Consider the following 144,179-nt stretch of genomic DNA (forward strand, 5'->3'; position numbering starts at 1 on the left):
ACAGCCAATTGCATTTTTAAAAATGGTAATTTGGAACTGAAGGTTGAAGCTCAGCTTTATTCAGTTGAGGACAACACCAGGCAGGGGCAGACAGACACCTTTAGTAGGCCGGAACAGCCAATGGCATTTTTAAAAATGGTAATTTGGAACTGAAGGTTGAAGCTCAGCTTTATTCAGTTGAGGACAACACCAGGCAGGGGCAGACAGACACCTTTAGTAGGCCGGAACAGCCAATGGCATTTTTAAAAATGGTAATTTGGAACTGAAGGTTGAAGCTCAGCTTTATTCAGTTGAGGACAACACCTGGCAGGGGCAGACAGACACCTTTAGTAGGCCGGAACAGCCAATTTTTTAAAAAAACAGCAGTTAGTAAGAGGCAGAAGGTAGAAGCTCAGCTTTATTCAGTTGAGGACAACACCAGGCAGGGGCAGACAGACACCTTTAGTAGGCCGGAACAGCCAATGGCATTTTTAAAAATGGTAATTTGGAACAGAAGGTAGAAGCTCAGCTTTATTCAGTTGAGGACAACACCAGGCAGGGGCAGACATTCACCTTTAGTAGGCCGGAACAGCCAATTTTTTTAAAAAACAGCAGTTAGTAAGAGGCAGAAGGTAGAAGCTCAGCTTTATTCAGTTGAGGACAACACCAGGCAGGGGCAGACAGACACCTTTAGTAGGCCGGAACAGCCAATTGCATTTTTAAAAATGGTAATTTGGAACTGAAGGTTGAAGCTCAGCTTTATTCAGTTGAGGACAACACCAGGCAGGGGCAGACAGACACCTTTAGTAGGCCGGAACAGCCAATTTTATAAAAAAAAAGCAGTTAATAAGAGGCAGAAGGTAGAAGCTCAGCTTTATTCAGTTGCAGCTTCTTGGCAATAATATAAAGAAGACGCGACAGGACAACACTCGGTGGATGCCATATCTGTGTTTTCAATGGAAAAAAACCTTTCAGTTAACTACTTGCAGGAGCAAGTTTTTGTAGCTGGTGGACAATTTTTTTTAAAAAAAGCAGTTAATAAGAGGCAGAAGGTAGAAGCTCAGCTTTATTCAGTTGCAGCTTCTTGGCAATAATATAAAGAAGACGCGACAGGACAACACTCGGTGGATGCCATATCTGTGTTTTCAATGGAAAAAAACCTTTCAGTTAACTACTTGCAGGAGAAAGTTTTTGTAGCTGGTGGACAATTTTTTTTAAAAAAAGCAGTTAATAAGAGGCAGAAGGTAGAAGCTCAGCTTTATTCAGTTGCAGCTTCTTGGCAATAATATAAAGAAGACGCGACAGGACAACACTCGGTGGATGCCATATCTGTGTTTTCAATGGAAAAAAACCTTTCAGTTAACTACTTGCAGGAGAAAGTTTTTGTAGCTGGTGGCCAATTTTTGTACTGTACCAGTTTTTTGTTGTATGTGTTTTTGTTTTTAATGTTAAAATGTCTGCATTTGATATCTCTCCAGTATTTTCTTTTTTATAAGCAAAATACTGCAGTTTTACATCGGTTACATGGATACACAGGCAGCTTGGTGGTGAGTGGAGGAGTATTTAAAGTAGGGACCGCAGACAGGCTATCAAAGGCCTAAAATAACAAACAATAGGCTCATGGCAGCTTTACAGCGGTTACATGGATACACAGGCAGCTTGGTGGTGAGTGGAGGAGTATTTAAAGTAGGGACCGCAGACAGGCTATCAAAGGCCTAAAATAACAAACAATAGGCTCATGGCAGTTTTACAGCGGTTACATGGATACACGGGCAGGCAGCTGGTGATGAGTGGAGGAGTATTTAAAGTAGGGACCGCAGACAGGCTATCAAAGGCCTAAAATAACAAACAATAGGCTCATGGCAGTTTTACAGCGGTTACATGGATACACGGGCAGGCAGCTGGTGATGAGTGGAGGAGTATTTAAAGTAGGGACCGCAGACAGGCTATCAAAGGCCTAAAATAACAAACAATAGGCTCATGGCAGTTTTACAGCGGTTACATGGATACACGGGCAGGCAGCTGGTGATGAGTGGAGGAGTATTTAAAGTAGGGACCGCAGACAGGCTATCAAAGGCCTAAAATAACAAACAATAGGCTCATGGCAGCTTTACAGCGGTTACATGGATACACAGGCAGCTTGGTGGTGAGTGGAGGAGTATTTAAAGTAGGGACCGCAGACAGGCTATCAAAGGCCTAAAATAACAAACAATAGGCTCATGGCAGCTTTACAGCGGTTACATGGATACACGGGCAGGCAGCTGGTGATGAGTGGAGGAGTATTTAAAGTAGGGACCGCAGACAGGCTATCAAAGGCCTAAAATAACAAACAATAGGCTCATGGCAGCTTTACAGCGGTTACATGGATACACAGGCAGCTTGGTGGTGAGTGGAGGAGTATTTAAAGTAGGGACCGCAGACAGGCTATCAAAGGCCTAAAATAACAAACAATAGGCTCATGGCAGCTTTACAGCGGTTACATGGATACACGGGCAGGCAGCTGGTGATGAGTGGAGGAGTATTTAAAGTAGGGACCGCAGACAGGCTATCAAAGGCCTAAAATAACAAACAATAGGCTCATGGCAGCTTTACAGCGGTTACATGGATACACAGGCAGCTTGGTGGTGAGTGGAGGAGTAGTGCAAGGAGTGTCTGTCCCAGTACTCCCAAAATATAAATAGATGTTAATGTCTCGCAAAACAACCAAAACAAAAAAAAAAGGTGGCAAACTTAGGTACAGGGGTGGGCTCATCTACTGAGTTTCTGACATAGTAATTTGGCAGTAACTATTTAATGGTGCCAATATAGGACACAGACACAGACTACTTTAAGTTGCATCATAGATGTCTACAAATTTGTATTGTCAGTGCCAGACATTGAATGATGTCAGCGAATAGACTAAAGATTGGTGGAGCTGTGCGACATAATTTTGCACGTGGTAGAGCACATTTTGAGCTGGGGTAGGGGGGAACTCTCTTGAGGCCGGCGGGACCGCCCCAGGGCCCCTCATGTTACAACGGTGTGTCTGACGTTGGGTGCGCACCACCACCGCCAGAGACACTACATTGTACTATGAGGGACCCAGTAGCAATGCCGTCAACCAAAAGCGAGCACACCCACCTCTTCAGACAAACAGCAGTCTCACGGGTGCTTGCGCCAAGTCGCGATACCACGGCCCCGTGTGGGGAGTTTGGCCATTTAGGGAGGTGTAAACATGTCGTATGCTGTACAATCAGCTGCAGCAAATTAGACATTAGAAAAGTAATTCACAGGCAAGAGCTTTTCATAGGAAAGCTAGGTGTCGGCCGGGCAAGGTGGGGCAAAAGATTTCGAAATCCAGTTGTGGTTCATTTTAATGAATGTTAGATCGTCAACATTTTGGGTAGCCAGACGAGTCCTTTTTTCGGTTAATATTGAACCTGCAGCACTGAATACTCTTTCTGATAGGACACTTGCTGCCGGGCAAGCAAGCTCCTGCAATGCATATTCTGCCAATTCTGGCCAGGTGTCTAATTTGGAGGCCCAGTAATCAAATGGGAATGACGGTTGAGGGAGAACATCGATAAGGGATGAAAAATAGTTAGTAACCATACTGGACAAATGTTGTCTCCTGTCACTTTCAATTGATGCAGCAGTACCTGTCCTGTCTGCGGTCATAGCAAAATCACTCCACAACCTGGTCAGAAAACCCCTCTGTCCAACGCCACTTCTGATGTGTGCACCCCTAACACTCCTAGTCTGCTGCCCCCTGGAGCTCGTGTGAGAACGATCACGTGCGCTGTGTGCTGGGAATGCCTGAAGCAAACGGTCAGCAAGAGTTGATTGTTTGGTTGCTAATATTAGTTCCAAGTTCTCATGTGGCATAATATTTTGCAATTTGCCTTTATAGCGTGGATCAAGGAGGCAGGCCAACCAGTAATCGTCATCGTTCATCATTTTCGTAATGCGTGTGTCCCTTTTTAGGATACGTAAGGCATAATCCGCCATGTGGGCCAAAGTTCCAGTTGTCAAATCTCCGGTTGTGATTGGTTGAGGGGCAGTTGCAGGCAAATCTACGTCACTTGTGTCCCTCAAAAAACCAGAACCCGGCCGTGACACGCAACCAATTTCCTGTGCCCCCGGGAAAGGTTCGGCATTAAAAATATACTCATCCCCATCATCCTCCTCGTCCTCCACCTCCTCTTCGCCCGCTACCTCGTCCTGTACACTGCCCTGACCAGACAATGGCTGACTGTCATCAAGGCTTTCCTCTTCCTCTGGTGCAGACGCCTGCTCCTTTATGTGCGTCAAACTTTGCATCAGCAGACGCATTAGGGGGATGCTCATGCTTATTACGGCGTTGTCTGCACTAACCAGCCGTGTGCATTCCTCAAAACACTGAAGGACTTGACACATGTCTTGTATCTTAGACCACTGCACACCTGACAACTCCATGTCTGCCATCCTACTGCCTGCCCGTGTATCCTCCCACAAATAAATAACAGCACGCCTCTGTTCGCACAGCCTCTGAAGCATGTGCAGTGTTGAGTTCCACCTTGTTGCAACGTCTATGATTAGGCGATGCTGGGGAAGGTTCAAAGACCGCTGATAGGTCTGCATACGGCTGGCGTGTACAGGCGAACGTCGGATATGTGAGCAAAGTGCACGCACTTTGAGGAGCAGGTCGGAGAACCCAGGATAAGTTTTCAATAAGCACTGCACCACCAGGTTTAAGGTGTGAGCCAGGCAAGGAATGTGTTTCAGTTGGGAAAGGGAGATGGCAGCCATGAAATTCCTTCCGTTATCACTCACTACCTTGCCTGCCTCAAGATCTACTGTGCCCAGCCACGACTGCGTTTCTTGTTGCAAGAACTCGGATAGAACTTCCGCGGTGTGTCTGTTGTCGCCCAAACACTTCATAGCCAATACAGCCTGCTGACGCTTGGCAGTAGCTGGCCCATAATGGGACAACTGGTGTGCAACAGTGTCATCTGCCGATGGAGTGGTTGGCAGACTGCGTTCTGTGGAAGAGCTGTAGCTTCTGCAGGAGGACGAGGAGGAGGAGGAGGAGGGGGTGCGAACGCCTACAGCCAACTGTTTCCTAGACCGTGGGCTAGGCACAACTGTCCCTAAATTGATGTCGCCTGTGGACCCTGCATCCACCACATTCACCCAGTGTGCCGTGATGGACACATAACGTCCCTGGCCATGCCTACTGGTCCATGCATCTGTAGTCAGGTGCACCTTTGTACTCACAGATTGCCTGAGTGCATGGACGATGCGCTGTTTAACATGCTGGTGCAGGGCTGGGATGGCTTTTCTGGAAAAAAAGTGTCGACTGGGTAGCTCGTATCGTGGTTCAGCGTACTCCATCAGGGCTTTGAAAGCTTCGCTTTCAACTAACCGGTAGGGCATCATCTCTAACGAGATTAGTCTAGCTATGTGGGCGTTAAAACCCTGTGTACGCGGATGCGAGGATAAGTACTTCCTTTTTCTAACCAGAGTCTCATGTAGGGTGAGCTGGACTGGAGAGCTGGAGATCGTGGAACTTTCGGGTGTGCCGGTGTACATGGCAGACTGAGAGACGGTTGGAGACGGTATTGTTTCCGCCGGTGCCCTAGATGCAATATTTCCTCCTACAAAACTGATGGTTCCCTGACCCTGACTGCTTTTGGCTGGCAAAGAAACCTGCACAGATACTGCCGGTGGTGCGGAAAATGGTGGCCTTACAGTGACGGAAGGGATGTTGCGTTGCTGACTAGCTTCATTGGCCGAGGGTGCTACAACCTTAAGGGACGTTTGGTAGTTAGTCCAGGCTTGAAAATGCATGGTGGTTAAGTGTCTATGCATGCAACTAGTATTTAGACTTTTCAGATTCTGACCTCTGCTTAAGCTAGTTGAACATTTTTGACAGATGACTTTGCGCTGATCAGTTGGATGTTGTTTAAAAAAATGCCAGACTGCACTCTTCCTAGACTCGGATCCCTTTTCAGGGATTGCAGACTGAGCTTTAACCGGATGGCCACGCTGTCCTCCAACAGGTTTTGGCTTTGACACGCGTTTTGGGCCAGATACGGGCCCGGCAGATGGAACCTGTTGCGATGTTGATGCCTGCTGCGGCCCCTCCTCCACCTCCGCTTCTGAACTACTGCCGCCTGCACCCTGTTCCCCCAATGGCTGCCAATCGGGGTCAATAACTGGGTCATCTATTACCTCCTCTTCGAGCTCGTGTGCAACTTCGTCTGTGTCACTGTGTCGGTCGGTGGTATAGCGTTCGTGGCGGGGCAACATAGTCTCATCAGGGTCTGATTGTGGATCTGTACCCTGAGAGGGCAATGTGGTGGTCTGAGTCAAAGGAGCAGCATAGTACTCTGGCTGTGGCTGTGCATCAGTGCACTCCATGTCAGAATCTACTTGTAATGGGCATGGCCTGTTAAATGTTTCACTTTCTAAGCCAGGGACGGTATGTGTAAAGAGCTCCATGGAGTGACCCGTTGTGTCGCCTGCTGCATCCTTCTCTCTTGTTGTAGTTTTTGCTGAGGAGGACAAGGAAGCGACTTGTCCCTGACCGTGAACATCCACAAGCGACGCGCTGCTTTTACATTTACCAGTTTCGGAAGAGGAGGCAAAAGAGCTAGAGGCTGAGTCTGCAATGTAAGCCAAAACTTGCTGTTGCTGCTCCGCCTTTAAAAGCGGTTTTCCTACTCCCAGAAAAGAGAGCGTTCGAGGCCTTGTGTAGCCTGACGACGAAACTGGCTCCACAGCTCCAGACTTAGGTGGAATATTTTTATCCCCACGACCACCTGATGCTCCACTACCACTACCATCATTACCAGCTGACAATGAACGCCCACGACGACCTCTTGCACCAGACTTCCTCATTGTTTTAAAATCTTAACCAAAGTAACTTTATTTGTTGCTGTCAAACAACTTACACGGTGAGCTATAACTTCAGTATGATTTCAATATCCCTTAACAGGTTGGTGAGACCACAAGGAAAATCAGGCACAATGTTACACACTCTGTTTTCTGTGGCACAAAATCACAGAGATGACACACACGCAGGACTGTCACTCAAGCACTAATGTCAATATTAATCTCCCACCTAATTTATTTATTTTTTTTTCTCAGGGAGACTTTAGAAACCAAATAATATAAAAAAAAAAACAAAAAAAAAAAGGCTTTCTATGGCCCACAATTAGAGAGAGAGAGGTGGCACACCCAGGAGTCAAGACTGGCGCACAAGCTGAAAGGGCAATATTACTCTCCCACTGTTTTTTTAAGTTTTTTTTCTTTTATTTTCAGGGAGACTTTAGAAACCAAATAATATTAAAAAAACCAAAAAAATAAATAGGCTTTCTATGGCCCACTGAATGAGAGAGAGAGGTGGCACACCCAGGAGTCAAGACTGGCACACAAGCTGAAAGGGCAATATTACTTTCCCACTGTTTTTTTATGTTTTTTTTTTTTCAGGGAGACTTTAGAAACCAAATAATATTAAAAAAACCAAAAAAATAAATAGCCTTTCTATGGCCCACTGAATGAGAGAGAGAGGTGGCACACCCAGGAGTCAAGACTGGCACACAAGCTGAAAGGGCAATATTACTCTCCCACTGTTTTTTTATGTATTTTTTGTTTTTTAAGGGAGACTTTAGAAACCAAATAATATTAAAAAAACCAAAAAAATAAATAGCCTTTCTATGGCCCACTGAATGAGAGAGAGAGGTGGCACACCCAGGAGTCAAGACTGGCACACAAGCTGAAAGGGCAATATTACTCTCCCACTGTTTTTTTATGTATTTTTTGTTTTTTAAGGGAGACTTTAGAAACCCAATAATATTTTAAAAAAATAAATAAATAGGCTTTCTATGGCCCACTGAATGAGAGAGGTGGCACACCCAGGAGTCAAGACTGGCACACAAGCTGAAAGGGCAATATTACTCTCCCACTGTTTTTTTATGTTTTTTTTTTTTTTCAGGGAGACTTTAGAAACCAAATAATATAAAAAAAACCAAAAAAATAAATAGGCTTTCTATGGCCCACTGAATGAGAGAGAGAGGTGGCACACCCAGGAGTCAAGACTGGCACACAAGCTGAAAGGGCAATATTACTCTCCCACTGTTTTTTTATTTTTATTTTTTTTTCAGGGAGACTTTAGAAACCAAATAATAAGAAAAAAAATAAATAAATAAATAGGCTTTCTATAGCCCACTGAATGAGAGATAGCACACACAGCAGTGGCACACAAGCCCTGACTGAGGCCAATATTTTTCTCCCACTGATTGATGTAGTGTTTTTGTGTTGAGGTAGATTTTAGAACACAAATCAAGGAAAAAAAAAAAAATGCTTTCTATGGCCCACTGAATGAGAGAGGTGGCACACCCAGGAGTCAAGACTGGCACACAAGCTGAAAGGGCAATATTACTCTCCCACTGTTTTTTTATGTATTTTTTGTTTTTTAAGGGAGACTTTAGAAACCCAATAATATTTAAAAAAAAAAATAAATAGGCTTTCTATGGCCCACTGAATGAGAGGGAGAGAGGTGGCACACCCAGGAGTCAAGACTGGCACACAAGCTGAAAGGGCAATATTACTCTCCCACTGTTTTTTTATGTTTTTTTTTTTTTCAGGGAGACTTTAGAAACCAAATAATATTAAAAAAAACAAAAAAATAAATAGGCTTTCTATGGCCCACTGAATGAGAGAGAGAGGTGGCACACCCAGGAGTCAAGACTGGCACACAAGCTGAAAGGGCAATATTACTCTCCCACTGTTTTTTTATTTTTATTTTTTTTTCAGGGAGACTTTAGAAACCAAATAATAAGAAAAAAAAATAAATAAATAAATAGGCTTTCTATAGCCCACTGAATGAGAGATAGCACACACAGCAGTGGCACACAAGCCCTGACTGAGGCCAATATTTTTCTACCACTGATTGATGTAGTGTTTTTGTGTTGAGGTAGAATTTAGAACACAAATCACGGAAAAAATAAATAGGCTTTCTATGGCCCACTCAGTGAGAGATGGCACACACAGGGATGGCACTGTAGCAGAAATGCCAATCTTAATCTCCCACAAAAAAAAAAAAAAAACAGGGACTGTCCTACAATTACTATCTCCCTGCAGTAATCTAAGCCAGGTATGGCAGGCAGCAATAGGAGTGGACTGATGCACAAATTAAATAAAAAGTGTGGACAAACAAAAAAGATAGCTGTGCAGAAAGGAACAAGAGGATATGTGCTTTGAAAAAAGCAGTTGGTTTCCACAGTGGCGTACACACAGCAATACAGCTATCACGGAGCCTTCTAGGGCAGCCCAATGAGCTACAGCGCTGAGGAAAAAAAAAAAATATAGCTTCCACTGTTCCTGCACACCGAAGGTGGTGTTGGACAGTGGAAATCGCTACAGCACAAGCGGTTTGGTGGTTAGTGGACCCTGCCTAACGCTATCCCTGCTTCTGACGAAGCGGCAGCAACCTCTCCCTAAGCTCAGATCAGCAGCAGTAAGATGGCGGTCGGCGGGAACGCCCCTTTATAGCCCCTGTGACGCCGCAGACAGCAAGCCAATCACTGCAATGCCCTTCTCTAAGATGGTGGGGACCAGGATCTATGTCATCACGCTGCCCACACTCTGCGTTCACCTTCATTGGCTGAGAAATGGCGCTTTTCGCGTCATTGAAACGCGACTTTGGCGCGAAAGTCGCGTACCGCATGGCCGACAAGCACAGGGGTCGGATCGGGTTTCATGAGACGCCGACTTAGCCAAAAGTCGGCGACTTTTGAAAATGATCGACCCGTTTCGCTCAACCCTACTAATGATGATAAATATAATCCACCTGTGTGTAATCAAGTCTCTGTATAAATGCACCTGCTTTGTGATAGTCTCAGGGTTCTGTTTGAAGCACAGAGAGCATTATGAAGACCAAGGAACACAACAGGCAGGTCCGTGATACTGTTGTTGAGAAGTTTAAAGCCAGATTTGGATACAAAATGATTTCCAAAACTTTAGACATCCCAAGAAGCACAGTGCAAGTGATCATATTGAAATGGAAGGAGTATCATACCACTGCAAATCTACCAAGACCCGGACGTCCCTCTAAACTTTCATCTCAAACAAGGAGAAGACTGATAAGAGATGCAGCCAAGAGGCCCATGATCACTCTGGGTGAACTGCAGTGATCTACAACTGAGGTGGGACAGTCTGTCCATAGGACAACAATCAGTTGTACACTGCACAAATCTGGCCTTTATGTAAGAGTGGCAAGAAGAAAGCCATTTCTCAAAGATATCCATAAAAAGTTTTGTTTAAGGTTTGCAACAAGCCACCTGGGAGACACGCCAAACATGTGGAAGAAGGTGCTCTGGTCAGATGAAAACAAAATCAAACTTTTTGGCAACAATGCCAAACGATATGTTTGGCGTAAAGGCAACACAGCAAAAGACCTGAGACTGGGATGGAGATTTGTCTTCCAACAAGACAATGATACCAAACATTAAGCAAAATCTACAATGGAATGGTTCACAAATAAACGTATCCAGGTGTTAGAATGGCCAAGTCAGAGTCCAAACCTCAATCCAATCGAGAATCTGTGGAAAGAGCTGAAAACTGCTGTTCACAAATGATCTCCATCAAACCTCACTGAGCTCGAGCTGTTTGCCAAGGAATAATGGACAAGAATTTCAGTCTCTCGATGTACAAAACTGATAGAGACATACCCCAAGTATCTTGCAGCTGTAATCGCAGCAAAAGGTGGCGCTACAAAGTATTAAGTTAAAGGGGCCGAATAATATTGCACGCCCCACTTTTCAGTTTTTGAATTTCCACAAAAATTTAAAATAACCAATACATTTCGTTCAACTTCACAATTGTGTTCCACTTGTTGTTGATTCTTCACCAAAAATTTACATATGGTTTCTTTATGTTTGAAGCACGATAAGTGGGAAAAGGTTGAAAAGTTGTAGGGGGCCGAATACTTTCGCAAGGCACTGTATAATGTGTATCGGGGAGCTGTGGGAGCAATATATTGTGCATAGTGGAGCTCTGTGTCCCTCATACTGCGTAGAGTGGAGCTGTGGGTCCCGCATATTGTGTATAGGGGGAGCTGTGGGAGCAATTAACTGTGTATAGTGGAGCTGTTGGTCCCTCATACTGTGTACAGGGGAGCTGTACATGGGGTACTAAAACGACATTATTAAATGTTCAGTGGGCACTTAAGAAACATTGTTATAGGGGCACTAGGGGTATTGTGATTGTCAAAGATGCACGAGACATTATCATTTTCTAGGGGCTAAATGTGGACCCTGTTTTCTAGGGCACTTGCCCGAGGCATTAATATTTTCTAGGGGGCAATATTACCATCTAGAGGGCATTACTATGTTGGCCAGTAAGAGTAGCTCTGTTTTTGTGCCAAACAGCAGGTGCAGTAATAGGTACACATATGGCAGCAGTGGATCAGTATTGGGGTATCGGCACGATGGTCAGATTACGCAGGTTGGGATAGATGGGGATGTGTTGTGAACTCTGTTTTCGGGCTCCCTCTTGTGGTCACAGGTGGTATTGTGTGAGTTTGGTTTTTGGGATCCCCCTGGTGGCTTTGCTTGTTATCCTGCGGGTCTGTGGCTGGATCAGCTGCCTCGTTATTCACTAGGGAGGTTCCTATTTAGCTCTGCTTCACCTTCACTTGTTGCCGGCTGTCGATGTATTCAGTGCTATTTTGATTACTCCTGACTATCTTGGTTTTTCTCTCTCTTCAGGAGAAGCTAAGTTTCTGTTTGATTATTTTTTGCTCATCAGTCTGCAATATGATTTCTGTGTATTATGAGTTTAGTCCAGCTTGCTAATATGTGATTTCTTGCTGCTGGAAAGCTCTGGGGTACGGAGTTGCTTCCCCCGCACCGTTAGTTGGTGCGGGGGCTCGAGCAATCTCTGCGTGGATGTTTTGAATAGGGTTTTCTATTGACCGCACAGTTCCCTTCCTATTTTCTGCTATCTAGTGTTAGCGGGCCTCGTTTGCTAAATCTATTTCATCTCTGCGTTTGTGCCTTCCCCTTAACTCACTGTTAATATTTGTGGGGGCTTTTCTTTCCCTCTAGGAGTAGTCAGTTTCTCAGGCCGTGAAGAGACGTCTAGGATTTCCAGGTGGATTACAGAGGCCAGTGCACAACTGCAATGAATCTTTTGTTATTGAATCCTTGCCTGACTGTGGCTATCTATTTGAAATGCTCATGATGAATGTGGATTCAAGCCAGTGGTGCAACCTGACTAAAGTTATCATGCCCATCGCAAGCAGCCGCCGCTAGAACCATAGCTACCAGGAATTAAATACAGTAGCCATATTTGGTCTCCCTGGGCAGATAAAATCCAGCAGAACTGATTGGCGCTGCTACCATTCCATTTAGAGCTTGAAGCATAAAGTTATGGACATCCACAGTTCCGGCCGGAAATCCATGCACTCAGATTTTAGAGGTATTATGACACACTTTCAAATTGTGCCGAACATACAGCTAGAAGTGGAAACTGCTTTTGGCCAAACAATTTGGCAGAAAGATTTATCATTGGAATACATGCCAAATATTTCTCAAACTGTACTTCAGACACAGTAATATGGGAAGATCCTCCAGATGATATTCTCACAGCTCTGATTTTAATCCCTGTCTTCTTGACAGCAGCAATGATCAGTTTAGTGGTTTGGTGCAGTAAAGGAGGTGATATTTTTGGATAAACCAAGTTTCTCGGGATTTGGACAGTGCTGTGACCAGCAAAGAAGTGCAGTAGTAAAGGAAAACAGTACAGCCGGCCACTAAAGTGTTAATTGCATGGCAGAAGCAGGAGAAGAGAAGCCTTGAGAATTTTTTTTTTTTTTCTTGCTGCCGTGTGTCTAGCTGCTGTGTGTCTTGCTTCTCTCCTCCTCTTAATCTTGGTGTGGCTCTGAGTTCAGCTGCTGACATGGATATCCAGAGTTTGGCTTCCAGTGTAGATCATCTTGCTGCAAGGGTACAAAGTATTCAGGATTTTGTTGTTCACAGTCCTATGTCAGAGCCTAGAATACCTATTCCGGAGTTGTTTTCTGGAGATAGATCTAGGTTCCTGAATTTTAAGAACAATTGCAAGTTGTTTCTTTCTTTGAAACCTCGTTCCTCTGGTGATTCCCTTCAGCAAGTTAAAATTATTATTTCTTTTTTGCGTGGCGACCCTCAAGATTGGGCCTTCGCATTGGCGCTAGGGGATCCTGCATTGCTCAGTGTGGATGCGTTTTTTCTGGCCCTTGGATTGCTCTATGAGGAACCTAATCTTGAGAACCAGGCTGAAAAAGCTTTGCTGGCCCTCTCTCAGGGGCAAGATGAAGCAGAGGTGTATTGCCAGAAATTTCGGAAATGGTCGGTGCTTACTCAATGGAATGAGTGTGCCCTGGCTGCAAATTTCAGAAATGGTCTTTCTGAAGCCATTAACCCTCCGTCAGGCGCAATATAGATTCTCGTCAGTTCAGGCGCAATGTGCCTGACAAGCACAGGTCAGAAAACCACCTATAGTAGCTACATATTTCAATTTCAGGACTATAGAAGTAGTCAGTGACCTTCATAGGAATGTATTAAAAGAGATTACACCAAATCAGATGCAAAAAAAACCATTTATTAACCATAAACTTATTAAAACTAAAAGTACCACTTTTCGGTAGTACCGACAAATAGGCTCCAGTTATCTTTACTTAACTATTGCTTAAATATAAAATTATGGAAAAAAACTTAAAGGATATTGCACTTAGATGTTACTTAATTATTTTCTACTCATCTTCAGTGGTTTCAATTGCAGCAGAAGCAGCACAGGTACACTTAGAAAAGCAAGGCTGGCAGACGAAAGTTGCATGGGAAAGGCAGATTGATTTCTTTACATATTTTGCAGTCATATTTAGAAAGCCTTCTGAAACCAGATACAAATGAGCAGGTAGTACAACTGCGTCTTTTAGAAGGTGGTAGAGTCGGTGTTTGTTCTGGAACGTCCTTGGGACGATATCTCTTCAACCGGTGTGGCAGGGCAAGGGGCATTCCAACCGTCTTTGTACTTCTTAGGCTTAGCTCTCCACTCACCAGTTCATTAGCCAATTGTTTTAGGTACATTCTTCTGCGCATTTGTTTAAGTTCATTACCAAGGTAAATTACTTGTGAGTTGATGCCACCCACATTCAGCATTGTAAAGAAGATTACCATCGGCCAGCGTTTGGTATTTCGACTTACATTGAAATTGCCACACATTTGGTCAGCAGTGTCAACGCCGCTTTTGGTCAAATTATAAAAAGTTATGATTTCTGGTTTCCTTAGCTCCCCAGACTCTGGATCAATGGTGTAATCATTATGTAATGAAGAGACCAAAATCACATTTTTCCTCTCGCGTGGGATGTAAGAAACTAAAATCTTTCCATTACTGAACCCAAACATAGTGCTATACTGTTGTTTGCCTTTTGTATATAGAAAATCTGGCAGCAACTGCCTTTTGTTTTTTCTAACAGTTCCCACATATGACAGCTTTTTCGTTTTTAAAAAATCAATCAGATCAAAGTCAGTAAACCAGTTGTCAGCAGTGATATTTCGACCAGATCCAAACATTGGCTCAGCAATTCTCTTTACCACATCACTAGGCTTGTTGCTCACATTGAAAGGACCTGGTGGCTGTCTTCCACAATAAACTTCCATGTTCATAGTGTACATCATCCTTGCATCAACCATGGCAAAAATTTTAATTCCATATTTGTTTGGCTTCGATGGTATATATTGCCGAAAACCACATCTTCCACGGAAACCTGGAAGCATCTCATCAATAGTGAGGTTTTGCCCCGGGCAATAGCTTTTTTGACAATTCATAATAAATTGTTGAAATATGTCCCGAATTGGTGCAAGCCGGTCATAACCTTTTCGTTCTCTCCGGGTACTTCGATCATCGAAACGGAGGCAACGGATCAGGACTTTGAATCATTTCAGATTCATCACAAGGCTGAATTTTTCGATGCCATCACCGTCTGTCCCCCACAGCTCCTCCAAACTTTGCCTATTTGCTCTGAAAGCACCAGCTAGGTATAACAAGCCAATAAATGCCTTGAGTTCAATCACATCAGTGTTTTTGATGTCCCTCTCTCTGGAGAATTGCTCTTTGATTGTGTCAATATACTGGTTATTGAACCGAACAATAGTTTCCAACATGCTATCTGTAATTAGATTACTCCAACATTCCACTGCAGTTTTAGCTTTTCTAGCACTTCCAATAACTCCAGGAAGGTGTGTAATAATATTGTGGGATTCTCTGCGCTGTTTGTTCTTGGGTGCCTTTTTGTTCCACTTTGTATTTTTATCTTTGCCCAAATAATAAGCTAGATCTGTGTCTGTTTCCTCTGTATCAGTGTCATCACCATCCTGCTCTGTTCCAGAATCAGTGTTACATTCTGCTACCTCATCTTCAGATGAAATGTCACTAGATTCCTCTAAATCCTCAGTTACTGCTGGTTCTTCCTCATCATCTTCTAACAAAAAAATCTTCATTTCTTCTAAATGAAGGGGTTTAGATGAATCATACTGTTTTCTGGCCATTGCAGCAGAAAATCTGAAGCAAGAGAGAAAGAGTATGTGTTAGGGCGCAATGTGCCTTAGAAGCCACCCTCCTTTTGTCTAAGAAAACAGTACTTATGTACACTAACTAAGCATTAATCCTTCATAAAACAAGCTAAATACACAATCGTGATGAACCCGCCTGACGGAGGGTTAAGAATGTCATGGTGGGGTTCCCTACGCCTGCAGGTCTGAATGAGTCAATGACTCTGGCCATTCAGATTGATCGGTGTTTGCGGGAGCGCAAACCTGCGCACCATTTGGCGGTGTCTTCTGAACAGACACCTGAGTCTATGCAATGTGATAGAATTCTGACCAGAAGTGAACGGCAAAATTATAGACGGCAAAATGGGTTGTGCTTTTACTGTGGTGACTCAGCTCATGTTATCTCAGCATGCTCTAAGCGCACAAAAAAGATTGATAAATCTGTCACCATCGGTACTTTACAGCCTAAGTTCATTTTGTCTGTTACCTTGATTTGTTCCCTGTCATCTTACCCGGTTATGGCTTTTGTAGATTCAGGTGCTGCCCTGAGTCTGATGGACCTGTCATTTGCCAGGCGCTGTGGTTTTGTTCTGGAGCCTTTAAAATTCCCTATTCCACTAAGGTAAAAGGTATCAACCACTGAGGACTCTCAATTCTAAATATTTTTCTATTCCACTAAGGGGAATTGATGCTACACCATTGGCTATGAATAAACCTCAGTACTGGACGCAAGTGACCATGTGCATGACTCCTGTTCATCTGGAGGTGATTCGCTTTCTTGTGCTGCATAATTTGCATGATGTTGTCGTGTTGGGTCTGCCATGGTTGCAGACTCATAATCCAGTCCTGGATTGGAAAGCAATGTCTGTGTCAAGTTGGGGTTGCCAGGGAATTCATGGCGACGCTCCTGTGGTGTCAATTGCTTCGTCCACTCCTACTGAAGTCCCTGCGTTTTTGTCGGACTACCAGGATGTATTTGATGAGCCCAAACTCAGTTCTCTACCTCCTCATAGGGATTGTGATTGTGCTATAAAATTGATTCCTGGTAGTAAGTTTCCTAAGGGACGACTTTTCAATTTGTCAGTGCCGGAGCATGCTGCTATGCGGAGATATATAAAGGAGTCTTTGGAGAAAGGACTTATTCGCCCCTCCTCCTCACCTCTTGGTGCGGGGTTCTTTTTTGTAGCTAAGAAGGATGGTTCCCTGAGACCTTGTATTGATTATCGCCTTCTAAATAAAATCACGGTCAAATTTCAGTATCCTTTGCCATTGTTATCTGATCTGTTTGCTCGCATTAGGGGGTCTAGTTGGTTCACCAAGATAGATCTTCGTGGTGCGTATAACCTTGTGCGTATTAAGCAGGGTGATGAATGGAAAACTGCATTTAATATGCCCGAAGACCATTTTGAGTACTTGGTGATGCCTTTTGGACTTTCTAACGCTCCTTCTGTCTTTCAGTCCTTCATGCACGACATCTTCCGCGAATATCTGGATAAATTTATGATTGTGTATCTGGATGATATTCTGTTTTTTTCTGATGATTGGGAGTCCCATGTTGAGCAGGTCAGGATGGTGTTTCAGGTCCTGTGTGCCAATGCTTTATTTGTGAAGGGCTCAAAATGTCTTTTTAGAGTCCAGAAGGTTTCTTTTTTGGGTTTCATTTTTTCTCCTTCTACTATTGAGATGGACCCAGTCAAGGTTCAGGCTATTCATGACTGGACTCAGCCTACATCTGTTAAGAGTCTTCAGAAGTTCTTGGGTATTGCTAATTTTTACCGTCGCTTCATCGCTAATTTTTCTGGTGTTGTTAAGCCTTTGACGGATTTGACCAAGAAGGGTTTTGATGTTACTAATTGGTCTCCTGCGGCTGTGGAGGCCTTTCGGGAGCTGAAGCGCCGGTTTTCTTCGGCTCCGGTCTTATGTCAGCCAGATGTCTCTCTTCCTTTCCAGGTCGAGGTTGATGCTTCTGAGATTGGAGCGGGGGCTGTTTTGTCGCAGAGAAGCTCTGATGGCTCTGTGATGGAGCCATGTGCTTTCTTTTCAATAAAGTTTTCGCCTGCCGAGCGGAATTATGATGTTGGTAATCGGGAGTTGTTGGCTATGAAGTGGGCATTTGAGGAGTGGCGACATTGGCTCGAGGGAGCTAAGCATCGTGTGGTGGTCTTGACTGATCACAAAAATCTGATTTATCTCGAGTCTGCCAAGCGGCTGAATCCTAGACAGGCTCGTTGGTCGTTGTTTTTCTCTCGTTTTGATTTCATGGTCTCGTACCTGCCTGGTTCGAAGAATGTGAAAGCTGATGCTCTTTCTAGGAGTTTTGTGCCTGACTCTCCTGGAGATTCAGAGCCGACTGGTATCCTCAGAGAGGGGGTGATTTTGTCTGCCATCTCCCCATATTTGCGACGAGTGCTGCAAGAATTTCAGGTGGATAGACCTGACCGTTGTCCACCGGAGAGACTGTTTGTCCCAGATAGATGGACCAGCAGAGTTATTTCCGAGGTTCATTCTTCGGTGTTGGCGGGCCATCCTGGAATATTTGGTACCAGAGATTTGGTGGCCAGGTCCTTTTGGTGGCCTTCCTTGTCGCGGGATGTGCGTTCCTTTGTGCAGTCTTGTGGAATTTGTGCTCGGGCTAAGCCTTGCTGTTCTCGTGCCAGTGGTTTGCTGTTACCTTTGCCTGCTCCGAAGAGGCCTTGGACGCACATTTCCATGGATTTTATTTCAGATCTCCCTGTCTCTCAGAGAATGTCTGTCATCTGGGTGGTTTGTGATCGTTTTTCTAAGATGGTCCATTTGGTGCCCTTGCCTAAGTTGCCTTCCTCCTCCGAGTTGGTTCCGCTGTTTTTTCAAAATGTGGTTCGTTTGCACGGGATCCCTGAAAATATTGTTTCCGACAGAGGATCCCAGTTTGTGTCTAGATTTTGGCGGACCTTTTGTGCTAAGATGGGCTTGATTTGTCTTTTTCGTCGGCCTTCCATCCTCAGACGAATGGCCAAACCGAGCGAACTAATCAGACCTTGGAAACCTATTTAAGATGTTTTGTTTCTGATGATCAGGACGACTGGGTGACTTTTTTGCCATTGGCCGAGTTTGCCCTTAATGATCAGGCTAGTTCTGCTACTTTGGTTTCACCTTTTTTCTGTAATTCGGGGTTTCATCCTCGTTTTTCCTCGGGTCAGGTGGAGCCTTCTGACTGTCCTGGAGTGGATTTTGTGGTGGATAGGTTGCATCAGATTTGGAATCATGTGGTGGACAATTTGAAGCTGTCACAAGAGAAGGCTCAGCGCTTTGCCAACCGCCGTCGCTGTGTGGGTCCCCGACTTCGCGTTGGGGACTTGGTGTGGTTGTCTTCTCATTTTGTTCCTATGAAGGTCTCCTCTCCTAAGTTTAAGCCTCGGTTTATCGGTCCTTATAAGATTTTGGAAGTCCTTAACCCTGTGTCATTTCGTTTGGACCTCCCAGCATCGTTTGCTATCCATAATGTGTTCCATCGGTCGTTGTTGCGGAGGTATGTGGTGCCTGTGGTTCCTTCGGTTGAGCCTCCTGCCCCTGTGCTGGTTGAGGGAGAATTGGAATACGTGGTGGAGAAGATCTTGGATTCTTGTATTTCTAGACGGAGGCTTCAGTATTTGGTTAAGTGGAAGGGCTATGGTCAGGAGGATAATTCATGGGTTGTCGCCTCTGATGTTCATGCGGCCGATTTGGTTCGTGCCTTCCATGTGGCTCACCCTGATCGCCCTGGGGGTTTTGATGAGGGTTCGGTGACCCCTCCTCAAGGGGGGGGTACTGTTGTGAACTCTGTTTTCGGGCTCCCTCTTGTGGTCACAGGTGGTATTGTGTGAGTTTGGTTTTTGGGCTCCCCCTGGTGGCTTTGCTTGTTATCCTGCGGGTCTGTGGCTGGATCAGCTGCCTCGTTATTCACTAGGGAGGTTCCTATTTAGCTCTGCTTCACCTTCACTTGTTGCAGGCTGTCGATGTATTCAGTGCTATTCTGATTACTCCTGACTAGTGTTGAGCATTCCGATGCTGCAAGTATCGGGTATCGGCCGATACTTGCTGTATCGGAATTCCGATACCGGGATTCCGATACTCTTGTGGTATCGGGTATCGGGTATCGCAACAACATTAATGTTAAAATGTGTAAAAGAGAGAATTAAAATAAAAAATATCGCTATACTCACCTCTCCGACGCAGCCGGGACTTCAGCGAGGGAACCGGCAGCGTTGTTTGTTTAAAATTCGCGCTATTACTTGGTTACGTGAATTCCCGGCTTGTGATTGGTCAGGTCGGCCACGTTGCCGGGACGCGGACCAATCACAGCAAGCCGTGACGAAATTACGTCACGGCTTGCTGTGATTGGTCCGCGTCCCGGCAATATGGCCGCCCTGACCAATCACAAGCCGTGACGTCACGGGAGGCTGGACACGTGCCCATTTTAAAATGAGCGCGTCCAGCCTCCCGGCTTGTGATTGGTTGACCGCGGCGCAACCAATCACAAGCCGTGACGTCACGGGAGGCTGGACACGCGCCCATTTTAAAATGAGCGCGTGTCCAGCCTCCCGTGACGTCACGGCTTGTGATTGGTCAGGGCGGCCATATTGCCGGGACGCGGACCAATCACAGCAAGCCGTGACGTAATTTCGTCACGGCTTGCTGTGATTGGTCCGCGTCCCGGCAACATGGCCGACCTGACCAATCACAAGCCGGGAATTCACGTAACCAAGTAATAGCGCGAATTTTAAACAAACAACGCTGCCGGTTCCCTCGCTGAAGTCCCGGCTGCGTCGGACAGGTGAGTATAGCGATATTTTTTATTTTAATTCTTTCTTTTACACATTTATATGGTTCCCAGGGCCTGAAGGAGAGTTTCCTCTCCTTCAGACCCTGGGAACCATCAGGAATACTGTCCGATACATGAGTCCCATTGACTTGTATTGGTATCGGGTATCGGTATCGGATTGGATCCGATATTTTGCCGGTATCGGCCGATACTTTCCGATACCGATACTTTCAAGTATCGGACGGTATCGCTCAACACTACTCCTGACTATCTTGGTTTTTCTCTCTCTTCAGGAGAAGCTAAGTTTCTGTTTGATTATTTTTTGCTCATCAGTCTGCAATATGATTTCTGTGTATTATGAGTTTAGTCCAGCTTGCTAATATGTGATTTCTTGCTGCTGGAAAGCTCTGGGGTACGGAGTTGCTTCCCCCGCACCGTTAGTTGGTGCGGGGGCTCGAGCAATCTCTGCGTGAATATTTTGAATAGGGTTTTCTATTGACCGCACAGTTCCCTTCCTATTTTCTGCTATCTAGTGTTAGCGGGCCTCGTTTGCTAAATCTATTTCATCTCTGCGTTTGTGCCTTCCCCTTAACTCACTGTTAATATTTGTGGGGGCTTTTCTATATCTTTGGGGTCATTTTCTCTGAGGCAAGCGAAGACTTTCTTTCCCTCTAGGAGTAGTCAGTTTCTCAGGCCGTGAAGAGACGTCTAGGATTTCCAGGTAACGTTCCACGGCTACCTATAGTTGTGTGCGGATAGGATCAGGTTGCGGTCAATCCAGTTACCACTTCCCCAGAGCTAGTCGCTGGTTTAGTTACTTAGCTAGTCCTATTTGCGATCCTTGCCACTAGGATCATAACAGGGATGGTGCTGGAAATGTGAGACGTCAAATGTGTCTATGTTGTAATCTTTGCAGTCGAGTCCTGGCTGGAGAAGTTGTCATGTCGGTCTGGACCAGATGGAAAAGATGAGAAAAGTGAACGACTCCATCAGAAAGAACGTCACCTGTAAATTACCATCAATAACTGTACTGTAATCTGTTACGCAGGGCTGGTATCAACCACTATATCGGCACCATATGGTGGTATTATCAATGTTGTTTTTAATAGATTTATTTTCAGTAATACCACAGTTATCTGCTGAGGTTCTCCTACATCCACTATTAGGGCTCATACCCCATATGTAAGAAAAATATCAGACCATTTTCCGGACCGAAAAAATGGATGAAAACTATGCATTTATCATGCGATTTTCATGCGTTTTTTAATCGCACCATCCGTATTTCGTCCGTTTTACATCCGTATCACATCCGTATGCAATGCGTTTTTTTACGGAAATAAAAGGCACAATCAATCATACATCACTTGTGCTAGCTCTTTATAAAGGCATTTAGCAACATGTGTGATTGATTGGTGTGCTTTTTGGTTTGTGTATTTTTGGATTACCACCAAGCAAACATGGTAGCAAGAAATCTGAGTCTTGACCCTACTGAGGAGCTCCTCTTTAACTGGATGTTATCCCGGGAATATGGTGTGGGATATTCCCCTGATGTTGCTCCGAGGAGGCGGCGCCGATTTTGGATTCATCCCCTCCTCACCCAGCATCCTAGAAAAGAAAATTTTGAACGCCTGTATGTACATTTGCGGATGCATCGGGATAAATTTTATTCCTACACAGGGATGTCACTTGAGGGCTTTGACTCTGCTTGCAGAACTTCGTCCAGCCATCACTTTCAAAAATACCTGTTGGCGCTGATGCATTTCAGCTGAACAACGGCTTCTGCTAACCTTGAGGTATATTTTACATAAAATTACGCATATTGAAAATTTATATGAATGTAGATATTGAACACCGCAAAATAACATTTTGAAAATGTAACAAATGTTAAAATGTATGTGATAATGGGGCTAACAAATTTAAGTTTACTGTTTGCCATTCCTCTACATCAAGTGTGCCCAAATTAATTTAATAATGGTCCACGTGATACAACATGACTGTTGTTTAAAAAAAATAAAAAAAAAATAAATATTAAATTATTATTAATATAAAGAGCTTCTGATGTTTTTAAAATGAAAACTCTAATTTATGACAAAAAATATTAGTCAAAATTAAGTATGCTCACATCCAGCTATATATTTGTAACCAGTGTCCAGCCCCTCACTATATGTACTGGATGAGGCCCACAGTGTACACATGTGCTGCATGTCAACCACATATCATCCCCATGGCCAACCTTACATCCCATACATACAGTATTTTTAAAAATAACAGCACAAGTACCCTCGGACATGTTCCTCATTGTTCTGCTCCTGTCTTGATCCCTCTGGTGTGCTGACTCTCCGCAGTACACAGCTGATGCAATGAAAAGACATCATTGTGGAAGCTGTTTCACATGCTACTAGGTGTAGGAAATGCACAGAGACCCCTCCTCAACCTACGCAGTCAGTGCAGATGGAGACAGCGAACGGGTGGTCTTGTTGTGGGGCGCGTAACTCTTTTTTCAAGACCCATTGTCTGATATACATCAATGTTATATTTACCTTATTTTTTATCTGTCTTTCCATATTTAGTTTTTTGTCAATGGGACAATCGTATGCTTCCCTCCATCTAGAGTATCTTCTGGGCAAAACTACTATCTCAAATATAGTCAAGCACACATGCTCAAAAATATGGATAAGCCTAAAGGACAAAGTGTTGCCGGAGCCCACAACTGAAGATTGGGAACGCATAGCTAATGGCATCTATGACACGTGCCAGTTTCCAAATTGTCTGGGTGCTCTAGATGGAAAGCACATCCAGGTCAAGAAGCCGCCGAACTCAGGGTCCCTATACTACATTTATAAGGGATTTTTTTCCGTTGTCTTGTTGGCATTAGTAGACAGCAAGTACAATTTTATAATTGTAGATATAGGGGCCTATGGAAGAACTGGAGATTCTCGAATCTTCAATTCTTCCATTATGGGTCGGCGGCTGAAGGCCAATGAATTGGGTGTGCCACCCCCAAGGAGTCTTCCTTCTTCTGGTGGTCAAGCAATGCCATACGTAATAGTTGCTGATGAAGCATTTCAACTAACACGTAATGTTATGAGGCCTTATCCGCGACGGGGTCTGGACAGACGTGGTCAAATTTTTAATTACGGACTAACTCTTGCACAGCATCTTGTGGAATGTGCATTTGGGATTTTGTCAGCTAAATGGAGGGTCTTGCTCAGTGCACTCCAGTTAAGCCCAAACAATGTGAACATAGTAATCAAGGCCTGTGTCATATTACATAAGTTTACACGTCAACATGATGTCTGTGTGTCTCAGGATGTCGTTGTAGGATTACCAAGCAATCTTGGACACATTGCACAGGCTTTGCCCATAGGCACCCAGCTTTCTGGCCTCAGAGTCCGAAATTTTTCGGCTAATTATTTTGTATCACCAGAGGGAGTCATACCCTGGCAAAAAGATTTTGTCATATGATTATTTCATTTTCTTGTGTATTCATTATGTGTCTGAAAATTAACATAACATTTTGTTTTGGTTAACTTTAAAAAAAAAATATATATATATATATATATATATATATATACATATTTTGATGAACAAAGGTTTTTTTTATTCTTCAAACATAGATACATAGCCTTCATTTTGGGCTAAATAACAACATGGCCAACCTGCCAATCTTTTTGTAATTTAAAAAATAACAAACATTACAAGTCCAAAAAAGAATGATGGGATGTTGATGGTGAGGTTGGTGTTTGTGATATTTGTATTTCAGAGTGTTGTTGAGTGGTTGTAGGCAAAGGAACATTGTGTGCCTGGGTTGGTATATGATGTTGGGTTATGGCTTACTGACTCTGGCTATACGCATCAGGTGGGCTATGTGTCCAACCAGGAGCATTTTCAGAATGCCAGGATTCTCTGGGTCTGCATTGGGCTAAAGGCCCTTGGTGTTGTGCTCCTTGCTGCCAAAATTGACCATGGCCATAAGCATCATAAAAATTAGTTTGTGGCCCATGGTGGTACCGCTCACTCACAAAATGTGATGGAGCAGATGATGGAGGCATTTCTGGGTAGCTATGCGTAGGCCTCGATGTGTGTTGTCCATAGAGCTGATGCTGTTGATGGTAATGGGTTTGCTCTATGTTTGTAGTATGACCTCTGTCAAATATGTTGACTAATGTTTCCAGTGTTTATTGTCTGTGTCTGTTGATCAGTGGTTGTTTGAGTATGTCCTGAGGCTGGTGATAATGGTCATGCTGTTGCAACAGTACTGGCTGTGATTTGCCTGAGAATTTGTGTTTGGTACCTTCTTTGAATACATTCAAATATGGCTTGTGGGTTATTTGGTGGAATTGCCGAACTTATAAGCTGTAATATGGCTGTTTTTGTGGGCAGGCGTAATTGAGTTGGAATTTGGCGTAGGTGCTGTGCCAAACTTCGCCCAAATGCTTCCTCACCATCATCAGAGATTGTGCGTTGGATGTAGTCAAGCACACGACTGTCAACCTGTCGTCGTATAGCTTGACATTGGTGCTCTCTCCTTCGCATATTCCACGCAACAGTAGTAGTTGGTGGGAGTTATCAAGGGCCAGGGTTGGGCTGCTGCTTCTTGGCTGGTCCTCTTGCTCTGTTGGGAGAAGACCTAGTGAAGCAGGAATCGCCCTTTCCGCCGTGGATGGTCCAGGAGCATCCTCCTCTGCTGGTCCTGGTCCTTCATTTTCGGTGTGTGCAGGTTCAACCTCAGACGCTGGCTCCGTTTCCACTAAGTTAGATTCGGTTCTAGAATGCAGACACATATTTTGAACTGTTCAGTATGGTTAAAATTATTGCTCAAATTTACATTTGTTATCATAACAAATGACTTACGGTCTTAAATCCATGACTGGACCCAAGAAATTTAGGTGGCTCATATAAATATATGGTCTTTCTTTGAAGCTCCAGACCCATTTTTCTGCTGACTCTGCCGCTCCCTCCTATATTGATCACGGCAGCTGCGCCATCTGCGTTGAACATCATACACTGTCATTCTAAATAAAAAAAATATTAATACATAAAAAGGCCTAGCCATAAAAATTCATTGTTGTGCAAAGTAGACTGGTCAAGAAAATGCCAGACAACAGATAATTTTTTATTTTTTTTTATGATGACAACATTTTTAAAAAAAATAACATTTTTAAACTGGTGATAAGCTGAATGATATTTCTTAAAAATCTTGTATGGCTGTAATTTGTCTCAAAAAGGACCCTTTCACAAAATAATATTAAAATGCATTTTTTGGTTTGTAACACGCATTTTTGGAAACAGAAATTTGGCTGTAAAATGTGGGTGCATCTTATAATGCAGATTTACTTTATCAGCGTGCCGCTCCGGATGTCCTGGTGGCGAGTCTGCGCTGTTTGTGCGAGTGGCGGTGGTGTGCTGTGTCCACGTTGGCGGTGCGTTGCTGCGCTCTGTCACCGTTGCTGCGGGTGGCTCTGCCCTTTCACAAAATGTCACCAGAGCTCTCCGCAGCAACAGAGACCGAGCGCTGCAACGCACCGTCAACATGGACAGTGGACACAGCGCAGCACCGGCACTTGGGAAAACAGTGCTGCATTGCCACCAGGACACCCGCAGCATGTCCATCATGTCCATGATGCATCCCGTAACGTACGGTTTTGATAGTTTGGATCTCTGGGATCCCACAATTCAGGCCTCTCTTGGACAAGCACCTATATCAGCTCAACATTTATGGTTCTGGACATGGAGAAAATAAGCAGATAAATAAAATCCGTGGAGGTGGGTCTCATGCAAGGCTTTCCCTCACTGGTTTTTCAACAATCCCTCTCAACGCTTCCCTGTGTGTCACTTCCTGTTTTTTTTTTTTCCTTTATGACAAATTTGAGGTATTGTGTTCCGTTTAAAAACTGATGGAAAATGGGTGGTCCGTTTTCCGTCCGTTTTTGTTTCTCGCATCCATAAACTTGCATTGGCGAGTCTCGACTGAGACTCGCAGCAAATCGCAGCATGCTGCGATTTTTTTCTCAGTCCGATTTCGGCTGAGAAAAAAATCACAAATGAGATGTCACCTATTGAAAAACATTGGTCCGAGTGCAATTTGATTTTTTTATCGGATTGCACTCGTCCGTTTTTCTTGAAAGCGGAAATGAGCCCTTATGGTGTCCCACCATAGTTGTAATCAGTGTTACCTGGTTTGGGGCTCACTCAGATGTTTCACCCCGCTTGAGCTAAACCCCTAGCTATGCCTCTGCTGCATACAACACAAAGGAAAACACAGTAAGGGTATGTGTCCACGTTCAGGATTGCCTCAGGATTTGGTCAGGATTTTATGCAGGTAAAATCCTGACCAAATCTGCACCTGAGGTCACTCGCTGTCCTTGCGTTGTTTCAGCAATGCAAGGACATGCTGCATTCTTAAAAGATGCACCGCATGTGCGTTTTCGCGGGTCTGCGTCTTTTACTGCATAGTGGAGACGGGATTTCATGAAATCCCCTCCACTATGCTGTAACATCTGGACACTGCATTTTGACGCTGCGGCTCAACGCAGGGGTAAAAACACAGCGTTTCCTGAACGTGGAAACATACCCTTAGGGTATGTGTCCACGTTCAGGATTGCTTCAGGATTTGGTCAGGATTTCATGCAGGTAAAATCCTGACCAAATCTGGACATGCTGCGTTCTTAAAAGACGCGCCGCATGTGAGTTTTCTCGGGTGTGCCGCATGCGTCTTTTACTGCATAGTGGAGACAGGATTTCATGAAATCCCCTCCACTATGCTGTAACATCTGGACGCTGCATTTTTTATGCATGCTGCTCAATGCTGCGTCAAAAACTCAGCGTTTCCTGAACGTGGACACATACCCTTAGGCTGCGTGTCCACGTTCAGGATGGCCGGCGGTATCGCCGGAGCGGCGAAGCCACTCGGCGCTAAGCCCCGCCCCCTTCTGGGACGCGATGATGCCGGATGTGTTAACTGTACACATCCGGGATCATCGCCCCCCTCCCATAGGGCCCTGTGTTATGCCTTGCGGGGACGCTGCGTCCCCGCAAGGTGTACGGACATGCTGCGATCTGAAAAGACGCGCAGCATGTCCGGAGTCGCAGGCCCGCCGCGTGCGGGTTTCCACGCATAGTGGAGACGGGATTTCAAAAAATCCCCTCCACTATGCTGGAACATCTGGAGGCTGCGTGTTTGACACTGCAGCTCTGCGCAGCGTCAAACAAGCAGCGTTTACTGACCGTGGACACACACCCTTAGGCTATGTCTCCACGTTCAGGATGGCCGGTGGTATCGCCGCAGTGGCGAAGCCGCTCGGCGCTAAGCCCCGCCCCCTTTCTGGGACGCGATCATGCCGGATGTGTTAACTCTTCACATCTGGGATAATCGCTCTGTCCCATAGGGCCCTGTGATATGCCTTGCGGGGACGCTGCGTCCCCGCAAGGTGTACGGACATGCTGCGATCTGAAAAGACGCGCAGCATGTCCGGAGTCACAGGGCCGCCGCGTGCGGGTTTCCATGCATAGTGGAGACGGGATTTCATAAAATCCCCTCCACTATGCTGGAACATCTGGACGCTGCTTGTTTGATGCTGCAGCTCTGCGCAGCGTCAAACAAGCAGCGTTTCCTGACCGTGGAAACATACCCTAAGGGTATGTTTCCACGGTCAGGATGGCCGGCGGTATCGTCGCAGCGGCGAAGCCGCTCGGCGCTAAGTCCCTCCCCCTTTCTGGGACGCGATCATGCCGGATGTGTTAACTCTTCACATCCGGGATGATCGCTCTGTCCCATAGGGCCCTGTGATATGCCTTGCGGGGACGCTGCGTCCCCGCAAAGTGTACGGACATGCTGCGATCTGAAAAGACGCGCAGCATGTCCGGAGTCGCAGGGCCGCCGCGTGCGGGTTTCCACGCATAGTGGAGACGGGATTTCATAAAATCCCCTCCACTATGTTGGAACATCTGGACGCTGCTTGTTTGACGCTGCAGCTCTGCGCAGCGTCAAACAAGCAGCGTTTCCTGACCGTGGAAACATACCCTTAAGGTATGTGTCCACGTTCAGGTTTGCTTCAGGCTTTGGTCAGGATTTTATGCAGGTAAAATCCTGACCAAAAATGCACCTGAGGTCACTGGCAGGTCACCTGCGGTGTTCCTGCCTGTTTTGCTCATTGTAGCAACATGCTGCTTTCTGAAAAAACGCAACGCATGTGCGTTTTTGCGGGAAAAACGCATGCGTTTTTTAATGCACAGTGGAGACGGGATTTCATTAAATCCCCTCCACTATGCTGTAACATCTGGACGCTGCGTTTTTGACGCTGCGGCTCAGCACTGCATCAAAAACGCAGCGTTTCCTGAATGTGGACACATACCCTTAAGGTTTACACACACCTAGTCAGTCGTCTAGGACTCCTGTGATGCACAACCTATAAGCCCAGAATGTTCTATGAAACACCCTACAATTTGCCTGACCTATGCTTCCACCTAAGGCCTGTCCCACACGTCCAGATAATTCCGGTACCGGAAACAATCGGTACCGGAATTATCCGTGTCTGTGTGCCCCTACGTTTCTGGTGTACATCAGTGTGGCACACTTGCGGCACACGTGTGCCGCCCGTGTGCCCACTGGGTACCACACGCATTGTGCTGGGTACCAGACGTACCAGCATCTGGTGCTGAATCCGCGATTCATATCTTCTCTGCAGCAGCATTTGCTGCATAGAAGATATGAATAATAGTGTTTAAAAGAAAGATCGATCTGTCCGCCGCCCTCCTACCCCCTGTGCGCCCCCCCCCCCCCGGCTGTTCTGAAAATACTCACCCGCTTCCCTCGTTGGCTGTCGCTGTTTCCTGTCCTGACCGCACCTTCTACTGTATGCGGTCACGTGGGGCCGCTCATTTACAGTCATGAATAGGCGGCTCCACCCCTATGGGAGGTGGAGCCGCCTATTCATGACTCTAATCGGCGGCCCCACGTGACCGCATACAGTAGAAGCCAAGGTGCGGCCATGACAGGAAGCAGCGACAGCCAACGAGGGAAGCGGGTATTTTCAGAACAGCGGGGGGGCGCACAGGGGGTGGGGGGCGCACAGGGGGTGGGGGGGCGGCGGACAGATAGATCTTTCTTTTAAACACTATTATTCATATCTTCTATGCAGCAAACGCTGATGCAGGGAAGATATGAATGGCGGCTTCAGCACCATGTGGGGGGGATAGCGCTTATTGTAGCGCTGTCTCCTGCACGCCACAGGGACTGCACACGGAGAACGTCCGTGTGCGGTCCGTGTTTTACACGGACCCATTGACTTTAATGGGTCCGTGTAATACGTGCGCTCCCACGAACACTGACATGTCTCCGTGTTTGGCACACGGAGACACGGTCCGCAAAAAATCAATGACAGCTGCACAGATGCATTGATTTTAATGTGTCTACGTGTGTCAGTGGCTCCGGTACGTGAGGAAACTGTTACCTCATGTACCGGAGCCACTGACGTGTGAAACCGGCCTAGGCCATGTTCACACGTTCCTGATTTCCCTGCTGTTTTTCTGCACTAAAAACCGCAGCTCTTGGCAGAAAACGCAGGTGCGGTTTTTGGTGCGTTTTGGTGCGTTTTTGGTGCGTTTTTTGATGCGGTTTTTAGTGCGGTTTTTTATGCAGTTTTCTCTGCAGATTGTCTGTGTTTGACACAAATAAAGCTTTAACTGCAGTGGGGAAAAAAAAAAAAAAAGAAATGATGTCATTTCCTTGTCCAACCCTTTTCTTCTTCCATCCTCCATTTTGGGACTAAACACCAAAATGAGTGGACGTGTTTTGAATGACAGCGCTCCGCAGAGTGCTGAGCGTAGGCCAGATCACAGCCCGCGGATCCAGCTCTATCCAGCTATTTAAGTGCCACGTATTTGAGCCTACGTTCACATTTGCGTTGTGCGCCGCAGCGTCGGTGACGCAACGCACAATGCAAACAAAAACGCAGCAAAACACATGCACAACGCTGCGTTTTGCGACGCATGCGTCCTTTTTTTGGTTGATTTTGGACGCGTGCGCCGCAGTGACGCATGCGTCGCAAAACGCAAGTGCAACGCATGTCCATGCGCCCCCATGTTAAATATAGGGGCGCATGACGCATGCGGCGACGCTGCGGCGCCCGACGCTGCGGCGCAGACCGCAAATGTGAACGTAGACTTAGTGCCACGTATCACGTATTTAAGTGCCACGTATTTCAGTGCCACGTATTTCAGTGCCACGTATTTCAGTGCCACGTATTTCAGTGCCACATAGTTAAGTGCCACGTATCACGTATTTCAGTGCCACGTATCACGTATTTCAGTGCCACGTATTTAAGTGCCACGTATCACGTATTTAAGTGCCACGTATCACGTATTTAAGTGCCACGTATCACGTATTTAAGTGCCACGTATCACGTATTTCAGTGCCACGTATTTAAGTGCCATGTATCACGTATTTAAGTGCCACGTATCACGTATTTAAGTGCCATGTATTTCAGTTGCACATATTTTTGCTGTTGTAAGGTGGCATTAATCCCGGTTAATAATGGAGAGGCGTCAATAAGACGCCTATCCATTATTAATCCAATGAAAGGGTTAAAAAAAAACCACAAACACTAGAAAAAAATATTTTAATGAAATAAAGACACACACTTTTTGACCATATTTTATTGTACGCTCAATCCGTCCTGAAGACCCTCGACCTGAAAAAGACGCAAAATAAAAAAAAACAAATTCATACTCCCTGGCCCTGTCCGCAGAAATCCATCGAGGGTCCCACGAAGATCTTCCATGGAGAACAGACACATCCAGAGATATGTCTGCTCTCCACGGCTGCAGCAACACACTGACAGGAGCCATAGTTCCTGTCGGTGTGTCACTGCGCATGTGCGAGCGAGTTTACCGGCGGTCATTGACCCCGGCACTCTCGCTTAACGGCAGTGCTGCGTGGGAAAGTTCAACGCAGCTGTACTGCCGTTAACCGAGACGCCGGAGCCATTAAACTCCGGAACAGTACGCGATACACTGCTAGGAGCTTCGCTCCTGGCAGTGTATCGCCGGAGAGCAGCCGATCGGCGTGGGACACTCGTTTTATGGATTCTGCGGACAGGGAGTATGGATTTGATTTTTTATTTTGGGATTTTTTCTAGGGGATCGAGGGCTTCGCCTACCAGTGTGCTGTTGGTGAGTATATACTCTGTGTTATATGTTGTATGTACTGTGTGTCATGTATGTGTATTGTGTGTGTTTTGTGTAACTTTACAACTGTGCTAAGTCGCCGGACACAGGGACAACTCTCCCATCCTAATACCGGATGGGAGTAGTAGTCCCATACGGCGACTTAGCACAATGGAGACACTAGCGTCGCATGGGGACACGCACACACACACACACACACACACACACATACCAAATCTATCAAACGGCCGACATCGATCCCCATGCGACGGTATGCCTCCATGGCACTTCGGAACACACTCCGCCCACGCACTTCCGCCCGCTTCCCCGCACTTCCTGCTGCAGCGGTTTCTCCACCCATAACCGCAATAAAACCCGCAGATATATTTTTGATCTGCGGGTTTTACTGCGGGTTTGACCTCACAATGGAGGTCTATGGGTGCAGAACCGCTGCAGTTCCGCAGAAAGAAGTGACATGGTCCTTCTTTTTTACAGCAGCTATTCAGCGCGGCTTTTTTAGTGAATTTCAGGATCATGTGCACAGCGTTTCCTGTTTTCCATAGGGTTACATTGTACTGTACCCTGCATGGAAAACAGCTGCGGACCCGCAGCGGCAAAATCGCTGCGGTTCCACGGTAAAAAACGCATTGTGTGAACATGGCCCTACTGTGGTAGACTAGGGTTTAATAATGGACAAAGGTGCAATTAGATAAGTGCAAGGTGCCGACACAACAGAGGTGCCATATAGCAGTTAAACTCTAATCCACCCTTTCTTCCCACCCACAGGTCATGTTCTGCAGTGAGGGTTTTGATAAGAGTATATGTATGCAAGACTCCTTAAAGGGAAAAAATTTTTTACAGCAATTGTAAAAATGTAAAGAATTAATGTTTACATTTTCTTAAAAAATATTATCATTTGTTTATAATTTAGTAAAATATGAAAAATAATTTGAAAAGTTTTGGAATTTCCACTTTTAAACACTAGGGGGAGCAGCTGCTGAAATGTCATTAAAACCTAGTGTACAACTAGCTCACATTACAGCACTGCAGTAATTATGGGCGGAGTCTGCTGACCTGTGTGTGATGTCACTCCTCCCCTTCTGGGTGTTTGCTAAGGTATAAGAGAGGATGATATTCAGGAACCCAGTGAGCAGCCATTTTGTTGGTGACTGCAGAGTAAGGCTGCCGTCACACTATCAGTATTTGGTCAGTATTTTACCTCAGTATTTGTAAGCCAAAACCAGGAGTGGAACAATTAGAGGAAAAGTATAATAGAAACATATGCACCACTTCTGCATTTATCACCCACTCCTGGTTTTGGCTTACAAATACTGAGGTAAAATACTCAACAAATACTGAATGTGTGACGGCAGCCTTATACTGACAAGTAGACAGTCACCGAGGATGGCAGGCAGCAAGGATTCTGGGAGATATGTGGTGGAGGGAGCAGGGTGACAGCAGCACAGAGTATTTCAGGAGAGCAGTGTGCTGGTCTATGGGGGGCACCCTGTTTGGTGCGCGGAGCAGCCAGGGATTTACATAGAGCGCTGTCTTTTATACACATGGATGGACCGTCTGCTTGTCTGCTCCAGAGAAATCCAGGAAACATTTCTGCGGATTGATGACCTGTTCTGATCCAAACATTGCATGCAAAGACCCAATTCCCCTCCTCCGATCCTGTCTTCTCCATCCTGTCCTGGCGATGTGTGAAAGCGAGGCGACAGGCGAAGTACGGGGTGACGCTGGGAAGGAAATCTAGCCATATAGTAACGATAAGGCCGGAGACACACTGGTGCGAGAGACGGCCGAGTCTCGCTGGTTAAAAGCAAGCTGTGGCACCTGCACTCCGGAGCGGAGCGTGCGGCTCCATGTATTGCTATGGAGCCGCACGCTCCGCTCTGGAGTGCAGGTGCCACAGCTTGCTTTTAACCAGCGAGACTCGGCCGTCTCTCGCACCAGTGTGTCTCCGGCCTAAAAATGAGACCCCTCTCTTCAGCTGCCTCACCAGCCCTCCCGACTGCACCTAAGGCCAGTCTCACACGTCCAGATAATTCCGGTACCGAAGTAATCCGTGTCCGTGTGCTCACGTAGGCCATCCGTGTGATGTTCGTGAGTATGTTTTTAAGGTCCGTGTGCTGTCCGTGTGCTGTACGTGTGTCCGTGTCTTGCAACAATTTTTACAATTTTAACCCTATGACAGGAAAAACACACACGGACAGCATCCGTGTGGTACGTGTTTACACCGACCCATTGACTTTAATGGGTCCGTGTGATCCATGCGCTCCCACGAACACTGACATGTCTCCGTGTTTTTCAAACGGACACATGGTCCATGAAAACACGCTGACATGTGCAGAGACACATTTATTTTAATGTGTCTATGTGAGTCAGTGTCTACGTGAGTCAGTGTCTTCGGTACGTGAGGAAACTGTCACCACACGTACCGGAGCCACTGACGTGTGAAACCGGCCTAACTGGAGGTCATGCTGCCCCCTCTATTACCCCAGACCCGTGTGCAGGTGCTCAGCCAGAACCACCCTAGAATGGGTCCCCTTTCTGAAGATAATACTGCCATAGTGTTCTCACCTAATACCGCCATGTAGATCACACATAATACCACCATATAGATCACACACAATACTATTAAATAGATCACACAATACTGTCATACAGTTCTCACATAATACCACCATATAGATCACACATAATACCGCCAGTGTTCTCACATACCGCCATATAGATCACACATAATACCGCCATATAGATCACACATAATGCTGCCAGTGATCTCACATAATACCGCCATATAGATCACACAATACCACCATATAATTCTCACAATACTGATCAAGCATAATACCACCATACAGATCACATAATACCGTCATATAGATCACACATAATGCCATAATACAGCATGACCCCTGCAGCTCCTGTTATCGCACGCATTGAGTTGTGTGTGCAATGGGGAAAGACATGCAGGGGGGGAGAGGAGTGCATAGGAGAGGATTAGATACACGGTTCGCCAGACAGTATCACACAGGATAGGATTAGATACACGGCTCAGCAGACAGTATCACACAGGATAGGATTAGATACATGGCTCAGACCGTATCACACAGGATAGGATTAGATACATGGCTCAGCAGTCAGTATCACACAGGAGAGGATTAGATACACGGCTCAGCAGTCAGTATTCCACAGGAGGATTAGATACACAGCTCAGCACAGTATAGGATTAGATACACAGGTCAGCAGACAGTATCACACAGTATAGGATTAGATACATGGCTCAGCAGACAGTATCACACAGGATAGGATTAGATACATAGCTCAGCATAGTATCACACAGTATAGGATTAGATGCATGGCTCAGCGGACAGTATCACACAGTATAGGATTAGATACACAGCTCAGCATAGTATCACACAGGATAGGATTAGATACATGGCGCAGCAGACAGTAGCATACAGGATAGGATTAGATACACGGCTCAGCAGTCAGTATCACACAGGATAGGATTAGGTACATGGCGCAGCAGACAGTATCACACAGGATAGGATTAGATACACTGCTCAGCAGACAGTATCACACAGGAGCGGATTAGATACACGGCTCAGCACAGTTTCACACAGGATAGGATTAGATACACAGCTCAGCAGACAGTATCACACAGGAGAGGATTAGATACACGGCTCAGCACAGTATAGTGATAGATACACGGTTTGATGTCCTGATGAGGAGCTACAGTGAGAGGCAGGGTCAGAGCAGCACAGAGCCTCCCCCATCCCCCTCTGTTACCTCTCTGCAGCTCCTGATAAGAGGACATCAGACCGCAGCACTTCATCCTCTCTAGCGATTCTAGAGATCGCAGCCACACACCAGGCACCAGAGAAAAGGACAGGGAATGGCCGCTGTTGACAGTGTGAAAGGGGAGACAGATGGAGCTGTCCCTCCTATAACAGCGCAGCTCTCAAGTCACAGTGGAGCTCACAGATACACTGTGAGCTGAAGAAAGATGGCGCCGATCTTCTGCCTCTGCTGTGATGTGTGGACAGCCCAGGGGGCATGGCCAGTTCTCAGCAGGGAGCAGCACAATGATAGGTATGGGGTCGGACACCGACCGCAGCCTCCTATGCCCAGGGCTGCCTATTTGCAGAGTGTAAGGCTATATGCACACGCTCAGGTTTTTTCACGTTTTTTTCGCGGTTTTTCGCGATAAAAACTCATTAAAAATGCATACATTATGCATCCTATCATTTAGAATGCATTCTGCATGTTTTGTGCACATGATGCTTTTTTTTCGGCGAAAAAAACGCTTTGCGGTAAAAAAAGCAGCATGTTCATTAATTTTGCGGATTTTCCACGTTTTTCCCGCAATTCTATGCACTGGGAAAAACCGCAAATAAAAAACGCATCAAAAACGCGAAAAAAACGCATGCGGATTTCTTGCAGAAATGTCCGGTTTTTGTCAGGAAAATTTCTGCAAGAAATCCTGATGTGTGCACATACCCTAGGTGTCGTGCAGCTACACTTACACACCTGCAAAGCAAAATGGCGGCGCCCAGTGGTTGCAAAAATAATTAACCCCTTTCTGACATTAGACGTACTATCCCGTCGTGGTGGGGTGGGCCCGTGTGACCACCGACGGGATAGTACGTCATATGCGATCGGCCGCGCTCACGGGGGGAGCGCGGCCGATCGCGGCCGGGTGTCAGCTGACTATCGCAGCTGACATCCGGCACTATGTGCCAGGAGCGGTCACGGACCGCCCCCGGCACATTAACCCCCGGCACACTGCGATCAAACATGATTGCAGTGTTCCGGCGGTATAGGGAAGCATCGCGCAGGGAGGGGGCTCCCTGCAGGCTTCCCTGAGACCCCCGGAGCAACGCGATGTGATCGCGTTGCTCCGAGGGTCTCTTACCTCCTCCTCGATGCAACAGGCCCGGATCCAAAATGGCCGCAGCATCCGGGTCCTGCAGGGAGGTGGCTTCACTGTGCCTGCTCAGAGCAGGCGCCGGGAAGCCAGGAGCTGTGCATGTCATCGCCGATCTGACACAGTGCACAGCAAAGTGCACTATAACATGATGCCCCCCTGGGGCAATGTTGTAGTGTAAAAAAAAATATTCACATGTGTAAAAAAAAATTTAAAAAATCCCCCCAAATTTTTTTTTTAAAATATATATATTGTTCCTATAAATGCATTTATCTAAATTAAAAAAAAACAATAACAGTACACATATTTAGTATCGCTGCTACCGTAACGACCCGACCTATAAAACTGTCCCACTAGTTAACCCCTTCAGTGAACACCGTAAAAAAAAAAAACAAGGCAAAAAACAACGCTTTATTATCAGAACGCCAAACATAAAGTGGAATAACACGCGATCAAAAAGACAGATATAAATAACCATGGTATCGCTGAAAACAACATCTTATCCCACAAAAAACAAGCCACCACACAGCGTCATCAAAGAAAAAATAAAAAAGTTATAGTCCTCAGAATAAAGCGATGCAAAAATAATTATTTTTTCTATAAATTTTTTCTATAAAATAGTTTTTATCGTATAAAAGCTCCAAAACATAAAAAAGATATAAATGAGGAATCACTGTAATCGTACTGACCCGAAGAATAAAACTGCTTCATCCATTTTACCAAACGCGGAATGGTATAAACGCCTCCCCCAAAAGAAATTCATGAATAGCTGTTTTTTGGTCATTCTGCCTCATGAAAATCAGAATAAAAAGCGATCAAAAAATGTCATGTGCCTGAAAATGTTACCAATAAAAACGTCAACTCGTCCCGCAAAAAACAAGACCTCACATGACTCTGTGGACCAAAATATGGAAAAATTATAGCTCTCAAAATGTGGTAACGCAAAAAATATTTTTTGCAATAAAAAGCATCTTTCAGTGTGTGACAGCTGCCAATCATAAAAATCCGCTAAAAAAAATGCTATAAAAGTAAATCAAACCACCCTTCATCACCCCCTTAGTTAGCGAAAAATTAAAAAATTAAAAAATGTATTTATTTCCATTTTCCGGTTAGGGCTAGGGTTAGGGTTAGGGCTAGGGTTAGGGCTAGGGTTAGGGCAAGGGTTAGGGCTAGGGTTAGGGTTAGGGCAAGGGTTAGGGCAAGGGTTAGGGCTAGGGTTAGGGATGGGGCTAGGGTTAGGGTTGGGGCTAGGGTTAGGGTTGGGGCTAGGGTTAGGGTTGGGGCTAAAGTTAGGGTTGGGGCTTGGATTACATTTACGGTTGGGAATAGGGTTGGGATTAGGGTTAGGGGTGTGTCAGGGTTAGGGGTGTGGTTAGGGTTACCATTGGGATTAGGGTTAGGGATGTGTTTGGATTAGGGTTTCAGATATAATTGGGGGGTTTCCACTGTTTAGGCACATCAGGGGCTCTCCAAACGCGACATGGCGTCCGATCTCAATTCCAGCCAATTCTGCGTTGAAAAAGTAAAACAGTGCTCCTTCCCTTCCGAGCTCTCCCTTGCGCCCGAACAGAGGTTTACCCCAACATATGGGGTATCAGCGTACTCAAGACACATTAGACAACAACTTTTGGGGTCAAATTTTTCCTGTTACCCTTGGGAAAATACAAAACTGGGGGCTAAAATATAATTTTTGTGGAAAAAAACCAATTTTTATTTTCACGGCTCTGCGTTATAAACTGTAATGAAACACTTGGGTGTTCAAAGCTCTCACAACACATCTAGTTGAGTTCCTTAGGGGGTCTACTTTCCAAAATGGTGTCACTTGTGGGGGGTTTCAATGTTTAGGCACATCAGGGGCTCTCCAAACACAACATGGCATCCAATCTCAATTCCTGTCAATTTTGCATTGAAAAGTCAAACGGCGCTCCTTCCCTTCCGAGCTCTCCCATGCGCACAAACAGTGGTTTACCCCCACATATGGGGTATCAATGTACTCAGGACAAATTGTACAACAACTTTTGGGGTTCAATTTCTTCTCTTACCCTTGGGAAAATAAAAAATTGGGGGTTAAAAGATCATTTTTGTGAAAAAATATGATTTTTCATTTTTACGGCTCTGCATTATAAACTTCTGTGAATCACTTAATGGGTCAAAGTGCTCACCAAACATCTAGATAAGTTCCTTAGGGGGTGTACTTTCCAAAATGATGTCACTTGTGGGGGGTTTCAATGTTTAGGCAAATCAGTGGCTCTCCAAATTCAACATGGCATCCCATCTCAATTCCTGTCAATTTTACATTGAAAAGTCAAATGGCGTTCCTTCCCTTCCAAGCTCTGCCATGCGCCCAAACAGTGGTTTACCCCCACATATTGGGTATCAGCGTACTCAGGACTTATTGTACAACAACTTTTGGGGTCCAATTTCTCCTGTTACCCTTGGTAAAATAAAACAAATTGGAGCTGAAGTAAATTTTTTGTGAAAAAAAGTTAAATGTTCATTTTTATTTAAACATTCCAAAAATTCCTGTGAAACACCTGAAGGGTTAATAAACTTCTTGAATGTGGTTTTGAGCACCTTGAGGGGTGCAGTTTTTAGAATGGTGTCACACTTGGTTATTTTCTATCATATAGACCCCTCAAAATGACTTCAAATGAGATGTGGTCCCTAAAAAAAAATGGTGTTGTAAAAATGAGAAATTGCTGGTCAACTTTTAACCCTTATAACTCCCTAACAAAAAAAAAATTTTGGTTCCAAAATTGTGTTGATGTAAAGTAGACATGTGGGAAATGTTACTTATTAAGTATTTTGTGTGACATATCTCTGTGATTTAATTGCATAAAAATTCAAAGTTGGAAAATTGTGAAATTTTCAAAATTTTTTCCAAATTTCCGTTTTTTCACAAATAAACGCAGGTAATATCAAAGAAATTTTACCACTACCATGAAGTACAATATGTCACGAGAAAACAGTGTCAGAATCACCGGTATCCGTTGAAGCGTTCCAGAGTTATAACCTCATAAAGGCACAGTGGTCAGAATTGTAAAAATTGGCCCGGTCATTAACGTGCAAACCACCCTTGGGGGTAAAGGGGTTAATAATAAAAAAGATTAAAGTTAAAAAAAAGTAATTGTTTATATAAATAATCATTTTTAATACAAAAACAAAATTGCGGCACCTTCCCTTTAAGAGTATGAGCATACACTTCTGCTTGAAAACAATATCTCTGCTTGACAATCTACATTTGCAGCCAAATTCTCTCTGGGACCACCGCACCTAGTCCACCACTAATAACTTGATTGGATGTGTCTCCTGACCGTCCCAGTGCCTGCTGTAAATCCTCTTCTGCCTGCGCACCTCTGGAAACTCTGGAACCAGACACCTGTAATTTTATAATGACACCTGTAATATTAAGGAAAGAAAACAGAACTCCATCAGCAAGTGGCGCCAAAACAGCATCCACTTCTCCTGCAAGGCTGATATTCTCAAATAGACCAGCAGACGGCGACGGAACCTCACTCCTGACACTGCTTACAGCAGGAGGTGGCTATTTTGAAGACCCAGCCTCTAAAGAAGGAAAACTTTTTAATCCAACGGATGCAGAAGCTCGAATAGCTGTGTCCGCCATTACTTGTCTCCTAACTGTCTTGTCTAACATCTCCTGGCTGCTGTACTGAAGGTTCTCACGAGACCTCACTAAAGGGCTCCTACCCCCCCTCTGCTTGGAGAATCCACACATCTGTCTCCACAACACCTGTCTATCTGAACCTTGGCACCTGCAGACTTTCTTCTCCTTGGGCTTCTCCTCTGGAAACTGGTAGGTAAGCAAACACTGCGCCTTCTCTGACAAAGGATAGGTGAGGCCAGGGGCTAGCTGGCACATTTTAGCCTGGGGGGGCAAGCACACAGTAGTGGCCCGAGTGGCGACCCACCCTTAACATGTTACTTCTCACTGCTTTATAGGCTGTGTTCATGCAACTGTACTGATTGTCTGCCCGTGAACAAAAAATGGCAGCCCTCCGACTAGTTTAGATGAGCTTTGTACCGGTCAGGTGTATTACATCTATGCTTACGTATTAATATTTTTAAGCACAATATATGTTTTTAGATGTGTAGTAAATTATTATTATTTATTATAGCACCATTTATTCCATGGTGCTTTACATGTGAGGAGGGGTGTACATAATAAAAACAAGTACAGTACTATACAAGTCAACATGGTACATGGGGACAGAGGACCCTGCCCGCGAGGGCTCACAATCTACAAGGGATGGGTGAGGATACAGTAGGCGAGGGTAGAGCTGGCAATCAAGGTACGTTGTGCTTTTCTACACTGCTAAAGAAATATATGGTAGATGTCTGTATTACAGTATACCATACACTAATCTGTATATTGGATATGGAATGTTACGGTATGTATAGGGATATACAATGCACCGTACTGATACACCTGTCTATAGGTCCTCATATTGTATGTGGAACAGTGTAGCATAAGCTGTGAGGTCCTGTAGGTTGAAGGTTGATCAATAAGTTCAGGATTCCTTATAGTGAGAAAAAAAAACACAAAAATTGAGCTTAACTTAAGTTGGTACACATGCAGAAGTTGAACGCATGTTCACATTGGCCACAAAACATTAAAACCTACAAGAGAAAAAGTAAGCAAAAACCCTGATGTAACCAAGTAAAAAAAGCAAAAGTGCATTTAAATAACACAGAGTTTTTAGTAATACTGTTTTCTGAGAAAAAAATAGCACAAAAGCCATCCCACCACGTCAAGGTAACTCTGATAGGGACAGTCCTACACTGTCTAATATTAAAACCTTACCATGTGTCAATGTTGACCTCAGTGTGAATAAGGGCAGACAAAAGGACTGGGCCCAATCAGTGAAACACCAGACTGTGGAAGCCTTATATATAATCTCTAGGACTGTCCCAATCAGAGTTACCTTGACGCGGTGGGAGTGCACACCCGTAATATCGTATAACAAAGACTACTTTATTGTTACAAAAAGCACGTACATGATTAAAACGATATTAAAAACAACATAATAACACTCCCATCTACAGGAAGGACATCCTCCCAATAAAGTGCCAAATGATTGTACAATATATCAAGCATAAGAATTCAATGTAGATAATAATGAACAAATAACCATAGGCATATGTCTACATATATCAAAAATAGTGCCTGATATCATCCATCTAGTCAGTAAGACCAGTCAATAAACAAGACAAAACAAACATGGGCCTCCCCATTAGTTTTTGTCAAAAATAGGACTGATGTAAAACAAAATCCCATACAAGGATCAAAGGGCACAGAGTAACACTAATAACCCCCTATATCACATAATAGTGGCTATGTACAGGAAAATAATATTGTAACAGACGGCATAAGAAATAATCAGATTGAAGCAATCAAGATAATAAAATGTTAGCAATGCTTGCCATACCAGGTTGATTAAAAAAAAAAAAAAGCACAATGTAGGCCTAAAAGTACTGTAATCTGAAGAGGCACTCCTGAAATGTAAGCCTCAGAGGAGAGACAGGGGGGCCCCTGGGTGGAGAGGAGCAGGTGGTGCAAGGAGATGGGAGTGTGGGAGAGCCCCATGCGTATCGCTGTGGTGCAGCTTCCTCAGGGAAGGGCTGATCACTGACCTGTGTAGTCTTTAACCCCTTCATGACCTTGGGATTTTCCGTTTTTCCGAGTTCGTTTTTTGCTCCCCTCCTTCCCAGAGCCATAGCTTTTTTATTTTTCCATCAATATGGCCATGCGAGGGCTTATTTTTTGCGAAACGAGTTGTACATTTGAACAACATCATTGGTTTTACCATGTCGTGTACTAGAAAACGGGAAAAAAATTCCAAGTGCTGTGAAATTGTAAAAAAAGTGCAATCCCACACTTGTTTTTTGTTTGGCTTTTTTACTAGGTTCACTAAATGCTAAAACTGACCTGCCATTATGATTCTCCAGGTCATTATGAGTTCATATACACCTAACACGTCTAGGTTCTCTTTTATCTAAGTGGTGAAAAAAAAATTCCAAACTTTGCTAAAAAAAAAAAAATGCGCAATTTTACGATACCCGTAGCGTCTCCATTTTTCGTGATCTGGGGTCGGTTGAGGGCTTATTTTTTGCGTTCTAAGCTGATATTTTTAATTATACCATTTCGGTGCAGATACATTCTTTTGATCGCCCGTTATTGCATTTTAATGCAATGTCGCGGCGACCAAAAAAAACTTAATTCTGGCGTTTCAAATTTTTTTCTCGCTACGCCATTTAGCGATCAGGTTAATCGTGTTTTTTATTAATAGATCGGGCAATTCTGAATGTGGCGATGCTAAATATGTGTAGGTTTGAATTTTTTTTATTGTTTTATTTTGAATGGGGCGAAAGAGGAGTGATTTAAACTTTTATATTTTTTTTATTTTGTTTCACTTTTTTTTTTTTACTTTTTTTTTAAACTTTTGCCATGCTTCAATAGCCTCCATGGGAGGCTAGATGCTGGCACCACTGGATCGGCTCTGCTACATAGCAGCGATCATCAGAACGCTGCTATGTAGCTGAATTACAGGGTTGCTATGAGCGCCGACCACAGAGTGGTGCTCACAGCAAACCGGCATCAGTAACCATAGAGGTCTCAAGGACCTCTATGGTTACTATTCAGACACATCGTTGACCCCCGATCATGTGACGGGGTAGGCGATGCGCGCATTTCTGGCCCGATGGCCGGAAGCGCCGGTTAAATGCCGCTGTCAGAGTTTGACAGTGGCATTTAACTAGTTAATAGCGGCGGGTGAATCACAATTCCACCCGTCGCTATTGCGGGCACATGTCAGCTGTTCAAAACAGCTGACATGTCCCGGCTTTGATGCGGGCTCACCGCCGGAGCCCGCATCAAAGCGGCGGTTCTGACCTCAGACGTACTATCCCCTCAGAGGTCAGAAAGGGGTTAAATAATGGAGACAATCCAGATAGATTGGTCACCGGTGTGTTCGTGTTTCCACGTCAAAACGGGAGGCATGGAGCCAGGTCCGGAAGTATGGGTATGCGCATGCGTGGTGATGCGGTTGGAGGAACAGATCGTATCCTGGAAAGATTGTGCATGCACTTAGAAAGAAGAGGCGCGTGCGTTGTGTGCGGCCGCACACACAAAAATAGTGCCGGGAAGCGCACCTGCGCAGTGGGGAACATCAGTCTCCAGTCAATAGGATTATGTATAAACTGCTTAGAATAAACAGAGGCAATGAAGTCAGATATAGGGTCAGGCAGCAGCCACCATGGGTAGAGACATGTTCTTAATGATTACCAATAGGGAAAGCAGATCCATCCTTATGGTGATGGGTAAATCAAAAGTAGTATAACCATATAATGGCGTAGAGATAAGAGGAATCAATTGGTAAAAGGGTAAAAATCCCTGATATATAACTTGTGAATATATTCAGTTGTAGGATGCTGAAAAGTGACCCATATTAATGATTGGTGGTATTCCCTGAGGGGAGAAAACCCAGGGCATTATTAAAAATCTGTATGAGACCAATATTGAATGCAATTGGGAAGCCAGTAACAGTTTAGTGCAATAAATCAAAAACTGTGAAATATGACCTGTAGTTGGTATTAAGTACCAGAAAATTTGAAGTGACGCTCCCTCTCCCATCATTTCTGCTCTGCCTCTGAGGCAGCGGGCGCAATTATGTCACGAGGAGAGGTAAGTATTCTCTTTTTTTTATATAAGGTGGGGAAAATAAGTATTTGATACACTGCCGATTTTGCAACCACCTACAAAGAATGGAGAGGTCTGTAATTTTTATCGTAGGTACACTTCAACTGTGAGAGACAGAATCTAAAAAAAAATAAAGAAAATCACATTGTATGATTTTCTCATAATTAATTTGCATTTTATTGCATGAAATAAATATTTGATACAATAGAAAAACAGAACTTTATATATGGTACAGAAACTTTTGTTTGCAGTTACAGAGGTCAGACATTTCCAGTAGTTCCTGACCAAGTTTGTACACACTGCAGCAGGGATCTTGGCCCACTGCTCCATACAGACCTTCTCCAGAACTTACAAGTTTAGTAGCTGTCTCTGGGCAACATTGAGTTTCAGCTCCCTCCAAAGATTTTCTATTGGGTTCAGATCTGGAGACTGGCTAGACCACTCCAGGACCTTGAAATGCTTCTTACATAGCCACTCCTTAGGTGCCCTGGCTGTGTGTTTCGGTCACTGTAATCCTGGAAGACCCATCCATGACCCATGTTCAATGCTCTTAAGGAGGGAAGGAAGTTGTTGGCTAAAATCTCACGATACATGGCCCCATCCATCCTGTTTAAAATGGTGCAGTCATCCTGTTACTTTTGCAGAAAAGCACCCTCTGAGTATGATGTTTCCCCCACCATGCTTCACGATTGGGACAATGTTCTTGGGGTTATGCTCACTCTTCTTCCTGCAAACACAGAGAGTGGAGTTGATACCAAAAAGTTCTATTTTGACCTTGTCTGACCACATGATCTTCTCCCATGCCTCCTATAGATCATCCAGGTGATCACTGATGAACTTCAAATGGGACACCTCATGTGAGGGATCCGCACCTCGCCACCCTGCCTGACGTCAATATTACATCAGCAGGATCACATGGTAAGGTCTCCCCACTTGTACTAATGTGATGTTCCGCACCCCCTGGGGACACATAAGGTCAGGTTGCTACATTTTTACATAGACACCCCCCTGTCCACAGGGGCCCAGGGAGGCAAGGGGTGTGAGAAGATGTGACCCACACAGTCACTGATGTGGCACCACACTCGCCCACAACCCTGACAGGCAGAGAGGCCCCTTTTACTAGCACCAGTGAAACAGCGCCTGGTCAGCCCGGTAGGACTGCCACCAGTTCCCCATTAGATATACTCTTGATCTGATCAGGGTTATTTCAGGCCAGAAACCAACCCCGGTAGCGTGCAACATTAAACCGAGAAACAGATGTGTGGATTTGTGGATCGAGATAAAAGAGCAGCCCAAGGTTAAATTATATAATCATCTTAAGGGCACACTAGCCAATACAAATACACAATGGTTATACACAAACAATGGTCAGATATGCAAATATAATAGTGGTAGGGCAAAAGATATAATCAGACTATATGGGTCAGTTACCAGTAGATGAAAGGCCTGGCTTGCAGGGAAGGGGCTTCCACATGGTAGGCTTGTTGTCCCCTCTGTTGCTTGACTTCTCCCCACACAATAAGTCGTCGAGTCCTATCCAGAGAAAAAGCAATAGACCAAGCTCTGCAGGAGCATTTAACCCCTCTGGGTCACTCCCTTCCTGCCCTCTATGCTGAACCTAAATCCCCTCCTTTTGCCTCTGCAGCTGCAAAACTTATGCAAGATCGTAACTGCTTTCTGGACAGTCCTAGGGCTTTGGTTCTGGCGCCATCAGATCCAGTCATGCCCCTTCTACGCATTATACTCTGGAGGGCTGCATTAAATTCTATGGGGTGGATATATTATACTGTGAGGGGTGACTGCATTATACTCAGGGTCGGACTGTGGTGTCTGCGGCCCATAGGAGGAATGGACTCTAGGGGCCCAACCTACAGCTATAGGCAAATATCTGTTAGCCGTTATCCTCGTTATAGTGGAACATCGACTGTAAAGCACAGGCAGCTCAGGAACATCTACTGTGCGCCACCATACCTGGGATGTACAGTTATGGTAGTTTGCATTAAAGGGTTCTTTGATGAAAGCAAGTTATCACCGATCCACAGGTTAGGTAGGTGATAACTTATTGATCAGTGGAATCCACCAATTGGAAACCGCAATGATCGGAAGAATGCGGAACTTTTATCCCTAACATGACACTTTTTATCACCATTTTAAAATGGAGCGGCAGATGGGATGTCTGACCCCAGCTCCATTTATCCTCTTTCGGGGCTTCCAGAAAAAGCCAAGTGCAGCCCCTTAGGGAATTAATGGATCAGTAGTCGAGTTGTATATGCCGCTCCATAAAAATCTATAACTTATTACTTATCCTTGCGCCATGTTCACATGTTCAGTATTCGGTATTTCCACATTAAAGGATATAAACAAATTTGTTCGGGACTTAACAGTTAAAAAAACGTTTTTTCACAGAAGAAGAAATTCTGTTGCCACTCTTCCTCCCAATATCAATGAATTTGCAAGAAAGAATTTTTCAGAACAAAGCGGGCTTTTATGTCTCATGGACTTGGATACTGAAAATGAAACATTAAAGGATATTAATATGATTTCTTCTTTCAGAAGGAATAATCCTCTATTTTATCCAGATCACACAAGGACTGACTCCATGGACCGTTTCCAAGAAAATGTGGAAAGGGACATTCGTAATCTTATATGAGGACCTGCCATTTGTCCTCACAAATTTAATTTGTCTAAGTTAGAACGTGAATCCCTTGAAAAAATTAAAAATAACACTGACATTGTCATAAAAATGTCAGACAAGGGAGGGTCCATGGTCATCTTAAATAAATCTGATTATTTCAAAGCCATTCGTGATATGTTATCAGAGAGTAATGTGTACAGTCAGCTCAAATCAGACCTGACTTCAGAATATGTGTCATACTGCAAATGCATGGCTGATAATGGTTTGAGTCAGGGCTTTCTTACCAGAAAACAAGCGGAGTACATATATGTTGACAATCCTAAAATTCCAATTCTACATGCTTTACCCAAGACACATAAAAATGTCTTTCTACCTCCTATGCATCCTATAGTCTCAGGAATAGGTTCATATAGTGAACACCTAGGAGAATGGCTCGATGCCATCTTACAGCTGCTAGCACAAAGAGTTCCTGGCTATTTAAAAGATTCTAGAGACGTATTAAGTACGGTATGTTCGATGGCATAATTTGTAACTCACAATGGTCATGGCATATATGCGATGTTGTCGCTCTTTATACTTCTATTCCACATAAAATTGCATTATATGCTGTACAATTTCATTTACAGAGGTATAGCAATTATGCATTCTTACTTTCTCACGATTATTTTTTGTTTGATAAAATTTTTTTTATCCAGAACAAATGAGTTTTGATGGGAGCAAAATTCTCTCCGTCAGTAGCCAACCTAGTGATGGCATGGTGGGAAGAACAGTATATTTTTTGTTCTGATAATCCATTTTTTGAGCACATCAAAATGGTATTCCAGATACATAGATGATATATTACTCATATGGGATGGTGATTATAATTCTATAGTTCCATTCATTTCCTATATCAATAATAATCCATTTCACCTAAAATTAATTCATACTTTTGACAATGAGTGCATACGTTTTTTAGATTTATGTCTTTCTGGCACACCTTGCGAAATTATTAAAAGCCATACTTATCGCAAACAAACCGCAGGTAATACTACCCTTTGTGCACATAGCTTTCATCCATCTCATACCATTCATTCTATTCCGGTAGGAGAGACACTTAAAGCAAGAAGGAATTGTAATAATGAATTAGCCTTCAATCGTGAAAAATCTATTGTCAAAAAAGTCTTACCAACAGGAAATATCCTAATTGGGCCATAGAACGAGCTTTCAATATAGCAAATATTAAACATAGGTCGGAACTTATAGGTACAAGCAATGCTCATGTTGTTGATTCTCCATATATCAGTAATAATGCAAAAAAAAAACAAATTAAACAAATAATCCACATTTAGAGCAACCAGTCTTGGTACTTTCAGTACTTAGGCTGGGTTCACATTGCGTTATGGTCGTCTGTCTAACGGACTACATTACACCGCGGCATAAATGCGGTGTAACGTAGTCCGTTACGGCCGCCATTAACTGCAATGTCGGACGCATCGCTAGTGCACGCCCACAATGGGCGTGCGCTAGGGATGTTCCGTCATTAAGTGACGGACCCTGAGACGCGGGCTGCAGCGTTTCCCAGTCCGTCACTGCTAGCGCAGATAGAGCTAGCAGATGCCCTATCTGCGCTAGCGGGATGTAAAGTCGGCACTTGCGTAGCAGCAGCCCGTTAGCGTATGTGCTGAACAGGCTGCTGCTAATGCAGTGTGAACTAAGCCTTATTTTAAATCCATTTCAGAGATTGTATTTCGTAATCTAAATCTTCTGAGAGATGATCAAACTATGGACGCAATTCTTCAAAATGGCATAAAAAATAGTATCTAGACGAGCTCCCACATTGGATAATGTTTTGTCTCTCAGTTTTTTGGACTCTAATAAACTGAAAAATTCTTCAAGCTGGTTGTCAACCAGAGGTTTTTTTCAAATGTGGATCACACCTATGCAAAACCTGTCCTTATACAAAAAAAAAATGCAACTTTTTCTTGTTCGAAAAAAAAAAAAAAAAATTTCTATAAAAAGTTTTCTAAATTGTAACTCCTATGATGTAGTTTACATCTTAGAATGTTTGGATTGTAAATTATTCTATGTAGGATCCACAATAAGAAGATTAAGGCCAGTTTCACACGTCAGTGGCTCCGGTACGTGAGGTGTCAGTTTTCTCACGTACCGGAGACACTGACACACGTAGACCCATTAAAATCAATGCATCTGTGCAGATGTCATTGACTTTTTGCGGACCGTGTCTCCGTGTGCCAAACACGGAGACATGTCAGTGTTCGTGGGAGCGCACGTATTACACAGACCCATTAAAGTCAATGGGTCCGTGTAAAACACGGACCACACACGGACGTTCTCCGTGTGTGGTCCCTGTGGCGTGCAGGAGACAGCGCTACAGTAAGCGCTGTCCCCCCCACATGGTGCTGAAGCCGCCATTCATATCTTCTGTGCAGCAGCATTTGCTGCATAGAAGATATGAAAAATAGTGTTTAAAATACAGATCTATCTGTACGCCGCCCCCCCCCACCCCCTGTGCGCCCCCCCGCTGTTCAGAAAATACTCACCCGCTCCCTCGTTGGCTGGCGCTGCTTCCTGTTCTGGCCGCAGCTTCTACTGTATGCGGTCACGTGGGGCCGCCGATTACAGTCATGAATAGGCGGCTCCACCTCCCATAGGGGTGGAGCCGCCTATTCATGACTAAATGAGCGGCCCCACGTGACCGCATACAGGAGAAGCCGCGTCCAGAACAGGAAGCAGTGACAGCCAACGAGGGAGCGGGTGAGTATTTTCTGAACAGCGGGGGGCGCACAGGGGGTGGGGGGGCGGCGGACAGATAGATCTGTATTTTAAACACTATTATTCATATCTTCTATGCAGCAAACGCTGCTGCACAGAAGATATGAATCGCTGATTCAGCACCAGATGCTGGTACGTGTGGTACCCAGCACGGTGCGTGTGGTTCCCAGTGGGCACATTGGCGGCACACGTATGCCGCAAGTGTGCCACACTGATGTACACCAGAAACGTAGGGGCACACGGACATGGATAATTCCGGTACCGATTGTTTCCGGTACCGATTGTTTCCGGTACCGGAATTATCTGGACGTGTGGGACAGCCCTAAAGGACAGGTTCAGGGAACACCTTTATGATGTTGTACAACCGAGACTCCGCCATGTTTCTAATGCATTTAACCATTTTATAAAAATACACAGTAGACAAACGACATATCTAAGAGTTTTTGCAATAGAACAAACCCATAAAGATATACGTGGAGGAGACAGAGAGAAAAGGTTGCGAGATAGGGAAGCCTTTTGGATTTACCTATTGATCACCCAGGCACCCTTAGGGTTAAATCTTAAAAAGGAAATTATGTTGCACTATTAATGTTTTTGTTGCAGGGTTTTTTCTTGCAGGTTTCTTTCACATATATGTCTTATGTTGTTTATTAATTCATTGTTTATTTCTTGTTTTCCATTACATATATTTTTGTCAGGACCGCACTATGTTTTTTTGTTTTCTAATTAGGCTAATAGTGGTCATGTGATTATCGTTTATGCCACTCACCTGTCAGAAATGTTTTTATCTGTGAACCGGACTGCCCACTTTCATACTGAGGACTAAGAACACTGGGAGTGTTCGAAACGCCTTCAGGAGTTCATGGTTGTTCTTCATCAATAATCTTTGGTCATCTTTAAGCAGCTTTCTAATTTTAAAATGTTAAAATAAATCTTCTCAATTTTTTCTTCATATAAAAGTTTCAGCGTTGGGCAGAGATGCTTTTTCCGTGCTCGGATCTCCCTCGGACCATGTTAAACATGTTAAACACGGATAGCACACGGACTCTGGCTGTGGTCAGCACTGGTTGCGAGTGTGCAGTTCGCAGGTGCAGCAATGGTTGCCTAGCCTGGGCCTTTTTTGAGACTGCAAAGGATCACCCAACACATGCTATCTGCCAAATTTGCGAAAAAAACTCAGTAGAGGCAAAAATTGCAATAATTTGACAACTACATGCATGATCTGACACATGCGTGAGCAACATGCCTTAGTGTGGGAATCTGACTGAGTTAACATAAGCGGCTAGCAAACCTCGCCAAACATCGGCCATCCTATCAACCCCATCTGCTGCTTCTTCCTCCTCCGTCACCATGCCAAGTGTTCTCACACAGGTCTCTGGCCACAGAAACTCCACTTGTTTACCCCTTACAGTTGGGGTGAGTGAGACCCCGTCAGGTGACTGCAATTTTTGTGTCACCTAAAACACAACACTTCTTTCTCAATCCATCATAACATCTCTGCCTGCACCTTACTCACAGTCCAGCAGTTTGTCCTGTTCTCCATACTCCACGTGTTCGAGTTGTCCCACTAAGGTGTGACCCTTCTTAATTGTTTGTGGCCAAATCGTAGGGAGATGTTTTATGTGCACGGAGAAATACAATACAATTTATTGATTGATATGCAGAGTTTTTATAGAGGAAGCAAGGAGCCTTTCACCATATGATCTCATTGCCTTATTGTTAAGAATTGTTGATTCTCGAGAGAATTAGCAGGTGTGTCTACTGATAACTCCCTGGTAGAGGAACATTTTCCATTTGTTCTTGATAAGCTCAGTAGATTATTTGTGTCAAAGTCCACTGAAGGTTAATGCATTGGCAGACATAAATTAAGAAACATATAAGCACTCCATTTTAATACATACTCAGCAAAGCGTCCATTTTGGAATATCTTCAGAATTAAATATCAATTTCACATCCTTAATAGTGACGAGCGAGTATACTTGTTGCTCGGGTTTTCCCGAGCACGCTCGGATGGTCTCCCGAGTATTTGTTAGTGCTCGGAGATTTAGTTTTTGTCAACTGCAGTGGCATGATTTACAGCTGCTAGACAGCCTGAATGCATGTGGGGGTTGCCTGACTGCTAGAGAATCCCCACATGTATTCAGGCATAAATCATGCAGCTGCGTTGACAAAAACTAAATCTCCGAGCACTAATAAATACTTAGATCACCCAAGCGTGCTCGGGAAAACCCGAGCAAGGAGTATACCCGCTCATCATTAATCCTTAACAGTCCACCCTCTCTCAGCACAGCAGCCAGCCCTCGGCCCCACAGTTGTGATCACTTAAAAGAATATTTCCTCCTACACATGCCAAAGCTAAGAGCTTGAACTCCACCATCTCAAAGCTGTTGGCCACAAAAATGTTGCCTTTCGACCTGATGGATACAGACAGTTTCCGAAAGTTGATGGCCTTCGCCATCCCCCAGTACCAGTTGCCCGTTCACCATTACTTCTCTATGAAATCTGTGCCTGTGCTACACCAACATGTCTCAGACAACATCACCTGTTCCCTGAAAAAAATCTACCGTATATACTCGAGTATAAGCCGAGATTGTCAGCCCAAATTTTTGGGCTGAAAGTGCCCCTCTCAGCTTATACTCGAGTCACGGTCGGCGGGGGGGGTCGGCGGGTGAGGGGGAGAGAGCATGTCACATACTCACCTAGTCCCGGCGCTCCTGGCGCTCCCCGTGCCCATCCCACGGTCTTCGGTGCCGGAGCTCTTCCCCTGTTCAGCAGTCACGTGGGACCGCTCATTAAAGTTATGAATATGGACTCCACTCCCAAAGGGGTGGAGCCACATATTCATTCCTCTAATCAGCAGTAACGGTGACCGCTCAGGTGATGTACTTATACTGTATACTGATGTGTTTGTGCCTGTCTGCGTATTTTTGTGTGTCTGCATGTCTGTGTATCTGTAATTATATGTATTTTTGTAAGATGTGTGTATGTAAGGCTACTTTCACATTAGCGTCGTGCACTGCATGTCGCAATGCGACGTTGCGGCGCACCGACGCATACTGTGGAAGCGCCGCACAACGGGGGCAGCGGATGCTGTTTTTCAACGCATCCGCTGCCCCATTGTGAGGTGCGGGGAGGAGGGGGCGGAGTTCCGGCCGCGCATGCGCGGTCGGAAATGCTGGACACCACGCACCAAAAACGTTACATGCAACGTTTTTTGGTGGTGACAGTCCGACACAACACGACGCAACCGTCACACGACGGTTGCGACGTGTGGCAATGCGTCGCACTGCGTCGCTAATGCAAGTCAATGGAGGAAAAACACATCCTGCAAGCACTTTTGCAGGAAGCATTTTTTCTTCAAAACGACGCATAGCGACATGCAGTGCACTACGCTAGTGTGAAAGTAGCCTAACAGTGCATTGTGGTATGTAAAAGTATTAATACATTTGTGCTCATTTACTATATCCAAGGGCTCTTTCACATGCGTTAGGGAATTCCATTTGTCTTTCCATGTTTAGGAACAGACAAGTGAGTGAAAATTTCTAACCTTGTCATAGCTGTCACCTTAGGGATGTGCTTCTATGGAGCGGGTTCAGGAGCTGAGCCTGCTCCATGTCACGGCTACTCCTTCTGTGGTCATGCCTGCTGCCGGGACCAATGCCGCTCCCCCCGCTCATACTTACTTGCTGCGGCACGCTCCTCCTGCAGGCACGCGTCCTCTCCATTCTTCTCCGCTCCCTGGTTCTCGTCGGGTGCACGTGCGCACCGCCCACTCCAGCACTTCTTCTTTCTGATTTACAGGCACTCTGTATCTCCTCTCTGTGATCCTGGAGGACCATGACCCAGAAGTCCTTCAGCACTCCATGTATTTAAGGTGATTCCTTCCTCTGCGCCTTGCCTTTCTGTCATTTGTGCTTCTGTGATTTAGGTCCACCTTTGTCTTTGCATTGCCCGTTCTGAGTTTCCGTTCTGTCCAGCCAGTTCAGCCTCTCTGCCTTTCCCAGGCTTCCTTGTCTCCTCGTCCAGTCCAGCCTTCCCAGTGTGCACTCCGTACTCTGTTAGTCTGGTGTCTCTGTCCTTTCCTGCTTCCTTTGTGTCTTCCCCTTCCCAGTGTTCCTTTGGTCTTACCTGTACTCAGCTCTTACCAAACTGTACTTCATCTTACCCGCTCTGTCCGTCCTACGCCCAGCTTCTCTATTTCGTACCTCCTACTACCTGTCTCCGGCTTCTGCGGCAATAGTCTCCCTTGGGTCTGCCCCTAACGCTCCCTGTATAGGGGGTGGTCTACCTGGTCAGCTCACCCTTGGGAGGTTTGTTGTCGTGGATCTGCGGGTCCACTCCAGGTGTTCCAAAAGATCTCACAGTACAGACAGGCCACGGAGAATAAAGCTTAATTTTCCCCCTTTAGCCAAAGCTTTCCCATTAAGCCAGCTAACCAGGCTTTAAACCCCATTAACCTGCAGATAAACGCTATTTATCTGCAGATATAGGATTAATCAAGGTGACAAGTTACCCTTAAAGGGACTCTGTCAGTGCAGAATTGCTGTTAAAACGAAGTCCTGCCGCCCGGTGCTTCACAGAGGGGCCAATCATGTACATTCACTTTCCTATCTGCTTGTATTCCATCATTCTCCACCCACCTCTAATGTCTAATGTGATTGACAGCTCTGACTTCATAGAGCCAGAGAAGGATGAAGATGGATGGAAAACAAGCAGGTGGGAAGATGTATATAAATGATTGGCCGCCATGATAATCTGAACTCCTCTGCTTGGTTTAAACAGTCTTTCTGTGCTGACAAAGAGCCTTTATAGAGGTGTCCAATACACTTGAAAGATTTTGCTCTGACTTATAACATTGTATACAATGCACCCAGCATTATATATGAGTATATATCCATATAATCTCGACATGATCCTCCTCCAGAACGGGTCCACTGTGGGATACAAGCAGCTGGCATCCTGCAGTGGACTCACTAGTGGGAAACTACCCTAAAGGCGTATCCAGGGATTCTGTTAAAGGGAATCTGTCACTGATTTTATGGTATCCTAACTAAGGGTAGCAAACTAGTGACAGATCCCCAATCAGGACTCATCATTTGCTGCTGCCAGAAACTTACGGTATTTTTGCCATGAGGTATATTACAAATATGTTTAATATCACTGTCCTTATAGTATATAAAAAAAGTTTATGGTAGCTGTAGAGTGGGCCCCTGGATTTAATTCCCCTGGTGGGCCCTAGGCACCCCAGTCCGACCCTGCCTGCACCGATCCCTCACCCACCTTGGCATACTTTGACGTTCAATTGAAAGCTGTGAATGCTGTCCCACACCCCAGTGCCTCATGCATTGCTGGTTGCTGCTGTACCATGCTAAAATTTGTACTGTGGGTGAATTGATGACACTTTCCTTGTGTTTTGGCAGGTTTTGGGCCCGTTTGAAGGTGTTGTGCATGCGTTTGTTTTTGCCTGCCTTTGATTTGAATGGCGTTCGGCTATGTTTGGCGAATATTCGACGAATAAATCGGCGAATATTGCAAATTCGGCGATTGTAATCTGAACCGAGCATTTAAATATTCGCTCATCTCTAGAGATGGGGGAATCCAAACAGTAAAGTTCGGCGTCTGTACCGGACACCTGGATGTTAGAGTCCGGCGGGTTTGGCCAAACAGTTACAAAAAGTTCGGGTTCGGATATCAGAACAGTACCCGAACCCGGACCCAAACATCCAGTCCTGTCAGTAGCGGCGCCGTCAACCCATTCAGAGCTTCGGGCGGGAAAGTTATGTTCCGTCCACGGTTCTGGGCAGAAAATCATATTCTCAGATATGGGAGGAGAGAGACTGCACAAGCCCAGGGGTGGGAGCAGAGTATGGGAGGGAGCCGCCTACAAAATATAAGGCATCCCCCATTTTGGACTTAGTTTTCTACTGGCAGGAGGATCTGTTACCTGATGCGGCCAAGGAAATCCTTTAACTAAGATTTGGACCTGTGATCCATCAGTGCCTCCCTGTGGTCACATGCTACATAACATGGGAATTGCAACCTATCTATACCCTACCCTTGTACTACACTCTTGACTGCATACTTATATATTGTTCTGTAAATATATGCCTGTATATTTCTAGTGGGTTGGGGGACACTCGCTTGGCATGGGATTAAAGCATCAGGCACGATTTCTCCACATAAACAGTCTTTCCGGTTTATTAAGACTCATAAACTGTGTCACAAACAATTCATTATATACATCAATGGAACACATTAACCACCAACAGTCTGTTCCAATGGCAAATACTTCTCTGCCCGTAACCCCCTGTATCTGGAGTTACCTTACAGAAGCTCCGGCTCCCAACACTCCTGTCAGTGCTGGTTCCCAGGGGAAAGCTGCCGCAATGGGGTCACTGTCCTTGTGTCCAGGGCACCTCAGATAGCCCAGACACGCAGTAGGAACTGTAGCTTACCCAACACAGTAGCTGTCACAGGCTCTGTAGATAAGACCTCTCTGTGTGCTATTCAAAAAGTCCCGTCCCAGGCACTTCCAACACACAAGCCTTCAATCCATTGTCTCACTGTATGCTTCCAGGAATACAATCCATCCCAGGATATTCTAACACACAGGCCTTCAGTCCATGGTCTCACCATGTGCTTCCAGGACTCCAGTCCACTCCAGGGCAATCCAACACACTGACCATTCCAGAACTCACACTCTCACCATGTGACCCACACCCTGGTCACATTACATAGCTGTAGCCACTCCCATAGGTGGGAGGTGTGTGTGTGGCTAGTTCAACCTGCCCAGCTCTCAAACTAGCCCTATAAGCCCCCCTTATAAGTAAACATAACAAACACTTGTGGAACTATAAGTCCCAGCATTACCATATCATTTTGGGCTTACAGCGCAGAGCACCTCTGCGACACATACCATCCATTTACATAATGCCAGTCCCTAATTCCCCATTATAATTATGCCTCCAGAGGATCCAAGATGCCCGCCGATGCAGCAGGCCGCACATCACTGAGCTCCTGCTTCGTCTGAAGCAATTTGTAACAACCTGCCCCGGTTATAAGCCTAAAAGCCACTGGAGGCCTCTAAGACCATCAAGCCTTAATAGAGGCTCTTTAGAACTTTCTCCAAGTAGGATCTACCACCTCGGAGAAGCTCTCTACTTCTGCGGCCCAGTGAACAGTGGGAACTGGAGAGGCACACAAGGGCCGGTGGGACCCATCTCCCCCTTAGTAATAGGAGCACCAATGACAAACAAGCCGCAAAGAGAACCTCCAGCCCGACTAGGAAGGCTCCCCGGTGAAGGAAGAAGTCCCGGCCCAGGACCCGCATGACATCGGGAGAGTAGATACTCACCGCTCCTCACTCCCTAGGCGTCATGAGCGCTGCTCGCAGGGCAGCTGATGCGTGAACCCCGGAGTCCTCCGAGACCGAGGGAGAATCGCGGAGTGGTCGGGTGGGAGCCGGAACGGAAGAGCGAAGGACCTCGAGCCGAAAGCCCTGTGTAAAGAAGCGGACCTACCCTGAGGCATATGCAGCCAGATCCCAAGGCTGCAAGGTAAGTCGCTCAAGTGTCATTTCAAGTTCTATTGCCGCAGAACACCATAACTAGCAGAAAAGGGGACTGCTCCTGGACAGCACAGGGACAGTGGATTAAAGGGAACCTGTCATCCCCCCAAATCGAGGGTGAGCTAAGCCCAACGGCATCAGGGGCTTATCTACAGCATTCTGGAATGCTGTAGATAAGCCCCCGATGTATCCTAAAAGATGAGAAAAAGAGGTTAGAATATACTCACCTGGGCGGGGGGTCCGATCCAGTGGGCGTCACGGTCCAGTCCGGCGCCTCCCATCTTCATACGCTGAAGTCCTCTTCTGGTCTTCACGCTGCAGCTCCGGCGCAGGCGTACTTTGTGTGCCCTGTTGAAGACAGAGCAAAGTACTGCAGTGCGCAGGCGCCGGGAAAGGTCAAAGAGGCCTAGCGCCTGCGCACTGCAGTCCTTTGCCCTCAACAGGGCAGACAAAGTACGCCTGCGCCGGAGCCGCAGCGTGAAGACCAGAAGAGGACGTTATCTGATGAAGATTGGAGGTGCCGGACCGGACCGCGACACCATCGGACCGGACCGGGACCGCCTCTGGGTGAGTATATTATAACCTCTTTTTCTCATCTTTTAGGATACATCGGGGGCAGAATGCTGGTGGGCTTAGCTCACCCTCAATTTTGGGGGTGATAGGTTCCCTTTAATTCCCACTAATGTCTGAAGGCCTCCTATAGAGACGCTTAAATCCTAAAAGAGATCCCCCAGTGAGGTTGATTATAACAGTCTACCCTATACTTCTATTAAAGGCAAAGTTGTAACTCTGCATTATATGGGTAAGAAAATGTTCTGAGGGGAACACAACTGTACCCAGCAGGAGTACTACACCCTCAGCTTTACTGTCATGAACCATCCTGGAGCCCTTCATGCATATCTGCTATGAGGAATCTAAAGTCCTTTATTATAAATATTACCCATTAAATAATTAGCAAGGGCTACAATAGGCACGAGTTTTTACTCACCACTGAAAACTGTTATTTTCTGAATACATTACAGCAAAAAGGAAATAGAGCAAGCACTCCACCTAGTAGTGAATAAGTTTCAAATAGAGAAAAACTGTTTAAGACTGGGTATCTGTTACTTCTCTGTTATGGCCATCTCCTACTATTTTTGAACCCCGTACTGTTGATTTCAGTTGAGACACAATTTAAACAAACAATAATATCTCACAAGAAGAATTATGGTTAAACCGCAGTGGACTACCACCAAACAAAAATATGAATAAGTTCATTACAAAACCAGGTGGCTCAAAACAAAATTCACCACATAGCAGAGACATTACCGATGATGCAGAATCCGGAGACTGGGAAGGGGACCCCTCTGCCTTTGATGACTCTGATAAACCCATCTCTAGAGGTTTTATTAAAAACATCTTATCTTCTGCTTTGGCACCCCTGGCAAAAGATCTTTCAGAGATTAAGAAAGACATCCAACATATAGGCAACAGGGTGGAGGAGTTGGAGGGGACTCAATCTAAGCTGACAGTCTATGCTAGCTCTCTATCAACTGGTCTGCAATGTCATGAGGACCATCTCATCACCATGTATACCACCTTGGAGGACATGGAAATTAGGAACAGGAGAAATAACTTGAGAGTTCGTGTCATACCTAAAGCTCCTGACCAAGAGGACGTAACAGCTATCCTAAAAGACATTTTTCTTCCATTATTAGATCTAAGCGAAGGCAAAGTCTTAATATTAGAAAGAGCGCACAGAGCACTGAAACCTAAATCAACAGAGCGCCCAAGAGACATTATTTGTAAAATTCCAGACTTCCGTATGAAAGAAAAAATCATCAAGAAAGCAAGATCACTGGAGACTCTGAACTACAAAAGCTCAACAATCCAGATCTTCCAAGATCTTGCACCATCGACTCTGGCCAAAAGGTACCTACTGAAATCCCTCACAGATGTCCTCAAGGAAAGGCGCTTCCTTTTTCGATGGCTGTTTCCATTCGGCCTCCTCATCACCGCTAATGGCAGGAGATTCACAATTAAGATGACCTCAGACATTGGAAAAGTGTGTGAAGATCTAAACATCCACCTAGACCAACTTCCAGATTTGAGATCAGTCCACACTAATCTTCAACTCCCTGATCTTCCAGAACATGAGCCACGGAAAATTGCAGAAGATCCCAGGGAACAAAGAACCAAGAGATGTCAAAAAAAGTCTAACGCTGAACTTTTACTGTTGGTGGACAACTTCCAACTCCCCTACCCCCAGGAACAGGAACCCTGTGGGATGACAGGATTTCCCAGAAACCTGAGACTCAAAAGTAGATTATAATTATTTACTGTTATTATTAAAAAAAAATCTGGGAAATCACATTGTTCATATGCTGTTATGCGTCTAGCTTGCTTTTTTATAACAGTTTTCTGATAACATCATACATAGAATATCTCGTGCATGGACGGATTGTCCGGATGTTGTATTAATTCTTTCTTTACTTCACTCCTAGTTGGGTATAGCTCTGAAAAACAAATAGATATACTACTTGAATCTGGGCGGCAAGCCCTTGTTATTGCTATTTTGTTAATGAATTCTTTTCTTACCTCCCTGTCTCTTACCCTCCCCCTTTACCTGACCCATCCCCTCCGGCGGACATTCTCACATTGACATTGGAGACCTAGTCCTTTCCAGTACAGAAATGTTGCTAACTGCACTCAGGAGATGACCGTTGCATCGTATAACGTAAGAGGCCTAAATGAGCAGATCAAGAGAACTCAGGTACTGGCACACATTAACAAACTTGGAGTAGATATTATATTATTACAAGAGACTCACTTTATCCAAGAAAAATCCCCCAGTTTTGAAAAACACTACTATTACTATAACACTTGGTTACACTCCTTTTTGTCATCTAGAAAATCGAGAGGAGTAGTGATAGCAATCTCTAAACTTACCCCATTTCAACTTTTAGACACACTTAGTGATAAGGAGGGTAGGTTCATCTTTGTAAAAGGTAAAATTGCACATCAACTGGTAACAATAGGCAACATTTATGCACCCATTACAAAACAAGACACTTGGCTTTCCAAAACCATGAAAGATATAGGTGGATTTGTGGAGGGCACGCTAATGATGGGAGGTGATTTAAATATCCCCCTAGAACCTGCACTAGATTCGTCTACCGGGAGGTCCAATATCCCCAGGAAAGCAATTAAGCGCATTTGCTCAATCCTTTACACATTTCTCCCAAGCACACCTGTCATATAGTCTAATTGACTACCTCTTTATCCCATTTCAAATGATCCCACACTTGAAAGATATACAAATAATCCCAAATGTTCACTCAGATCACTAGATTTTGATTAGTAAATTGTTGATTGGTCACAGACTGAAAAACAACGTATGGAGACTAAATGAAACCCTATTGTCAGATAACTCCCTTAAAGACAAAATAAAAGTGAAACTTAAAGAATACTTTGAGATCAATGTGCAATGTGTGTGGGAAGCCCATAAGGCAGTCATAAGGGGAGAAATGATTTATTTTTCCTCATATAAAAATAAAATGAGACAAACAAAATTACACTCCCTCTATAAAGAGATCCAAGCCCTGGAACTCGACCATAAATTAACGTTTAGCCCCCCCAAGTTTTAATTCTATTATCACAAAAGAGACAGGCTTTCAGAGACCTTCTAAATCTGGACTCAATAAAAAAATTTACAAAGTGGAAAAATAAAATGTTCGCACATGGTAACAGAATGTCAAAGTTTATGGTAACAATGGTTAAAAAACGAAAAGCGAAATCACTCATATACTCATTAAAAAAACCTGAACGGTTCTACAGTTAAAGCTCCGGAAGAAATAGCTTCCGCTTTTAAAGACTATTTTGCCTCCCTCTACAACATCCGCCCCGACGAAAACGAAGAGCAATTATCAAAATGAAAAGCTGATATTAAACATTTCTAAATTCTTTAAAATTACCAACCGTCAATGAAGACCAACAGAGCGAGTTGACTGCCCCCTTCACATTGGGTGAACTCCAGTCCACTCTGTCGAGCAGTCCAATGGGTAAGAGTCCAGGACCGGACGGCCTCCCAACCTCTTACTACAAAACCTTCAAGGAAACTTTATGTCCCCAGCTTCTAAGATTGTTTAATGAAACGTTAGCGGGAGCACCTTTTTCATCGCAAACGCTAGAAGCACATATTTCTTTAATCCACAAGGAAGGTAAAGACCCTGAGATATGTAGCAATTATAGGCCAAGCTCACTTCTGAATAATTGTCTTAAATTGTTCACAAAAATGATTGTTAAAAGGGTCAATTCTGTGCTGGATACACTGATCTCACCAGAACAGGTGGAATATGTGGGGGTAGAGAGGGAAGAGACAACTCTCTAAAAATATTATACTTGATGCAATTTGCCCTCACCCACCACAGATCCTTGGTCTTGATGGGTACGGACTAGAGATGAGCGGTGTTCGAGTCGAACTGTTCTCCAATTTCAAATTCGAGATGTTTCAGGCGGTGTTCGAGTCCTTCGATGAACCCGAACAATTTGCTTAAAATTCAGCTGTTCGAGTTTCTGTTCGATAACTGTTCGTTCACCAAAAGCCTAGCTTGATTTGCACATTAAAGCTGTTTATCATTGTTAATGGACTGTTTCAGTGTATAGTGGGTGGGGGGGGGGCGGGGGATAGATCTGTGCTGAAATAACGCCGATCTCCTTTTTTTTTTCTTTCCCGCATTTACAGAGGGGCGGTGCAGTCTCTCAGCCTATCAGCAGTGCGCACACACACAGCAATGTGCATGTGATGCACACAAGCAAGGGCATGTGTCATTGGCTGTGTATGTCACATGTCATTGCCCTATAAGAACAAGCCATTTGCCCCGTCGCCACCATTTCCTCACTGCTGCAGCTTAGTGTTAGACGCTATACAGTCAAAGAGTCTTTTTTTGCCAGCGAATTTTCTGAGAGATAGGTTTAGGGAGTCGGGAGTTGGGACTAGTTGTAATATCAGCCCTTTTCAGGGTAGGTTACAGCAGTTCATAGCACTGTTTGCCAGGCAGGTCTGAGCCAGTGCTGTGCAAGTGTTAGTCAGAGCATTTGGTGTAATCTAGCTCAGCCAATCCTTTTAGGCTAGTAGCATTGTCTGATAGTCATCTGAGTAGCCCGCCTGTGAAGCTAGCTTCACCGCCTGTGTATCTCAAATTTTACTGCATCTAACCCAGTAAATCGTTTTGGGGTTTTGGGCTTAGTAGCAGTGTCTGCACGTCAGTAGAGTAGCCCGCCTGTGAAGCTAGCTACACCGCCTGTGTATCTCAATTTTTACTGCATCTAACCCAGTAAATCATTTTGGGGTTTTGGGCTTAGTAGCAGTGTCTGCATGTCAGCAGAGTAGCCTGCCTGTGAAGCTAGCTTCACCGCCTGTGTATCTCAATGTTTACGGCATCTAACCTAGTAAATTGTTTTGGGGTTTTGGGCTTAGTAGCAGTATCTGCACGTCAGCAGAGTAGCCCGCCTGTGAAACTAACTACACCGCCTGTGTATCTCTATTTTCACTGCATCTAATCCAGTTAATAGTTTTGGGCCTAGGAGCAGTGTCTGCACGTCAGCAGAGTAGCCCACCTGTGAAACTAACTACACCGCCTGTGTATCTCTATTTTCACTGCATCTAATCCAGTTAATAGTTTTGGGCCTAGGAGCAGTGTCTGCACGTCAGCAGAGTAGCCCACCTGTGAAACAAACTATACCGCCTGTGTATCTCAATTTTCACTGCATCTAATCCAGTTAATAGTTTTGGGCCTAGTACCACAGTTTGGCCACTCAGTTCTGCTCGGTTTTCATCCATCGGTTGTTGTGCCAACAACTACAGATACAGAGTTGCCAATTAGTTAAGCACTAAAATGAGTGGCAAAAGGCCTGCTGCTGGTGGAATGGGGAATAGGCGTGTTGGAAAGGGGAAAAAAGGTTGTGCCCGTGGGGTAGGTGGTAAAGCAACAGTAACATCTTCCAGCCAAAGTAAGATGTCTACTTCTTTTCATGGACAATCTGATATGATCCCTTTCTTACAACCATTTGTAAGTTGTAAAGCGCTGCGGAATATGTTGGCGCTATATAAATAAAATTATTATTATTATTATTATTAACCATTGCTACAAGCATCGCCAAAAATTCCAGATGAGGCACAAAAACGGCAGGTGCTGAACGGATATCAAGTGCTCGTTCAAGTGGGCTCTCCTCCATGTCCACTTCAACATCACAACAACTCCAGTCCTCAAAGTTGTCACCCCAATCGCACTTGCTTCCTCACAGCTCCCAAGTCTCCAGCTGCCCGTCTGAGCATGGGGTAACACACATTGTTGAGTCTGTAGAGCTGTTTACACATACTATAGCCTGGTAATCAGAGGTTTGCTCCAGAGCTTCTGTGAATCCAGACGAGGAAATGATCTGCACTGATGCCCAGAATCTTTGTGAGTCGGATCCAGGCCCAGATGAAGAAGGTTCTGACCCTCGTTCCCAAACTGTAACTCCTGTTGGTGGACACAATGAGGAAGATGATGATGAGACTGAGATACCTGATTGGAACGAAAACTTGACTTTTCGGTCGGGGCAGGAAGAGGTTGGCTCTGAGGACGACGGGTGTGAGAACACACAGGATGATGATGACGAGGTTGTAGACCCCACTTACTGTCAACCCCCAGTCCGCCAGTCCATGAGGTCAGCAGAGGAGGTGGAGGAGGATGCTAGTGACGAGTCTGATAACGAGGTAACGGTGCACCTTCCTGGACAGAGACGGAGTACTGGAAGCACGTCAACAACTGCATCTTCAACCCCAACTGTGCCTCAGACCAGAAGTCATGGTGGCTCTTCAGGTCGCACGGGCTCAAAGCCTTGCATAGCCTGGGCATTTTTTGACATCGTAAAGGATGACCCAACTCATGTTGTCTGTAAGATTTGTCAACAAAATCTCAGTAGAGGCCAAAAAATCACTAGCTTGAGTACTTCATGCATGAACCGTCACATGGATATGAGGCATAAGTTGCAGTGGGAAGCTCACTGTGCTACAATGTGGCCTAGTGGGCCGGCTCAACCACTGTCTGCCCCATCAAGTGCATCTGCATCCTCTTCATCCTCTGTGACTGTGGGGACAGCAGTCGCACTTGGTTTTGGATGCAGACCTTCCACCTCTTTACCCGCAACAGCCAGTGTGATTGGCAGGTCATCAGGACATTTGCAAGTGGAAACACCTGCTGGTGTTGAGCGCTCTTCGACATCGACACCACATTTTGATGAAGGCAACATAACATCTCCGCCTGCACCTTCCTCTCAGACCAGCAGTTTGCCGGGGACACCCTACTCAACCCCATCTAAGCACGGCAGCCAGCCCTCAGTCCCTCAGATGTGGAGAAGTAAAAGACCATTTCCTCCTAGCCATGACAAAGCTAAGAGGTTGAATTTTTCCATCTGCAAGCTGTTGGCTACAGAAATGCTGCCTATCAGCCTGGTGGACACAGAGGATTTTCAAGACCTTATGTCCGTCGCAGTGCCCCAGTATCAGATGCCCAGTCGCCACTACTTCTCAAAGAAAGCTGTGCCTGCGCTACACCAGCATGTCGCACACAACATCACCGCTTCCTTGAGAAACTCTGTGTAGTAGATATGGACAGGGGCGTTACTGTGCACTGGGTAACTACGGTGACATCAGGAGAAGTGGCTGCTGTCCAAGTCTTGCCGTCCTCACGAGTTGTTCGTCGATCCTCTGCATCTAGAAGTTCCTCCACTGCTTCTGCCTCCTCTACCTCCTCTTGGTCCTCCACCTGCACCCAAAGCCTGTCTGGTAATGCCACCCGCGTTGTAACTGCGCAGAAGGAATCCTGCACACCTCACTATGCTGTCACCAGGGCTCAACGGCATCAGGCAGTGTTTACATTGAAATGTCTGGGAAATGTGTTATGATCTGGTGACCTTGGAGCCGCATGAGACTTTCTCTGGAGTAGGTGGTACCTTTACTGACTGCAAACCCTAAACTGACACCGCAACTAGAAGTAGCCGTGGGGTGTACCTAACACATCCTAGACACCTCGACACAGCCGGAGGACAAAATACCCCTATAGATGGAAATGGGAAGTCTATCTTGCCTCAGAGCAGAACCCCAAAGGATAGGCAGCCCCCCACAAATATTGACTGTGAATATAAGAGTAAAGACACACACAGGCAGAAAACAGGATTTAGCAAAAGAGGCACCTCTAGCTAAATAGAAAAGGATAGGACAGAGTACTAAGCGGTCAGTATTAAAATCCTAAAAATATCCACAGCAGATAATACAAAAATACCACATCTAACTAAAGACATGGAATGTATATCTGCATCTCCTGAGAATCCAACATGACTGAAAAATCCAAACACAGTCTAAGCTGGACAAATAAACACAATGAATTGCACTGAATTGTAAAGCACACAGCATGTGTGCTGCAGAGACAAAAACAGAAACTTATCTTAGCTGAATTGGCAGCAGAGCAGGAGGAACCAGACAGAGATGTAACACCTCCAAGAACAATTGACAACTGGCAATGGCTAATGGATCCTGCACACCTAAATAGCCCAGTCAGAGCTGCAATCAGCAGAAACACCTGCCCAGGATTGCAACCCAGAGGCAACTGCACTACCACCAACAACCACCGGAGGGAACCCAAGAGCAGAATTCACAACAGAAATGTGAGTCACACAGCTGAGGAGTTGTGGTCAGCTCTGGAGACCGAGTTCCATCAATGGTTGTCTCCACTCAACCTGCAGCCAGGAAAGGCTGTGTGCGACAATGCTGCAAACCTGGGTGCGGCCCTTCGCCAGGGCAATGTCACACACGTGCCTTGTATGGCTCACATTTTGAACCTGGTTGTCCAGCAATTTTTATCCCACTATCTCGGACTAGATGGGCTTCTGCAGAGGGAACGGTCGCTGAGTGCTCACTTCCGCCGTTCGCATCCCGCAGCTCGATGACTTGCATCTCTACAGAAGTCGTTGGGCCTGCCAGTTCACCGGCTGAAATGCGATGTGCCCACAGGGTGGAATTCAACTCTGCACATGTTGCAGCAACTGTGGCAGCACCAACGAGCCCTGGTGCAATACGTTATGACGTATAGCCTGGGCCAACGAGATCAAGAGGTGGGGCAAATCACGCTGCAGGAGTGGTCTCAGATCAGGGACCTATGCACCCTTCTGCACAGTTTTGAAATAGCAACAAAGATGTCTAGTGCTGACGATGCCATTATCAGCATGACCATTCCGGTGATTTACATGCTGGAGCACACCTTACACAGTGTCCAGAGTCGTGGTGGAACAAGAGGGAAGGAGGAGGAACAGGAGGAGTCGTATGCGGAAGGTATCATATCTCCAAGGTCAAGAAGGTTGGCAGCACCAAGGCGGCTGGCATTGGAGGCTGGGGGAGAGGGATTACCGAGGGCGCATGGTAGCAGCCAAACTGTTGAGGAAGGTGCAGGAGGCAAGGAAGAAGTGGAGGACGAACTGGTGCTGGGCATGGAAGACAAATCAGATGAGGGAGACCTTGATCAAATTTCTGTTGTGCCTGGTTGGGGGGAGAGGGCAGACGAAGGAAGCATGATTCTCACCTCGCCACCACCAAGACAACAAGGACTTGGTCCTCCTGGATGCACAAGACACATGAGTGCCTTCTTGCTGCACTACCTGCAACATGACCCTTGGATTGTCAGAATCCGAAGTAATGCCGACTACTGGGTTGCCACACTCTTAGATCCCCGGTACAAAAGCAAATTTGGCGAAATAATTCCTGCCATAGAAAGGCATTCACGCATGCAGGAGTATCAGCAGAGACTGTTACAGAATCTAACATCTGCTTTTCCACAAAACACCAGTGGTGCACGTAGTCAATCTCTGAGTTCTAACTTACCAACCGTGGGACTGTCGAGTCATCACTCAAACCGTAACAGTAACATCGTATCTGGTGGTAACAGCAATTTTTTACAATCATTTAAAGATTTTTTTAGACCATCCTTTGCAAGGCCACAGGAGACAAGAAGTCTGACACACAGCCAACGCCTAGAGAGGATGGTACAAGAGTATCTCCAAGTTAACATCGATGCCATGACTGTGGAACTGGACCCTTGCTCATTTTGGGCTTTCAATCTTGAAAAATGGCCTGAGCTCGCCACTTACGCCTTGGAGATCTTGTCGTGCCCCGCAGCCAGCATTCTCTCTGAACGTGTGTTCAGCGCTGCTGGTGGTATGCTGACAGATAAGCGCACGCGGCTGTCCAGTGACAATGTAGACAGACTAACGTTCATCAAGATGAACAAATCCTGGATCCGCAAGGACTTTTCTACCCCTGTGTCATCTTGGGGAGAATAAAAGCTTGATGATTTTTGAAAATCACCTCACCAACCGTTTTAAAAAAACTTTGGCGAAATTGATGCCACTTAAGTGGTGTCTGTGGCCGAATTTTTTTGAAAAAATGGAGACTCTTATTTAGTCCCCTTGCCGAGTTTTACATGACGTTGCCATCGTCAATTCCAGGTGGGTGGGGTCGTCTGCAGAGTTGTTCACTCATACTATGGCCTGGGATTCAGAGGTCTGCTCCAAAGCTTCAGTGTCTGCTAGTCAGCAGAGTAGCCCAGCCACCCACCGCCTGTTTACCTAAGTACTATTTTTAACGGCATCTGACCCAGGAAATCCTTTTGGGCCGAGTAGAATTTGGTGCTACTCAGCAGCGTACCCCACCCATGAAGCAAGCTACACCACCTGTTTACCTAAGTACTATTTTGTAACGGCATCTAGCCCAGGAAATCCTTTTGGGCCTAGTAGAATTTAGTGCTACTCAGCAGCGTACTTCACCCATGAAGTAAGCTACACTGCCTGTTTACCTAACTACTATTTTTTAACGGCTTCTGACCCAGGAAATCCTTTTGGGCCTAGTAGAATTTGGTGCTACTCAGCAGCGTACCCCACCCATGAAGCAAGCTACACCGCCTGTTTACCTAACTACTATTTTGTAACGGCATCTAGCCCAGGAAATCCCTTCGGGCCTAGTAGAATTTGGTGCTACTCAGCAGCGTAACCCACCCATGAAGCAAGCTACACCGCCTGTTTACCTAAGTACTATTTTGTAACGGCATCTAGCCCAGGAAATCCTTTTGGGCCTAGTAGAATTTGGTGCTACTCAACAGCGTACTTCACCCATGAAGCAAGCTACACCGCCTGTTTACCTAAGTACTATTTTGTAACGGCATCTGGCCCAGGAAATCCTTTTGGGCCTAGTAGCAATTTCTGCTACTCAGCAGAGTACCCCACCCATGAAGCAAGCTACACCGCCTTCTTTCTTTCTCAGTCTAACCGCTCGGCTCTGGGGTGTCCACTCTCCCTCCAGCTCTCTCCTTTTCACAGGTGGACTACCACGTGTTTTCACACTGTGGCGAATCTTTTGGGCCCAGGCATAAGAAGTCGTCGAGGTAATGGATAATATGTGCCACTTTACAAGCGTCCATGATGACACATTCGAGGAAGCAACTAAACGCCTCAAATAGTGTGCAGGATATGGAGCACCCCATGGGCAAACAGCGATCTATGTAGTATGCTCCTTCACAGAAGCAGCCCAATGGGAGGACACTATTCGGAGACACAGGTAGTAACCGGAACACCCCCTCAATGTCTGTTTTGGCCATTAGGGTTCCCCTTCCCAACTTCTTGACCCGCCTGATTGCCTCGTCAAAGGAGGTACAGTACATAGTACTGTACTTGGTTCCGCGTCGGTGTTGTCGTTTACTGACCTGCCCCTTGGATATGACAAATAGTGGATTAGTCTGAATGTATTGGGTTTATTTTTTGGCACAACTCCCAACGGGGGTACCACTACGTCTTCTAAGGAAAGTGTTCTGAATGGACCCGCCGCCATTCTACCTAAAGATATTTATTTTTATTTTTTTTTTGTCAAGACGTCTGGGTGTTGGTAGAGTGAGTTTAGATTTTTACTCCAGCCTTTCTTGATTTTAGAAGGGCATGACATGCCTATATCTGTGTCTCCTCCTCCTTTTACTCCTCCACCTCTTTTCTTTTCGCATGACTATATGTCATGTAGTATAGTATAGTATAGTATAGTATGTATATGTAGTTGTGACTTTTCCATGTGTTTGTTGTGTCTTCTGAGCAGTTTGTCAGCTTTTGGACACCTTTTAAGGTGTTTTCCATGTGTTTGTATGTGTTTGTGTTTGTGTGCCAATGGTTTCAATGGGGTTCGACAGTGTTCGTCGAACGTTCGATGAACAGTTCGTCGAACATCTCCCTGTTCGACGAACTGAACCCGAACACTAGGGAGGTGGCTCATCTCTAGTACGGACGCTGAGAAGGCGTTTGACAGGGTGGACTGGACTTTCATGCAGGTGACTCTTGAGAGATTCGGATTCCCATTAAGATTAGCAAATGCTAATTTTCGAATGTATCGATCTCCTACTGCAAAAGTGAGTGTGAATGGAGACCTCTTCCCTCCCTTTGAAATTAAAAACGGTACGCGACAAGGCCGCCCCCTCTCACCAGCTTTATTTATTTTATCTATCGAAACTCTAATTCAGGGCATCAGACAGCATCCAGAAATAGAGGGTGATCAGATTAATGGGACATCGCACACAGTAGCAGCTTTCGCTGATGACTTATTACTGACACTAACTAATCCCAAAAAAGAAATCCCTGCGGTACTAGAAATTTTCTAAAGATTTGGAGAGCTTTCAAACTTCAAAATCAATCTAGAGAAGTCCGAGGCGATGTGTATAAATATAGAACACACCATCATTCGGGACATTAAAACTAATTTCCCCATAAAGTGGAACTTGAAATTCATTAAATATCTGGGGATTAAAATTAGCCCACATTGGCATCTACTATTCTCACTTAATTATATTCCTCTACTCAACGCCACCTTAGACCTTATTAAAACATGGATGGCCCCTTTTATCTCTTGGATAGGTAGGAAAAACATTTTAAAAGATTTTATACTCCCTAAGTTGAGCTACATTTTGATATGATAATGCTTCCAATAACTGTTTACATCACATTTTTCTTAAAGGTTCGCTCAATCTTTGGGAAATATATCTGGAGAGACTCCAAACCCAGAATTAGCTCTTATACACTTTCACTGCCAAAATCTAAAGGGAAATATCACTCTGCAGCGACGCTATCTCTGATAGTCGATACAAGCTCTGGACGCAGATTGCAGACACTTGAGTCCCAGTTCCTATCTCAACAATACTCCATGCTTCTAAAGAGTTCATTAACAACCTAAAAATCTCAAACGCAATTTCCAAAAACATAATTCGGACATGGTCGAAACAGTTCCCGTTATTAATGCCACTACCGTCTCCTCTGGCCAGAGTAATGGACCTTCCAGGATTCTACCTAGATAGCTCCACAACTTTAAATTTTGACTTCTTACACACAATTAAGGACTTGACTTGGAGTGCTTCATGGCAGACAGAGCTCTACTCCCATTGACAGAGTTGCAAATAAAGTTCCCTCGCTACCACTTTAATTTTCTCCATCACAATAGGCTTAAGAATGCAATAAAATCCTACCTTAGTCTGGGAATACCCCACAGAGAGCTGAGGACTTTTGAAAAACTATTGGCTCAGCATAACCCACCAAGAGGAGTCCTAACTAAAATTTATCAAGAGATTCTAATTAGCACAATTTCCATTAAGCGAGCCTTTATCTCTAATTGGGAAAAAGATTTAGACATTAAATTACAGGACTCGGAGGTAGAACAAATATATAAAAACTCGCATGACCCTGTCATGTCGGACGCTGTTCACACTAGGGCATCCGACAGACAGCGGTAATTCCACATACGTCCACTATACGCTCAGTGGCGCCGGCTAGACTTGATCCAGGTTGCCCGAGGTTAATCTAGCTGGTAATCAGGTTGGAGGCTGGGTCACGCCCACAGCCTTTAAATAGTCGTGCTGGACTTTGGGCGTCGCCGATTACAGCTTGAGCCTCGTGCCTAGTGATTCCGGTCTGGAGTGGTGGTCTTGGTGTAGGAATATCGTATCTGGTGGTGTATAATCCTTTGTCATATTCCTCCTTCCTATATTTGTAATTGTTTTGCCCTGTGCATATTAGAGTGTATTCCTGTGTGTCTACGGCATGGTGCGTTTTTCAGTTTTCCCTGTCTGTGCTTTCTGTGGGGATTGGTGTGTGGTCTCTTCACTGGGTGGCGGGTGGTGGGTTCAGCTTAGAGCAGAAACAGGAGTCAGGGTCAGGCCTGGCAGCCCAGACATGCACACCATTAGTGTAACTTCTGGGAAAGGGACAGACAGGGTTTCCCTAGCCTGAGGGATATTGCAGGGGCCCGGGTAACCAGCCTTAGTCTACCCAGTACCCCCGTGACATTATAATCGGCCCAAAATAAATTTTGTATGTCATGGATCCCATGACTTCCATAACCCGCCAGTTGGAGGCGTTGTCCGTACAGGTCACTGAGTTGAAGGGGGCAGTTCAGCAACAGGGTCTGGTGGAATCTAATGTGCAAGTTGAAACTGCAGGTAGAGTTGCAGAGCCAAAGATACCTTTACCTGAGAGGTTTGCTGGGGAACGCAGTAAATTTGTTGTTTTTCGTGAAGCTTGCAAATTATATTTTCGTATGCGCCCGGTTTCCTCAGGTAATGAGGCTCAGCGTGTAGGTCTGGTTTTGTCATTACTGAACGGAGACCCCCAAGCATGGGCGTTTTCATTACCATCTGATTCAGCTGCATTTAACTCAGTGGAGAGTTTTTTTTCTGCTCTTGGACTCATTTATGATGATCCTGACAGATTGCTCCTAGCAGAATCTAAAATACGCGCTCTCCACCAGGGGGAGCGAATTGCGGAGGATTACTGTTCTGAATTTCGCCGTTGGGCGTTGGACACACAATGGAATGACCCTGCGCTGCGGAGTCGGTTTGTACATGGGGTTTCGAGAAGGGTTAAACAAGCCCTTCTGATGTATGAGACTCCTGCTTCTCTAGAGTCTGCCACGAGTCTTGTTGTCCGCATTGATCGCGTTTGCGTCAGGGGGCGCTAGAGACGCCGCCTATGGGAGAGGTCGTAGGTGCACGTGAGGTTGCTGCAGGTGAGCCCACGGAGCCTATGCAAATCGCAGGGGTGTCACGTCATCGAGCCCCCTCGCTCAGGAAGCAGGGAGCCTGTTTTTGCTGTGGTAGAAAGGGGCATTGGCATTATGTAAATGCTTGTCCTCTGTTTTCTAAGAAAAGCGCAACGGCGGAAAACTACTAAGCTCAGAGGGTGTGGAGGAGGCCAATCTGAGCTTATGCATATCCTCCATGGTGATCTCTCAATGTATGCTCCCTGTCAGAGTTATGGTCGCTGGCAGAGAGCTGCCAATCACTGTTTTTGTGGATAGTGGTTCGGCCACTAATCTCATTGATGAAGATTTTGCGCGCACGGCCGGGTTCATGGTCGAAAAACTGCCTCATCCTATCCGGGTGGTCACCATCAATGCTACCCCTCTCCCACAGGGGGAGATTACTGAGTTTGTGGCTGAGGTGAAACTCCACATTGGGGTCCTACATTCTGAGCAGGTTACATGTAGGGTGCTCAGTAATCTTCCTGCACAAATGGTTCTGGGTTTTCCATGGTTATCTATGCACAACCCGGTTCAGGGGCGGACCTACCGCCGGTTCAACCGGTGCAGCCGCACCGGGGCCCGGAGGTGGAGGGGGGCCCTTGCAGGCAGGGACATACAGGGGCCCGGCTTTGTGCTGCTGCAGTAGATCGGTGCACGGGTGCAGGCCCCGCACTGTATTAGCAGTGTACAAGTGCCGGCCGGCATCTTCCTATTGCAGACACAGCAGGAGCCTGTGTGTCTGCTGATCTGACGTCACCTGCGCGCCGGAGAGGAGAGATGAAGTTAGTAGAAAGCCATGGGGTCCCGGGCAGGAGGTATGTGACGGGCTTCATCTCACTCCTGCTTTCTTATCTGCTTTCTGTAGAGGATCTCTCTGTACTGTGAGATTTATTGCACCACCTTAAGTTTACATACAGATAAGGTCTCGGCTCCAGCGTCACCCGATCTGCATGTAAGCTGAAGCTGCAGCAATAAGGCTAGGTTCACATTGCGTTAGGGCAATCCGTTAAGCGCATAGCGCTAGCGAATTGCGCTAACGCAATGCTTCTCTAGGGTCCGCGTTCGGCGTCCCCGCTAGCGCAGATCCCCGATCTGCACTAGCGAGGAACGGACCTCGGGCGCGCCGCGGACGCTGCAAGCAGCGCCCGAGGTCCGTCACTCAAATGACGCGACATCGCTAGCGCCCGCCCAATGTGGGCGTGCGCTAGCGATGCGCTCACCATTACAGGCTATGGCGGCGTTAACGGACTACGTTAACACCGCGTTATGCCGCGGTGTAACGTAGTCCGTTAAACGCGGTCACATAACGCAATGTGACCCTAGCCTTAGTCACAGTGATCCTCACCCTGCACTGTGTGACCCTGAGCCCGGCTCCAGGACATCCCACATTATATATCAGATATATATTTGTACTATGTGCACATATATAGTGTTATGTGCACTGAGCACTGACCAGGCTGCAGGAACTCACATTATAATATAGTATATTATAATGGTCAGTGCTCAGTGTATATAACACTATATATGTGCACATAGTACAGTGCACAGTATATACAGTATGGAGCCTCATGTGCAGTCATTATACAGTATGGAGCATCATGTGCGGTCATTATACAGTATGGAGCATCATGTGCGGTCATTATACAGTATGGAGCCTCATGTGCAGTCATTATACAGTATGGAGCATCATGTGCGGTCATTATACAGTATGGAGCATCATGTGCGGTCATTATACAGTATGGAGCATCATGTGCGGTCATTATACAGTATGGAGCATCATGTGCGGTCATTATACAGTATGGAGCATCATGTGCGGTCATTATACAGTATGGAGCATCATGAGGGGTCATTATACAGTATGGAGCATCATGTGCGGTCAGTATACAGCATGGAGCATCATGTGTGGTCATTATACAGTATGGAGCATCATGTGCGGTCATTATACAGTATGGAGCATCATGTGCGGTCAATATACAATATGTAGCATCATGTGCGGCCATTATACAGTATGGAGCATCATGTGCGGTCATTATACAGTATGGAGCATCATGTGCGGTCATTATACAGTATGGAGCATCATGTGCGGTCATTATACAGTATGGAGCATCATGTGCGGTCATTATACAGTATGGAGCATCATGTGCGGTCATTATACAGTATGGAGCATCATGAGGGGTCATTATACAGTATGGAGCATCATGTGCGGTCAGTATACAGCATGGAGCATCATGTGTGGTCATTATACAGTATGGAGCATCATGTGCGGTCATTATACAGTATGGAGCATCATGTGCGGTCAATATACAATATGTAGCATCATGTGCGGCCATTATACAGTATGGAGCATCATGTGCGGTCATTATACAGTATGGAGCATCATGTGCGGTCATTATACAGTATGGAGCATCATGTGTGGCCATTATACAGTATGGAGCATCATGTGCGGTCATTATACAGTATGGAGCATTATCTGCGGTCATTATACAGTATTGACCATCATGTGTGGCCATTATACAGTATGGAGCACTGTGTGGCCATATTTTTTTATTTATAATTATTCTTTATGAAAGTGTGATCAGCAGTGCTAAATGGGTGTGGTTGGGACGTGGATATGGGTGTGACTAGTTATGAATGGGTATGGCCAGAGGCGTGGCCTAAAATTTGCCGCGGCGCACGTTGCGCGCCACAAGCTTGGTCCCTCTTTCCCATCTTCAAAAGTTGGGAGGTATGATGCTGGGCAGGGAGGGGGGCCCAGACACATTTCTTGCACAGGGGCCCAAAGCTGTCAGTGTCCGCCACTGACCCGGTTATTGACTGGAAAACTCAGGACATAATTCAGTGGAGCGGATTTTGCCAGGAGAATTGCCTGGCCACATGTGTGTCCGCTGTGACTCGTAGCATTCCTGAGTCACTGCTGGATTTCGCGGATGTGTTCTCAGAGAAGGGTTGCTCAGAATTGCCACCACATCGCCCCGATGACTGTACTATTAGTTTAAACCAGGGGCCAAATTGCCGAAAGCAAGGATGTTCAACATCTCTGGTCCTGAGAGGCAAGCTTTAAAAGACTACATTGCTTGAGTCTGAGCAAAGGGCACATCAGGCCTTCATCCTCGCCGGTGGCAGCGGGGTTCTTCTTCATTAAAAAGAAAGATGGCGGACTACGCCCGTGTCTGGATTTCAGGGAGTTAAATCAGATTACGGTTCGTGATCCATACCCTATGCCACTGATACCTGATTTGTTCAACCAGGTGGCTGGTGCTAAGTGGTTTTCCAAGCTTGACCTCAGGGGGGCATACAACCTCATAAGAGTCCATCAAGGTGATGAGTGGAAGACAGCTTTTAATACTCCTGAGGGTCATTTTGAAAATTTGGTGATGCCATTTGGGTTGACAAACGCGCCTGCAGTATTTCAACATTTCATAAATGATGTGTTCTCGCATGTTCTGGGGAAATTCGTTATTGTGTACCTAGATGACATTCTCATTTATTCATGCGACTGTGATACTCATTTAGAGCATGTGAGGCAGGTGTTACAGCTACTCAGGGAAAATAAGCTCTATGCAAAACTTGAGAAATGTGTATTTTCGGTTCAAGAGTTGCCTTTCTTGGGTTATATTGTGTCTGCTTCAGGGTTTAAAATGGACGCCGCTAAGGTGCAAGCGGTGCTGCGTTGGGAAAGGCCTGATAACCTAAAAGCGCTCCAGCGGTTCCTTGGGTTTTCTAACTATTATAGAAAGTTTATCAAAAACTTTTCTACCATTGCTAAACCGCTCACTGACATGACAAAAAAAGGTACCGATTTCTCCACCTGGTCTGAGCCTGCTGTGCGTGCATTCAAGTTTCTGAAGAACAGTTTTGCTTCAGCTCCCATTCTGGTGCAACCGGATGTATCAAAACCATTTACCGTGGAAGTCGACGCGTCTGAGGTTGGAGTGGGGGCGGTGCTGTCTCAAGCCTCATCCTTGAGCGAGTTGCGTCCATGCGCCTATTTCTCCAAGAAACTGTCGCCCGCCGAAAGTAACTACGATATCGGCAACAGGGAGTTGTTGGCTATCAAGTTGGCTTTTGAGGAATGGTGACACTTTTTGGAGGGGTCGGTTCACCAGGTTATTGTTATTACCGACCATAAGAATTTGCTTTATTTGGAGTCAGCCAAGCGTCTGTTCCCCAGGCAGGCTCGCTGGGCATTGTTTTTCACGCGGTTCAACTTTTTTGCTACTTACCGACCTGGGTCTAAGAACACTAAGGCGGATGCTTTGTCCAGGTGTTTTCCGGGGGGAGAACCTCAGGAAGAACCGGTACCCATCCTCCAAAAAGGTGTAGTGGTATGGGCTCTCACGACAGAGGTTGAGGCTGAGATTGCCAAGGCTCAGGAGGAAGTACCACCAGAACTTCCCGTTAACAAATCGTTTGTACCGCTCCTTCTTTGCCTAAAGATATTGGCAGAGCATCATGATGCTGTCCTGGCTGGTCACCCAGGGGTTAGGGGTACTTTGGAGTTGGTGTCGTGTCGGTTTTGGTGGCCCAAAATCCGACAGGACGTGGTCTCATACGTGTCAGCATGCACCACGTGCGCTAAGGCTAAGACGCCCCGCTCCCGTCCTGCTGGCACACTACTTCCTCTCGAGGTACCCAGTAGGCCATGGACGGAGATCTCCATGGATTTTATCACGGACTTGCCCTTCTCAGCTGGGAACACGGTCATCTTGGTGATTGTTGATCGGTTCTCAAAAATGTCGCACTTAGCGTTAGGCAACGAAGGCAAAGACACAAAGACTCTGGCTCAGGTATTTGTGCAGGAGGTGGTCAGACTTCACGGGGTCCCGTCTGACATCGTGTCTGATAGGGGTACTCAGTTTGTGGCAAAATTTTGGAAAGCATTTTGCTCACAGCTGGGGATCAAGTTGTCACATTCTTCGGCATTTCATCCTCAGTCAAATGGTCAGACCGAGCGTATGAACCAAAATTTGGAGCAGTACTTACGCTGTTTTGTTTCTGACAACCAGGAGGAGTGGTCGACGTTCCTTCCTTTGGCTGAGTTTGCCATAAATAATCACCGCCAGGAATCTTCTGGGGAGTCTCCGTTCTTTTGTGTTTACGGGCACCATCCTCAATTTTGTACTTTGAGTCGGGGGCTCTTCCGGCGTCCCGGAGGAGGACCTGTTAGGAGCACAACTGTCTTCCGTCTGGAGGAAAGTGAAACAGCGCCTGTTGAGCATGGGTGCAAGGTACAAACGTGTGGCTGAAAGTAAACGTGTGCCAGGTCCGGACCTGAGTGTGGGTGACTGGGTGTGGTTGTCCACAAAAAACATAAGACTCAAAATACCATCCCTTAAATTGGGTCCTAAGTTTATTGGTCCGTTTAGGGTCGCCGTCATCATTAACCCGGTTGCCTACCGATTGGAGCTCCCTACGGTATATAAGATTCACAACGTGTTCCACAGATCATTATTAAAAAAATGTGGTGGGTTCCGTGGACGCGGCGCCGATGCCTCCTCCAGTCTTGGTGGATGGCAGTTTAGAGTTTGAAGTCTCCAAGGTGGTTGACTCTCGAGTGGTGCGCCGCACGTTACAGTACCTGGTACACTGGCGTGGTTATGGGCCGGAGGAGAGGTCTTGGGTACCAGCCTCAGATATACATGCTGACCGGCTGGTCAGTATGTTTGACCGCCGCCATCCGGACAAGCCGGGTCCTATAAGTCGTGAGGGCCCTGGGGTCCCGTGTAGAAGGCGGGGTACTGTCATGTCGGACGCTGTTCACACTAGGGCATCCGACAGACAGCGGTAATTCCTCATTCGTCCACTATATGCTCAGTGGCACCGGCTAGATTGATCCAGATTGTCCGGGGTTAATCTGGCTGTTACTCGGGTTGGAGGCTTAGTCACGCCCATTGCCTTTAAATAGTTTTGCTGGGCTTTGGGCGTCGCCGATTATAGCTTGTGTCTTGTGCCTGGTGATCTCGGTCTAGAGTGGTGGTCTAGGAGAGGAAATATTGCATCTGGTGGTGTATTATCCTTCGTTATATTTCTCCTTCCTATATTTGTATTGTTTTGCCCTGTGCACATTATAGTGTTTTCCTGTGTGGTGCGTTTTTTAGTTTTCCCTGTCTGTGCTTTCTGTAGGGGTTGGTGAGAGGTCTTATCACTGGGTGGTGGGTGGAGGTTTCAGCTTAGTACTGAAACAGGACTCAGGGTCAGGCCTGGCGGCCCAGACATGCACACCTTCAGTGTAAACTCTGGGAGAGGGACAGACAAGGTTTCCCTAGTTTGAGGGATATTGCAGGGGCCCGGGTAATCAGCTGTAGTCTACCCAGTACCCCCGTGACACACGGCCTTCCCTGCTGCACTGTTACGGTGGCCTCCAATTTATCCACACTCCTTGCTCGGGCAACAGATATGGCGGAAAAGTGGGTTTCTTTCTCTCAAAAAACTTCATTAAACCCTACCCAACCCCCACCCTCCCTTGTCCTCCCTTCTTTCGAGGTTCACTCTGTCCGTATCTACTCTCCCTCTAATCTCCAAATGGCTGTCATATACTGACCATCGGGCTCAGCCACTGCCTTCCTTGACCAATTCTCCACCTGGTTTCTTCACTTTCTCTCTGCTGACACCCCCAACATCATCATGGGTGACTTTAATATCCCTACTGACACACGCCAGCCAGCAGCCTCCAAGCTCCTGGCCCTTACTTCTTCCTTTGGACTTACTCAGTGGTCTTCCACAGCCACCCACACAGACGGACATACACTAGACCTCATCTTCACCCTCCTCTGTTCCTTATCTAATCTCACAACCTCTCCCTTCCCCCTATCTGACCACCATCTACTCACCTTCTCATTCTTGACCTCCTCACCCGCCCTCTATGTCCAGCCATTAACACATCCTCGCAGAAACCTCGCACACCTAGACACTCACAGACTCTCAGACTCTCTTCTACTCCTCTCCTCTATATCTTCACTCCACGACACGGACAGCGCCACCGCTTTCTATAAGTCCACCCTCACATCAGCCATAGACTCAGTCGCACCTCTCATGCATGGCAAAGTGCGACAAATCAATAGGCAACCATGGCATAACAATCTCTCCAAAAAACTCAGAGAAGCATCCAGGGTCGCAGAGCGGCGTTGGAAGAAAACACGCCTGCCAGATGACTTCACTGCTTTCAAACAAGCTACACTTGCCTTCAAATTAGCCCTCACCTCTGCTAAACAGACCTATTTCACAAACCTTGCATCTTCATTATCCTACAAACCAAAACAACTGTTCAGCACATTCAACTCTCTCCTCTGCCCATCACTGCCACCCCCAACTCCCCTCATCTCTTCCGAGGACTTTGCCACCTACTTCAAAAACAAGATCGACCAAACAAGGCAAACATTTACTGTTCACCCACTCCACTTACCAGATCTCTGCCCTTTCCTAGTAACCTCCCTCTCCAACATCACTGAAGGACAGCTTACTCACCTCCTTTCCAAATTATACCTCACTACCTGTGCACTTGACCCCATCCCTTCCCACCTGCTCCCCAACCTCACTAACATGCTCATTACAGCACTAACCCATCTCTTCAACCTATCGCTATCTTCTGGTACCTTCCCCTCTGCCTTCAAACATGCCACCATCACACCCATCCTCAAAAAAAAACTAACCTTGACCCAACTGCTATGCCCAGCTATCGCCCCATATCACTGCTCCCGTTTGCTTCAAAACTCCTTGAGCAGCATGTACATGCTCAACTTTCCTCCCACCTCTCATCTAACTCTCTCCTTGACAACCTCCAATCTGGCTTCTGCCCTGACCACTCCACTGAAACTGCCCTGACCAAAATTACTAATGACTCACAGCCAAAGCTAACAGACAGTTCTCTATCCTCCTCGTTCTCAGCCTGTCCTCTGCCTTCGACACAGTCGACCACTGCCTACTGCTACAGATTCTTTCTTCCCTTGGCATCAAATACCTTGACCTGTCCTGGATTGCCTCATACCTTTCCGATCACACATTTAGTGTTTCCCACTCCCACACTTCCTCCTCATCCCGCCCTGTGTTGGAGTCCCTCAAGGGTCTATTCTAGGGCCCCTACTTTTTCCATCTATACCCTTGGCCTAGGACAAGTCATAAATTCCCATGGCTTCCAGTACCACCTGTATGCGGACAACACTCAGACAACACTTCATCTCCCGCCTTGACTACTGCAGCATCCTTTTCTGCGGCCTCCCTGCTAACACCCTTGCACCTCTCCAGTCCATCCTTAACTCTGCTGCCCGACTAATTCATCTCTCTCCTCGCTACTCCTCTGCTTCCCCCTCTGCAAATCTCTTCACTGACTCCCATTCCCTCATAGTATCCAGTTCAAATTACTAATACTGACCTACAAAGCCATCCATAACCTGTCTCCTCCATATATCTCTGAACTAATCTCCCGATATCTTCCCTCACGTAATCTCCGGTCCTCCCAAGACCACCTTCTCTCCTCCACACTTATTCGCTCCTCATCCAATCGCCTCCAAGACTTCTCACGAATATCCCCCATCCTCTGGAATTCTTTGCCCCATCACGTCCGATTATCAACCCCATTCGGATCCTTCAGACGGAACCTGAAAACCCATCTCTTCAGGAAAGCCTACAGCCTGCACTGACCACGCTGCCTCCCCATCACTACTGAAGCTACCGCCTCACTAATGCCGGAGCTGCAGCAACCCTCAACCTATTGTCTCCTTCCCCATAATCCTGTAGAATGTAAGCCCGCAAAAACAGCAGGGTCCTCGCCCCTCTGTATCAGTCTGTCATTGTTAGTTTGTTTACTGTAAGTGATATCTGTAACTTGTATGTAACCCCTTCTCATGTACAGCACCATGGAATCAATGGTGCTATATAAATAATAATAATAATCTACCTCTCTGGCCCAGATGTCTCCTCTCTGCTGTCCAGAATCCCGGAGTTTCTATCAGCCATATCCTCCTTCTTCATCTCTCGCTTCCTAAAACTCAGTGTATACAAAACCAAACTCATCATCTTTCCCCCATTTCGTGCATCCCCCTACCTGATCTATCTATTATGGTAAACGGTATCACGCTCTCTCCCGCACCTGAAATCCCCTGCCGCTGAGTAACTCTCGATTCTGCCCTGTCCTTCAAACCGCACATCCAAACTCTTGCCACCTCCTGTCACCTCCAACTCAAAAATATTGCCAGAATCCGTCCCTTCCTCAGCCCACAATCTACTAAAACACTTGTGTATGCCCTCATCATCTCCCGCCTCGATTACTGCAACACCCTCCTCTATGGCCTCCCCGCTAACTCTCTTGCACCGCTCCAGTCTGTCCTCACCTCTGCTGCCCAGCTAATCCACCTCTCTCATCGCTATTCCCCTGTTTCTCCCATCTGCAAATCACTCCACTGGCTCCCAATTCCCCAACGAATCCAGTTCAAACTACTAACACTGATCTACAAAGCCATCCACAACCTGTCCCCTCCCTATATCTCTGGACTAATATCCCAATATCTTCCCTCACGTAATCTCCGATCTGCCCAAGACCTCCTACTCTTCTTTACACTTATTCGTTCCTCACACAACCGCCTCCAAGATTTCTCCCGAATATCCCCCATCCTCTGGAATTCCACGCCTCAACTTGTTCGATTATCCACCACCCTCGGATCCTTCAGACGGAACCTGAAAACCCATCTCTTCAGGAAAGCTTACAGCGTGCAATAACCATTCTGCTGCCTCACCACTACCCGAGCTGACGCGTCACCTCCACCAGAGTTGCTGCGTCACCACCCGACCTTCTGTCTCTTCCCCATTATCCCATAGAATGTAAGTCCGCAAGGACAGGGTCCCCTCTGTACCAGTCTGTCATTGTAAATTTGTTTACTGTAAACGATATCTATAACTTTGCAACCCCTTTCTCATGTACAGCACCATGGAATTAATGGTGCTATATAAATAAATAATAATACAGTATGGAGCAATATATGGCTCATTATACTGTATGGAGCAATATATGGGGCCTGTTATATACTATATGGAGCAATATATGAGGCTCATTATTCTGTATTGAGCATTATATGGGGTCCTTTATTCTGTATGGAGCAATATATGGTGCTCATTCTGTATGGAGCACTATGTGGTGTCCATAATAGTGTATGGAGCAATATATGGGGCACATTATTCTGTAAGGAGCACTATGTGGTGCCCATAATACTGTATGGAAGACTATACTATCCTGTTTCTGAGCTATTGTAGAATTTACAATAGATATCACTCATGTAATGTAAGAAGTGAAATCTATGGCATTGTACTATACCTATATTTCTCTGCCGTATCTGTGCATCATGAATTGTGGTATGTGTTAAAGCGGCCCACTGAGACTCTTTCACCCGTGGCCCATGAAAACCTGGAGCTGGCCCTGTCTCTAGTCATGACCACTCTCGCTGGAGCTGCTGTGATTTGTAGGTGTGACAATAGCCGTGCATATTAAAAAGGAAAACTTGGAGATCGGTAGATGAGCATGTTTTATTTCTTTAGTATATGCCATACTGTGCTGTATGTAAATATTACAAAAGGGGTGAACGACTCCTCTAACATGACATTTACAGTGGGTACAGAAAGTATTCAGACCCCTTTGAATTTTTCACTCTTTGTTTCATTGCAGCCATTTGGTAAATTCAATAAAATTCTTTTTTCACATTAATGTACACTCTGCACCCCATCTTGACTGAAAATAACAGAAATGTAGAAATTTTTGCAAATTTAATAAAGAAAAGAAAAACTGAAATATCACATGGTCATAAGTATTCAGACCATTTGCTCAGTCACTCATATTTAAGTCACATGCTGTCCATTTCCTTGTGGTCCTCCTTGAGAAGGTTCTACTCCTTCATTGGAGTCCAGCTGTGTTTAGTTAAACTGATAGGACTTGATTTGGAAAGGCACACACCTGTGTATATAAGACCTCACAGCTGACAAGTGCATATCAGACCAAATGAGAATCATGAGGTCAAACGAACTGGCCAAGGAGCTCAGAGACAGAATTGTGGCAAGACACAGATCTGGCCAAAGTTACAACAGAATTTCTGCAGTAATCAAGGTTCCTAAGAGCACAGTGGCCTCCATAATCCTTAAATGGAGGAAGTTTTGGACCACCAGAAGTCTTCCTAGACCTGGCCATCCAGCCAAACTGAGCAATCATGGGAGAAGACCCTTGGTGAGAGAGGAAAAGAAGAACCCCAAGATCGCTGTGGCTGAGCTCCAGAGATGCAGTAGGAAGATGGGAGAAGGTTCCACAAAGTCAACTATCACTGCAGCCCTCCACCAGTCAGGCCTTTATGGCAGAGTGGAATGATGGAAACCTCTCCTCGGTGCAAGACATAAGAAAGCCCACATAGAGTTTGCTAAAAAGAAAACACATGAAGGACTCCCAGACTATGAGAAATAAGATTCTCTGGTCTGATGAGACGAAGATAGACCTTTTTGGTGATAATTCTAAGTGGTATGTGTGGAGAAAATCAGGTACTGCTCATCACCTGCCCAATACAATCCCAATAGTAAAACGTGGTGGCAGCTTCATGCTATGGGGTGTTTTTCAGCTGCAGGGACAGGACGACTGGTTGTCATTGAAGGAAACATGAATGTGGCCAATTACAGAGATATCCTGGATGAAAACGTCTTCCAGAGTGCTCTGGACCTCAGACTTGGCCAAAGGTTCACCTTCCAACAAGACAATGACCCTAAGCACACCGCTAAAATAACAAAGGAGTGGCTTCAGAACAACTCTGACCATTCTTGACTGGCAGAAATCAGGTAAAAGCGCAGTCTGTTTGACACACTTAAATGTCTTCTCTAAATAAATATTCAACCTAGTCAGGAGAGACAAAATAAACTAAAACTGTTGAGGAGAGCTATAAGATCAAATACTTAATTAACCTCAAGACTTAAGAGGTTGAGAGAAATGACCCATAACGTGTATTGTTTAACCTTACTTAAGCTTTCGCAGATCAAAGTGAGACCCTAAAGATGGCTGCCATTTCCTGTATCAGCATGCCATGTGCTGGTATCCAAGATAACGCCCACCCTGATGACCTCATGGATCCACCCACAGTGACGCCCACCTTGATGACCTCATGGACCAACCCACCCTGATGACCTCATGGATCCGCCCATGGACTTGCTCATTGCCCAACCCACTAACCAATGGAATGCATCCGATCACTCCCATATTAAAGCTAACCGAGCCTCCCTTACAGGGGTTATATAAACTTGTGTCCTGACTGAATAAAGCCTTTGGAGCTGAGCCATAGATTGAGCAAGGAGAGTTTACATCTGACTGTGTGTTGTCATATGTTTATTTCTTTGGTGCGCACCTGATCAATATCCATTAGGCCAGGAGTAGGCAACAAGTGAACATTTATTAATTGTTCAAAACATCACTTTTAATGTGTATTTTTTCTAAAAACAATGGATAAATCAAGACAAACCAAAAGTGATAAAGTGCAAAGTGCTAAAAGTTAAGCGCTCAATAATAAATGGTTTGATCTCACCAGCATTGTAGTTCTTTTCTGCGGTTTGCAGATATGCAGGAGCCCATGAATCTGCTGTATAAATCGGAGGGGAGAAGTGGAGAGTTTCTAATATCCCCTTTCGTGCCCCTGCAGTGCTCCTGCCCTTACAAGGACATTCCCCAAGTAAGGCTACTAAATTGTACCCACCAAGTCATGTAGAATTTCCTTACGTGTTTTCTCCCCCATTCAGGGGAATCATGAGGGGAGAGAAAGATTGCAAATGTGGGAGTTCAAGCGTTCCTGCATTGGCAGTCCGCTCCCATGTCTGGTCCTACCAGTTTAGGTTAGGACTCCTTTTTCTATCAAGCCTGGTAAGCTATCACTTTTGGTTTGTCTTGATTTATCTATTATTTTTAGTAAAAAAAAACACATTAAAAGTTATGTTTTAGTTTATTTTGTCATTCTTGACTGGCCCAGCCAGAACCCTGACCTAAACCCAATTGAGCATCTCTGGAGATACCTGAAATTGGCTGTCCACCAACGTTCACCATCCAACTTGACGGAACTGGAGAGGATCTGCAAGGAAGAATGGCTGAGGATCCCCAATTCCAGGTGTGAAAAACTTGTTGCATCATTCACAAAAAGACTCATGGCTGTGCTTCTTAATCTTCAAAAGGGTGTTAGCTTCAAAAGAGTGCTTCTTAATCTTTATATAGCGCTAACATATTCCACAGCGCTTTACAGTTTGTACACATTATCATCGCTGTCCCCGATGGGGCTCACAATCTAAATTCCCTATCAGTATGTCTTTGGAATGTGGGAGGAAACCGGAGTACCCAGAGGAAACCCATGCGCAAACACAGAGAGAACATACAAACTCTCTGCACATGTTGTCCTGGGTGGGATTAGAACCCAGGACTCCAGCGCTGCAAGGCTGCAGTGCTAACCACTGTGCCACCGTGCTGCTCATGCTTCTACTCAATAATGAGTAAAGGGTCTGAATACTTATGACCATGTGATATTTCAGTTTTTCTTTTTTAATACATTTGTAAAGATTACTACAGTTCTGTTATTTTCAGTCAAGATGGGGTGCAGAGTGTACATTAATGAGAAAAAAATGAACTTTTTTGAATTTACCAAGTGACTGCAATGAAACAAAGAGTGAAAAATGTAAAGGGGTCTACCCACTGTATATCAGAAGTGAATGCTATAAAAAGAAAAAACTGCTAAATTGCTTCCAAACCCACTAAACAAATAGCATGTACCTCAAAAATACAATATTTCCAGAAAAAATAATTCCTTAAATGATGGAAAATAGAAATGCTAGTGTATCCAAAGTGTGAAGATGAAATAATGAAGGAAATCACTTTGCCGTAATGCAGTACACATACAGTGACGCCTGCTTCTGTCACTACACACCGCCGTACTGACTGAGGGCAGCCCCAGTGATATAGGATGTGGTGATGTCAGAATCTTCTAGCAGCTCAGGTGCCCCATGAGCTTATAGTAAAATCCTCCATCTAGAACATTCCATGTGAGTTTTCCTTCTATCCGTGACTTTTACATTATTACTTTCACAGCTTTGACATCAAGGCAAATATCTGAAGAATATCAAAGCTGAAGCCATAATGGAGAAAGGAAAACACAATGTGCGGGATGATGAGTGGTGCAAAGAGGACGTTCCTACAGGTAACTGCCCCAGTAAGGAGTCACTGATAAATAAAGCAGAGAAGAGCCACATTCTCCTCATTCATCAGACCGAATAATTCTAGGCTTGAAGTTTTATGTTATGTGTTTTCTCAGCAGTTTTGGCCATAGATTCCCTCATTCAGCTAAAATACAGATTATATATGACTGATAATGTAATATAGCAGTTTGTAATAAAACCGGTTGTGTGTCTATAATATGGATTTAAGAATAGACTGAGATGATAGATCATCAAACACAAGTAACACCTCATGGGCAAAGTATCTAGTTTAGTGTTTTATATTATATCCATCATGGCTCTGGTTCCAGGATTAACCCCTTCCCGACCTTTGATGCAGCGTATGCTTCATGAAGACCTGTGCCAATCCGACCTGTGACGCAGCATATGCGTCATGGTCAGATCGTCCTCCTGCAGGTCAGGTGAAAGGGTTAACTGTAATTTCACTGGACCTGCAGGGACAGGGGGAGTGGTACTTGAGCCCGGGGGGTGGCTTCACCCCCCCTGTGGCTATGATTGCTCTGATTGGCTGTTGAAAGTGATGTTTCACTTTCAATCAGAGCAATTGTAATATTTCACCAATGAAAATTGGTGAAATATTACAATCCAACCATGGCCGATGCTGCAATATCATCGGCCATGGCTGGAGACTGCGATCTGCCTCCGCCACCGATCCACCGCCCCTGTCCTCCGTCCTGTCTTCTGCTGTCCTCCGCTCCCCTCCGTCCTCCTGTCCACTTCCCTCCGTCCTCCTGTCCGCTCCCCCCGCTGTCCGATCTCACCCCCTTCGTCCGATCTCACCCCCGTCGTCCGATCCCACCCCCGCATACTTACCGAGCTCCAGTGTCCCTCCCGGTGTCCGTCTGTCTTTTCCATGGGTGCCGCCATCTTCCAAAATGGCGGGCGCATGCGCAGTGCGCCCGCCGAATCTGCCGGCCGGCAGATTCGTTCCAGATACATTTTGATCGCTGTGATAGGGTCTATCACAGTGATCAAAATAAAAAAAATAATAAATACCCCCCCTTTATCACCCCCATAGGTAGGGAACATAATAAAATAAAGAAAATATATTTACTTTTATTTTTCCACTAGGGTTAGGGTTAGAACTAGGGTTAGGGTTAGAATTAGGGTTAGAATTAGGGTTGGATCTAGGGTTAGGGCTGCAATTAGGGTTAGGGTTAGAATTAGGGTTAGTGTTGCAATTAGGGGTAGGGTTAGGGGTAGAATTAGGGTTAGAGTTGCAATTAGGGTTAGGGTGGCAATTAGGGTTAGGGTTAGAATTAGGGTTAGAATTAGGCTATGTGCACACGGTGCGGATTTGGCTGCGGATCCGCAGCGTATTGGCCGCTGCGGATTCGTAGCAGTTTTCCATCACGTTTACAGTACCATGTAAACCTATGGAAAACCAAATCCGCTGTGCCCATGGTGCGGAAAATACAGCGCGGAAACGCTGCGTTATATTTTCCGCAGCATCTCAATTCTTTGTACGGATTCTGCAGCATTTTACACCTGTTCTTCAATAGGAATCCGCAGTTGAAATCCGCACAAAAAAACACGGGAAATCCGCGGTAAATCCGCAGGTAAAATGCAGTGCATTTTACCTGCGGATTTTTCAAAAACTGTGCGGAAAAATCCTCACATGAATCCGCAATGTAGGCACATAGCCATAGGGTTAGGGTTGGAATTAGACTTAGGGTTTGAATTAGGGTTAAGATTAGGGTTAGGGGTGTGTTGGGGTTAGGGTTAGGGTTGTGGTTAGGGTTATGGTTAGGGTTGGGATTAGGGTTAGGAGTGTGTTGGGGTTAGGGTTGTGGTTAGGGTTAGGGTTGGGATTAGGGGTGTGTTGGGGTTAGGGTTGTGGTTAGGGGTGTGTTTGGGTTAGGGTTGTGATTAGGGCTATGGCTAGAGTTTGGATTAGGGTTAGGGGTGTGCTGGGGTTAGTGTTGGAGTTAGAATTGAGGGGTTTCCACTGTATAGGCACATCAGGGGTCTCCAAACGCGACATGGCGCCACCATTGATTCCAGCCAATCTTGCGTTCAAAATGTCAATTGGTGCTCCCTCCCTTCCAAGCCCTGATGTGCACCCAAACAGTGGTTTACCCAAACATATAGGGTATCAGCGTACTCAGGAAAAATTGCACAACAACTTTGGGGGTCTAATTTCTCCTGTTACCATTGGGAAAATAAAAAATGGGGGCTAAAAACTTATTTTTGTGGGAAAAAAATGAATTTTTATTTTCACGACTCTGCGTTATAAATTTCTGTGAAGCACTTGGGGGATCAACGTGCTCACCACACATCTAGATAAGTTCCTTAGGGGGTCTAGTTTCCAAAATGGGGTCACTTGTGGGGGGTTTATACTGTTTAGGCACATCAGGGGCTCTGCAAACGCAACGTGACGCCCGCAGACCATTCCATCAAAGTCTGCATTCCAAAACGTCACTACTTCCCTTCCGAGCCCTGACGTGTGCCCAAACAGTGGTTTATCCCACATATGGGGTATCAGCGTACTCAGGACAAACTGGACAACAACTTTTGGGGTCCAATTTCTCCTGTTACCCTTGTGAAAATAAAAATATGGGAGCTAAAATATAATTTTTGAGAAAAGAAAAATGATTTTTTATTTTCACGGCTCTACGTTATAAACTTCTGTGAAGCAATTGGGGATTCAAAGTGCTCATCGCACATCTAGATTAGTTCCTTGGGAGGTCTAGTTTCCAAAATGGGGTCACTTGTGGGGGAGCTCCAATGTTTAGGCACACAGGGGCTCTCCAAACGCGACATGGTGTCCGCTAACGATTAGAGCTAATTTTTCATTCAAAAAGTAAAATGGTGCTCCTTTCCTTCCAAGCCCTGCAGTGCGCCCAAACAGTGGTTTCTGACCACATATGAGGTATCGGTGTACTCAGGAGAAATTGTCCAACAAATTTTAGGATCCATTTTATCCTGTTGCCCATGTGAAAATGAAAAAATTGAGGCTAAAAGAATTTTTTTGTGAAAACAAGTACTTTTTCATTTTTACGGATCAATTTGTGAAGGACCTGGGGGTTCAAAGTGCTCACTATGCATCTAGATAAGTTCCTTGGGGGTCTAGTTTTCAAAATGGGGTCACTTTGGGGGAGCTTCAATGTTTAGGCACACAGGGGCTCTCCAAACGCGACATGGTGTCCGCTAAAGATTGGAGCCAATTTTACATTCAAAAAGTCAAATGGCGCTCCTTCCCTTCCGAGCCCTGTCGTGCGCCCAAACAGTGGTTCCCCCCCACATATGGGGTATTGGCGTACTCAGAACAATTTGTACAATAACTTTTGAGGTCCAGTTTCTCCTTTTACCCTTGGGAAAATAAAAAAATTGTTGCTAAAATATCATTTTTGTGACTAAAAAGTTAAATGTTCATTTTTTCCTTCCATGTTGCTTCTGCTGCTGTGAAGCACCTGAAGGGTTAATAAACTTCTTGAATGTGGTATTGAGCACCTTGAGGGGTGCAGTTTTTAGGATGGTGTCACTTTTGGGTATTTACAGCCATATAGACCCCTCAAACTAACTTCAAATGTGAGGTGGTCCCTAAAAAATAATGGTTTTGTAAATTTTGTTGTAAAAATGAGAAATAGCTGGTCAAATTTTAACCCTTATAAACTTCCTAGCAAAAAAAAAAATTTGTTTCCAAAATTGTGCTGATGTAAAGTAGACATGTGGGTAATGTTATTTATTAACTATTTTGTGTCACATAACTCTCTGGTTTAACAGAATAAAAATTCAAAATTTGAAAATTGTGAAATTTTCACCAAATTTGCAATTTTTTCACAAATAAACGCAAAAATTATCGACCTAAATTTACTACTAACATGAAGCCCAATATGTCACAAAAAAATAGCCTCAGAATCATTAGGATCCATTGAAGCGTTCCTGAGTTATTACTTCATAAAGGGACACTGGTCAGAATTGCAAAACATGGCCAGGTCATTAAGGTCAAAATAAGCTGGGTCATGAAGGGCTTAATACACTGCTCAAAAAAATAAAGGGAACACTTAAACAACAGAATATAACTCCAAGTAAACCAAACTTCTGTGAAATCAAACTGTCCACTTAGGAGGCAACACTGTTTGACAATTAATTTCACATGCTGTTGTTCAAATGGAATACACAACAGATGGAAATTATTGGCAATTATCAAGACACACTCAATAAAGGAGTGGTTCTGCAGGTGGGGACCACAGACCACATCTCCGTACCAATGCTTTCTGTCTGATGTTTTGGTCACTTTTGAATGTTGGTGGTGCTTTCACACTCGTGGTAGCATGAGACAGACTCTACAACCCACAAAAGTGGCTCAGGTAGTGCAGCTCATCCAGGATGGCACATCAATGCGAGCTGTGGCAAGAAGGTTTGCTGTGTCTGTCAGTTTAGTGTACAGAGGCTGGAGGCGCTACCAGGAGACAGGTCAGTACACCAGGAGATGTGGAGGGGGCCGTAGGAGGGCAGCAACCCAGCAGCAGGACAGCTACCTCAGCCTTTGTGCAAGGAACAGGAGGAGCACTGCCAGAGCCCTGCAAAATGACCTCCAGCCGGCCACAAATGTGCATGTGTCTGCACAATCTGTTAGAAACAGACTCCATGAGGATGGTGTGAGTGCCTGATGTCCACAGATAGGGGTTGTGCTCACAGCACAACACCGTGCAGGACGCTTGGAATTTGCCACAGAACACCAGGATTGGCAAATTTGCCACTGGCACCCTGTGCTCTTCACAGATGAAAGCAGGTTCACACTGAGCACATGTGATAGACGTGACAGAGTCTGGAGACGCTGTGAAGAGCGATCAGTTGCCTGCAACATCCTTCAGCATGACTGCTTTGGCAGTGGGTAATGGTGTGGGGTGGTATTTCTTTGGAGGGCCGCACAGTCCTCTATGTGCTCGTCAGAGGTAGGCTGACTGCCATTAGTTACCGAGATGAGATCCTCAGACCCCTTGTGAGACCATATGCTGGTGCGGTTGGCCCTGGGTTCCTCCTTAATGCAGGACAATGCCAGACTTCATGTGGCTGGAGTGTGTCAGTGGTTCCTGCAAGATGAAGGCATTGAAGCTATGGACTAGCCCGCCCGTTCCCCAGACCTGAATCTGATTGAACGCATCTGGGTCATCATGTCTCGCACCATCCACCAACGTCACGTTGCACCACAGACTGTCCAGGAGTTGGCGGATGCTTTAGTCCAGGTCTGGGAGGAGATCCCTCAAGAGACCATCTGCCGCCTCATCAGGAGCATGCCCAGGCATTGTAGGGAGATCATACAGGCACGTGGAAGCCACACACACTACTGAGCATCATTTCCTTGTCTTGAGGCATTTCCACTGAAGTTGGATCAACCTGTAACTTCATTTTCTACTTTGATTTTGGGATATTAGTTGTGATTTACGCTGATCATTTTTAGGTTTTATTGTTCTCAACACATTCCACTATGTAATGAAAAAAGATTTACAACTGGAGTATTTAATTCAATGATATCTAGGATGTGGGATTTTAGTGTTCCCTTTATTTTTTTGAGCAGTGTATATAACCTAAATAACCTATTAAACATACTGAACAAGCTGGAGCTTGGAAAAAACTGGTTTAAGGCAATTGTCTATTAGTCACAGCCAGGAGTATATTATAAGAGAAAGCAGAGAATTGCCTGGGCTTATCCATCTTTATATTTGCTCCATGACTTCTCAGTACAAGACCATACGGCTCCTCTGTTCTGCATGTAGCGGTCATCGATTGTGTGAGACGGACACCACCTAGTAGTAGTGAGCTTTTCTCTAGATATGAATGACGCAATATGAGAAAGTCTTCACTCTGTCACATGGAAGATGGGGTGCCAGTGGTCGATTTGAAGTGTTCACCAAAGAATAGAGATCATTTTCACAATACACACCAGAGGATTCAATATGGATACCAGTTATTCCTTATTATTCAAAAACAGCCCAGACCACAGACATAGACATGTAATTAGAGATGTTAGTATAGATGGTACTTACCTGAGTCTGCTGATTGCTGTCTCTCCAAAATCCACCATAGGCATAAAGGTTCGGCCAAGCATTCATCTGTTTTCTATGGGAAAAAGTGTGAAAGATGCTCCCATATCATGAATCAGTGCTTGTTACAGGCTAATATCTGCCTGCGTTAGTGAACCCTTAAAGATAACCTGTTAGCTACAAAAGAGCTATTTACCTGCAAGTGTAGTGGTAGTCTGCAGGCAAATAGCATTTAAAGCATGTGAGGCTCTTTCACACGTCCTGATATTTCCTGTACTGGAAAAACCAGTACCGATGATATCCGTGTCCTTGTGTTTCATTTGTATGACAACCGTGTGCCACATCAGTATCACACTTTTCATGCCTGAGAAAAGCTGACACATTTCATACTTTTCTCAGGCACTGGGTGCTGAAGACAGCTCACATCATTGTCCCCTGCTCTGCCTGCGATCTTCGCAAGCAGGAGACATTGCTGAGAGCTGTGTTCAAGTGTAAAATATGCGACCTTTGCCAAATTTTATTGCTCGATGTTTGCACTGGCCAATGATTGGGAATGAACATTAGTACAATTGACTCTTTGTGCAATCATCACATAATGTAAATTACACTTTAGTCAGTTAATAATACAACTTTGCTACACACCTTGCACTTTGTGTGTTAGGGCTAGCGGAATGCACCGAGTATAGATAGGTGGCTACAAGGTGCGTTCGCAGCCCGGGGTCCACCGTGCAGAAATATCTGCTGCAAAGTAACGGCGGATAAACTCTGAGTTCACACGTGGGTTAAGCTTCACCCCGTGATAAACTGGAAGCGATCTCTGTTGCCTCAGAGTCGCACTGTACACAAAACTATTACCCTAAATATGGTTGTGCTTGCTCTGAAACCAGAAGCTAAGCCAACGGCTAATTGCCCCCACTGAGGCTAGCTGCCTGCCTGAGTGTACAGTACCAAAGCTACAGCCTCACACCACATAAGTATAGAGTGGTAAAGTATCCACTGGCATAAGCCAAACACATTTGATACTAGCGCATAGCCGTGCGGCCATGCAAAAGTTTAATAGTTGCAGCTCTTCAGTACCTTTCAAGTGGACCAATAGGAGCTGCTACAGAGCCTCCCGTGGGCATGCTCAGTGTGTGAAAAGCAGGACTTAGTCCCAGAAAAGACTGCTCGCCGCCTACCAGTGCTGGCTACAAAGGCTGAGCCTGGAAAGGCAGCAGTAACCATTTGCATAGTATCAGGCTGAGCCAGACTCTGAGACCGATGTCTCTGCTGAGCAGGTTCCACTGCGGCTGGAGGAGAATGGGAGACCGCAGCAGAAATGGTTTGAGATTCCCAATGTGCAGCAATGGGAACTCGACATCTAACATTTTGTATGTGATTTTTTTATTTTCACTTTTTTATATATTTAGATTAATATAGGTATTAAGATTATTTTGTTAAAAAATCTAATCAGTTTTATTCTTGGCAGATGGCTGTTCGAGGACATCCAAAAGACATCTCATATCTTCAGATTTTAATGCAGATTATTGTAGCATTGCACAAGACCCATATGAAGACCTTGCCAACATCTCAGACATGGATCATTTCAAAGTACAATGTACTAATTCATCACAGACTGGTAAACAAAATAAAAGTCACAAAATACATGTGGAAAATAAAAGAGGTCTCACAAGGAAGAAGCCATTTTCATGCTCAGAATGTGGGGAATGTTTTACTAATAAAGGAAATCTTGTTATGCATGAGAGAAATCACACAGGTGAGAAGCCATTTTCATGTTCAGAATGTGGGAAATGTTTTACACGGAAATATCGTCTTATTGAACATGAGAGAATTCACACAGGAGAGATGCCATTTTCATGCTCAGAATGTGGGAAATGTTTTACTGATAAAGGACGTCTTGTTATGCATCAGAGAATTCACACAGGACTGAAGCCATTTTCATGTTCAGAATGTGAGAAATGTTTTACTATTAAAGGAAATCTTGTTATGCATCAGAGAACTCACACAGGACAGAAGCCATTTTCATGTTCAGAATGTGAGAAATGTTTTACTAGTAAAGCCAATCTTGTTATTCATCAGAGAACTCACACAGGACAGAAGCCTTTTTCATGTTCAGAATGTGAGAAATGTTTTACTAGTAAAGCCAATCTTGTTATTCATCAGAGAAATCACACCGGACAGAAGCCTTTTTCATGTTCAGAATGTGAGAAATGTTTTACTAGTAAATCCAGTCTTGTTATTCATCAGAGAATTCACACAGGAGAGAAGCCATTTTCATGCTCAGAATGTGAGAAATCTTTTACTAATAAAGGAAGTCTTGTTATCCATGAGAGAATTCACACAGGAGAGATGCCATTTTCATGCTCAGAATGTGAGAAATGTTTTACTAATAAAGGACATCTTGTTACACATGAGAGAATTCACACAGGAGCAAAACCATTTCCATGTTCAGAATGTGGGATATGTTTTGCTAAGAAATCTTATCTGAGTCAACATCAGAGAATTCACACAGGAGAGAAGCTATTTTCATGCTCAGAATGTGGGAAATGTTTTACTAAGAAAGGATATGTTGTTATGCATGAGAGAGCTCACCCAAGACAGAAGACATTTTCATGTTCAGAATGTGGGAAATGTTTTGCTAAACAATCTCGTCTTGCTAAACATGAGAGAAATCACACAAGAGAGAAGCCATTTTCATGTTCAGAATGTGGGAAATGTTTTGCTAAGAAATCTCATCTTATTCAACATGAAATAATTCACACAGGAGAGAAGCCATTTTCATGTTCAGAATGTGGGAAACGCTTTACAGGTAAATCAAACCTTGCTCACCATGAGAAAATTCACAAAAGAGAGAAGCAATTTTCATGATCAGAATGTGGGAAATCTTTTAAAGAGAAATTAAGCCTCGCTACACATGAGAAATTCATACAGGAGAGATGTGATCTTCATGTTCAGAAAGTGGGAAAAATGTTTCTAATAAATCACAACTTGTTAGACATCAGAGAAATCACACTGGGACGTAGCCATTTTAACCATTTTAGTGACCAATTCCAAATTTTTCGAATTTGACATGTGTCAATTTGTGGTAATAACGATGGAATGTTTCAACATATCCCAGTTATTCTGAGAAAGTTTTTTTTCTGACGTCTTGTTCTTTGTTAGTAATAAACTTAATAACTAAAAATGTGTGATATTCAAACTTTGAATGTATACGCCTATAAACCATATAATTATACTACATAAAAAAGTTAATAAATAACATTTACCTTATATCTTCTATGTCAACATAATTTTTCAAACATCCTTTTATTTTGTTAGAATGGTTAAAAGTTTAGCAGCAATTTTTCATTATTTTAGTGCAATGTACAAAACTTTTTTAAATGTGGCATCTATTCAGTTTTTAATTGAATTTGCTGGGTCTATATATTGGAGATTACCCTAAAGGGATAGCCTCAAAATATACAACTGTGATGCTAGTCACTACTCACGGACAGGCTGTGAAGCAGAAGAGCCAGATGTTCCAGGGTCAATACCAAGAGAGTACGCAGATAACCAAGGGAAAAGATGAAGGCGTACGTCAGGTCAAAGTTCAGGATCAATAACAAGAGATAGCAGATCAAAAGCAGAAGGACAAGGCAAAGGGATATAAATAACAAGAAAACTGACTGAAACACCAAGAACTAGTCTGAACAAATGCATACCAAAAAACAACAAACATATCAAAATAGGAAAATGGTTACACTCAGTCGTGTTAAAGCATGTCAATGTGAAATATGTGAAACGTGAACAGCAAAATGGCTTTAGAAATTTAGGAAAATAACACGAGACACTTTGCACAAAATTTGGCCAAATAATGTGAGCCCATTCACCATCGTCAAGATGATCTCATGAATCGAATGGGTCCCTGACCCCCAGTGTGAACACTTACCTAAGGCTAATATCTGCATGCATGGGTGAATGTGGACACCTCTCTCAGCAAAGCCTACATATATGGTTTGGTCGGACCTAAATGTGACTAGATGAAATTAAAATCACCACATGGTGAAGGGCGGAGTGCTCCATTAGAAAGCCTAGCCTAAAAATAAATATTGTCACCCAGTGATTGCATAGTGGGAGGCAAAGGTGTAGCTAGGGTTTTTTTTTGGGGGGGGCAAACTTCTGAGTGGGCCCCTAACCAGGTAACCTTGACTACAACTGGGTGACGCCCCCTAATATTGAATGTAGGAGAACCTCAGCAGATGACTGCCCTGTTACTGAAAATAATCTCTATATAAAGACCAACATGGATGGTTAGTTGTAGATACCAGGCCTACAGAACATAGAATTACAGTACAGTTATAGAGGGTGACTAACAGAGGACATTCTTTCTGATGGAATCGTTCACTTTTCCCATCTTTTCCGTCTGGCCCAAACCAACATGACAACTTCTTCCAGCCAAAGACACATTTCACATCTCATATTTTCAGCAAGGTCCCCATCTATTCCCAACCTGCACAAACTCCTTAACCTGCTGATACCCCAATGCTAAGCCACTGCTGCCGTATGTGACCCTATTATTGCATCTACTCTGTGGTTCTCTGTGTCCTTTAAATTCTATAGCACCCCTCTAGAATATAGTAATGCCGGGGGCAAGTGCCCTAGAAAACAATGCCCACATTTTGTCCCCTAGAAAGTAATAGTGCCCTTTGTGCCCCTTTGACAGTCATAGTAACTCAAGTTCCCTTAAAACAATAAGTGCCTACTTTACATTTAATAATGTCCCGAGTCCCCCCCGTACAGCTCCCCTATACAAAGTATGATGCTCTCTTATACACAGTCTAATGCCCCCTCACTGTATATATATACTGACCTCTTAGAATCCCCCAAACTGTGTGATTGCTCCAACACTGTATGATGGCCCGTCACTGTAATCTCCACACTGTATGATGGCCCCTTAGACAACCTCCATATAGTATAATGTACCAGATAGTCTTCAGTATAATGCACTCCCCATAGGCCTCCATATAGTATAGTGCACTCCCCATAGGCCTCCATATTATATAATGCACTCCCCATAGGCAGACTCTCTGGTATTATGCACTCCCCATAGGCAGACTCTATAGTATAATGCACTCACCATAGGCAGACTTTATATAGCATAATGCACTCCTTATATACAGACTCTATATAGTATAATGCACCCCCATAGGCAGACTCTATATAGTATTATGCACCCCTCCATAGGCAGACTCTACATAGTATAATGCACTCCTCCATAGGCAGATCTATAGTATAATGCAGACCTCCAATGGCAGATTCTATATAGTATAATGCAGCCTCCCATAGGCAGGCTGTAATTGTGCCGGGGTATGCGACAGATCAGAAAGAGAAACCAGGCCGATAAACAATCCAACAAGATTTATTGGAACAGGGAACTGGGACAACACAAATGAAAGTAATTCTGCAGCGTCCGTAATGAGTCCACAATGAGTCCACACAAAGGGAGCAGATCCGAGGGACCACCCGGTAATCCAACGTCAGGGAAAAGACAAAAAATCCTGGCATGGGTTCACTGGATCCAACAGATGAGGGGCATAACACCATTCCACGTGGCAGCTTTTAACCCTCCACACACGGGCACCAGGATCTCGCCTCAGCATAAGATCCCAGCCCTTCGCAAGTCACCACACAATACCAGTCTTCAGATTCAGTCCTTAAATCCAGTAGGGTGGTGAGACATCACAATTCCATGTGGCAAAATGATCTCCAATCTCCATACATGATACCAGGCTGCAGCTGCAGATCCTTGTCCTTCAAAGCACAGCATCAACTAACAGAAGATGTGACTTGTTGTCCTACTACTCTTAGTATCTCTTCCCAACAAAGGGGCTGATCCCAACACCCACCCCATTAAATATAGCTCCAAGGATTAAGAACCTTCCAGAAACCCTGTCTGCAGTCTCTCTACAGGTTTGTGTATTTGAGATGCCCCCTGCAGAGGGGTACAAAGACAAGCATGTCCCCACCAGATACAGGACAAGGAATGCTAATGTAAGCCTGATTACAGTATAATCCATGTGTACAGGCTGGGGGTGACACTCTGTTACACTAATAAAATAAAGCCCCCCATAGGCAGACTCTATAGTATAATGCAGACCCCCATTAGGCAGACTCTAATATAATGCAGCTCCCATAGGCAGACTCTAATGCACCCCCTTAGGCCTTTATATTATAATGCAGCTCCCATAGGCAGACTAATATAATGCAGCTCCCCATAGGCAGACTCTATTTTAATGCACACCCTTAGGCCTCTATAGTATAATGCACTTTCATTAAAAAATATATAAATACAATGCTCACCTCTCTTCCTTCTGGTTCCTCCGAGCTCCCGCACATCTCCGGACAGCGGGCGCCGAGTAGTTACGTCATTGCACCCGTTTTCTTTGTCTGCGTCAGGGATGTCACGCTGAGAGGGGGACAATGGGAGAAGGAGCGTGATGGGCGGGGGGCCCACTGCTAGCACTGGGCCCTCCAGCCTGCTCAGGGGCCCCATAGCAGACAAATAGCAGAGCAGGGAGATTGAGTCTCCCTGCTCTACTGTAGAATGTAACTACAGTTACAGTAGCGTAGCTCCGGGTGAGCCCGCTCAGGGCCAGGGGCGACCGCCCCCTCTGCCCCCCTGTTTTCTACACTACTGGTGAGAGGGGAGGGAGATGGTTGGTTAAAGCAGCACTCCCCTGGGCTACTTGCTGTAAATGCTACTGTCAGAGAATGACAATGGCATTCATCAGGTTAACAGCCGTGGGCAGAGCTCCTCTCCACCCACAGCTGTTAGAGGCAGATGTTGGCTGATTAACACAGCCATCATATGGCGGCAAAGTTGAGTTAATATCTATGCCAGGGAGCCAATATGTTGGGAAGGGGTAGAAATATAACAGTTCAGCAGATTGTGTCACACATGCTCGGATTAGATATAGTTGCTTAGAAGATGATATCACATATGATGGGATTACGTAACAGCTCAGCATATTGTATCAGACATACTCACATTTGATGCAATGGCTCAGCAGATGGTATCATACGTGCTTGAATTAGATACAGCAGATGAGCAGTCAGTATCACACATTATTGGATTAGATACACAGCTCAGAAGACAGCATTGCCAAAAATAGAACATAATGACTTAGCAGACAGTCTCACACATAAGATTGGATTCAGCAGTCAGAATCACACTTGATGGGATTAGTTACACAGCTCACCATACAGTATCATGAAAGCTTGCATTATATAGAGTGCTTCAGCAGATTATATCACACATGCTTGGTTTGGAAAGACTAGTTTTGAAGACTATCACATGTGGTTGGATACAGTGAATGAGCAGAAAGTATCACACATGATAGGATTAGATGCACAGCGGTTAAGGTTTCAACACTGACTGTGGCCAAGGAATGCTGTGTGTCAGCTCAGCTGCTCTGTGGGATCTGGAATGTGCTGGACTGTCAGTTTTGTGAGTGACAGTCCACTTATCCAATCTGATCCTGAGGTGTGTTGGTTTGTCAACAATTTAATTCACACCCCTGCTGCTCTATCTGGTTTGGTCTGCAAGTGTTTCCCCAGGTGCCTCCCAACCTTAATAATTTTCAAGGTGTTTAGCTGTGTCAGTTGTAGCTTTGCTACCTAGGATTTGTTGTGACTATTTTTGTAGATATTGCTCTTGATGCTCTCTGACTCAGATACCTGACCCCGGACTTGGCCTATGACTATTCGTTTGTTTTACTCCCTTGTCTTGACAGTACATTTCTGTCATTTGATACCAGACTGTTTCCTGACCACATCTTTGACTTACCTGTTATGATCCGGTGGCCTAGGAGCAGCATGAGACGTACTCTGGAGAAGGGGGTACCTGTACTGACCGCGGACCCTGAACTTAACACCGCAGCTAGAAGTAGCTGTGGGATGTTCCTGTCACTCCCTAGACACCTTGACACAGCTAGAGGACTAAATACCCCTAGAGAAAGAAACGTAAAAACTATCTTGCCTCAGAGAAAATCCCCAAAGGATAGACAGCCCCCCACAAATATTGACTGTGAGAGGAGAGGGAATTAGCATACACAGACTGAAATCAGGATTTAGCAAAGGAGGCCATTCTAGCTAGATAGAAAGGATAGGACAGAGTACTATGCGGTCAGTATTAAAACACTAGAAAATATCCACCACAGAAAATACAAAATCTCCACATCTAACTAAAGGTATGGAGGGTATATCTGCATCTCCAGAGATACCAGCTTGGATGAGTAAGTCCTTATACAGACCAAGCTGGAAAAGACAAAACCTAGAAATGCACTGAACTATAAGGCCCGCAGCATGTGGATTGCAAAAACAAAGCCAGAACTTATCTTTGTTGAAAAGAACAGCAAGCAGGAGAGAACAGATAGAGATGTGAATCCTCCAGGAACAATGGACAACTGGCACTGACTAAAGGGTGAAATGTTGTGAATTCGGTTTGTGGGCTCCCCCGGTGGTCTGTTATGGTAGTGTCTCTTATGTGCCTTCCTCCATCTCTGATTACCTGTCGCCACCCTCTTGGGGAGTTTCCTATTTAAGGCTGCTTGGCTGTTAGTCACATGCCGGCCAACAATGTGCTAGTAGCATTCTGTTGCATTCACCTGCCTCAAGTTCCAGTTCAGCTAAGTTGAATTTTGTTTCTTGTTTTGCTATTTTTGTCCAGCTATCTGCAATGTGACTCTTCAGTGCTGGAAGCTCTTGTGGACAGAAAATTACTACTCCAGTGGCATGAGTTGTCACTGGAGTTTAAAGTAATTTCTGGATGGTGTTTTTGAATAGTGATTTTTAGGTCGACCGTGAAGTAACTCTTTCCTGTCCTTCTGCTATCTAGTAAGCGGACCTCACTGTGCTAAATCTGCTGTTCATCCTACGTATGTCATTTCCTCTGAACTCACCGTCAATATCTGTGGGGGCCTACTATCATCTTTTGGGGTTCCTCACTGGAGGTAAGGCAGGCCTGTATATTCCTCTTATAGGGGTAGTTAGATCTCCGGCTGGCGCGTGGTGTCTAGGGCATCGTAGGTACATCCCCCGGCTACTGTAAGTGTTGGGTCAGGTTCAGGTCACGGTCGACCTTAGTTTCCATCACCCGAGAGCTAGTCCGTTTTGTATTTTTTCCCATGGTCATTGGGGTAACCATAACAGTTTGGCCGGCCAGTAAAAAATCTATGTGTTAAAATATGCACTAAAGTAGGAAGGAGAAGAAAAGGTTTTTTTTTTTTTCTGTGTTTGAAAGTGCACCTTAGTTTGATCATTTGTATTCCTTGCTTAAACTGCAGTCTTCAGCCTTTTTTTTTTCTCCTCTCCTCTTAACCTCTGAATGCTTGGGTTACACCCATTTGAAACATGGATCCACAGAGTTTAGTTGCGGGTTTGAATAACCTTGCGACAAAAGTACAGAACCTACAAGATTTTGTTATACGTGCTCCAATGTCTGAACCTAAGATTCCTCTGCCTGAATACTTTACCGGAGACAGATCCCGGTTTTTGAGTTTCAGAGAAAATTGCAAATTGTTTTTGTCTCTGAGATCTCACTCTGCTGGTGATCAGACTCAACAAGTTAAAATTGTTATCTCTCTACTGCGCGGCGACCCACAAAGTTGGGCATTTGCATTATCGCCAGGGGATCCTGCGTTGTTAAATGTAGATGCGTTTTTTCAGGCTTTGGGGTTGCTTTATGAAGAGCCTAATTTGGAGATTTTGGCTGAGAAAGCCTTGATAGCTCTTTCCCAAGGGCAAGATGAAGCTGAGATATACTGCCAGAAATTCCGTAAATGGTCGGTGCTTACTAAATGGAATGAGTGCGCTTTAGCAGCTAATTTCAGAGAAGGTCTCTCTGATGCCGTGAAGGATGTCATGGTGGGGTTCCCTGTGCCTACAGGTCTGAATGATGCCATGAAATTGGCTATCCAGATTGATCGGCGTTTGCGGGAGCGCAAATCTGTGCACCATATGGCGGGGTCTTCTGAGGAAGAATCTGTGCACCATATGGCGGTATCTTCTGAGCAAAAACCTGTGCACCATATGGCGGTGTCTTCTGAGCAAAGACCTGTGCACCATTTGGCGGTGACCTCTGAAAAGGCATTAGAGCATATGCAATGCGATCGTGTTTTGTCTAGAGGCGAACGTCAAAATTACAGGCGCAAAAATGGATTGTGCTTCTACTGTGGAGATCCAGCTCATGTTATATCAGCATGCTCTAAACGTATAAATAAGGTTGATAAAAAGGTTGATAAATCTTTTTCTACAGGTACCTTGCAGTCAAAATTTCTTTTGTCCGTGACATTGATTTGTACCTTATCATCTGTGACTGTGAATGCTTATGTGGATTCTGGCGCCGCTCTGAGTCTCATGGATTGGTCCTTTGCCAAGCGTTGTGGGTTTGATTTGGAGCCGTTGGAAGTTTCTATTCCCCTGAAGGGTATTGATTCTACACCTTTGGCTAGCAATAAACCACAATATTGGACACAAGTGACTATGCGTCTTACCCCAGACCATCAGGAGATTATTCGTTTCCTTGTATTATATAACCTACATGATGTCTTAGTGCTTGGATTACCATGGTTACAGATTCATAATCCCGTCTTGGACTGGAAATCTATGTCTGTGTTGAGCTGGGGATGTCGGGGTATTCATGGGGATGCACCTTTGGTTCCTATTTCTTCATCTACTCCCTCTGAGATCCCAGCATTTCTGTCAGATTTTTATGATGTCTTTCAAGAGCCTAAAGTTGATTCTCTCCCTCCCCACAGAGAGTGTGACTGCGCTATTGAATTGATCCCCGGTAGTAAGTTTCCTAAGGGTCGCTTGTTTAATTTGTCTGTACCTGAACATACTGCTATGCGGGAGTATATCAGAGAATCCTTGGAAAAGGGTCATATTCGCCCCTCGTTGTCTCCACTAGGGGCAGGATTTTTCTTTGTAGGTAAAAAGGATGGTTCATTGAGACCTTGTATCGACTATCGACTTTTGAATAAGATTACAGTTAAATACCAGTACCCGTTACCTTTACTGACTGATCTGTTTGCTCGTATAAAGGGGGCTAAGTGGTTCACTAAGATCGATCTACGTGGTGCGTATAATTTGGTGCGGATTAAGCAGGGGGATGAGTGGAAGACCGCATTTAATACGCCTGAAGGCCATTTTGAGTATTTGGTAATGCCTTTCGGTCTCGCAAATGCCCCTTCCGTTTTTCAGTCCTTTATGCACGATATTTTCCGTGAATATCTGGATAAGTTTATGATTGTGTATTTGGATGATATTCTTGTTTTTTCGGAGGACTGGGAATCTCACGTTCAACAGGTCAGGAGAGTTTTTCAGGTTTTGCGAGCTAATTCTCTTTTTGTAAAGGGCTCAAAGTGTAGTTTTGGAGTTCAGAGAATTTCCTTTTTGGGATATATTTTTTCCCCTTCATCTATGGAGATGGACCCTGTCAAGGTCCAGGCTATTTGTGATTGGATGCAACCTACTTCTTTGAAGAGTCTGCAGAAGTTCTTGGGTTTTGCTAATTTCTATCGCCGATTTATAGCGGGTTTTTCTGCCATTGCTAAACCTTTGACTGATTTGACCAAAAAGGGTGCTGATGTTGCTAATTGGTCCTCTGCGGCTGTGGAGGCCTTTCAAGAGCTTAAGCGCCGCTTTTCTTCTGCTCCTGTGTTGCGCCAACCTGATGTGTTACTTCCGTTCCAGGTTGAGGTGGATGCTTCGGAGATCGGAGCAGGTGCAGTTTTGTCGCAGAAAGATCCTGACTGCTCAGTAATGAGACCATGTGCGTTTTTCTCCCGAAAGTTTTCGCCCGCTGAGCGAAATTATGATGTGGGAAATCGGGAACTTCTGGCCATGAAGTGGGCGTTTGAGGAGTGGCGTCATTGGCTTGAGGGTGCTAGACACCAGGTGGTGGTCCTCACTGACCACAAGAATCTAATTTATCTTGAGTCGGCCAGGCGTCTGAATCCTAGACAGGCGCGCTGGTCGTTGTTTTTCTCCCGATTTAACTTTGTGGTGTCATATCTGCCTGGGTCCAAGAATGTGAAGGCGGATGCCCTTTCTAGGAGTTTTGAGCCTGACTCGCCTGGTGATTCCGAACCTACCGGCATCCTGAAGGATGGGGTGATATTGTCAGCTGTCTCCCCAGACCTGCGGCGTTCTTTGCAGGAGTTTCAGGTGGATAGGCCTGATCGCTGTCCGCCTGGTAGACTGTTTGTCCCTGATGATTGGACCAGTAGAGTTATCTCGGAGGTTCATTCTTCCGCGTTGACAGGTCATCCTGGAATTTTTGGCACCAGGGATTTGGTGTCTAGGTCCTTCTGGTGGCCTTCTTTGTCTCGAGATGTGCGCATGTTTGTGCAGTCTTGTGATGTTTGTGCTCGGGCCAAGCCCTGCTGTTCTAGGGCCAGTGGGTTGTTGTTGCCCTTGCCTATTCCTAAGAGGCCTTGGACGCACATCTCTATGGACTTTATTTCTGACCTTCCGGTTTCTCGTAGGATGTCTGTCATCTGGGTGATTTGTGACCGTTTTTCCAAGATGGTTCATTTGGTACCTTTACCCAAATTGCCCTCCTCCTCTGAGTTGGTTCCTCTATTTTTTCAGAATGTGGTGCGTTTGCATGGTATTCCTGAGAATATAGTGTCTGACAGGGGTACTCAGTTTGTGTCTAGATTTTGGCGGATGTTCTGTGCCAGGATGGGTATCGATTTGTCTTTTTCGTCTGCATTCCATCCTCAGACTAATGGCCAGACTGAGCGTACTAATCAGACCTTGGAGACTTACTTGAGGTGTTTTGTGTCCGCTGATCAGGATGATTGGCTTGACTTTTTGCCATTGGCAGAGTTTGCCCTTAACAATCGGGCTAGTTCTGCCACTTTGGTTTCTCCATTTTTTTGTAATTCAGGGTTTCACCCTCGGTTTTCGTCCGGTCAATTGGAGTCTTCGGATTGTCCTGGAGTGGATGCTGTGGTTGATAGGATGCATCAGATTTGGGGACAGGTTGTGGACAATCTGAAGTTGTCCCAGGAGAAGACTCAACAGTTCACTAATCGTCATCGGCGTATTGGTCCTCGTCTTTGTGTTGGGGACCTGGTGTGGCTGTCTTCTCGATTTGTTCCTATGAAGGTCTCGTCTCCTAAGTTTAAGCCTCGGTTTATCGGCCCTTATAGGATTCTGGAGGTTCTTAATCCTGTGTCCTTTCGTTTGGACCTCCCAGCATCTTTTAATATCCATAATGTTTTCCATCGGTCATTATTGCGGAGGTATGAGGTACCGGTTGTTCCTTCTGCTGATCCACCTGCTCCTGTGTTGGTTGAGGGTGAATTGGAGTATGTGGTGGAAAAGATCTTGGACTCCCGTGTTTCCAGACGGAAACTTCAGTATCTGGTTAAGTGGAAAGGTTATGGCCAGGAGGATAATTCTTGGGTGACAGCATCCGATGTTCATGCTTCCGATTTGGTTCGTGCATTTCATAGTGCTCATCCAGGTCGCCCTGGTGGTTCTGGTGAGGGTTCGGTGCTCCCTCCTTAAGGGGGGGGTACTGTTGTGAATTCGGTTTGTGGGCTCCCCCGGTGGTCTGTTATGGTAGTGTCTCTTATGTGCCTTCCTCCATCTCTGATTACCTGTCGCCACCCTCTTGGGGAGTTTCCTATTTAAGGCTGCTTGGCTGTTAGTCACATGCCGGCCAACAATGTGCTAGTAGCATTCTGTTGCATTCACCTGCCTCAAGTTCCAGTTCAGCTAAGTTGAATTTTGTTTCTTGTTTTGCTATTTTTGTCCAGCTATCTGCAATGTGACTCTTCAGTGCTGGAAGCTCTTGTGGACAGAAAATTACTACTCCAGTGGCATGAGTTGTCACTGGAGTTTAAAGTAATTTCTGGATGGTGTTTTTGAATAGTGATTTTTAGGTCGACCGTGAAGTAACTCTTTCCTGTCCTTCTGCTATCTAGTAAGCGGACCTCACTGTGCTAAATCTGCTGTTCATCCTACGTATGTCATTTCCTCTGAACTCACCGTCAATATCTGTGGGGGCCTACTATCATCTTTTGGGGTTCCTCACTGGAGGTAAGGCAGGCCTGTATATTCCTCTTATAGGGGTAGTTAGATCTCCGGCTGGCGCGTGGTGTCTAGGGCATCGTAGGTACATCCCCCGGCTACTGTAAGTGTTGGGTCAGGTTCAGGTCACGGTCGACCTTAGTTTCCATCACCCGAGAGCTAGTCCGTTTTGTATTTTTTTCCCATGGTCATTGGGGTAACCATAACAGTGAAACAAAACTAAATAGCCCAGTGGATTGCATTAAGTGGACACACCTGATGAAATGATGCGATCGAAAACAGCAGCGCTACCACTTATAACCACTGGAGGGAGCCCAAGAGCAGAATTCACAACAGTACCCCCCTCCTTGAGGAGGGGTCACCGAACCCTCACCAGAGCCCCCAGGCCGATCAGGACGAGCCAAATGAAAGGCACGAACCAAATCGTCAGCATGAACATCGGAGGCAACAACCCAAGAATTATCCTCCTGGCCATAACCCTTCCATTTGACAAGATACTGAAGCTTCCGCCTCGAAAAACAAGAATCCAAAATCTTCTCAACCACATACTCCAACTCCCCATCAATCAACACCGGGGCAGGAGGATCAACAGAGGGAACAACGGGCACCACGTATTTCCGCAACAAAGATCTATGAAAAACATTATGGATGGAAAAAGAGGCTGGAAGGGCCAAACGAAAAGACACTGGATTAATAATCTCAGAAATCTTATAAGGGCCAATAAACCGAGGCTTGAACTTAGGGGAAGAAACCTTCATAGGAACATGACGGGAAGACAACCAGACCAAATCCCCAACCCGAAGCCGGGAACCAACACACCGATGACGGTTAGCAAAACGCTGAGCCTCCTCCTGAGACAACACCAAATTGTCCACCACATGAGCCCAAATTTGCTGCAACCTGTCAACCACAGAATCCACCCCAGGACAATCAGAAGGCTCAACCTGCTCTGAAGAAAAACGAGGATGAAAACCAAAATTACAAAAGAAGGGCGAAACCAAGGTAGCAGAACTAGCCCGATTATTAAGGGCAAACTCGGCAAATGGCAAGAAAGCCACCCAATCATCCTGATCAGCAGACACAAAGCATCTCAAATAAGTTTCCAAAGTCTGATTAGTTCGCTCGGTTTGGCCATTTGTCTGAGGATGAAATGCGGAAGAAAAAGACAAATTAATGCCCAGCCTAGCACAAAAAGCCCGCCAAAACCTAGAAACAAACTGGGAACCTCTATCAGACACAATATTCTCCGGAATACCATGCAAACGAACCACATGCTGAAAAAACAACGGAACCAAATCAGAAGAGGAAGGCAATTTAGGCAAAGGTACCAAATGAACCATCTTAGAAAACCGGTCACAAAACACCCAGATAACAGACATCTTCTGGGAAACCGGAAGATCTGAAATAAAATCCATAGAAATATGCGTCCAAGGCCTCTCAGGGACCGGCAAAGGCAAACGCAACCCACTAGCGCGGGAACAGCAAGGCTTAGTCCGCGCACAAGTACCACAGGACTGCACAAAAGAACGCACATCCCGTGACAAAGAAGGCCACCAAAAGGACCTACCAACCAAATCTCTGGTACCAAAAATCCCAGGATGGCCAGCCAACACAGAACAATGAACCTCAGAAATCACTTTACTAGTCCATCTATCAGGAACAAACAGTTTCCCCACTGGACAGCGGTCAGGTTTATCAGCCTGAAATTCCTGAAGAACCCGTCGTAAATCAGGGGAGATGGCAGAAAGAATCACCCCTTCCTTCAGAATGCCGACCAGCTCAAGGACCGCAGGAGAATCAGGCAAAAAGCTCCTAGAGAGGGCATCCGCCTTAACATTCTTAGAACCCGGAAGATTACGAGACCACAAAATCAAAACGGGAGAAAAACAGGGACCATCGAGCCTGTCTAGGATTCAGCCGCTTGGCAGACTCGAGGTAAATCAGATTCTTATGATCGGTCAAGACCACAATATGGTGCTTGGCCCCCTCAAGCCAATGTCGCCACCCCTCAAATGCCCACTTCATCGCCAACAACTCTCGATTGTCGACATCATAATTGCATTCTGCAGGCGAAAACTTTCGAGAAAAGAAGGCACACGGTTTCATCAAGGAACCATCAGAATTCCTCTGAGACAAAACGGCCCCTGCCCCAATCTCAGAAGCGTCAACCTCAACCTGAAATGGAAGAGAAACATCCGGCTGACGCAACACAGGGGCAGAAGTAAATCGGCGTTTAAGCTCCTGAAAGGCAGAAACAGCCGCAGAGGATCAATTTGTCACATCAGCGCCATTCCTCGTCAAATCGGTCAGGGGTTTAACCACACTGGAGAAGTTGGCAATGAAACGGCGATAAAAATTAGCAAAGCCCAAAAATTTCTGAAGGCTCTTCACGGATGTGGGCTGAATCCAATCATGAAGGGCCTGAACCTTAACTGGATCCATTTCTATAGATGAGGGAGAAAAAATGAAGCCCTAAAAAGAAACCTTCTGCACTCCAAAGAGGCACTTAGACCCCTTCACAAATAAAGCATTATCACGAAGGATCTGAAATACCATCCTGACCTGTTTCACATGAGACTCCCAATCATTGGAAAAAATCAAAATATCATCCAAATATACAATCATGAATTTATCAAGATAATTCCGAAAGATATCATGCATGAAGGACTGAAACACAGAGGGAGCATTAGAGAGCCCAAATGGCATCACAAGGTATTCAAAATGGCCTTTGGGCGTATTAAACGCAGTTTTCCATTCGTCACCCTGCTTAATACGAACAAGATTATATGCCCCTCGAAGGTCAATCTTAGTAAACCAACTAGCCCTCTTAATCCTAGCAAACAAATCAGAAAGCAAAGGCAAAGGGTATTGGAATTTGACCGTGATCTTATTCAAGAGGCGGTAATCAATACAGGGTCTCAAGGAGCCACCTTCTTGGCAACAAAAAAAAAACCTGCTCCCAATGGTGAAGAAGTGGGCCGAATATGCCCCTTCTCCAAAGACTCCTTAACATAACTCCGCATGGCGGCATGTTCTGGCACAGACAGGTTGAAAAGTCGGCCCTTAGGGAACTTACAACCTGGAATCAAGTCAATAGCACAATCACAGTCCCTATGCGGTGGAAGGGTACTGGACTTGGGTTCATCGAATACATCCTGGAAATCTGACAAAAACTCAGGAATTTCAGAAGAGGGGAAGAGGAAATTGACATCAAAGGAATGTCACCATGAACCCCCTGGCAACCCCAACTAGTCACAGACATAGATTTCCAATCTAACACAGGATTATGTACCTGTAACCATGGGAAACGCAGCACAATAGCATCATACAAATTATGCAACACCAGAAACCGACAATCTTCCTGATGGGCTGGCGCCATGCACATGGTCAGCTGTGTCCAAAATTGAGGTTTATTTTTAGCTAACGATGTAGCATCAATACCCCTCAAAGGAATAGGGTTCTGCAAAGGCTGTAAGGGGAAACCACAACATTTGGCAAATTCTAAGTCCATTAAGTTCAAAGCAGCGCCTGAATCCACAAATGCCATGACAGAAAATGACGATAATGAGCAGATCAGGGTCACAGATAACAGAAATTTAGGTTGTACAGTACTGATGGTAACGGAACTAGCGATTCTCTTTGTACGCTTAGGGCAATCAGAAATAATATGAGCAGAATCGCCGCAGTTAAAACACAACCTATTCTGACGTCTGAATCCTTGTCGTTCAGCTCTAGACAAAATCCTATCACACTACATAGGCTCAGTACTCCGCTCGGAAGACAACGCCATAGTGTGCACAACTCTGCGCTCGCGCAAGCGCCGATCAATCTGAATGGCCAGAGACATAGACTCACTCAGATCAGCAGGCGTGGGGAACCCCACCATAACATATTTAACGGATTCAGAAAGACCCTTTCTGAAAATTGCTGCCAAGGCATCCTCATTCCATTTAGTCAGCACAGACCATTTTCAAAATTTCTGGCAATACGATTCTGCCGCTTCTTGACCCTGACACAGGGCCAACAAGGTCTTCTCAGCATGATCCACTGAATTAGGTTCATCATACAATAACCCTAGCGCCTGAAAAAAGGTGTCTACATTAAGCAAAGCCGGATTCCCAGATTCCAGGGAAAATGCCCAATCCTGAGGATCACCGCATAGCTGTTATGAACTGGTGGTTTAGGAGCGACATGCGACGAGCTCTGAGCAGGTGGTAACTATACGGACCGCAGTTCCTGAGCTTAACACAACACTAGAAGTAGCCGTGGGATGTTCCTGTCACTCCCTAGACACCTTGTCACAGCCGGAGAACTAACTACCCCTAAAGGTAGAAACAGGAAAGCTATCTTGCCTCTGAGAAAATCCCCAAAGGATAGGCAGCCCCCCACAAATATTGACTGTGAGTGGAGAGGGAAATGACATACGTAGAATGAAACAAGATGTAGCAAAGGAGGCCACTTCTAGCTAGATAGATAGTACAGGACAGAATACTGTGCGGTCAGTAATAAAAACTAGAAAAAGTCCACTGCAGAGAATACAAAAATCTCCACACCTGACTAAAGGTGTGGAGGGCAAATCTGCTGCCCAGAGCTTCCAGCTTAACTGAATAAATCCATACTGATAGGCTGGACTAGAAAGAAAAACATAGAATGTGCTGAACAATTAAGTCCACAACAAGTGGACTGCAAAAGAACAAAGCAAGGACTTATCTTAGCTGAACTGGTCAGAATATCAGGGAAATCCAAAAGAGATGTGACTCCAAACAGGAACCATTGACAACTGGCACTGGCTGAGGGATAAGGCCAGACTAAAATAGCCGAGCCAGAAAGACAATCAGTGGAAGCAGCTGCTGATGCTAAATCCAAGGAGCAGCTATTCCACTTAAAACCACCGGAGGGAGCCCAAGAGCAGAACTCACAAAAGTGCCACTTACAACCACCGGAGGGAGCCCAAGAGCGGAATTCACAACAGTAGCAGAGAGATGACAATTTTAACCTGTTGAATGGGGTCACCAGAGGAACGGGGTTTCAGAGCAAAAAACAGTTTACAGTTATTTTTAAAGCTCAAAAATTTGGACCTGTCCCCAAAAAACAAATCAGGAGTTGGAATTCTAGGCTCTAAAACCGGAGTCTGAACGATATAATCGGAAATACCCTGTACTCTAGCAGCAAGCTGATCCACACGAGAAACCAATCCCTGAACATCCATGCCAGCGCCAAACTCCTGAGCCACCCAGAGGTAAAGAAGGAAAAAAGACACAACAGACTACAGAAAAAAAAAATGGCTCAGCACTTCCCTTCCCTTCTTTTGAGATGCAATTAACTCATTGTTGGCCAGTTGTACTGTTATGATCCGGTGGCCTAGGAGCAGCATGAGATGTATTCTGGAGAAGGTGGTACCTGTACTGACCGCGGACCCTGAACTTAACACCGCAACTAGAAGTAGCCGTGGGATGTTCCTGTCACTCCCTAGACACCTCGACACAGCCGGAGGACTAAATACCCCTAGAGAAAGAAATGGAAAAACTATCTTGCCTCAGAGAAAATCCCCAAAGGATAGACAGCCCCCCACAAATATTGACTGTGAGAGGAGAGGGAATTAACATACACAGACTGAAATCAGGATTTAGCAAAGGAGGCCATTCTACCATTCTAGCTAGATAGAAAGGATAGGACAGAGTACTATGCGGTCAGTATTAAAACACTAGAAAATATCCACCACAGAAAATACAAAATCTCCACATCTAACTAAATGTATGGAGGGTATATCTGCATCTCCAGAGATACCAGCTTGGATGAGTAAGTCCTTATACAGACCAAGCTGGAAAAGACAAAACCTAGAAATGCACTGAACTATAAGGCCCACAGCATGTGGACTGCAAAAACAGCCAGAACTTATCTTTGTTGAAAAGAACAGCAAGCAGGAGAGACCAGACAGAGATGTGAATCCTCCAGGAACAATGGACAACTGGCACTGACTAAAGGGTGAAACTGAAACAAAACTAAATAGCCCAGTGGATTGCATTAAGTGGACACACCTGATGAAATGCTGCGATCGAAAACAGCAGCGCTACCACTTATAACCACCGGAGGGAGCCCAAGAGCAGAATTCACAACACTTACCCCTCTGTACTATGAGTCCTCCTGGTATCTGACCTTGGACCTCCTGACTACCCTTTCTTGTGGCTTGTTCGTGAGTCATAAAAGCATCATAAAAGCTCAGCAGACAGTGTCAGAACAGGATTTAATACAGCAGACAGTATTACAGGATGGCATTTGTTACACAGCTGAGTAGTCAGTATCACACATCATGAAATTAGATACAGTAGATCAGCAGATAGAATCACACATATCATAAGATACACAGCTGAATTGACAGTATCACACATGATATGATTATATACACAGCTGAGCAGACAGTATCTCACATGATATGATTAGATGCATTTGCTCATCTAGCTTGGTTCTGCTGCCTTTTCTGTGTTTCTAACATCATATCATATTAAGCTCATGCTCCGTTATAGTTTCCAGACCTTAGTGTTATTGCCCCTTTCCCCCATATTATTAAAATGGCTCATTTGTATATAATGAGTGTAATGCGCATGGGGATAAAAAAGCCTCAGTGCACCCCGATGAACGAAGAGATGAGTTTGGGGTGTTGACTAGTGTTGAGCGATACCTTCTGATATCCAAAAGTATCGATATCGGATTGGATCGGCCGATATTCAAAAAATATCGGATATCGCTGATACCGATACCCGATACCAATGCAAGTCAATGGGACAAAAATATCGGAATTAAAATAAACCCTTTCTTTCCTTGGAGGTTAATTCTACATGAAGGAAAACAACTAAGAATAATGTAGGATGTATTGGGGGAGGTGGAGGAGACATTAAAGGCATAGAGGTTTAGCCCAATCAAATGGAATAGCAGGAATTAATTTTTTTTTTAAAGATGTTCGGAGTTACACAGCTATTGACTATGTTACGATTTTTTATATTTAGTCAGATATTTGTTTCACTACTTCCATGCTGTTCACCTTCTTTTTAACTTCTCCCACACTTTCTTCTTCATCATCCTCAGCAGCAGCATCTTTTTCATCAACTTCTCCTTCACCTTATTCATCTTCTTCTTCTTCACCTTCTTCCTATTATTCTTTTTTTTTTACATTCTTCATATTCTTTTTATTTAACTATTATTCTTCATAATCAACTTCTTCATCTTCTTCTTCATCATATTCTTATTTGTGACAGGCCTTCCTGTAGTTGTTATCTATAACAGTTTGAAGATTACACTTTCTGTTCTGCTTGTACAAAAAAGATTTACAACAGGATTTGTCCGCGTTCAGTTTGTCCTGCAGCAGCAGGTTTTTTCCAGGGGCACCACGAGGAGGAACGGACTCACCCCCATACACTGATTAGTCTTCTTCTGCTTATAATTTAGATAATATCTTTTGCTCTGATTTTTAGTCTTATGCTTAATGTTCTTCTGCTTTTTGTTCTGCAGCTTCTTGTTCTTCTGCTTCTCGGTCTTCAGGGTCGTCGTCTCCAGGGTCGTCGTCTCCGGGGTTGTCGTCTTCTTCGGGGTGGTGTTCAGGGTCGTCGTCTCAGGGGTCGTCGTCTCCGGGGTCGTCGTCGTCATCGGGGTGGTCTTCAGGGTCGTCGTCTTTAGGGTCTTGAACTTGGAAATGTAGCAGAAGGTACAAGAAGGCTGAGGAACTGCCAAGAACCAGCTGACGGTACTGGACCCGGATGGCTAGCTGAAGGTACAAGAGCCAATGGAACTACCGAGGACCAGCTGACGTTACTGGAGCCTGGTTACTAAGCAGGAGGTACCCGTGCCAGAAAGCACTACCAAGGACCACCAGACATTGGTGGAACTCGGATACCCAGAAGGAGGCACCTAAGCCAAAGGCTCTGCCCAGAACCAGCTGACGGTACTGGAACCAGGATGGGGAGCAGAAGGTACAAGAGCCAAAAACACTGCCGAGAACCAGCTGACGGTACTGGAACCCGGATGGCTAGCCGAAGGTACAAGAGCCAATGGAACTACCGAGGACCAGCTGACGTTACTGGAACCCGGTTACTAAGCAGGAGGTACCCATGCCCGAAAGCACTACCAAGGACCACCAGACATTGGTGGAACTCGGATACCCAGAAGGAGGCACCTAAGCCAAAGGCTCTGCCCGGAACCAGCTGACGGTACTGGAACCTGGATGGGGAGCAGAAGGTACAAAAGCCAAATATACTGCCGAGAATCAGCTGATGGTACTGGAACCCGGATGGCTAGCCGAAGGTACAAGAGCCAATGGAACTACCGAGGACCAGCTGACGTTACTGGAACCCGGTTACTAAGCAGGAGGTACCCATGCCCGAAAGCACTACCAAGGACCACCAGACATTGGTGGAACTCGGATACCCAGAAGGAGGCACCTAAGCCAAAGGCTCTGCCCGGAACCATCTGACGGTACTGGAACCTGGATGGGGAGCAGAAGGTACAAGAGCCAAAGACACTGCCGAGAACCAGCTGATGGTACTGGAACCCGGATGGGTAGCAGAAGGTACAAGAGCCAATGGAACTACCGAGGACCAGCTGACGTTACTGGAACCCGGTTACTAAGCAGGAGGTACCCGTGCCAGAAAGCACTACCAAGGACCTCCAGATGTTGGTGGAACTCGGATACCCAGAAGGAGGCACCTAAACAAAGGCTCTGCCTGGAACCAGCTGACGGTACTGGAACCAGGGGGACTTATTGAAGTTTGTCTTCCTAAGAACCAGCTAATGGTGCTGGAACTCAGATAGGCAGCAGAAGGTCCACAAGATAAAAAAAAATTGCTAGGCCGCGAGCCGCCGTAGTTACCGAAAACCCACAGTCCTACAGGGGGAGCCTGTCCTATTGGCACTACAGAACCAGCCTTCATTGCCAGTTCCCGCAGCCCACATAGGAAGCACCTAAACTGCAGGCACCATAGAGTCAGCTAACCAAACCGCAACACGACAGAACAACGTATTGGAGGCAAAGTGACCTTGACACTACCCGGAAACAGCTGGTGTGCTGGAACCGAGCTGGGCAGGAGGGAGTACCCGTGCCAAAGACACTTCTGAGCAGCAACTGGCGGTGTTGGAGCCCAGGGAATGCAGAAGAAGCAGAGTATAGGCTGAGGCCTAATTGGAGCAAGTTAAAAGGGAACCTGCAACCCCCCCAGGTGTTTGCAACTAAAACAGCCACCTTGTGCAGCACTAATGCTGCACAAGGAAAAGGTGGCTCTTTTAATTATGCTCCTTGCAAACACAGAACTAAACACTTATAAAATATGTCCCCTCATACCCTGAAACCGTCCCGGAGGCGGGACTTTCCTTCTTAATGAGACGCAACACAGCCGTCATTCACACCCCCTTAGCAAATAGATAATGGCTGCACTCAATTTTACTGTGCTAAAGCAAGGAAATGTGCGATACATGAAATGTGAATAGCATACTGGCTTGTGAAATCTATGAAAAAACACATGAGATGCTTAGCACAAGATTTGGCCAAAAGTTGTGAGCCCATCCACCAAACGTCAAGGTAATCTCAGATCGGATGGGTAACTAACCTGTCTGCCTAGTGTGAACACTTACCTATGGTTAATAACATGGTAAAGCCTGCATTTATAGGAAGGTTAGAACCAACTGTGTTTGGATGTAATTAAAATCACAGCATGGTGAAGGGCGGGGCGTTCAAGTCAGAAAAAACAGTACATAGTAAATATAGAAAAACTGACTGAACAGCCATCTAGTCTGAACTGGTGCATAACCAAAAAGTCTTACATCGGATGGGTAACTAACCTGTCTGCCTAGTGTGAACACTTACCTATTCACACTAGGCAGACAGGTTAGTTACCCATCCGATCTGAGATTACCTTGACGTTTGGTGAATGGGCTCACAACTTTTGGCCAAATCTTGTGCTAAGCATCTCATGTGTTTTTTCATAGATTTCACAAGCCAGTATGCTATTCACATTTCATGTATCGCACATTTCCTTGCTTTAGCACAGTAAAATTGAGTGCAGCCATTATCTATTTGCTATGTAAGACATTTTGGTTATGCACCAGTTCAGACTAGATGGCTGTTCAGTCAGTTTTTCTATATTTACTATGTACTGTTTTTTCTGACTTGAACGCCCCGCCCTTCACCATGCTGTGATTTTAATTACATCCAAACACAGTTGGTTCTAACCTTCCTATAAATGCAGGCTTTACCATGTTATTAGCCATAGGTAAGTGTTCACACTAGGCAGGCAGATTAGTTACCCATCCGATCTGAGATTACCTTGACGTTTTGTGGATGGGCTCACAACTTTTGGCCAAATCTTGTGCTAAGCATCTCATGTGTTTTTTCATAGATTTCACAAGCCAGTATGCTATTCACATTTCATGTATCGCACATTTCCTTGCTTTAGCACAGTAAAATTGAGTGCAGCCATTATCTATTTGCTATGTAAGACTTTTTGGTTATGCACCAGTTCAGACTAGATGGCTGTTCAGTCAGTTTTTCTATATTTACTATGTACTGTTTTTTCTGACTTGAACGCCCTGCCCTTCACCATGCTGTGATTTTAATTACCGTATATACTCGAGTATAAGCCGACCCGAGTATAAGCCGACCCCCCTAATTTTGCCACAAAAAACTGGGAAAACTTATTGACTCGAGTATAAGCCTAGGGTGGAAAATGCAGCAGCTACCGGTAAATGTCAAAAGTAAAAATAGATACCAATAAAAGTAAAATTAATTGAGACATCAGTAGGTTAAGTGTTTTTGAATATCCATATTGAATCAGGAGCACCATATAATGCTCCATACAGTTCATGATGGGCCCCATATAATGCTCCATATTAAAATATGCCCCATATAATCCTGCATAAAGGTTAATAAAGGCCCCATAAGATGTTCCATAGACACACTTGCCCAATATAATGCTGCACAAATGCTGATTATGGCCCCATAAGATGCTCTATAAAGGTATTTGCCCCATATAGTGCTGCACAAACGTTATGGCCCTATAAGGTGCTCCATACACACACTTGCCCCATATACCGTAGTGCCCTACAAACGTTAATTATGGCCCCATACAGACACTTGCCCCATATAGTGCTGCAGAAACGTTATGGCTCCATATAGTGCTGCAGAAACATTATGGCCCCCATATAGTGCTGCAGAAACATTATGGCCCCATATAGTGCTGCACAAATGTTATGGCCCCATATAGTGCTGCAGAAACATTATGGCCCCCATATAGTGCTGCACAAATGTTATGGCCCCATATAGTGCTGCAGAAACATTATGGCCCCATATAGTGCTGCACAAACATTATGGCCCCATATAGTGCTGCACAAAGGTTATGGCCCCATATAGTGCTGCAGAAACATTATGGCCCCATATAGTGCAGCACAAATGTTATGGCCCCATATAGTGCAGCACAAATGTTATGGCCCCATATAGTGCTGCAGAAACATTATGGCCCCCATATAGTGCTGCACAAAGGTTATGACCCCATATAGTGCTGCAGAAACATTATGGCCCCCATATAGTGCTGCAGAAACATTATGGCCCCATATAGTGCTGCACAAATGTTATGGCCCCATATAGTGGTGCAGAAACATTATGGCCCCCATATAGTGCTGCACAAAGTTTATGGCCCCCATATAGTGCTGCAGAAACATTATGGCCCCCATATAGTGCTGCACAAAGGTTATGGCCCCATATAGTGCTGCAGAAACATTATGGCCCCATATAATGCTGCACAAATGTTATGGCCCCCATATAGTGCTGCAGAAACATTATGGCCCCCATATAGTGCTGCACAAATGTTATGGCCCCCATATAGTGCTGCAGAAACGTTATGGCCCCATATAGTGCTGCAGAAACGTTATGGCCCCATAGATGCTCCATACAGACACTTGCCCCATTTGCTGCGATAAAAAAAAAAAATCACATACTCACCTCTCCGTCGCTCAGGTCATCGGCACTTTCAATAGTCACCTGACACCTGCTCCTCGTTCCGGGCGCCGATCTGTCTCCAGCACTGACGTTCAGCAGAGGGCGCGCACTGACCACTTCACCGCGCCCTCTGACCTCAGCGTCAGTGCTGGAGACAGATCGGCGCCCGGAACGAGGAGCAGGTGACTATCGCGCAGCGCTGCGCTCCCCTCCCCGTATACTCACCTGGTCCTGCCGCTGTGTAGTCCCTGCTTCCCCGACGCCGCAGCGCTTCATCCTGTACTCAGCGGTCACATGGTACCGCTGATTACAGTAATGAATATGCGGCTCCACCCCTATGGGAGGTGGAACCGAATATTCATTTACTGTAATGAGTGGGACCATGTGACCACTCAGTACAGGAAGAAGCTGAAGCTGCTGCTGCCGGCGCCGGGGAAGCCAGGGACCTGCAGGGACCGTGCCTGGACTAGGTGATTATAATTAGACAGCCCCCGCTCCCCCTCCCCTGCCGACCCCTGGGTATGAATCGAGTATAAGCCGAGAGGGGCAATTTCAGCCCCAAAAAGTGGGCTGAAAATCTCGGCTTATACTCGAGTATATACGGTACATCCAAACACAGTTGGTTCTAACCTTCCTATAAATGCAGGCTTTACCATGTTATTAGCCATAGGTAAGTGTTCACACTAGGCAGACAGGTTAGTTACCCATCCGATCTGAGATTACCTTGACGTTTGGTGGATGGACTCAACTTTTGGCCAAATCTTGTGCTAAGCATCTCATGTGTTTTTTCATAGATTTCACAAGCCAGTATGCTATTCACATTTCATGTATCGCACATTTCCTTGCTTTAGCACAGTAAAATTGAGTGCAGCCATTATCTATTTGCTATGTAAGACTTTTTGGTTATGCACCAGTTCAGACTAGATGGCTGTTCAGTCAGTTTTTCTATATTTACTATTCACACCCCCTTGGCGCCGTGCGCCTCCTCCTCAGCATTGTTTGAATCTGTCCCAGAGCCTGCGCTGCTATGTTATCCCTTGGCCATGTGCAGTTAGCGCTGCCCGTCTTCAGACATCATTTGTTGTCAGGCTGGCTGCGCCTGTGCGGCCGCCCTGCCAGAGATCCCGCCCCGCAGTGTCTTCTGATTTACTCACACTGCGGGCCTGGGATTCATGGGCATGCGCAGTGCATATCTTCGCCTCTCACTCATCTCCTTCTGCCTGTGCTGCGTCAGCTGATCCTTAATCGCATGCCACGGCCGTGAGGCCATACAGTCTGAAGAAGGCGGAAGGAGATGAGTGAGAGGTGAAGATATGCACTGCGCATGCCCATGAATCCAAGCCCCGCAGTGTGAATAAATCTGAAGACACTGCGGGCCTGGAATTCATGGGCATGCGCAGTGCATATCTTCGCCTCTCACTCATCTCCTTCCACCTTCTTCAGACTGTGCCGCGTCAGCTGATCCCTAATCGCATGCCACGGCCATGACGTGGCACAGTCTGAAGAAGGCAGAAGGAGATGAGTGAGAGGCCAAGATATGCACTGCGCATGCCCATGAATCCCAGGCCCGCAGTGTGAATAAATAAGACACTGCGGGGCGTGATCTCGGGCAGGGCGGCCACACAGGCACAGCCAGCCTCACAACAAATGATGTCAGAAGACGGGCAGCGCTAACTGCACATGGCCAAGGGATAACATAACAGCGCAGGCTCCGGGACAGATTCAAACAACGCTGAGGAGGCGGCGCCCGGCGCCAAGGGGGTATGAATGACAGCTGTGCTACGTATCATTAAGAAGGTTTAGTCCCACCTCCGGGATGGTTTGAAGGTATGAGGGGACACATTTTATAAGTGTTTAGTTCAGCGTGTGCAAGGAGAATAACTAAGAGAGCCAAACTGTCCAAATGCAGCATTAGTGCTGCAGAAGATGGCTCTTTTAGTTACAAATGCCTGGGGGGGGACAGATTCCCTTTAATTTCTGTTGTAGTGTCAGCGTGGAGGTCGCAGGACACATTGCCGGATACACAGCAGGGGAGCAGCTGACGTTACTGAACCCCAATAACACGGCAGCAAGTGTTGACTGTGCAAACGGCACTTCTGGGCAGCAACTGGAGGTGTTGGAGCAAGTTTCAAATCTGTAGTAGTGAATGTGGAGGGAGCAGGCGAAATTGCCGCACACACAGCTGGGGATCAGCTGGCGTTACTGAACCCCAATAACAGAGGAGCAACTGTTGACTGTGCAGACAGCACTTCCGAGCAGCAACTGGCGGTGTTGGAGCCCAGGGTCAATGCAAGAAACTGAGTGGAGAACTTGCCACACAGGCAGCAGGGGAGCAGCTGGTGTTACTGAACCCCAATAACAGAGGAGCAACTGTTGACTGTGCACACAGCACTTCCAAGCAGCAACTGGCGGTGTTGGAGCCCAGGGAAAGCAGGAGAGGAGCAGACTTGAGTTATTGCCACACACACAGCTGGGGATCAGCTGACGTTACTGAACCCCAATAACAGAGGAGCAACTGTTGACTGTGCAGACAGCACTTCTGAGCAGCAACAGGCGGTGTTGGAGCCCAGTGTCAATGCAAGAAACTGAGTGGAGAACTTGCCGCACACACAGCAGGGGAGCAGCTGACGTTACTGAACCCCAATAACAGAGGAGCAACTGTTGACTGTGCACACAGCACTTCTGGGCAGCAACTGGCGGTGTTGGAGCCCAGAAAATCCAGGAGAAGCAGAGTGTAGGCCGAGGCCTGCACTCGAGGCAGTTTAATATCTGTTGTAGTGTCAGCGTGGAGGTAGCAGGCCACATTGCCGGATACACAGCTGGGGATCAGCTGATGTTCCTGAAACCCAATAAAACGGCAGCAAGTGTTAACTGTACAAATGGCACTTCCGGGCAGCAACTGGCGGTGTTGGAGCCCAGGCATTACAGGAGAAACAGAGTGTAGGCAGAGGCCTAATTGGAGCAAGTTTAAAATCTGTAGTAGTGTGAATGTGGAGGGAGCAGGAGAAATTGCCGCACACACAGCTGGGGATCAGCTGACGTTACTGAACCCCAAAACACTGGAGCATGTGTTGACTGTGCAGACGGCACTTCCGAGCAGCAACTGGCGGTGTTGGAGTCCAGGGATTACAGGAGAAACAGAGTGTAGGCAGAGGCCTAATTGGAGCAAGTTTAAAATCTGTAGTAGTGTGAATGTGGAGGGAGCAGGAGAAATTGCCGCACACACAGCTGGGGATCAGCTGACGTTACTGAACCCCAAACACTGGAGCATGTGTTGACTGTGCAGATGGCACTTCCGAGCAGCAACTGGCGGGGTTGGAGCCCAGGGATTACAGGAGAAACAGAGTGTAGGCAGAGGCCTAATTAGAGCAAGTTTAAAATCTGTAGCAGTGTGAATGTGGAGGGAGCAGGAGAAATTGCCGCACACACAGCTGGGGATCAGCTGACGTTACTGAACCCCAAACACTGGAGCATGTGTTGACTGTGCAGATGGCACTTCCGAGCAGCAACTGGCGGGGTTGGAGCCCAGGGATTACAGGAGAAACAGAGTGTAGGCAGAGGCCTAATTGGAGCAAGTTGAAAGGGAACCTGTCACCCCCCAGACGTTTGTAACTAAAAGAGCCACCTTGTGCAGCACTAATGCTGCATTTGGACAAGGTGACTCTTTCAGTTATGCTCCTTGCACACGCTGAACTAAACACTTATAAAATGTGCCCCCTCATACCGTGAAACCGTCCCGGAGGCGGGACTTTCCTTCTTTATCAGATGCGGCACAGCCGTCATTCATACCCCCTTGGCGCCGGGCGCCACCTCCTCAGCGTTGTTTGAATCTGTCCCGAAGCCTGCACTGTTTTGTTAGCCCTTGGGCATGCGCAGTTAGCGCTGCCCATCTTCTGACATCATTTGATGTCAGGCTGACTGGGTCTGTGCGGCTGCGCTGCCCGAGATCCCGCCCCGCAGTGTCTTCTGATTTATTCACACAGCGGGGCTGGGATTCATGGGCAAGCGCAGTGCATATCTTCACCTCTCACTCATCTCCCTCCGCCTTCTTCAGACTGTGCGGCGTCAGCTGATCCCTAAGCACATGCCACGGCGCCATGCCAAGGGGTATGAATGATGGCTGTGCCGCGTCTGATTAGGAAGGAAAGTTCCGCCTCCGGGACGGTTTCACGGTATGAGGGGGCACATTTTATAAGTGTTTAGTTCAGCGTGTGCAAGGAGCATAACTAAAAGAGCCACCTTGTCCAAAAGCAGCATTAGTGCTGCACAAGGTGGTTCTTTTAGTTACAAACGCCTGGGGGGGTGACAGGCTCCCTTTAATATCTGTAGTAGTGTGAGTGTGGACGGAGCAGGAGAAATTGCCGTATACACAGGAGGGGATCAGCTGACATTACTGAACCCCAATAACACGGCAGCAAGTGTTGACTGTGCAGACTGCACTTCTGAGCAGCAACTGGCGGTGTTGGAGCCCAGGGTCACTGCTAGAAACAGAGTGTAGGCTGAGGCCTAATTGGAGGCAGTTTAATATCTGTTTTAGTGTGAGAGTGGACGGAGCAGGAGAAATTGTCGGATACACAGCAGGGGAGCAGCTGACGTTACTGAACCCCAATAACACGGCAGCAAGTGTTGACTGTGCAGACGGCACTTCTGAGCAGCAACTGGCAGTGTTGGAGCCCAGGGTCAATTCTAGAAACAGAGTGTAGGCTGAGGCCTAATTGGAGCAAGTTTAATATCTATTGTAGTGTGAGTGTGGACGGAGCGGGAGAAATTGCCGCACACACAGCAGGGGAGCAGCTGGCGTTACTGAACCCCAATAACACAGGAGCAAGTGTTGACTGTGCAGACAGCACTTCTGAGCAGCAACTGGCAGAGTTGGAGCCCAGGTATTACAGTTCAGGTGGTAGAAACATGAACACAACAGGAGACCTGGATACTGTTGCCAACCAATTATTTAATCTGGAAGAGGAGTGGCAAATTCCTGCGAGATCCAGGCTTTGTTCATTTTCAGAAAATTAAGCCGGTCATCGTTATCGGAGGATAGTCAATGCGACGGTCTGTTAGTACACCACCTGCGGCACTAAAGACGCGTTCCGATAATACACTAGCAGCAGGGCAAGCCAGCACCTCCAATGCATACTGGCTAAGCTCTGGCCATGTATCCAGCTTAGAGACCCAAAACGTGAAGGGGGAAGAGCCGTCTGGGAGTACACTGAGAGGGTAAAACATGTAGTCTGTCACCATCTGACGGAAACGTTGCCTCCTGCTGACTGGAGCCGTCTGTGATGGTGTAGACATTTGTGGCGGGCACACAAAACTTTGCCACATTTGGACCATACTGGTATTGCCATGTGCTCAGGCAATGCTTCTGCTCCCTTTTTGTGCAGAGCTTCCTCCACTGCCTCGATGCACTGAGCTGCTTTGTAAAGCACTAGCAGCACTGCCCTCGGTTGGAATGGAGAACATAATGGAATGCATCAGTGAGTCTTGGTACTCCCGCATTTTACGCTCCCGGTTCAACGGTGCTATGAGGCTTTGTAAGTTGTCCCGGTAGCGAGGATCTAGGAGGGTGTACACCCAATAATCAGCCGTGTTGAGAATGTGGGCGATGCAGCGGTCATTTCTCAGGCACTGCAGCATGTGCTGCAGACTGCCAACTGGCCAAGAAACACTGTCCCCTGCTTGAGGCGTGATCTCTGCCTGCTCTGCATCACCCCACCCTCGCTCTACACACTGACTACTAGAGCATTGTGTAACTTCCTCCTCTGGACAGATGTCTTCCTCCTCCATTGACTCCTCCTCATCCTCCTCACAAAGTGTCCCCTGCCTAGGCCTTTGTGAGGAACCACGTTGCGCAGACTGTCCAGAAGCAGATGGCATTTGTGACTCCTCATCCTCCACCTCTTACACAACCTCCTCCCTTAGCGCTTCCAGTGTTTTTTCAAGCAGGCAGATAAGGGGGATAGTCATGCTGACTAGTGTATCATCTGCACTCGCCATCTGCGTGGAATCATCGAAGGCACGCAAAACCTGGCAGATGTCCTTCATAGTGGCCCACTCAGTGGTGGTGAAGTCTGAACGGCGCGCAGTGCGACTTTTTTGCGCCTGATGCAGCTGGTACTCCATTACTGCTGCCTGCTGCTCACACAACCGCACCAACATACTGTATGTAACTTTGAATTCCACCTGGTGGGTAGGTCACATATGATGCGATGTTCCGGAAGGCAGAATCGGCGCTGCAGAGCTGCAATGCGTGATCTTGCCATGCTGGAACGCCGCAAGTGAGCGCACACTAGGCGGACCATCAAGTGCATCAAGATCCGGATAGTCCCTCAAAAAACTCTGCACGACCAAGTTGAGCACATGTGCCAGACATGGGATGTGAGTGAGGTTGCCTAGGCCCAGAGCTGCCACCAAATTTTGTTCATTGTCACACACTACCATGCCTGGCTGGAGATTCGCTCGCACAAACAACACGTCGCTCTCCTGCTTGATGGCATTCCAGAGCTCCTGCGCTATGTGGCTTCGATTCCCCAAAGAAATTAATTTCAATATGGCCTGTTGACGTTTGGCCACGGCTGTGCTCATATCGGTCATAACAGGTAAGCGTTCACGGGTCCATGTGGAGGTAGACTGTGACGGCTCCGGCAGCGCTGATTCAGAGGAACTGGAGTATGAGGAGGAGTCAATGTGTACAGACTGGATTCCTGCAATCCTTGGAGTTGGCAGAACACGTATAGAACCACCAGGGCCGGACTGGGACTAAAATTCAGCCCTGGCATTTGAAGTTACACAGGCCCACTTGTCACATGGTGACTGTATAATATCTTTGTACACTTGTAGGCAGGGCCGGTTTTAGGCAAAGTGGGGCCCTAGGCAAAGTTTAAAATGGGTCCCCAAATGCTAACATATTGCACATCACACAGAAGCCTTTCTGTTGTATTTACGTGCGCTGAGTTCAGGCCGCTAAACGAGTTTGATCGACAATACTGAAGTTGTTCAACGCTTGTTTCCCGGCCTCTTTCCACCAGCTGAGGAATAATGATGATACAGAACGATCACTAATAGATCACCATACAGTATCATGTTTTCAGCAGCACATCTACAGTTTACACTGGCAATGTGCTGCTGACAACAAGGCTTTTTGTTCCAGCAAAAACAATCCGAATATGCAGCATTTTACTTGTTTAGTAAAATACACCCCATAGTCCTCCATATATTATAATGTGCTCCATAGTCCTCCACATAGTATAATACACTCCTCATAGTCCTCCATATAGCATAATACAATCCTCATAGTCCTCCATATAGCATAATACAATCCTCATAGTGCTCCATATAGTATAATGCACCGCCACAGTCATCCATGTAGTACAATTCACTTCCCATAGTATAATGCACCCCATAGTTCTTCATATAGTATAACGTATTCCCCATAGTCCTCGATACAGTATAATGCAGCCCACATATAGTATAATGCAGCCACCCCAGAGTATAATGCAGCCACCCCAGAGTATAATGCAGCCACCCCAGAGTATAATGCAGCCACCCCACAGAGTATAATGCAGCCACCCCAGAGTATGTAACCCCATAGAATATAATACAGCCCACCTCCCCATAATATATAATGTAGCCCCCCATAGAATATAATTCAGCCCCCCATAGTATATAACGCAGCCTCCCCTGTTATGGTTACCCCAATGACCATGGGAAAAAAATACAAAACGGACTAGCTCTCGGGTGATGGAAACTAAGGTCGACCGTGACCTGAACCTGACCCAACACTTACAGTAGCCGGGGGATGTACCTACGATGCCCTAGACACCACGCGCCAGCCGGAGATCTAACTACCCCTATAAGAGGAATATACAGGCCTGCCTTACCTCCAGTGAGGAACCCCAAAAGATGATAGTAGGCCCCCACAGATATTGACGGTGAGTTCAGAGGAAATGACATACGTAGGATGAACAGCAGATTTAGCACAGTGAGGTCCGCTTACTAGATAGCAGAAGGACAGGAAAGAGTTACTTCACGGTCGACCTAAAAATCACTATTCAAAAACACCATCCAGAAATTACTTTAAACTCCAGTGACAACTCATGCCACTGGAGTAGTAATTTTCTGTCCGCAAGAGCTTCCAGCACTGAAGAGTCACATTGCAGATAGCTGGACAAAAATAGCAAAACAAGAAACAAAATTCAACTTAGCTGAACTGGAACTTGAGGCAGGTGAATGCAACAGAATGCTACTAGCACATTGTTGGCCGGCATGTGACTAACAGCCAAGCAGCCTTAAATAGGAAACTCCCCAAGAGGGTGGCGACAGGTAATCAGAGATGGAGGAAGGCACATAAGAGACACTACCATAACAGACCACCGGGGGAGCCCACAAACCGAATTCACAACAGTACCCCCCCCTTAAGGAGGGGGCACCGAACCCTCACCAGAACCACCAGGGCGACCTGGATGAGCACTATGAAATGCACGAACCAAATCGGGAGCATGAACATCGGATGCTGTCACCCAAGAATTATCCTCCTGGCCATAACCTTTCCACTTAACCAGATACTGAAGTTTCCGTCTGGAAACACGGGAGTCCAAGATCTTTTCCACCACATACTCCAATTCACCCTCAACCAACACAGGAGCAGGTGGATCAGCAGAAGGAACAACCGGTACCTCATACCTCCGCAATAATGACCGATGGAAAACATTATGGATATTAAAAGATGCTGGGAGGTCCAAACGAAAGGACACAGGATTAAGAACCTCCAGAATCCTATAAGGGCCGATAAACCGAGGCTTAAACTTAGGAGACGAGACCTTCATAGGAACAAATCGAGAAGACAGCCACACCAGGTCCCCAACACAAAGACGAGGACCAATACGCCGATGACGATTAGTGAACTGTTGAGTCTTCTCCTGGGACAACTTCAGATTGTCCACAACCTGTCCCCAAATCTGATGCATCCTATCAACCACAGCATCCACTCCAGGACAATCCGAAGACTCCAATTGACCGGACGAAAACCGAGGGTGAAACCCTGAATTACAAAAAAAAGGAGAAACCAAAGTGGCAGAACTAGCCCGATTGTTAAGGGCAAACTCTGCCAATGGCAAAAAGTCAAGCCAATCATCCTGATCAGCGGACACAAAACACCTCAAGTAAGTCTCCAAGGTCTGATTAGTACGCTCAGTCTGGCCATTAGTCTGAGGATGGAATGCAGACGAAAAAGACAAATCGATACCCATCCTGGCACAGAACGTCCGCCAAAATCTAGACACAAACTGAGTACCCCTGTCAGACACTATATTCTCAGGAATACCATGCAAACGCACCACATTCTGAAAAAATAGAGGAACCAACTCAGAGGAGGAGGGCAATTTGGGTAAAGGTACCAAATGAACCATCTTGGAAAAACGGTCACAAATCACCCAGATGACAGACATCCTACGAGAAACCGGAAGGTCAGAAATAAAGTCCATAGAGATGTGCGTCCAAGGCCTCTTAGGAATAGGCAAGGGCAACAACAACCCACTGGCCCTAGAACAGCAGGGCTTGGCCCGAGCACAAACATCACAAGACTGCACAAACATGCGCACATCTCGAGACAAAGAAGGCCACCAGAAGGACCTAGACACCAAATCCCTGGTGCCAAAAATTCCAGGATGACCTGTCAACGCGGAAGAATGAACCTCCGAGATAACTCTACTGGTCCAATCATCAGGGACAAACAGTCTACCAGGCGGACAGCGATCAGGCCTATCCACCTGAAACTCCTGCAAAGAACGCCGCAGGTCTGGGGAGACAGCTGACAATATCACCCCATCCTTCAGGATGCCGGTAGGTTCGGAATCACCAGGCGAGTCAGGCTCAAAACTCCTAGAGAGGGCATCCGCCTTCACATTCTTGGACCCAGGCAGATATGACACCACAAAGTTAAATCGGGAGAAAAACAACGACCAGCGCGCCTGTCTAGGATTCAGACGCCTGGCCGACTCAAGATAAATTAGATTCTTGTGGTCAGTGAGGACCACCACCTGGTGTCTAGCACCCTCAAGCCAATGACGCCACTCCTCAAACGCCCACTTCATGGCCAGAAGTTCCCGATTTCCCACATCATAATTTCGCTCAGCGGGCGAAAACTTTCGGGAGAAAAACGCACATGGTCTCATTACTGAGCAGTCAGGATCTTTCTGCGACAAAACTGCACCTGCTCCGATCTCCGAAGCATCCACCTCAACCTGGAACGGAAGTAACACATCAGGTTGGCGCAACACAGGAGCGGAAGAAAAGCGGCGCTTAAGCTCTTGAAAGGCCTCCACAGCCGCAGAGGACCAATTAGCAACATCAGCACCCTTTTTGGTCAAATCAGTCAAAGGTTTAGCAATGGCAGAAAAACCCGCTATAAATCGGCGATAGAAATTAGCAAAACCCAAGAACTTTTGCAGACTCTTCAAAGAAGTAGGTTGCATCCAATCACAAATAGCCTGGACCTTGACAGGGTCCATCTCCATAGATGAAGGGGAAAAAATATATCCCAAAAAGGAAATTCTCTGAACTCCAAAACTACACTTTGAGCCCTTTACAAAAAGAGAATTAGCTCGCAAAACCTGAAAAACTCTCCTGACCTGTTGAACGTGAGATTCCCAGTCCTCCGAAAAAACAAGAATATCATCCAAATACACAATCATAAACTTATCCAGATATTCACGGAAAATATCGTGCATAAAGGACTGAAAAACGGAAGGGGCATTTGCGAGACCGAAAGGCATTACCAAATACTCAAAATGGCCTTCAGGCGTATTAAATGCGGTCTTCCACTCATCCCCCTGCTTAATCCGCACCAAATTATACGCACCACGTAGATCGATCTTAGTGAACCACTTAGCCCCCTTTATACGAGCAAACAGATCAGTCAGTAAAGGTAACGGGTACTGGTATTTAACTGTAATCTTATTCAAAAGTCGATAGTCGATACAAGGTCTCAATGAACCATCCTTTTTACCTACAAAGAAAAATCCTGCCCCTAGTGGAGACAACGAGGGGCGAATATGACCCTTTTCCAAGGATTCTCTGATATACTCCCGCATAGCAGTATGTTCAGGTACAGACAAATTAAACAAGCGACCCTTAGGAAACTTACTACCGGGGATCAATTCAATAGCGCAGTCACACTCTCTGTGGGGAGGGAGAGAATCAACTTTAGGCTCTTGAAAGACATCATAAAAATCTGACAGAAATGCTGGGATCTCAGAGGGAGTAGATGAAGAAATAGGAACCAAAGGTGCTTCCCCATGAATACCCCGACATCCCCAGCTCAACACAGACATAGATTTCCAGTCCAAGACGGGATTATGAATCTGTAACCATGGTAATCCAAGCACTAAGACATCATGTAGGTTATATAATACAAGGAAACGAATAATCTCCTGATGGTCTGGGGTAAGACGCATAGTCACTTGTGTCCAATATTGTGGTTTATTGCTAGCCAAAGGTGTAGAATCAATACCCTTCAGGGGAATAGAAACTTCCAACGGCTCCAAATCAAACCCACAACGCTTGGCAAAGGACCAATCCATGAGACTCAGAGCGGCGCCAGAATCCACATAAGCATTCACAGTCACAGATGATAAGGTACAAATCAATGTCACGGACAAAAGAAATTTTGACTGCAAGGTACCTGTAGAAAAAGATTTATCAACCTTTTTATCAACCTTATTTATACGTTTAGAGCATGCTGATATAACATGAGCTGGATCTCCACAGTAGAAGCACAATCCATTTTTGCGCCTGTAATTTTGACGTTCGCCTCTAGACAAAACACGATCGCATTGCATATGCTCTAATGCCTTTTCAGAGGTCACCGCCAAATGGTGCACAGGTCTTTGCTCAGAAGACACCGCCATATGGTGCACAGGTTTTTGCTCAGAAGATACCGCCATATGGTGCACAGATTCTTCCTCAGAAGACCCCGCCATATGGTGCACAGATTTGCGCTCCCGCAAACGCCGATCAATCTGGATAGCCAATTTCATGGCATCATTCAGACCTGTAGGCACAGGGAACCCCACCATGACATCCTTCACGGCATCAGAGAGACCTTCTCTGAAATTAGCTGCTAAAGCGCACTCATTCCATTTAGTAAGCACCGACCATTTACGGAATTTCTGGCAGTATATCTCAGCTTCATCTTGCCCTTGGGAAAGAGCTATCAAGGCTTTCTCAGCCAAAATCTCCAAATTAGGTTCTTCATAAAGCAACCCCAAAGCCTGAAAAAACGCATCTACATTTAACAACGCAGGATCTCCTGGCGATAATGCAAATGCCCAACTTTGTGGGTCGCCGCGCAGTAGAGAGATAACAATTTTAACTTGTTGAGTCTGATCACCAGCAGAGTGAGATCTCAGAGACAAAAACAATTTGCAATTTTCTCTGAAACTCAAAAACCGGGATCTGTCTCCGGTAAAGTATTCAGGCAGAGGAATCTTAGGTTCAGACATTGGAGCACGTATAACAAAATCTTGTAGGTTCTGTACTTTTGTCGCAAGGTTATTCAAACCTGCAACTAAACTCTGTGGATCCATGTTTCAAATGGGTGTAACCCAAGCATTCAGAGGTTAAGAGGAGAGGAGAAAAAAAAAAAAAAAAAAAAAAGGCTGAAGACTGCAGTTTAAGCAAGGAATACAAATGATCAAACTAAGGTGCACTTTCAAACACAGAAAAAAAAAAACCTTTTCTTCTCCTTCCTACTTTAGTGCATATTTTAACACATAGATTTTTTATGGGCCGGCCAAACTGTTAAGGTTACCCCAATGACCATGGGAAAAAAATACAAAACGGACTAGCTCTCGGGTGATGGAAACTAAGGTCGACCGTGACCTGAACCTGACCCAACACTTACAGTAGCCGGGGGATGTACCTACGATGCCCTAGACACCACGCGCCAGCCGGAGATCTAACTACCCCTATAAGAGGAATATACAGGCCTGCCTTACCTCCAGTGAGGAACCCCAAAAGATGATAGTAGGCCCCCACAGATATTGACGGTGAGTTCAGAGGAAATGACATACGTAGGATGAACAGCAGATTTAGCACAGTGAGGTCCGCTTACTAGATAGCAGAAGGACAGGAAAGAGTTACTTCACGGTCGACCTAAAAATCACTATTCAAAAACACCATCCAGAAATTACTTTAAACTCCAGTGACAACTCATGCCACTGGAGTAGTAATTTTCTGTCCGCAAGAGCTTCCAGCACTGAAGAGTCACATTGCAGATAGCTGGACAAAAATAGCAAAACAAGAAACAAAATTCAACTTAGCTGAACTGGAACTTGAGGCAGGTGAATGCAACAGAATGCTACTAGCACATTGTTGGCCGGCATGTGACTAACAGCCAAGCAGCCTTAAATAGGAAACTCCCCAAGAGGGTGGCGACAGGTAATCAGAGATGGAGGAAGGCACATAAGAGACACTACCATAACAGACCACCGGGGGAGCCCACAAACCGAATTCACAACACTCCCCCATAGAATATAATATACCCCCACAATAGTATATAACACAGCCACATAGTACATAACATGGCCTCCCCCATAGAATATAATATACTCCCCATAGTATATAGCAAAGCCCGCATATTATATAGCACAAACCGCATAGTATACAGCACAGCCTGCATACTATAGCACAGCTCGCGTAGTAGATAACACAGCCCACACAGCAGTATTCAGCACAGACCACACAGTAGTATACAGCACAGACCACATAGTAGTATACAGCACAGCCCACGTAGAAGTATACAGCACAGTCCACACAGTAGTATACAGCACAACCCACAGAGTAATATATACAGCACAGCCCACAAAGTAATATATACAGCACAGCCCACAAAGTAATATATACAGCACAGCCCACAGAGAACTATATACAGCACAGCCCACAGAGAACTATATACAGCACAGCCCACAGAGAACTATATAAAGCACAGCCCAGAGTACTATATACAGCACAGCCCAGAGTACTATATAAAGCACAGCCCAGAGAGTACTATATACAGCACAGCCCAGAGAGTACTATATACAGCACAGCCCACAGAGTACTATATACAGCACAGCCCACAGAGTACTATACACAGCACAGCCCACAGAGTACTATATACAGCACAGCCCACAGAGTACTATATACAGCACAGCCCACAGAGTACTATATACAGCACAGCCCACAGAGTACTATATACAGCACAGCCCACAGAGAACTATATACAGCACACAGTAGTATACAGCACAGAGCACAGCCCACAGAGAACTATATACAGCCCACAGTAGTATACAGCACAGAGCACAGCCCACAGAGAACTATATACAGCACAGAGCACAGCCCACAGAGAACTATATACAGCCCACAGTAGCATACAGCACAGAGCACAGCCCACAGATAACTATATACAGCCCACAGTAGTATACAGCACAGAGCACAGCCCACAGAGAACTATATACAGCACAGAGCACAGCCCACAGAGAACTATATACAGCCCACAGTAGCATACAGCACAGAGCACAGCCCACAGATAACTATATACAGCCCACAGTAGTATACAGCACAGAGCACAGCCCACAGAGAGCTATATACAGCCCACAGTAGTATACAGCACAGAGCACAGCCCACAGAGAACTATATACAGCCCACAGCAGTATACAGCACAGAGCACAGCCCACAGAGAACTATATACAGCCCACAGCAGTATACAGCACAGAGCACAGCCCACAGAGAACTATATATAGCACACAGTAGTATACAGCACAGAGCACAGCCCACAGAGAGCTATATACAGCCCACAGCAGTATACAGCACAGAGCACAGCCCACAGAGAACTATATACAGCCCACAGCAGTATACAGCACAGAGCACAGCCCACAGAGAACTATATATAGCACAGAGCACACAGTAGTATACAGCACAGAGCACAGCCCACAGAGAGCTATATACAGCCCACAGCAGTATACAGCACAGAGCACAGCCCAGAGAACTATATATAGCACAGAGCACACAGTAGTATACAGCACAGAGCACAGCTCACAGAGAGCTATATACAGCCCACAGCAGTATACAGCACAGATCACAGCCCACAGAGAACTATATACAGCCCACAGTAGTATACAGCACAGAGCACAGCCCACAGAGAGCTATATACAGCCCACAGTAGTATACAGCACAGAGCACAGCCCACAGAGAACTATATACAGCACAGTGCACAGCCCACAGAGAACTATATACAGCCCACAGTAGCATACAGCACAGAGCACAGCCCACAGATAACTATATACAGCCCACAGTAGTATACAGCACAGAGCACAGCCCACAGAGAACTATATACAGCACAGAGCACAGCCCACAGAGAACTATATACAGCCCACAGTAGCATACAGCACAGAGCACAGCCCACAGATAACTATATACAGCCCACAGTAGTATACAGCACAGAGCACAGCCCACAGAGAACTATATACAGCCCACAGCAGTATACAGCACAGAGCACAGCCCACAGAGAACTATATACAGCCCACAGCAGTATACAGCACAGAGCACAGCCCACAGAGAACTATATACAGCCCACAGCAGTATACAGCACAGAGCACAGCCCACAGAGAACTATATACAGCCCACAGCAGTATACAGCACAGAGCACAGCCCACAGAGAACTATATACAGCCCACAGCAGTATACAGCACAGAGCACAGCCCACAGAGAACTATATACAGCCCACAGCAGTATACAGCACAGAGCACAGCCCACAGAGAACTATATACAGCCCACAGCAGTATACAGCACAGAGCACAGCCCACAGAGAACTATATACAGCCCACAGCAGTATACAGCACAGAGCACAGCCCACAGAGAACTATATACAGCCCACAGCAGTATACAGCACAGAGCACAGCCCACAGAGAACTATATACAGCCCACAGCAGTATACAGCACAGAACACAGCCCACAGAGAACTATATACAGCCCACAGCAGTATACAGCACAGAGCACAGCCCACAGAGAACTATATACAGCCCACAGTAGTATACAGCACAGAGCACAGCCCACAGAGAACTATATACAGCCCACAGCAGTATACAGCACAGAGCACAGCCCACAGAGAACTATATACAGCCCACAGCAGTATACAGCACAGAGCACAGCCCACAGAGAACTATATACAGCCCACAGCAGTATACAGCACAGAACACAGCCCACAGAGAACTATATACAGCCCACAGTAGTATACAGCACAGAGCACAGCCCACAGAGAACTATATACAGCCCACAGTAGTATACAGCACAGAGCACAGCCCACAGAGAACTATATACAGCCCACAGCAGTATACAGCACAGAGCACAGCCCACAGAGAACTATATACAGCCCACATCTCTTCTCTTCCTCCCCTCACCTCCTCCGAGAATGGCCCCACAGTCCAGAAAAAAAAAAAACTCTCCTCACCTCTCCTCGCGCCCAGCGTTGCTTCCTGGTTCCTGCTCCTGTCTCAGCAGCTGCAGTCTGCCCGGGACACAGCAGGTGCGCGATGATATGACATCATCGCGCACCCGCAGTGTCAGAGGCAGAGCGGGGAATGATGGGAGAGGAGCGTCTGTAGACGCTCTCTCCTCCATCATTGCATTCAACTGTACCGGCGTCTATACGCCGGTATAGTTGAATGCGACGGCGGGGGCGGCGGATTGAGCGGCCCACCACTGGCACCGGCCCTTCTGGCATTTGCCAGAAGTGCCCTATGGCCAGTCCGGCCCTGAGAACCACTCTCAAGATCTGTATCCGGCTCCACAACATTTACCCAATGGGCAGTGAGGGAAAGGTATTGTCCCTGTCCATGGTGACTGGTCCACGCATCGGTGGTCAGGTGGATCTTGCTACTGACGGCGTTTAGTAGCGCATGTTTAATGTTTCCCTTCACATGCTTTTGCAGGACAGGGACGGCTTGCCTGCTGAAATAAAAGTGGCTGGGCACGTTGTATTGTGGGACTGCCAATGCCATGAAGTTACGGAAGGTGTCAGTCTCCACCAGCCTGAATTTCAAGGGACAGTAGTTTTGCAATGCCAGCATTCAGAGCCTGTGCTCGGGGGTGGTTTGCCGAGAATGGCCGCCTTTTCTCCCATGCCTGTGCTACCGATGGCTGTAGACTGGGCTGGGAGTCTGAGGATGACAGGGAACGTGGTTCTCCAAAAAGAGAAGAACAGACTAGATCCTATGAATGGGGATCACTACACACGGATATGACACTAGTGTGAACACAGCTTTATTAAGAAACATGTACAAAAGTGACAAAAACACTCACATTTAAAAACATTTAAAAAGCATAGTCATGCTATAAACAACAGCCCTTGATACGACAGTAACCCACATAGGACTCAAAAAAATGTGGTATACATTATGTTATTATAAAGACAGTATAGTCATAATTTATAACATATAGACCATAGTACCCTGGCACTCCCCTAGGTAATTAGAACAAAGAGATAAAAAGGAATATATAGAAATGACAGAGTGTGGGAATCACACTAGCATAGTGTTCCCTGCGACCAATGTCCAAGATAAAGGACCACACACAGTAAACCTGCATAACAATAACTGAGCAGAAATAACTACGTATAAATGCATGAACTGAAAATGAACAGGGACTGTTTAGCAAGCAGTACAGCCACTGAGAATATGTGACTTGAAGTCTGCCACCAAATGATTAATAACACAAGGAGAGTAACAAGGCCACACATGGGCTGGAGGCCATTGATGTCTTATACCCCAATACCAATATTACCACAGCCAAATGAGCCTCCCATTAAGGTCCTAGTATGGGCTACACAAAGACCCAACGCGTATCGCCACCACACTGGGTGGCTTCGTCAGGGGTAATCTGAAATCCAAGTGTATGCCACTCATATACACTCACCGGCCACTTTATTAGGTACACCATGCTAGTAACGGGTTGGACCCCCTTTTGCCTTCAGAACTGCCTCAATTCTTCGTGGCATAGATTCAACAAGGTGCTGGAAGCATTCCTCAGAGATTTTGGTCCATATTGACATGATGGCATCACACAGTTGCCGCAGATTTGTCGGCTGCACATCCCAAAGATGCTCCATACAAGGCAGGATGGATCCATGCTTTCATGTTGTTTACGCCAAATTCTGACCCTACCATCCGAATGTCGCAGCAGAAATCGAGACTCATCAGACCAAGCAACGTTTTTCCAATCTTCTACTGTCCAATTTCGATGAGCTTGTACAAATTGTAGCCTCAGTTTCCTGTTCTTAGCTGAAAGGAGTGGTACCCGGTGTGGTCTTCTGCTGCTGTAGCCCATCTGCCTCAAAGTTCGACGCACTGTGCGTTCAGAGATGCTCTTAGGCCTACCTTGGTTGTAACGGGTGGCGATTTGAGTCACTGTTGCCTTTCTATCAGCTCGAACCAGTCTGCCCATTCTCCTCTGACCTCTGGCATCAACAAGGCATTTCCGCCCACAGAACTGCCGCTCACTGGATTTTTTTTCTTTTTCGGACCATTCTCTGTAAACCCTAGAGATGGTTGTGCGTGAAAATCCCAGTAGATCAGCAGTTTCTGAAATACTCAGACCAGCCCTTCTGGCACCAACAACCATGCCACGTTCAAAGGCACTCAAATCACCTTTCTTCCCCATACTGATGCTCGGTTTGAACTGCAGGAGATTGTCTTGACCATGTCTACATGCCTAAATACACTGAGTTGCCGCCATGTGATTGGCTGATTAGAAATTAAGTGTTAACAAGAAGTTGGACAGGTGTACCTAATAAAGTGGCCGGTGAGTGTATATACAAATATACTAGAAAGCATTACTACCTTCAGCTGTGCTGCTGCTTGCCGGCCACATGGAGTATTCCAGGAAGTGTCATACAATCCCCTACACCCTCTGCGCATGCTCCGGCGTCTAGAGATCATTGGTGTTCCAGCCTGGTTGCCTAGGAGACCACAGCGCTTCCTATAGGGCGCCTACAGAATGTACACAGAACCAGACTGGAACAGTGCTGTAATACCTCCGTCCTTAATCGAATGTGTGAGCGATAATGCATAACAATATACAGCCTTTTCGCCGCCTGTTTGCCTTATATGATAATGAGACGCGTAAAGCATCATTCAGCTCCCCCTATTTCATATGCGCATGCTCCGGCGCCTCCAGATGATGGGTATACCCGACAGGGTTGCCTAGGACACCAGAACGCTATCTGGGGAGCGCCAGTGCACTACTCCTACAACACGGATATGGCGGTTATATAGATGCACAAAACCCAGCACGTGAAGACCGAGCCTACACATCCAATAATATTTCGACTGATGGTGCCGGTGTTATATTAAAAATAAATTAGACCAAGTAGTATAAGGCTCTATTCAGCCAACCACATACCAGACTGTTTATCCATTAACTAGTACATCATAACCATGGTTATGCTTAGTAAGAACCATTCAACAGCCTCTCCTTAATTAAAGGCTGTACGTGCCAATGAAAGCAGCAGCCAATTGAACATATAATCACGGAGATAAACCTGTTGTTGTGAACAGAAAACCTTGTACCTAGTGCCAGGTTCAATATATAAAAGCAACATAGTATAACGAGGACCGCTTGCGAAGAATGGAACAAAGTGCATATAAGTTAATATACATGGTTACTGGGACAAAAGCATGGCCCAAAAAGGTTGCCTAGGACAAAAAAAAAAAGGGACACGTGTCACAAACTGATACCTGGATCAAACCGACACCTCAAGAAAACTATCAAAGACCAATGTAAATACACACCATACCATACGGAGAGCAGGTCATAACTCATATAAATTTGGCATCAAATATTTATTACTTGTTTCCACCATACAAAGAAGATGCGCAAGTCCCAGTGTACAGTGCAGCTAAGAGCAGATGAATATAGGTTGCCTCACGAATATGACAACACTGCCCTACCCGGAGAGGGAACCTACCCACTGATGGACCCACGTAGACAGTTCTGAGTGTGTTGAATACAGGAGCAGATTACCATATATAGTGATATTACCTAATAGACAAAGCACTGACTGTACAAAACCCAGGAGAACCCTGGGTATACGAACATGTACTACCGAAATGTGGTTCCAAGCAAGGGGACCCAAAAGATGCATCCCCAAATGTGTTCTTTCCCTAAGCAAAAAGACCCAATGTAAAACAACGCAAATATATTGTGCATTCAAAACGGGATATCGCTTAAGAGGTAAACTATCCACAAGGACGAATGCCCAAACAAAGCGTTATAAAGACGTATAGGAGCTTTGTATAAAGACGTATACCATATAAAAGCACCCCATACAGTTAGATTGGAAACTTTACATTTGAACTCACGATATTAAAAAGATAGATTACCGAGGGGAGACCATTTTCAATTGTTAATTAAGGAAACAGCAAGCTAGGGACAAAGCCCAGAAAACAGCGAGGGAGGGGGAAAGAGAGAAAGGGGGCAACTTCAAGTCTGTTTATAGAACCCAGTAAACAATAGGTCCTCATTCAGACCCAAGGGAGATAAACAGCTCAATTCAAACATCCATCTGGATTCACGTCTCAAAAGTTCTAAAGTGATATTGCCTCCTCTAATGTTCGTTTGGACCCCCTCCAGTCCAAGTATTCTTGTGTCCACCAACTGGGAATTGTGTTCGGCCAGATAGTGTGAGGCCACAGACGTAAGAGTCTTTCCTTTCGCTTGATACATTCTAGCAGTTGAAATATTCGAGAAGTGCTGCTGAATACGTTTCCTCAGTTCTTGTGTAGTCTGACCAAAATACACCTTTTGGCACGGACATATCAATGCGTACACCAGGTTGCGGGATTTGCAGTTAAAGTAGGTCTGAATGGAGATCTGCAAAAATGAAGAGGGCAATGTATTTAGTTTATCACCAACCATGAAGCGGCAAATGTTACAATTCCGACAAGGGAATGTACCAGAAAGTCTAACCCCCCTATTCAGCCTCTTGGTAGGTTGCTGGAAATGGCTATGGCTCATGCAGTCCCTCAAATTTCTAGCCCTCCTGGCTGTTAAGCTCGGTTGGGTGGCAATATGGGGATGGAGTCTGGATTCACTGCGTAGAATACCCCAATATTTAGAGAGAATATTCCTTATATCCCTCCACTGATTGTTATAGGCCGTGATCACTCCCAAGGGTTTCCCCAATATCTTAGGCTACTTTCACACTAGCGTTAACTGCATTACGTTTCAAAACGTCTTTTTTCAGAAAAAAACGCATCCAGCAAAACTTTTTGCTGGATGCGTTTTTTTCCCATAGACTTGTATTGGCGACGTATGGCGACGGATTGGCATACGTCGTGTACGTTTTACGACGGATGCGTCGAAATTTGGCGACACGTCGTCTCAAAAAAACGTAGATTGTAACGTTTTTTGTCTCCGCCTAAAAAACGTGTCGCGACGCATCCTGCGGCATACGTCGTTGGCTGCAATGGAAGCCTATGAGCGACGGATGCGTCGGGACACGTCGTACGACGCAATGCAGCGCTGCAATACGTTTTTTTTACACTGAGCATGCTCAGAAGAAGTATTTTGTTGCCAATTGGTCAGACACCCCCAAATCTATATAAACCTGGCCTGGGCCTTGAACCCCACATATGCCAGCAAGACACAGAGAAGCAAAGAAGCCTGCCAGCAAGAGCCAGCCTGCCACAAGACCCCAGCCAAGCACAAGACCCCAGCCAGCCTGTCACAAGACTGCAGCCAGCCTGCCACAAGACTCCAGCCATCCTGCCACAAGACTCCAGCCATCCTGCCACAAGACTCCAGCCATCCTGCCACAAGACTCCAGCCACCATAGCCAGTGTGAGTATTGCAATTTTAGTGTGCATCTGTGTGCCTGTGCATTTCTGTGTGTATGAGGTACTACTGACTACAGCAAGAGCTTAAAACCTGAAGAGAACCTGAGGCCTGCCATCGTCCTGCACCAGCCAGTGCCATGCTAGAGTCCAGATCCACCATGATGCCAGCCACTGTGAAGACCTGCTGCTTCAGCCAAAGGATTGTCAGCCTTTTGTATGTGTGTGTGTGTGTGTGTGTGTGTGTGTGTGTGTGTGTATGCGTCTTCTGATTGGTTTCACCTTTCTGCCTTTGTTGTACATATGTGTATTTGCATAAAGCTATGTGCGTGCATGTGTATGTGTGCATTTTTGGACGGCTGTGTGCTTTTGTATCATGTGCCTGCACCATATTATGCCTTTGCCAATTTTATGCCTGTTCATGTGGGAGGGTATGTGTCCATGTGCAGGATTGCATCAGGATGTGGTCAGGATTTTCCATCAGTATTTGTACGCCAAAACCAGGAGTGGGTGATAAAAGCAAAAGTGTGCCTGTTTTCGTATTATACTTTACCTAATTTTTACACTCCTGGTTTTGGCTTACAAATACTGATGGGAAATCCTGCCCAAATTCTGATGCGATCCTGAATGTGGACACATACCATGCATGTTTTTTGGGTACGTCTTGTTGATGGCATGTGCATTTGTCCATGCTGTATAATTGGTTATTTGCCTTTTTCTGATGTATTGACTGTATAGTGGTCTGTGCAGCATGTGGTTTAAATTTTTTTTTTTTTTTTTTTTTTAAATCTGATGTGTTTTTTAAAAAAGTCTAGCGGTGTGCAGCTTGTGGTTTGAATGTGTGAGTGTGGGGTTTTTCTATTTAATAAAAGTGTTGAATTTTTTTTTATTACAGTTATAACCATTTGCAGTTGAAGTACTTGTATTTAAAATAAAGAGCATGTCAGCTCCTTGTGATTTTTAAAAAAAAAAGTGCAAAAAAAAAATTATAATAAAATGTTTATTAAAAAAATGTCCGTAGTATTATTTCATAAAGGTAAATTTAAAACTGGTGTATGTACCAATGGTTACACATGCAATACAGGGTTGGTTGAGGGCTCATTTTTTTTAATAAAGGTTAACCTGTAAAGTATTTTTTTTTTTTTTTGGGGGGGGGAGAGGTTATTTATTTTAAATAAAATGTGTCAAATATATTTTTTCATGGTGTTAACATTAAAAAATTTTGTTTTTTGGGACATGGAAATGAATGGTATAACGTGCAACTTTTTGGGGGGGTTTTGGTGTTCACCTGTATGAACATTTCTGACATCATTTTAGTAGGGTGTTTATCATTGAACATTACCTAGTTCAGGGGGTGGTCTAACTATAGATCCATTATACATATAACAGATAAACCAGGACCGCAGCCGCTGCCCACCAGGACACAGCCGCTGCCCACCAGGACCACAGCTAAAGAGCTAGAAGTAAGTTTTGAAGACCCCAATCTGCTACTTCAATGTGTCGAGCAGATTGCAAGTGTGTCTTTAACTTACAGAACCACCAGGACACAGCCGCTGCCCACCAGGACACAGCCGCTGCCCACCAGGACACAGCCACTGCCCACCAGGACACAGCCGCTGCCCACCAGGACCACAGCTAAAGAGCTAGAAGTAAGTTTTGAAGACCCCAATCTGCTACTTCAATGTGTCGAGCAGATTGCAAGTGTGTCTTTAACTTACAGAACCACCAGGACACAGCCGCTGCCCACCAGGACACAGCCACTGCCCACCAGGACACAGCCGCTGCCCACCAGGACCACAGCTAAAGAGCTAGAAGTAAGTTTTGAAGACCCCAATCTGCTACTTCAATGTGTCGAGCAGATTGCAAGTGTGTCTTTAACTTACAGAACCACCAGGACACAGCCGCTGCCCACCAGGACACAGCCACTGCCCACCAGGACACAGCCGCTGCCCACCAGGACCACAGCTAAAGAGCTAGAAGTAAGTTTTGAAGACCCCAATCTGCTACTTCAATGTGTCGAGCAGATTGCAAGTGTGTCTTTAACTTACAGAACCACCAGGACACAGCCGCTGCCCACCAGGACACAGCCGCTGCCCACCAGGACACAGCCACTGCCCACCAGGACACAGCCGCTGCCCACCAGGACCACAGCTAAAGAGCTAGAAGTAAGTTTTGAAGACCCCAATCTGCTACTTCAATGTGTCGAGCAGATTGCAAGTGTGTCTTTAACTTACAGAACCACCAGGACACAGCCGCTGCCCACCAGGACACAGCCGCTGCCCACCAGGACACAGCCACTGCCCACCAGGACACAGCCGCTGCCCACCAGGACCACAGCTAAAGAGCTAGAAGTAAGTTTTGAAGACCCCAATCTGCTACTTCAATGTGTCGAGCAGATTGCAAGTGTGTCTTTAACTTACAGAACCACCAGGACACAGCCGCTGCCCACCAGGACACAGCCGCTGCCCACCAGGACACAGCCGCTGCCCACCAGGACACAGCCGCTGCCCACCAGGACCACAAAACGATGTCCTCTTCTGACAGCCCTCCTCCACAGCAACAGCGTGTATCGGTAAGTTAACACAAAATTTTTTTTTTTTTTTAAATTTCTTTAAATTAAATTTTTATGGATAACTACATGCATACATTATGTTTCAACAGGAAGCTGAATCAGATGAGGAGCTGTCAGAAGGGGGCGAGACGGGTGGAGAGATGCAAGTGGAGGAGGAACCAAGTGTAAGTAGTGGTGAAACAGTTGCTTCGCACATCACACTGCACCATACACAAAACAGATTACTAAACACCTGCCTACCTTAACTGAGAATTTGTTTCCTTCATTTCAGGCTGCTGCTGCTGCTCCTGCTGCTGCCGCTGAAGGCTCTCCCAGACAGTCCCAGAGTCGGCGGACTCGTCGCCACGGTCGGCCATCAGTGAGTTTTTTTTTTGGGGGGGAGGGGGATTCTATTGGTACTTTAGTATTTCAGTGTACTAATTTGTTTGTTTTCCTTTTTTTTTTTTTTTTTTTGACACAGGCTTCACAGCGTGCTCCCGCAGAAGAGGAGGATGATGATGATGATGACATTGATGTAGACTGTCTCATCGAGGAGGTTCGTGAGCGGGAGCCGCTGTGGAACATGGCTGACCGCAGGCATGCAGATACCGGTGTCACCCGTCGGCTCTGGGACGAAGTGTGTCGCACCCTGTTTCCAAGGCGGGAGAGCCTTCATCCTCAGCAGCAGAGCAAACTAGGTAAGTATTCACTTTCCAGTGATGTTTTGAGCTGACTGTAATGTATTGCATTTACCAATTTTTTGTTTTTTCTTTTGATTCTTGTCTTCACAGTTGGAAAGGTTAGGAAGCGGTGGCGGTCACTGAGGGATCGCTTTAAGAGGGAATTCAATGATGAGATGAAGGCCCCGAGTGGCTCTGCAGGAAGGAAGAGGAGCAGATATAAATATGGCCAGGCCCTCTCCTTCCTGAGGCGAACCATGCTAAGCAGAGTGTAAGTATTCTACAGCCCAATTATAACCATGTTAACCTGTCTACTTAGTTTGCTTTCAGTCAGGGCTTTTTCATTCCAATGTATTAATTTCTTTTGTTTTTTCTTTCACAGCACCTTCTCCAGCCACCGGGCGCCTGCATCTTCCTCTGCGCCCTCTGAAGCGATCCCTCCTGAGTCCGCCACTGAGGGCCACGTCGGTAGGCCCCACACCTCTGTCCCCTCCTCTGACCCCTCTGTCCTCTCCTCTGACCCCTCTGTCCCCTCCACTTCATCCGCCCCAAGCAGTGGAGCATTATTGCAGGCTTC

The 144,179-nt window shown here is 45.7% G+C and overlaps 2 protein-coding genes and 1 long non-coding RNA gene across 4 annotated transcripts in view; 2 read left to right on the forward strand and 1 right to left on the reverse strand.

The window, feature by feature from the left end:
* Positions 1–23,943: 23,943 nt before the first annotated feature.
* LOC143785895 (uncharacterized) lies at positions 23,944–45,811 on the reverse strand. The gene is made up of 3 exons (XR_013218138.1): positions 45,570–45,811; positions 25,171–25,331; positions 23,944–25,083 (listed from the first exon to the last, which is right to left on the reverse strand). It is a non-coding gene; the product is annotated as an uncharacterized LOC143785895 (long non-coding RNA).
* On the forward strand, positions 39,997–95,713 carry LOC143785887 (uncharacterized). Of its 2 annotated transcripts, none has more exons than XM_077275028.1 (3): positions 39,997–40,235; positions 86,308–86,416; positions 93,912–95,713. In XM_077275028.1, the coding sequence occupies exons 2-3, from the start codon at positions 86,356–86,358 to the stop codon at positions 95,309–95,311; spliced, it is 1,461 nt and encodes a 486-aa protein (XP_077131143.1). In that variant the 5' UTR covers positions 39,997–40,235; positions 86,308–86,355; the 3' UTR covers positions 95,312–95,713. The 2 variants fall into 2 exon arrangements, with proteins under 2 accessions (XP_077131143.1, XP_077131142.1); XM_077275027.1 differs by having other exon boundaries at positions 40,023–40,235; positions 93,897–95,713.
* A 46,895-nt stretch (positions 95,714–142,608) lies between these two features.
* LOC143785888 (uncharacterized) overlaps positions 142,609–144,179 on the forward strand; it is a 4,856-nt gene continuing 3,285 nt past the window's right edge. Inside the window, exons 1-7 of the mRNA XM_077275029.1 lie at positions 142,609–142,722; positions 142,794–142,943; positions 143,033–143,107; positions 143,215–143,301; positions 143,404–143,620; positions 143,714–143,873; positions 143,985–144,179. The exon at positions 143,985–144,179 is cut by the window's right edge and continues 3,285 nt beyond it. Of these exons, the coding sequence (XP_077131144.1) occupies positions 142,899–142,943; positions 143,033–143,107; positions 143,215–143,301; positions 143,404–143,620; positions 143,714–143,873; positions 143,985–144,179 (779 nt within the window). The 5' untranslated portion in view covers positions 142,609–142,722; positions 142,794–142,898. The remainder of the gene's footprint in view (positions 142,723–142,793; positions 142,944–143,032; positions 143,108–143,214; positions 143,302–143,403; positions 143,621–143,713; positions 143,874–143,984) is intronic.

The sequence above is a fragment of the Ranitomeya variabilis genome, chromosome 7 (assembly GCF_051348905.1).
Source record: "Ranitomeya variabilis isolate aRanVar5 chromosome 7, aRanVar5.hap1, whole genome shotgun sequence".
In the NCBI taxonomy this organism is placed as follows: Eukaryota; Metazoa; Chordata; class Amphibia; order Anura; family Dendrobatidae; genus Ranitomeya; species Ranitomeya variabilis.

Coding starts and splice junctions, on each gene's coding strand:
- LOC143785887 (XM_077275027.1), top strand. CDS start 86,356: ATGGAGAAAGGAAAACACAATGTGCGGGATGATGAGTGGTGCAAAGAG. Junction 86,417..93,896: donor CAAAGAGGACGTTCCTACAG/GTAACTGCCCCA, acceptor AAATCTAATCAG/TTTTATTCTTGGCAGATGGC.